General features: G+C 37.6%; 1 protein-coding gene and 1 pseudogene across 4 annotated transcripts; both read left to right on the top strand.

Moving 5' to 3' along the window:
• Positions 1–12,475: 12,475 nt before the first annotated feature.
• Positions 12,476–89,753, top strand: SLAIN2 (SLAIN motif family member 2). 4 transcript variants are annotated; one of them, XM_030919558.1, is made up of 10 exons: positions 12,556–13,273; positions 38,894–39,042; positions 43,397–43,492; positions 46,444–46,608; positions 48,325–48,483; positions 51,235–51,594; positions 52,296–52,433; positions 63,468–63,545; positions 84,473–84,791; positions 85,759–89,753. In XM_030919558.1, the coding sequence occupies exons 1-10, from the start codon at positions 12,885–12,887 to the stop codon at positions 85,823–85,825; spliced, it is 1,920 nt and encodes a 639-aa protein (XP_030775418.1). In that variant the 5' UTR covers positions 12,556–12,884; the 3' UTR covers positions 85,826–89,753. The 4 variants fall into 4 exon arrangements, with proteins under 4 accessions (XP_010364760.2, XP_030775418.1, XP_010364752.2 ...); XM_010366450.2 differs by lacking the exon at positions 43,397–43,492; XM_030919566.1 differs by lacking the exon at positions 63,468–63,545.
• LOC115893938 lies at positions 78,291–78,556 on the top strand (annotated as a pseudogene).
• Positions 89,754–121,896: the final 32,143 nt, after the last annotated feature.

Here is a 121,896-nt window from a genome sequence, read left to right as displayed (position 1 = left end):
TGCCCACCTTGGCCTCCCAAAGTGCTGGGATTACAGATGTGAGTGCCTGGCCAAGAGAAATTTTAATATGCAGACACACTGTTCTCCCAGGAAGCTGAAGGGCAAAAGCATAGGTATGTCTTAGGAAAGAACTCAAAGCAGGAATTACTGCAAGGTAGAGAACTCAAGGATTTTGCCCTACTTGCAAGCTATCAAGTTAGCCTGCCTCAGTTTCATGGCAGAAGACACAAGATTCCTTCATTAGAGACAAAGGACAATGTATCACTCATAGCAATAGTAGCCAGAGTATCAGCATTTGCTCTGGTTTGCACAAGGAGACATGAAGAAAGCCAGGTGGGGCTTATACACCCAATGGGCTGTGTTACCAGTGAGAAACGCTGAGTTTAGGGAACCCAAATCTTTATAATGGTCAGTAAGTACCTGACCTTTGCTCAGAAGGGACACATTACCTTTATCTTTATATTGGATAGTAAACAAATTTGCTCTTTGCTCCACAGGGATAAATTATCTCTGTTCCAAGACTGTTTGCTATGTAAACATCCCTGAAATGATATTGCAGAACAAGAGTAGCCAGTGCCACATCACAAGATGTGCAGAAATGCAAGCGATCCATGGAGAAATGTCTCCCTGTTAACAAGCAGGTGTGGAGGAAGAGCTAAGCAGGAAAAAACTATAGATATCCACCATAGATACATCTCTGGAGCTGTGGTACCTTCTACAGTGGCTAAGGCAATGAGTCTAGCACTTGTTACAAATGAATTCAGGGAATATTTATTAATTTGTATTTTAGAAAACATTTACCATTAGATTGTTTTTCTTAGGAAAAACATTGATATCTCTAAAAGGAAATTTTGAAAACAATATTAATGTGTCACAACAATATATATGAAGGAAAACAATTTAAATTGCTGTCAATGATGAATTTGAAATAATTTTTTCATGGACTCTTATTTTTTATTTTCTGCTTCTGTTTCTTAAAGAAATATTGTAGCAAAGGGGAAAGTAGGCTATTGTTTGATGTTTTTCCTGCTTGAGGGAATCTGAAGTATTCTGATTCCATATGATTAAAAAAATTGGAACACTTACACTTTTAAAAAATTCTAAGGCAGAACTAAGGGGATTGAATACCCTGGGAACTCTCAAAAACCATTTCAGATATTTTTATTATATTTATACATGCTTTTGAAATTCTGGTTAGCCACAATTCTGTGGATGATGAAGTCATAGTCTTAGGAGATGAATCACTAGCCAAGGCTTACTGCTACCGGTATAAACTTACTCTATAATTTCTCTCTGATTGTTGTAGAATGGTAGCTTGTAAGTAAACCAGTGATTTATTTGTTTATTGTATTCAAATGATGAATTTGAAATAATTTCATTGATGGCCTCTCATTTTTAATTTTCTGTTTCTGTTCATTAAAGAGATACTGTAGAAAAGGGACAAGTAGGCTATTGTTTGATGTTTTTCCTGCTTAAGGGCAAGCAACTTGTCTTAAGTTGTTGAAGCCATAATACATTGGCCTTGAATTAGTTTAACTGACTTTATAGAAAATTTAGCATAGCAATGAAGCACTTAAATATTTAGTAAATTAAGAAAATGGTCCTCAAATCAATTACAATACCAGGATTTTAGATCTCAGTGAAGGATGAATATTTAGAAGCTTCCTTCCCTCTAAATCAGTGTTAATGCTTTTTTTGTCTGTCTCTGAAATTTAAGAAAGATAATCCCTGTTTTTTCCTTGTTTCTCCCATTTCTAACCCAAGAGAAAATGAAACTATTTCAGTCATATTTAGCAGTAAAGTTAATTTACTAGCAAATCTAAGTGGAAAAAATTACACACAGTTTTTCATGTGAGAAAATATGTTCTTAAGTTAGAGGAATATTTCAATAACAAATATCCCTTAGAATCTACATGCAAGACACTAGCTTATCTAATGAGAAAAGTCAGAGAAGTAAAACAACAACAAAACAACTTCACCTTCTTTAATATGCTCATTCAGAATATTAAATGCCATTAACCGACCATCATTATTATAAAATTTACTATTTAGATAAGTGAGTTTTAGTACAGTGCTATTTAAAATATGGAACTGTTACTGGTGTGTAAGTACAGAAATTGAGACTAAGCATTTGGAAACCTAGAGCAGTTTGACATAGCACTCTTCTGTTGAATCTAATAATAAATTTTTTTTTCAATTTTTCAATTCTCCTATGGAGAATGATTATTTGGAAATACAAATAAGAAGACTAGTTCTTACCACAGATAGTTTTAGAAACCTGTTTTAGTATAAAGCCATCATTTAGTACTAAAGTCATCTATTATTACTATTACTCTGAAGTGGTTACTGAGCATTACAGCAGTAGGTAGGATTATACGTTGTTTACTAAATATGCTAGATTTATTGACTCATGTATTTATTTATTGAGAATCCAAAATATTTGAAGTACTTGATGAAGTTGATGTCCTAACCATTGCCTCTCCGCCCATATTCTCTCTTGGAAATATTACAGGATTCTGCTCACTTCTGACTCTAGCCTCAGCATGCTGTACCATGGTGGGCTAATATTAGTTAGTCTAATAATACATGAGTCTAATATCATGTCATCCAAGAATCTGGAATTGGGAAACTGAGAGACTGAGTGATTAGGTCACAGGAGGCACATGAACTGAAATGTCACCAGTTGTTACAACACCAAACCCAACGCCACATGTAGGCTGATGTTAGAGAACATAGAACATGAGTAAGCAGAGGTTCTGAGATAGAATAAGGGGGAATGGGGCAAATGGCAAACATGCCAGAAACAGAGAGAGCAATCCCATCAAAATGTAAGTCAGGTCCTGTCACTCCTTGGCTCAAATCCTGCCTTGTCTTCTCATGTCACAGAGTAAAAGTCAGTCTTCACAACTGACTACAAGCTGTAAGGAATCTCTCCTCCTCTCTCTGACTTCATCTTCTACCATGCTCTTTCACATTCATTGCAGTATAGTCATCCAACCTTGTTCTTCCTTGATGCCAGGCACATTATTGCCTCAGGGCCTTTGTACTTGCTCTTCTGCTTGGTATGCTCATATGCAGTTTCCTGCCTGGTTGGCTCCCTTACCCTTCTTCAGAGTTTTGTTCAAACATGATCTTCCAGGTGAGGCCTGCCCTGAGCACCCTACTTAAAATTGCAATCCCGGCTGGGCGCAGTGGCTCGCACCTGTAATTCCAGCACGTTGGCAGGCCAAGGAGGGTGGATCACTTGAGGTCAGGAGTTCAAGACCAGCCTGGCCAAAATGGTAAAACCCCGTCTCGACGAAAATAACAAAAATTACCCGAGCGTGGTGGTGAGCACCTGTAATCTCAGCTGCTTGGGAGGCTGAGGCAGGAGAATCACTTGAATCAGGGAGGCAGAGATTGCAGTGAGCCGAGATTGCGCCACAGCACTCCAGCCTGGGTGACACAGAGAGACTCTCTCTCAAAAAAATAAAATAAAATTGTAATCTCGACCAGGAGCAATGGCCCACACCTGTAATCCCACCACTGTGGGAGGCCAAGGCGGGTGGATCATCTGAGTCCAGGAGTTGTAGACCAGACTGTGCAATACAGCAAGACTCCATCTCTACCAAAAATAGAAAAATTAGCTGGGCACGGTGGTGTGTGCCTGTGGTTCAGCTACTCTGGAAGCTGAGGTGGGAGGACTGCTTGAGCCCAGGAGGCAGAGATTGCAGTGGGCTGAGATTGCACCACTGCACTTCAGCCTGGGTGACAGAGCAAGACCTTGTTTCAAAATAAATAAATAATAAAATTGAAATTCTGCCCCCACCACACTCCCTATCCTCCTTTCCTGATGTATTTGTTTCTCCATAGCACTATTTCTATGCTTTTCACTCTATTCCCTCGTTCTCCATTTGTTTAACCTTTTTATTGATTTTGGGCTTATTTTTCCATTGTATCTTTTTACAAACATAAGCATTTATGTATACATTTTCATATCCTTTCCTGCTTCTTCTGCTAAAGGTGTATACCATAAGCACCATTTTGAACCAGTTTTCCTGGAGCTACATGGAGATCGTCATTCCTTTTCTTTTTATTGATGCACAGTCCTCCATCATGTGGATGTATCATAGTTTTTTAAACTAGTCCCATATTGATAATATTTGGGTTGTTCTCAGTCTTTTGCTATTGGAAGTAATACTATAATAAATAGCTATGTGCATAGGTCATTATATACTTTAGCCAGTTTACTTTTAGAATAGATTCTTAGAAGCAAGATAAGTGGATAGCTCCCTTTTTAAATTGAGATGATACAAGAGGATTTCTGTTCATTATATCCAATAAGTCATGATTAAGATTGCTACCTATCCCTGTAGGTCCACCTCAAGTGACCCTTCTTCTGGGAAAACTCTTATTCCAGGCAGAAGGAATCTACTGCTAGTTCCCTAATATGCCCTCAGGTAAAAATAAAAAACAATCCTTATATTTTATATTCTTTCTTGTTCACATCACTCACATGGTACTTTTTACATGCTGCTTTGTATATACACTAATTTATGTACCTCTGATCTCCTTAAATGGACAATAAGCTGCTACCGATTAAGGAGCACATTCTTTTTGATGTTTATCATCTCTGGTCCCTAACAATGTGCCTTGCACTGGTAATGGATGACTGAATGAATAAGTACAACAGGTATTTGTAATCCTGCACATGACAGTGCCCCATATAAAAGTCTCCATGTGATTTATGTTTCACATAACATACCAGAAAAAAAATCTCAAGTGGACTAAAGAGTTGAATGTAAAAAAGGTAAAAAAAAAAATAAGAAACTATAAGAAAAAAAAAAAGAGGTGATATTTATTACCTGCTTAGAGGTCAGTTAAAGGATTGTTTGAGCCTTATGCCTTTACTTTTTTTCTTTTTTCCTGAAGTAGTCACTGCTTGAGAAACTTACACCTTTAAATAAGACTGACACAATAAAATGAGCCTGGAGCCTTCCAGCACATCATTTTGGATCCTCTTAAATAGCTCCTGCCCATATTCTCTCATGGTAATAATCCTAGCCGGTGGCACTTCAAGGGATGATTAAATGTTCTTGCCCAAATCTAAGGCTCGAGTCAAGCCCATTGTTACAGCCATGTGGAAGATCTGGCAACTGCATTATTGTGCTAAGGAAGAACAGCAGCTTCTGTGTGGAGGTTGTGGCCTTTCGACTGAGTGTAGGAGGAGTTATTTGTTCTTTGTTCATATGCCCTGCCTGGACTCTAACAGGCTACATCTACTCTTAAAGGGGACCTTGTGCAACATTATGATGTAGCTCTGAATGCATGAGAGGTGAAGAGATAGAAAGGCATGTCTTTTATCTTTGCTTTTGGAGAGGTTGGAGAAATTCATTGCCTCCCACGAAGACTGCAATCCCACCTCTGAAAGCAGTACACACTCTCTGTCTGCCCTATAGTATATGAATACCCTCTCCCTACCAGGATGATTACAGTTAACACCGTGATCTGCCCTGCTGTCACTGCACAGCAGAATTTTGGTGATTTGCTCATGAGCTGTCTACAAATTATTCCATATCATGATTTGAGTCCAATATTCAAATAGTAAGCAGAGCTGCTAACTGCAAGCTGCATCTGACTCAATGTGAACTAAAATACAAGGCCACACCTCCTGATCAACTGACCTGGGCTGCAAAAATAGGCAGTAGAAAAAGCTCAAAGAACTTGGGAGGATTCTCCTGGTAGGGAAGAGGAAACCAGTCTTCCAATAATGCAGTCCTCCAGTAACACAGCCATGCCAACAGACAATGTAGGTAGGTGCCCTATGTGAGGTAAACCATACCCACTGATAACAGGGAGCCACCTGTGCCATACCCAACTATTCATCTCTACTCTGCCCTGCCCAACACCTTATCCTCATTTTTCTAGAATAGAGTGAAGATGTGAGATGAAGGCTATCTGGTTTCCAGGAGCTCTGGGAAGATAGAATCCTGTTTACACAACAATGGACTCTTCTGCATTAGGGAGCTTTGCAGTTTGGGCTCTAGTCCAGCAGATCTGGTTACCAATTTGTCTCAATGCTGGAAACTCACAACCCTGCCAAGTCACAGAATCTCTAACCCTTAAATGCAACTGTTTCTTCCACATGCCCTTTGCAAAGGGCATGGAGACAAAGGTTGCAGCTGCCTGCAACTACTCTGTTTTGGCATTCACAAGGAATCACCCTGTTATCTAGCATTGAACCCAGTACACCTGGCTCTCATCTGTTTCCCAGGCTCCATACTTTGGCTTTTCATGTCTGCTTCTAGTCTTCCTTATATCAGGACCCATTCGAGTTTTTCTTCTGTTGTATAGCCCAGGACTCTTGCCGCTAAATTCTGACTCTCAGATCTTCTTGCTTTGTTTATTTTGGTGTTATTACTGTCCTGGGTAAAAGACTACTTCTGCCCCCATAAAACTCCTACAGGCTAGGCTGGTTCACTAACTTTTGCAATGAGAAGCTCAGATGCTGAAGCTTTATTTCAGCAAACTGCTGACTGATGGGTCTTCAGCCATTCCTACCTATCTCTCCAGTACCTGGACTACTGCCCAAGTATACAGGCAGATTTTGAGCAAGAGATCTAGGAACTACTTCCTTCTCTCTCTTTTTTTTTTTCTTTCCCAAGATGGAGTTTTGCTCTTATGCCCAGGCTGGAGTGAAGTGACACAATCTTGGCTCACTGCAACCTCCACCCCCCCGGGTTCAAGCAATTCTCCTGCCTCAGCCTCCCAAGTACCTGGGATTACAGGCACCCGCCACCACGTCCAGCTATTGTATTTTTAGTAGAGATGGGGTTTTGCCATGTTGGCCAGGCTGGTCTTGAACTCCTGACCTCAGATGATCCACCTGCCTTGGCCTCCCAAACTGCTAGAATTACAGGTGTGAGCCACGGTGCCCGGCCGAACTACCTCCCTCTCTAAAGAACTGATTGCTTCAATGCTGGGTTCCAGAGTTGCTGAGACATCGTATCTGGCAAACTTGCTGTTAGAGGAAGATTGTGTTGTTGGTATCGCAAAGGCTATGACCCTTAATTTCTCAACATTATCCCTCAATCCCCACCCCAGATGGTAGCTGACTAGGTATCAATACCCTTTTAAGTAAAAGAGTGGAGAAATCATGCTCATGGGCCAAAGTGCAATTCTGAACTCAGAACAGCTGAGTCTAATTCAGCTCCACTACTTCCTGGCTATGGTATTGGAAATTATTTAACCTCTCTATATCTCAGTTTCTTCATTTGCAAAATGGAGATGATGATGATAATAGCAGCTACCTCCAAAGACTAATGTGAGTTTTAAATGAATTATCACTTGTCATAAAAGTGGTTAATAACTATCAGCTGCTATTATTATTGGGCCAGTTTGGAGACCTGGATATTTATAGAATTAAATTTCCAGGGCACATATAACTGTCTACATAAGAAGGATGATGAATAGAAAGTAACTTTGTAGACATACTTGGGCAAACTGAACAGTTGATGATGTCAATTGGGGTAATACTCCAGGAGTTTCCCAAAGACTCAGAAATGGAATTCTCTACAACTTCCTAGAAGGCTAATTATGTAAGTATCTCAGTGGCAGCTTAATTTACTTTTGCTTGATACAAGTCTCTATGTATAATCTACTCTCTCCACCACATCTCTAAGTCAATACTAAGAATAATGCATTTTAAATCCTAGGGCAGATTATTGAGACTTATCTTATTGACTTGGATATTTGGATTATTCCAAATTTTCTTCCATCTTTGAATAGTAGTTTCTTTAGAACATCAAACACATTCAGAAGTGGTTCATATTCCACTCTTCCAACTTCACTGTCCTACTGATACACTACTTAAAGAAAAAAAAGAAATAATATATGTTATTTAAGAGCTTATCTTCCCATCTGCTGCCAGAAAAAGGGTGGAAGACAAGGTATTGTTTCATTTTGGATAAAACGGCAGCTTCTTGACAGTTCAAGAACCTGTTCACCGTCTGCTCTGATCACAGACTTACCCACCTCTACATCCCCAACAGTGTGATAGGGGACCACCCTCTAGACAGAGAATCTCCCTAAAAAAGCCCCCCTTCATTTTGCCACCAAGCGTTCAATTCAAAATTTCTTATATACCTAACCTTTAAGGTTCCTGGAACTCCTTTGTAAAATTGCATTGTACCAAGACAGTGAAGAAGAGGCCTCTTGATTGACCAAAGGGAGGCACATCTGGAGGAGGGATGCTGGTGAGGAACAGATGAAAGAGGGTAAGTAGAAAATAACTGACCATGTGTACCTATGAAGATTAAATGGATGGACTGTCTAGTGAAATGATCTGTTATGTTAAAAAATGGATGGATTGGATAGCAAAGGTTTTGTCAAAGAATCTGAGCATTTTCTAAGGAAATGCAAATATTTCTGTGTCTAGCAATTTCTACTACTTTTTAGCATGTGCTTATATAGATATAGACACACACACACACACACACACACCCCTTGATTTAGGATTTTAGGATGGCTAAATATCTTTAAGCCAATGAGTAAGAGTTTTTCATTCTCAATACTTTTAGTGGTTTGTAATATTTTCCACTTTGTCAGGAGTTTCACTAGGAGCTAACCTGCATGTAGGAGCAAGTTATGAAAACAGGTCACACCTGCTCAGAAAAGAAACAAATCCTTCTTCCAGCAACAATCCAAGCTTATAAAACACAACACCTAAAAAGCTAGTTGGGTTAACTGGGATGCCTACTAGCTCTGCTCCTTGTAGCTATATAAAAGTCACCTACTAGCTCTGCTCCTTGTAGCTATATAAAAGTCACTTTTAGAGTGACTTTAAAAAAACATGCTTGGCCGAGCGCGGTGGCTCACGCCTGTAATCGCAGCACTTTGGGAGGCCAAGGCGAGTGGATCACGAGGTCAGGAGATCGAGACCATCCTGGCTAACACAGATGAAACCCTGTCTCTACTAAAAATATAAAAAATTAGCCGGGCGTATTGGCTGGCGCCTGTAGTCCCAGCTACTCGGGAGGCTGAGGCAGAAGAATGGCGTGAGCCCAGGAGGTGGAGCTTGCAGTGAGCCGAGAGGGCGCCACTGCACTCCCGCCTGGGTGACAGAGCAAGACTCCGTCTCAAAAAAAAAAAAAAAAAAAAAAAAATTAAAAATAAAAAACATTCTCTAACACTTCTGAGTCACCAGAGAAGACAGGGTATCATAGCTAACCTGAAAGAGGAAGATCCTGGCAAGGTTAAGGATAGAAAGGAAATATTCTTGTCCTTACGCTTCTCAGTGAGAACTTAAAACTCTCTTCTCAGCAATTCTTAAAGGCTGTTGGCTCTCAGGAGGTGGAGAGTGACCTAGTTTTAAGGATGACATATATAGTATGACATTGCTCTTTTGAAAGGAGAAAATGTAATTTTAAAAGTCAACCATTCAAAACAATTACAAACTTCCACTTTAATGATTTGAGATATAACCGTATTTATCTAAAATTCTCTTTTAGGAGGCTTCACTTAGCCTAAATCCATTCTCTCTCTCATTTAAAAAACATGTATTGAGCACTTACCATGTACTAGGCACTGTTGTAGGCAGTGTTTTAGGCACTGGAGATATAACAGTGAACTCTGTTCTCATGAAGTTCACATTCTACTGGGGAGAGACAGGCAGTGAAGAAAAAAAGAAAGAAAAGGAAGGAAGGAAGGAAAAGAACCAGAGAGAAAGAAAGGGAAAGAAAGATGTGTCTGAGAAAAAATGAAACAGGATTAAGAGGATGGGGAATGATATGGACTCTATTTTATGGAGAATCATCATAATGAGGATAGTGATTTTAGGTGCTATTTGGGCAGAGACCTGAATGAAGTGACGGAGTCAGTCACGTGACAACGTGAAGTCAGGCTAGATCCTAGACAGATAGAAAAGTAAGTGCAAAGTTCCTAAAGTAGAAACATGCTTGGCTTGTTTGAAGAAAATCAGGAAGGCCAGTGTGGCAGAGTGATGGGGGAAGGGTGTTAATGAGATACTTGCAGAAGTGCTGAGTATCCAGAGCCTTATAGGCCAAGGAAAAGACTATGAAGTACATTGGGAAGCCAGTTGCTTCTGAGGATTCTGAGCAGGAGAGTAACCTGATGAGACTTAACACAAAGGATCATCTGGTTGCCATGTACACAAGAGACTGTAAAGAAGCAAAGTGGAATGGCTCATTAAAAGAGTACCACTGTAATCTAGACAAGAGAAGATGGCAACTTGAATTAGAGTCATAGCAGTGGAGGTGCTGGGAGGTAATTAGACATATTTTGAATGTAGAGCCAGCATGACCTGCTTAAAGATTGGATTTGGTGGGTGAAAGAAAATGAGTAGGGATTATCCTAAGGTTTTTGGTCTGAGCATTTAGAAGAAACGAGCTGTCATTTATTGGAATGGTGATAACTACAGGACAAGCAGATTTAAGGGTGTATGTTGTGCAGTGTGTGTGTGTATGTATGAACTGAACGTTGTCTTATACTTAAGAGGCCTATTAAACATCCAAATACCTAGATTGGTGCCTGCCACATAGTGGATACTCAATATTTATTGAATGAAAAAGGTAAGATCTTGAGTAAGGCAATAGAATTTAAAAATCCAAGTATATCTATCCACTATGAACTTCTCTATATATCTAAGTATATTTACTCTTATGTTTTGCAACTATGAGAACTCATCAGAATCCTTTACTTTTTGATCGTGGAAGAGATACTGGAGATTCTCCAACTCGCGCATTTTAAAGTAAATTAAGGACCAGAGATTAGAGAGCAGCGATCAAGGTCAAGCGCATTTATGCTACCGCTAGAACCCGACATCAGGCTTTCTGATTCTTAATTCATTGTTCCACACTACAACAAGCTTTTCTTGCCCCACAAACATTAGTGCTAACTTCATAATGTCCGGTGAACTATTCTTTTCAAGAAGTATATTTGAACGGTTCTCCTTACAGAAACTGACTAGTTGGAATCTATTTTACAAAGCACTGAATTTAAGTGAAAACTGCTATACGTGAAGTAGTCATGATTTTTAACCCTCTGGCAATAAGTTCAGACTGGTCAGAAAAAGCAATGATATTTAAATGAGCATTACATAGATAATATATATTACTTGACAATTATGTTAGCAAACAATCACATCCTTTGACTAGGTCTGTATAGCTAGAAAAATACTCGACTTATAGTTAGCCAGTTTTTTAACTGTTTTTAACACGTTTTTTGCTACGAATAAATAGCTACCTGGTTTTAAGTAGAACTTACAGTCTACTTAACTTACAACACATCAAGTATTGAGTGTCCACTGTGTCAGTGTACTAGACATGGTAAGCAAAAATGAACGTCTCCTTAAAGCAAGTAAACAGACAAAAACAAACGAAAAATAATTCTTAGAAAAAAATTCAGTTTTTTAAAAAGTGCAAACACCTATTGAGAACTATTGATCAGGTAGTGCTAGAATACGCAGAATAATTAGATCTTTGTGGAATTGTCAGGAAGAGGTTTCCTGAATGAGTATGGGATTTAAGAAAGAGAATCAGATATGGCGGAGAATATGGTACTAGAAAAGCTAAAGGATAGAAGCAAGCCAGTCATGGCATGAGTCCACACTCAGGTGTAACAGGACTGGATCATTGTTATTAAACTAAGGGTGGAGGCAGCAACTGAAGAAAAGCTGCAAACACAAGCCAAAGCAGTTCACAATTGACATCTGAAGACCAATGAATGTGATCAAAACAAAGCATTTAAGTTTTGTTTGGGTTTGCTGCCACATTCTAAAGGTGGACTTCACATTCATACAATTTTCTGCATTCTTCACTATCTGTCAGCGTATTTAAGTACTTTTAATACACAACTTTTAAAAATGTCAAGACACACTATGAGGAACTTTTTCCGAAGAAAATGATCCAAAGAGCAGAGTGTGAGTCAATAAACGGAGAAAGGGAATAGAGAAGCGGTTTACTATCCCCCGCTTCCGCCCCTGTGTGCCGCAAACTTTAAGCCGGGAAAACTATGTTTTAACGGATGAGCTAATGCCTTTAAAACTGCTTAGCACAGTGTCTGGCCAGTAGGAAGCAATTATGATTATTATTTTGACCTCTCTTAACGGTCTGAAACTGGGGAAGAAACAGGACACAGGCAGTCTCAGAGGATCCCGCCAGCCGAGACAATATCCAATTAAAAGTCGGCATCGATTAAATACTTGCTGAACAAAGTAAACTGTCTCTCCACCGCCGGGCTGAGCGCCCACTCGAGATCTGGCCCGGAACAAGGGCGAGACTGGCTCGCGGGTCCCACACTCCGTGTAAGGGGTGGACAACACCCCACACGCCCAGGCCAACAGGCAGGGCTAATCGAGGACCGCGTTAGCCACCTCAGCCCGGCCCTCGGCGAGCCGTCTTCTCGCCTCCGGCCTGCAGGAACCCTACCTGACCAGCCCGGCCCCGTCCCACATCCGCCGACACGCCCCTTCCGGCCTAATCCCCGCCCCTCGAGCACCGGCCCCGCCCCATAGGCCCCGTCAGTGGCCCCGCCCCGCCGCGAACCGGCGCCCGGTCCTCTCAGCGCCCGCAGGCGGCCGCGTCCACCCCCGACGCTCTGAGGTCACCGACGGGGCCGGCCCGCGGGGGGCGGAGGGACGGAGGGAAAATGGCGGCAGAGGCCGGATATTGGCGCCGCCTCCCCCAATCCCGGAGCCGGCGCAGATGAGGCAGCTCGGCTGGGGCCAGCGGCGCTTTGGAACCCGAGGTGGGGGGACCCTGGCGGTGGGGCCTGGTCCTGCTATATGCCGGCGCCTCGGCTAGAGTGAGTGGCGGCGACGCCTCTTTCCTCCGGCTCTTTCCCTGTCGCTGCGAGAGCGAGCGGGCGGCGGAGGCGGCGGGGCCGGGATGGAGGACGTTAATTCCAACGTGAACGCGGACCAGGAGGTGCGAAAGCTGCAGGAGCTGGTGAAGAAGCTGGAGAAGCAGAACGAACAGCTGAGGAGTCGCTCTGGGGCCGTGCAGGGCGCCGGCTCCCTCGGGCCCGGCAGCCCGATTAGGGCCGGCGCGTCCATTCCCTCCTCCGGCGCGGCGTCTCCTCGGGGCTTCCCCTTGGGCCTCAACGCCAAGTCGGGCGGCGGGGCCGGGTCGGGCGCGAGGCGGACGAGTAGCGAAGAGCTGCGGGACGCCACCTCCTTGCTGGCGGCGGGCGAGGGCGGCTTGTTGGACGAGGTGGAGCCGCTGCGGCCCGACGAGCTGGAGCGCCTGTCAGGCTGGGAGGAGGAAGAGGAGAGCTGGTGAGCGCGGGGCGCCGGGTGGGAGCTGGGCGGGGACGGACCCGGGGGCGGAGAGCGTCCTCTGAGGGTCCTTCTGGTAGGGCGCCTCGCTTTGTGTAGTCGGGTCCGCTCTCCCGTGGGGACTCGTGGTTTTCTTGCTTTGGCAGAGGGAACCTCAGCTGGAGTTGGGGGTTCGAGGCGTGCGCAAGTAACAGGGTTGTAGCTCGGTCTCCTTTGGATTGTGGACCTTCTGGGTGCTGGACCCTATTGGGGTCTGTGGATTGGGGCGGCTTGAGAAGGGCTGTTCGCCTGGGAAGGAGTCGGAGGTGGGAAACTGCTTTGTAGGCCGGGTCCTGCTTTGTGTAAGATACTGGCTTTCGGATGGTGGCCCTGGGCATTTTGGATGTAGGAGTGGGGTCTGCTTGATGAGGTATCACCAGGTGTGGGGGGTCGGGGGCAGACCAAAGTCGTCTACGTCTATGCAACGGTTGGTGTTTGGGACCCATGTCTGGCAGGGACGGGGAGACCGTGTGAATCAGCACTCCCCTTTGGGTAGTGGGGTAAAGCTTGCTTTGTGTGAAGAGGGCAGAGGATGGTGCTGCTTGTTTTCTTTTTTTTTCTTTTTTTTTTTTTTGTTACTCTTTGTGTGAAAAGTCAAGGGTGGAACAAGAGCCCTGGCTTTTATTTTCTAAAAAGAGAATTGAGTCTGACGTTTTGCAGAGCTCTAAATTGACAGTTATCCATCTTTCATTTCCACGTTCCTCCTAGGGGCAGAGAAAAAGAGTCCTATTTAAAAATCTAAACCAAAGCTGTATTGTCATAAGCCACTGCTTGATGAAATTGTGACCCCCCCCACCTTTATATTACTTTCATAAATAGGACATGGGAGGCTTTTCCCCTCGTTTTATTATAAAGATGTGTGTGGGAAATTATTTGTCTTAATTAATTTTTCTTAAAGTTTTAACTTTTAGCTAAAATATCTCTGCTCTATTGAAATTAAAACTTCTAACTTAGTGAAATCGAAATCATGCATAGACTCTGTTATTGTAGGGTTGGAACTTTTCATTGTTCTGAGGTAGTTAAGAGCTTTCCTGGATTCAGGCCCTGGTTTTGCCACTTACTAGCAGTATGACCTTGAGCAAGTTACTCTGAGGCTCACTTTCTTCTTCTATTTGATGAGGAAAATAATAGCACTTACCTCTATAGAGTTATGAAAATTTAGTAAGATAATTATGTATGCATTTAGCGCTGGATCTGGCACATAGTAAACTGTCTTAAAACAAGCTGCTATTTGTTACTCTTAAGCCTAGTTACTTAAATCAAGAAACATGATGTTCTTGTAAATCAAGAATCTTACATGATGTTGTAGGAGATTCTGGAGATTCTTAAGTGTTGATCCCTGTTCATAAGGCAGTTACAGTCTTGTTGAGAACTAAGTTTTGGGCAGTTAAATAAATTAGAAAGTGTACAGTGAATTACCCAAAGAGTGATAGAACAAAAAGTGCTGACAGTACTCAGTAACTGGGAGAAAAATAGTGGTCCAAAGTAGTTGGGCCAGACTTTGAGGAGGAGGTGGCTTTGCAGTCTGGAAGTGAGTAAAGAGCGGGAAGGGCATTTTGTGCTCTTGACAGCTAAAAGAGCAGAGTCAGAGGTATTCGTAACTCCCAGTTAGAAAGATTTGAGTAACAGGATTACTCTTGAGTATATGATGGCAAACCTTTATTACCAAGTGATATCAAATATTAGAGCTGACTATGGTAGTGACAGTTTTTGATATAAATGTGAAATTACTTTCTCCCAAAGGAATCTTGGGTATGCATGCACTTTAAAAGAATCCAGAATCTTGTAAATATTGTCACATGGCTCTTGCAAGTGATGATAATAATGATGCTCATAATAATGAGGATTAGCTGCACCCATCAGCCCATTTTAGATTATGTATTATTAGAACACATTGAGTCCACTCGGAGAAGCCGATTAAGTCTTTGACTGCTTTGGTTCCTGAGCATGAGTTTTGTTAAGGTAAAGTCAGTCTTCCTTAAATACTGTGCCAGGAGTTTCTTTTGACCAGATGATTCCTGCTTACTGCTTTGATCCTGGCTTCATATCTTGATCTTACAGGTGTCCTGTACTTTTTCTGAGATTTGTGTGAACTGTAAGTTGGATATAAATAATATTTAAAATGCGTTGGGGTATGTGATTAGGGTAAAAGTTGTAGGGGGTGGATGTCAGTGGCAGGAAGATTCAAAGGCAGTATTTTTTCCTTTTTTAGCAAGCTAAAAATCTACCTTCTGTAACTTCTAGCTATTCACCTTCCTTTTCATCTAGAGGAATGTTTCCTCCCGAGTGTATGTGCCACAAAGTGCTAGTTCTGAAGATGTCAGTAAGTGCTATGTAGAAAAAAAGTGGGTGGGTTCCGGGATGGAATAAGTGTGGGAAAAACTGATTCTACAAAAATAAACAGTTTTCTTTAATGCTGGGCTCTTGGAAGTGCTAATGTGTTTTGAACATTGTAAATCTCTAGGGAGTATGGTTTGGTCCTAAACTTAATTGAGCTCCCAAGGAACTAGTATCTTATGGAACGCACATAGAAAATAGTGCTCTACAGCAGTCACTTTCACACTTTTTTTTTTTTTTGGACCCAGCTTCATGATAAGAAATACATTTTAACTGATAATCAGGAATTCACATGTATATGAATAATGTATATGAATAACTGAAGCAAAAGTTTGACAAAATGTTGATTACTTTTACTACAAGTGATGTGTTCAGGTATTTTCCTTTCTATTCTATTTCATTAGAATAAGAATGCTGGTAACTACCCAGCTAAGCTGATTTTGTGACCCATTAATGAGTTGCAATTCTCACTTTGAAAAACACTGTTCTAGAATAACTCAGAAAAGCTTAGGGATGAGAACTAACATCATTGTGCATCACAGTGTGTCATTCTGTGCCAGGCAGCTTATAAATATTTTTTGCCTCTAATTTTATACATTTATGAGATAGGTAGCATTTTCTAGGTAAGAAAACTAATCTCTCTCCAAGCATCAAATAACACACTAAATAATGGCACCAGGGTCTGAATCCAGGTCTTTATACATCATAGCCTATGCTGTTCCCACAGTATTTTGCTTTTTCCAAATATAATCTCCTTTTCACATGAATGACCTCTTCACATATTTGAAGACTACTGTGGTGTCACTGCTGACTCTCCCACACACTGTGAGCATTCCCTTGTCTTTTTCAGAGTATATAATCCCAGTTTGTTTTATCATTCCTTAGATAATGTAATTTTCTGATCCTTCAATCATGGTTTTTCTTTTTCTTAATTAACTCTAAATTGTTCATTGTCATTATACATGGTTCCCAGAGTTGTACCCAGCATTTTAGATGATATTTGATAAGATGGAGAGTGTGGTGGGTATGAACCAAATGCTGTTTTTTTTTTTTTTTTTTTGACTAAATACTTCATTGCAGTTTTAACTTCTATTACTTATGCTTAATATGAGCCCGAAATATCAACTTCTCTCCCATATATTTTATACATAAGATGATAAACTGAGTCTTCCTAACTCTATTTTTTATGTAATGGATTTTTTTTTAGCTTAAATATAAGGCTTTCATTTTACATTTTTTTAGTTATGCTTAGATTAAATATAAGGCTTTTAAATTTCCTTTTGTTAGTTTTTATTTAGACATTTAATATTATCCTTTCTGATTTATTTGGTCATCTTTATATTTGGTAGGCATATCTACCGTGTCTTCTTTCAAATTATTGATAAGAATAAATTCCTCTGGGCCAGGTATGGTGGCTCACGCCTGTAATCCCAACACGTTGGGAGGCCAAAGTGGGCGGATCACGAGGTCAGGAGATCGAGACCATCCTGGCTAACACGGTGAAACCCCGTCTCTACTAAAAATACCAAAAAAAATTAGCCAGGTGTGGTGGCACATGCCCGTAGTCCCAGCTACTTGGGAGGCTGAGGCAGGAGAATGGTGTGAACCCGGGAGGCGGAGCTTGCAGTGAGCCAAGATCTCGCCACTGCACTCCAGCCTGGGCGACAGAGCGAGACTCCGTCTTAAAAAAAAAAAGGGATAAATTACTCTGAAGTGTGCACATCAGACTCACTCTAGATTAACACCAGTCTATTAAACAACACACGTGGTTGTTCAATAATTACTAGTTCTATCTTTTATTGTCAGGCTCATATGACATTTTGTGTGGACATTATGAAAGATTTTTGTCAAATGCCTTGCTATAATTAAGCTATTCTCTGCCTATAAGATTCTCAACTACAGTGAAGAGTACTACATTACTATTACCAGCCTATTAAAATAGCCATTGCAGTTGATTTGTTTGGACTTGTTTATGATGAATGTTCTAGCTAGCATTTCATGTATTCACTTTTCTTCATAGACTTTTTTAAATCCAGTTTTGAATTTTGCAAAGAATCAATATGGTCTGGACTTTCTAGACACTGCTTATTTTTTTCTTTAGAAGTTGCCATATTTCCTTTCATCCAGACTTTTGATCCTGCCCATGTTCACCATTATATTAGTGATAAAATTTCTATTCCTTTCCATCATTTGGAGTGGTAGGCCTAAGCCCATTTTAAGCTACATTCTGGCTCACTAGATCAATTTATCTTAGGTTTATGAAGACACTTCAAATTCATACTGACTTCTCATCAATAACTTTTGTTGATAAATGTCCCATTTCAGAGCTAGGTAGGTATGTGGTTTTTATACTTCTTTGTCACTCATGGCTTTTCACTGCTGAGAGTTGATTATTGTATGACCTCTTTGTTTATGTATGCCTTTTTAGAGGGCCATTGGTAAAATTTGCCTGTAATTTAATTTGGTAAGCCTAAATTAATAAAGCAATTTGTGTAATTATCACCACTTATCTGAATAGTTTGGCAGTCATTCACTGATTAACATACTAACATCTTGGAAAGTTTTATGTTTTCTTGACTCTTCTGTACCAAGGAGATGTTATTTTAAAGTAATGTGGTTTGCGTATGTGTGTGGGTTAGATGAATCAGAAGTTAAACCTCTAATAAGCTTTCTATTTCCCTTTTTTTTTTCTTTTTTTTTTTTTTTTAAGAGACAGGGTCTTCCCATGTTGCCCAGGCTGGCCTCAAACTCCAGGCTGGTCTCAAACCTCAGCCTCCCAAAGTGCTAGGATTATAGGCATGAGCCACTGTGCCTTGCCCTCTATTCCATTGTTAGCAGTGGTTTTCCAGTCATTCTAAAATGGCTTTAAATTTTTTTCTTTAATGGAACAAATACTTAGAGTACCTGTGTGCAGCACAATGTTGGGAACACTGAGAAACATGATAATGCAAGTTCTTAAAAAATAGAACTTGGCCAAGCAGGGCCCCATGCTTGATAAAAGTATATTACAGTCACTGTGATGTGCTCGTGTTGTATATGCCAAGCATTTTGCAAGACAGCAGTCTGCAGCTTTTTTGGCACCAGGGACTGGTTTCGTGGAAGACAATTTTTCTGTGGACCAGGGATGGGGGTATAATCTACAGCTCACTGCAGCTTCAATCCCTTCCCACCCCCCACCCCCAACCATTCCCCGGCTCAAGTGATTGTCCTACCTCAGCCTCTTGAGTAACTAGGACCACAGGTGCGTGACACCACGCCTGGCTAATTTATTTTTTATGTTTTGTAGAGACAGGGTCTCACTATGTTGCCCAGGCTGGTCTTGAACTCCTGGGCTCAAGTGATCCACCTGCTTCATCCTCCCAAAGTGTTGGGATTACAGGCGTGAGCCATCGTGTCCAGCTCCTTTACACATGTTAAATCATTTAATGTGTACAATTTGGAGTTGTAATTATTATTATTGTTTTTATTGTAAAATGTACATAACAAAATTTACCATGTTAATAATTTTTAAGTTTACAATTCAGTGGCATTAAGTACATTCACAATGTTGTGCAGTCATCACCACCATCCATCTCTGGACCTTTCATCTTCCTCAGTTGAAACTGTGTACCGATTAAATAGTAATTACCTCTTCCCATGGACTCCAGCCCCTGGCAACTACCATTCTACTTTCTGTGTCTATGAATTTGACCACTCTAGGTACCTTGTATAAGTAGAATCATTCAATATTTGTCTTTTTGTGTCTGGCTTATTTCATTTAGCATTGTCTTCACAGTACATCCATGTGGTAGAATGTGTCATGTTATTCCTATTTTACAATAAAAGAAGCTACACCCCCCACAGTCACATAGCTAATAAAGTGAAATTGAGATTGACACCAAACCTAAAAGTCAAGTCTGATGAAGAACTATTGATCTTGATTTATTTAGCCTGTAGATATTTAGCTTGGGTAAGAGAACCTTTTGAGTATTTCAAGGACTCTAATAAGGATTATTATGTAACTCTTCATCACTAGACTAATAGGTGTAAATTAGAGGCAGGCAAATTTTGATTTCGTAGAAGGAAGAATTTTTTAATAGAGCTGTTTTTGGATGATAAGGACTACCCTAAACAAATTTTTGGAAATAACCTTCAAAAGACTGCTGAATGCTCTTGTTGTGGGTGATGTTACAAAGAAGTAAAAAAGTGGAATTGGGTGAATTCTAAGTGTTCTTTTAATTCTGTTGCACTCTATGTGGGAGCATAATATACCTTCAAGACAGACTGGGCATGGTGGCTCACACTTGTGATCCTAACACTTTGAGAGGCTAAGGCAGGAGGATCACTTGAGGTCAGGTGTTTGAAACTAGCCTGGTCAACATGGTGAAACCCCGTCTCTACTAAAAATACAAAAATATTAGCTGGGCTTGGTGGTGGGCACCTGTAATCCCAGCTACTTGGGAGGCTGAAGCAGAATTGCTTGAACCTGGGAGGTGGAGGTTGCAGTGAGCTGAGATCGCGCCATTGCACTCCAGCCTGGGCGACAGAACAAGACTGTGTCTCAAAAAAAAAAAAAAAAAAAAAAAAAGATACCTTCAAGACAGAGTGCTAAGCTTAAGTGTGAGGAGATATTTAGCAAAGGAAGCATCATGGATGTTGTTTTCCCTTTAAGTCTGTGGCACATTTCTCTGAATATCTTCAGTAATGGCCAGTTGTTTTCCTCTTGAGGGTAGGTTTGAATTTTGAAAACCATTAGAGTCATTATCTTGCCTGGTGAAAAAAATGAGTTAACAGGATATTTAAAAGTCCTCAGCAGTCCAGCACTAATTTACCTTTTTCCTAGATTTACTTGCTTTTGCCAGAACCTTCAAGACCTTTTATGCCCTTTGGCTTTTGATGTTCATCCGGTTTTTCATCCTCCTCCCCTTACCAAATTTTACTTATTATTCAGGTACAATGCAGATTTTCTTTCCTTTGTGAAATTCTCCTGAATTTTTAACTTGGTTTACTTCTTCTTCATTGTTAACCTATCACTGTTTATATATCCTTTTTTAGAGTATATTTAATACAATCACCTTGTACTTTGGTCTGTGTAGTCTAGATTGTGAGCAGTTTAAGCAGGAGGACAGTATCATATTCATCTTTGTTTTTCTAAACAGGGCCACAGTATAGTAAGAGTTCAGTGATATTAATTTAAATGGTATCAATCTATCAGTGATGTTAGGTTAAAATGAGGCAAAGCTATAAAACAATGAGACCAAATTTCTTACATGACCCTTATGCCAGTTACAGATGAGATATTTCTCACAGATTCTGAATAATGGCAGTATCGAATCTGTACTTTCCCATGACAAATTAAAGAAGAAAATACTCTCTAGATGTAGTGTCTGATTTTTACAATAAATTTAAAAGTTAGCCAAAGTACTGGCATGGCTCTGTTTAGTAGGATTACAGAAGCACTTTGTTTTAAACTTCTTCTTTGTACCTTTTGTGATTTCCAAGTTTTCTGGTAAGACATGAATTGCTTTTATAATTTTTTTTTTTTTTTTTTTTTTTTTTTTTTTTTGAGATGGAGTCTTGCTCTGTCGCCCAGGCTGGAGTGCAGGGGCACAGTCTCGGCTCACTGCAACCTCCCCTCCCGGGTCATGCCATTCTCCTGCCTCAGCCTCCCGAGTAGCTGGAACTACAGGCGCCCGCTACCACACCCGGCTAATTTTTTGTATTTTTAGTAGAGACGGGATTTCACCGTGTTAGCCAGGATGATCTCCATCTCCTGACCTCTTGATCCATCCGCCTAGGCCTCCCAAAGTGTTGGGATTACAGGTGTGAGCCACCACACCTGGCCCTGCTTTTGTAATTTAAAAAATCCTGTTGATAAAATTTAAGTTGGTTTTATTACTCTGTGATCATGTGGGGATCATAATATAACATGATACATTAAAAGCCTTTTTACTTGTAGTTTTCCTTGTTAGTGGTAGTAAGATTATATATCACAGATGGATAAATTTTGGCTTCAATAAATATGGTTTCATTTATTGAGTAACTGCCATAGGTGGAGTACTATGCCATAATGATAGAATATTTTTGATAGAATTGGAACCCAAGACATACATATGATCTTACGATCCATTATTCTTGTTTGTTTTAAATTTAACAGTTTAATTGGGCAAAAAAAATTTATTGAACTGGGTAGCACCCAGGACCGAAAGTGGTTTAGAATGCTTCTTATAATGTTCTTAACTTTACATTTAAAAAATTAAATTCCACAAGTGTAACTATTAAAACATTTATCAGATCTACCTAAATAAATCATGTAGTTTGTTTTCATGAAAAACACAACTTTGGTTTTTAGGAATATCAGATAAGGAACACCAAAGTTGTATAGCTCACATCCTGTGAGCCTTCTGGATCACTGATGCTGCTACCACTCCTCAGTCACATCTTTGGGGCCACCCTGTATTCAAATTCCTATGCCAAATGGCCCAGGGAACCTGGTGCTGATACCCTGGTAGCCCAAAAAGGCTACTTGCCTTCTACTTCCACTTATGCAGCCCCCTGCCTCCTTACTCTTCTGCTAGGAACATATCTATAACTATAAAAATTCATGTAATTTTGACATGATTTTCTAAAAAAGGCAATTTCGGCAGTAAATAGCAGAGTTACATAGTGTCTTAATGTAAATAGTTTGCATTACCTGAATACACTATTCCTTATAGTAATTATCTGTACTTGCCAGAGCACATTGCATGTGACTCCTGTTGGGCTGATTTTCAGTAGCAAAAATGAATTTGTAAAAGAATGTAGGTTTTAAGGCCCTGGTAATAGTAAGTTCTTATTTCACCTCTTTCATTTACTCGAAATTATGTCTTCTGAGATCTTTCATTTTGGGATTGAAGTTATGGAGGAAATGAACAACTTTAAGACAAGCTAGCTTATTTAAGAGGAAGACTTTAGGTCCTTAGGAGTGGCTCAAAGATTGCAAAACAGTTCACTTTGATCTGGGAAAGGTCTCACATTCTGGAATAAAATAGAAATTAGAGACTTTAGAGAAAAAATATTGATTATATCTCCTTGAAATGTGAAGAATAATAGATGCAAGATAATGTAGTACCATAGTATCACATGAAATTTTTAAAAATATTTGGAAAGATAAGACAAAGAAAGTTGTATTTAGTTAAAAATCAGGTTTATAATTCATGAGGATGAAGCAAATCATCTCCCACTTCTGCAGTGTACTAGACTGAAACTCCTCCCCCACACATCCCTCCACTACTCCATTCAGGAGCTTCTGCTCCTCTGTGAGACAGTAAGAAAGTACCCAATTGTGTGTGGCTCTTGAGGCTTATTTTGTTTGGAAAGTGTAAATGAGAAGCAGGAGTGGGCCAAGCTAAGTCTGTAAGTGACCCTTGACTCCAGTAAGCCTGAGGAGTGGGATTTAATAGGTGCTCTCAAGTTAGGTTTTTAGTATGCGTTTAATACCTAATTGGTACTATATAGTGATAATCAGACTAAATTGTGTGTTTTTGCTAATACCTATTTAGTAGATACAGAAAGAATACTTTAGTAATTTTAGGCTGTGAATGCTTGTATCTTTTGAGTGGGCCTGCTCATTTCTCCTCTGAGTGGGGGGATAGTGAATCTTGTGTTGACCTGTCACAGTGAAATTCTTATTTGCCATTGGTTATACTTAGGACTGATCTGGAGTGGATTAAAAAGCAAAACCCAAAAAACTGATGAATCCTAGAAACCTGAATCTAGAGGTTTGGAACTTGATGAGCAGGTACCGTAAGTCTTGATGGTAGTGCACCCTGTGAGTGAAAGAGGCTAACAACCTTTATGTGAGGTATAATAATCTAGTTTTATCTTAATTCATCTTCAAATTTCTGTCTAATACCATGTCTGGCCAGTGGTAACTGCTGTATAAATATTTGTTTAAATTACTGAGTGGAGCATAAGCTTTCAGGGTGTTTCGAGTTTGGCTAGGAGACAGAATGAACATAGAATTCTGTTCTCTCTGAAACCAATAATATTTTCTAGAAGAAAGATTTATATGGGCTTAAAAGTGAGAGCTGGGACTTGGATTTGGGCACAGATGGAAAGGTATTTTTTGCTGTCTGTGAGAATCAAGATGTTTACGGAAAAGAGCGAGTGATACATTTGAGTAGGGTAGAGAAAAGGCCTGTGAAGATACTTAACTAAAGGGACGTTTGTTAGGAAACAAGTGAGAAAGTTGAATCAGTGGGTTGGAGATCATACTGTGAATGGCCTGTGAAAGCTAGGAGGAGAGTTTTTGAATATAGAATGCTCTTAACGAAATGGCATTTTGGAGAGGTTAGTGTGTAGTATGTAGGCGAGAACACAAGTCATAGCTACCTTTATTGGCTAGAAAACAGCCTCTGAGGTTTGCGTCCACCTCTTGTGCCCTGAAGTATTCAAACCAAAGTATTGAATTCAAACCAAAGTATTGAATTCAAACCAGAGTATTGAGTCCACAGCGATACTCTTTCCATTTCATACCAACTACTTATGTGTTGCATGAAAACCATCACATCACATCAAGCTAAATGATTAAAGATTAGGCCATTTACCTAAGAAGGAAATAATAGATATCATTTTGGTTTCAAGATCGTTTAGTTCCAGTTAAAAAAAATTCACATTGTTTAAAAATGTCATTTTGATCTTATTAACATTATTATAAGAATAATCCCAAAGCAGAATTTTGCAACATTTGGGTCAGATAACTCTTTGTTGTAGATGCTATCCTGTGTGTGGTAGGATGTCCAGCAGCATCCCTGGCCAACCAAAAATCTCTCCAGACATTGCCAGGTGTCCCTTTGGGGCAGAATTACCACAGATTAAGAACCATTGCCTTAAAGAATACTTATGGTATGGTGTCAGAGTGACCAGAAATAACTAGTACTGTATTGCAGTAATAAGTTTCGTGTTCTAGTTACTTTGCTCCATTTACATTTTCTAAGTCAGAAATAGTGCTTGATATGGTTTGGCTCTGTGTCTCCACCCAAATCTCATCCTGAATTGTACTCCCATAATCCCCACGTGTTGTGGGAGGGACCTGGTGGGAGGTAATTGACTCATGGGGCAGTTTCCCCTGTACTGTTTTCATGGTAGTGAGTGACTCTCACAAGATCTGATAGTTTTATCCGAGGTTTCCACTTTTGTGTTTTCCTCATTCTCCCTTTGCCTACTGCAATCCACGTAAGACGTGACTTGCTCCTGCTTGCCTTCCGCCGTGATTGTGAGGCTTCCCCAGCCGTGTGGAACTGTAAGTCCAATTAAACCTCTTTTGTAAATTGCCCAGTCTCAGGCATGTCTTTATCAGCAGCGTGAAAACTGACTAATACAGTGCGGTTCTGATAATTAAGAATAAGTCAAATGATTGGGCACTACTTGAGAGTCAACGGAGCACTAACCAGATGAGATGTCAGAACAGTATATTTAAATTAGAACTGCCTTGGGGAAACTGGAATGAATGGTCTCCCAAGAAGTAATCATCAGACATTTATTGAATACCTGCCATAGGTGGAGCATTATCTGTAATGGTAAGAAATAGTCGTAAGAACTTTGATGGTTGGAAAGCCTCATGAAAGCTTCAAAAAAGACTTCGTGGTCAGTCTTGAAAGGCAAAGTAAGGCTAGGTTAGATAAAGAAAACTTTTTTTCCTCCTTATAGTGAAAATAACTATGAACAAAGAATCCATAGGTTAAACTCTCCACAATGCATGAAACAAACATTTATTTGGTCAGTGTGATTGCACACAGAAGGTTTTTTTTTTTTTTACTGGAGTAAAGATCAAAGGACATAGTTTTGAATCTGATAACACAGAATTTTGAAAAATTAGCCATGGAGTATATCTGATGGGAAAGTTTTTAAGCTGTGAAACAGTGGTATGTAGATCTGTGTTTTAGAGCATAGGTGGTGGAGTGTAGATAGATTGGAAATATGAAAGTCTGCTAGGTATGGAGAAAACCGTTAAGATTATTGTAACAGTCCGTACTTGATGAGATGGGGCCGAGACTAGATCAAGGTCAGTGGAAATGAAAAGGAAGGGATAGTTTTAACAAGGATTTGTGAATCAATAGGATATGTTAATTGAATATGTAGAGAGAAAACAGTCGATATTGGCTCAAAAAATTTCATTTATTGACTGGAAAGGATGATGCTATTTTGAGGGTTTTTTTTTGGGGGGGGGGGGATGTCCATAAGAAGCAGTTTAGAGCTCTGTGACTGACACCAAGGAGAAAGACTAGACGTATTAGAAAATTATGTATGTCCAAAAACCAGTAGTTGGTTATGGCAAAACAGCAACAAAAACTTTCAAATTAAAAAAATGTTATCTGATAAACATAGAATAAAATATAGTAGGAACAGGTATTTAGTTGTATCTTAAGAGTTGATAGAATAACAAAAAGATCCTGGGCTATATAAAGTGAAGGAATAGAAGAGCTCATTTTTACACTATATGTGCATTTTCAGACCCTCAAATCATCACATCTAGCTTTGGTAATTAAACAGTTGTAAGTGATACAGAAAAAACTGATGGGAAAGGGAAAAAGTTAAGGGATTAGAGCGGTTAAATTTAGCCTCTTACAGAAATGGGATAATTTGATTACTGTCACTTGGGAGAGAGATCCTTGTTAATTGTTATGGGTATTTTTCCCCCCCTCAGGCTGAGTCTCGCTGTGTTGCCCAGGCTGGAATGCAGTGGAGCAGTCTCGGCTCACTGCAACCTTTGCAGTCTGGGTTCAAGCGATTCTCCTGCCTCAGTCTCCCGAGTAGCTGGGATTACAGACACCCACCACTATGCCCAGCTAATTTTTGTATTTTTAGTAGAGATGGGGTTTCACCATGTTGTCCACGCTGGTCTCATCCTGACCTCAGATGATCCGCCTACCTTGGCCTCCCAAAGTGCTGGGATTACAGGCATGAACCACTGCGCCCGGCCTGTTACGGGTATTTTGAAAGGAACAAATAATGAAATGATTTATGATTTAATTATGAATTAAAATAGGAAAAATTTGATTCAACTGATCTACAACTGGTAACCAAATGGTTAGGACCAAGAAAAAATGTAAAATTTTCTTTTTTTTTTTTTTTTTTTTGAGAAAGAGTCTTGCTCTTGTCACCCAGGCTGGAGTGCAGTGGCGCCATCTCAGCTCACTGCAGCCTCCACCTCCCGAGTTCAAGCGATTCTCCTGCAGGGATTACAGGTGACCACCACCACACCCAGCTGATTTTTGTGTTTTTAGTAGAGATGGGGTTTCACCATCTTGGCCAGTCTGGTCTCGAATTCCTGACCTTGTGATCCGCCTGCCTCAGCCTCCCAAAGTGCTGCGATTACAGGCGTGAGCCACTGTACCTGGCCAAGAATTTTCATTGTTATAGTATTTCAGGAAAAAATGCCATGCTCTTTTATGAATTCTTCATGCTTATTTCCTTGTGTTCCTGTTTTACTGTGTGTCAGGAGGTTTTCTTTGCGGGTGAGGAGACATAAGGGATGATGTGAAATATTCTTATTCTTGTTCTTGGGAAGCTTAGAATCCCATGTGAAGACAGTTATATAATTATATAAAAATTGGGTATATACACAGAATGACAAACTCTAACAATGGAGGATTAGATTAGGTTTTCTTTTAGGACAATGTCAATTCTAATAATACGATTCCTTCTTCTCCCCAAGTGTATTTTGTGCTTTCTGACCATCTCAGAATACAGTATACCTCAGGAATCCTCACATACCCATTCTTATCTTTATATATAATTCAAAAGAAAAAAGGAAGAGAATGTCTAGCCTGGTATTCTTAAATATTAACTTTAGTTCTATGAGCCGAATACAGTATACCCATCTCTCTCACCTCCTACTGTGGCATGTAACATAAAAATATTGTTAACTTTCTTTAGCACTTGAATGTTGAGGTTAAACACGTATTTAATATACATATATTTTATATATTTATAAATATAAATGTAGATTATATCTAATTACATATGTTTATCTTTTTTCTCTCTTATCTGGTTTATATTTTCAGAAAGTTGGTAAAATATTTTAATTTTATTATAACTCAAAATAATTTTAGAACCTGTAGGAATACTGCAGGTAGAAAATTCTCTGAGATGACAACTTTTTAATCTTTACTGTGTTAATAAGCCTTTGTTATCAGTGTCTTGTGGATTTAAACTTTATGTTCCTGTATCTTTTCCAAGGTAATTTATTTGTAGATACTTTATTAACAGTATGAAAAAGTGTTAATTTTTTAAACCTAAATTATTAAGTTGACAAACTATTAAAAGTCATAGCAGTATGCATTATTATTATCTTGGATTTGAAGAATATATCATTTGCTGAAAGTATGACGTTTTAGCCAGGAACTAACATAGTTTCTATGGGTAAGATCCTGTTTTAGTCACTAAAAAGCAAAGTATTCTAAAAGAAACTGCATGGATTACGTATGTATGTAATGTTTATGTGTATATATTATATATGCACATATCCATACATATACCCATGTATGTTTTTTGTGGACAAAAAACTTCCTGTGTTAGTAATTGCTATCTGTATATGCAGTTGTAGCTGAAAAGATCCGTGCTAGTGTACATAAGGACTATATTGCCGCTATTGCCACAGTTTGTGAGTCTGGAATAGTTTGAGACTCCTTGTCTTCCTGATACCTTCTCTTAAAAAGAAGCAACTCAGTTTCTTATTGATGCAATCTAGGTTGGTCTCACTGTAACTAGTGTTCCCAGCATTCCCACGTGCATAGTTATGGCTCAGCACTACAAGTTTTTTCTTTAAAGACTTAATTCTCAACCTCAAGTTTAGTAACACTCCAAGAAATATCAAAATTGTTTTATTCTCTTAAAATTAAAAAAAAAAAAAACGCCATACTGGAATGGGAATAAAGCGAGTCATGAAATGAAAATGGAATCGTAATAGCTATTTCTAAAAGTTTGAAATTCGCTTCTTTAAGGTTTTCTTCAGTTTACTCTGCTTGCTTTGCACTGTTTTCTGGTTTCTTCATGTTGTTTTGTGTTCTGTCATACATACTCATATATTCTACCCTGCAACTGATGTCACTTCAGTGCTTGAAAATAGCTCTGTTCTAAAACTTTATTAATGAAGTTTGCCTTGCTAATAATTATTAGTATTATTGGTAATATTTTTAATATTCCTCTAAAACCCAGAAGAACATATTATATATATTTATATAAATATAGTATTATATGTCTTTTAGTTAGCTGATGGGCCAAATATAATAATAAAATAGCAGTATGAACAATCTAGAAGTTCAAAAAGATATTATATATTTGAACTGAATGTGTTTTTCTTCAATTTAATTGTGATTTTTGGTTGTAGTAGTAGGTGGGATTGATTGAAACCTTACATTTTATAATTGGTAAGGCTTAGGAGAAAGCAGGGAACGTTGTGGCTGTTAGAATGATTATATTGAAGTCTTTTTTTTTTTTCTTTTTTTTTCCCTGTTTCAAGGGACAGGGTTTCTCTCTGTTGCCCAGGTTGGAGTGCAGTGGCACAGTCATAGCTCACTGCAGCCTTGAACTGGGCTCAAGCAGTCCTCCCACCTCAGCCTCCCAAGTAGCTGGGACTACAGGCACCTGCCACCATGTGCGGCTGATTTTTTTTTTTTTTTTTTTTTTTTTCAAGCTATTCTCCTGCGTCAGCCTCCTGAGTAGCTGGGACTACAGGCATGCACCACCATGCCCGGCTAATTTTGCATTTTTAGTAGAGATGGGGTTTCTAAACTAAACCATGTTGGTCAGGCTGGTCTCGTACTCCCGACCTCAGGTGTTCCGCCTGACTTGGCCTCCCGAAGTGCTGGGATTACAGGCGTGAGCCACCGCACCCGGCCCCACTGATGTTTTTAAAAAACTTTCGTAGAGACAGTGTCTCACTGTGTTGCCCAAGTTGGTCTTCAACTCCTGGCCTGAAGTGATCCTCCCACCTCAGCCTTCCACAGTATTGGGATTACAGGTGTGAGCTACCATGCCTGGCCCTATTAAAGTCTTTAACTTAGGAATCTTTTATATTCTTTTCTAGCAATGCTATTAGGCAATAAAGTATAATATTTAAGAGTACTGCTTCTGGAGCAATTTTGGTTTTGCCACTTAATAGCTGTGCCACCTTGGACAACTTACTTACCTCACTTGTCTCAGTGATCTCATCTGTATAATGGAGATTGTAATAACACCTATCTTACAATTTTATAATGAAGATTGAAAGAGTTACTGTATTTAAAATACTGAAGCAATGCCTGACATGTAATGAGCATTTAATACAATGTAAATTATAATAATTACTGTTGCATTGACTAAGAAATCTTCTTAAAGCATTATAAGCAATGTATCCTAATAGTTTAGAATTATTAAATTATATTTGCTTGTGAGTAAAACCAAAGATACTTGTATTTTTTTTTTTGAGATGGAGTTTCGCTCTTGTCATCCAGGCTGGAGTGCAGTGGTGCGATCTCACCTCACTGCAACCTCCTCCTCCTTGGTTCAAGTGATTCTCCTGCCTCAGCCTTCCAAGTAGCTGGAATTATAGGCTCCCGCAGCCACGCCTGGCTAATTTTTGTATTTTTAGCAGAGATGGGTTTTCACCGTATTGGCCAGGCTGGTCTTGAACTCCTGACCTCGGGTGATCCGCCTGCCTGAGCCTCCCAAAGTGCTGGGATTACAGGTGTGAGCTACCACACCCAGCCCACAGGTAATAAGATAAGCTTTTATTAATTAAAGATTAATTATAGAATTATTAAAATGGAAACAAAGTTACAATAGTGGCCACTTTAATTTACTTTGGTATCCTGCCTTTATCTCCTTTCATATTGCTTTTTTATTTAGTGTTAATTCAGATCCAAATATTTGAGCATGTATAAGTGTCTGTGTTGGGGATTGTGCATTGAATGTTGTGAAGACAGTGTCCTTGTGCATTGAATGTACCTTACTCAGTGAATAGGTAGAGGGGGATGGTTTAGAGGTAGTAAAAGTCTGTTATTTTCCTCAGCCTGTAAAAAATTTGCATCTAAAGAAACTTATTTCAATAATGCTTTTAATATAACTTTTATTTTTATCTTAAATTTAAGTCATTTTTGTCCTTGGCTTCAGTAGCCTACTTTCAGCTGGCTACAATATGAAAAGTGATTACTATGGTTACCACAGATTCAGCAAAGTAACTCCTGTCTTCTTTCCTCTTGCCATTATTTACTTAATATACATCTACTATGTGAAGAAGTATATTAACAATGTGAAGAAAAGTCTGGAGAGACATACTCCAAATTGTAAATAATTTTGGGGTGTAATTCTGGTAGAGAAAAGGAGTTTATTATTTCTTATATTTGTACATTTCCATGTTACTGAAAGTTATTACACTTAAAAAATAGTTATATTCTTAGTTGTCTTTAATCACCATATTATACAGTTATGTGTGACATATGGGCCAAAATATGACTTCTTATTGTAAGCTTTGTATTACGGTATTCTTAATTACATTTCTAATAACTCAGTATTTAACAGTATATGTAAATTGTATTTAATAGTGGTTAGGCCGGGTGCGGTGGTTCATGCCTGCAATCCCAGCCCTTTGAGAGGCCGAGGTGGGTGGATCACGAGGACAGGAGTTCGAGACCAGCCTGACCAACATGGTGAAACCCCATCTCTACTAAAAATACAAAAATTAGCTGGATGTGGTAGTGCGTGACTATAATCCCAGCTACTCAGGAGGCTGAGACAGGAGAATCGCTTGAACTTGGGAGGCAGAGTTTGCAGTGAGCAGACATCGCGCCATTGCACTCCAGCCTGGGTGACAAAGAGAGACTGTCTCAAAAAAAAAAAAAAAAAATTGTGGTTAGTTCCCTTGTAATGATTGTTCTAAGGGAAAAAGTGGCATCTTGAAAGGCCAATTTATTCCTATCACATTTTAACAGCTTTATCAAGGTATAATTTATGTACCATAAAATGCACCTGTTTAAAGCATATTGTGGGCTGGGCATGGTGGCTCATGCTTGTAATCCCAGCACTTTGGGGCTAAAGCAGGTGGATCACTTGAGGTCAGGAGTTCAAGACCAGCCTGCCAACTTGGGAAAACCTGGTCTCTACCAAAAACACAAACATTAGCCAGCATGGTGTCGCACACGCCTGTAATTCCAGCTACTCGGGAGCCTGAGGCATGAGAATCACTTGAACCTGGGAGACAGAGGTTGCTGTGAGCTGAGATTGTACCACTGCACTCTAGCTTGGGTGACAAAGTGAGACTCTGTCTCCAAAAAAAAAAATATGTATATATATATATAAAATAAGAAATAAAGTGTACTGTGGTTTTCAGTGTTCAATAGTTTTTAATATATTCACAGAATTGTACAACCATCACCATAATTTAGTTTTAGAGTATTTTCAGCATACCCAAAAGAAACCCCGTGCTCATTGGTAATCATTTCCCATTCCTTCTCTCCACCCCCTCATCCATCCCCAGGCAACCACTGATCAACTTGTCTCAAATTTGCCTATTCTAGACATTTCATATAAATGGTATCGTACAATCTGTGATGTTTTGTGACTGGCTTCTTTTACTTAGCATAATGTTTGAAGTTCATGTGTAGCATTTTTATTGCCTCCAACACATGTTTAAATGTCTCTTTTCAAATTATAAATACCAACTCAAAAAATTCAAACGGGACAAAAACAAATAAAATATAGTCTCTTATTGTAATGAGTGTAAGGGATAGAATTTCCTTTTTGACGGGGGAATCTAAATGTCTACAAAGATACTTTCTTAAAACATTTTGCATCTATGTTGTACATAGTGGAGACACTTAATACAATCTTATTAGAGATGTTCCAGGAAGGTTTTCCTAAAGAATTGACATTTAAGCTGATACCCAGTAGAAAATAGAGAAGAGCTAGGTGAAGTTGAGCAGGGGAGGGTGAGGTAAGCAAAAAGTGGAATGAAACTTGTTGCAAGGGGAACAACATGCACAAATGACCTAGAAGCAAAAGTGTTGAGCTTTCCAGGAATAGAAATTAATTCCATATGGCTGCTATTTAAATTTGTGTGGTGGAGGAAGGTGAGAAATGAAGCTAAAGAAGAACTATGACAGTTAAATCATTGGTTAGGTCTCAAGAGCTGTGGGCATCATTTTTAGAAAAAAGCTCCATCTTAAGGGCAGAGGGAAACTGGCACAGAATTTTTAGCAAAAGAATACTAATAAAGTCAGATTTGTATTTTAGAAAACACTGACTGCAGTGTACAAGATGAATTTGAAGAGCAGGCAAGTCCAGAGATTTGCAAAATTAAAAAAAGAATTTTTTCCCAAAGTTGTTTTATCCATTCTTTGGCCTTTGCATTTTTATATAAATTTTACGATCAGCTTGTCAGTTTCTGTTAAAAATGCCTGCTGAGGTTTTCTAGGGATATGTTGATTCTACAGGTCAGTTTGGTGGCGTTAACATCTTGTCAGTCTTGTGTTCAGATCTATAAACATGGTATATCTCTTCATATGTCTTCTTTTAATTTCTCTCAGCAGTGTTTTGTAGTTTGCAGTGGACATCTTGCATTTCATTTGTTAAATTTATTCCTGAGTATTCTATTCCTTTTGATGCTGTTGGGAATGAAATTGCTGTATCTATTTCATATTCAGGTTGTTTATTGATAGTGTTTAGAAATACAATTTTTTGCTTATTGATCTTGTGTCTTATGACCTTGCAGAACACATTTGTTATATAATTTCTTTTAAGAGTTTTAGAAAGGATTTTCTATGTGCAGGATCATGTGGTCTGCGATTAAACATGTTTTACTTCTTTCTTTTCAATCAGGATAGCTTTAGTTTTTTTTTTCTTGCCTTACTGTACTGTATATCATTTAATAAAAGTATGAGAGTGTACATCCTTGCCTTATTCCCAGTCTTAGGAGAAACTATTTGGTCTTTTACCATTAAGTATGTTTTTCTTAAAGAGTTTGTGTAGGATTGACATTGGCATTATTTCCTTAATATTTGATAGAATTAATAAATGAAAAAATGTGGACTTGAACTTTTCTTTCTGGGAAGGTTTTTAAATTTTTTTCTTTCTTTCTTTCTTTTTTTTTTTGTTGAGACAGAGTCTTGTTCTGTCACCCAGGCTGGAGTGCAGTGACTGGATTTCTGCTCACTGCAACCTCTGCCTCCTAGGTTCAAGTGATTCTCCTGCCTCAGCCTCCTGAGTAACTGGGGCTACAGGCACGTGCCACCATGCCTGGCTACGTTTTTTTTGTATTTTTAGTAGTGACGGGGTTTCACTGTGTTAGCCAGGATGGTCTCAATCTACTGACCTTGTGATCCACCCGACTCAGCCTACCAAAGTGCTAGGATTATGGGTGTGAGCCACTGCGCCAGGCTGGTTTTTAAATTTCTAATTCAGTCTCGTTTATAAGTCTATTCAGGTTCTCTTTCTTGAGTTTTTAGAGTTTTTTTGATAATTTATGTTTCCTAGGGATTAATCTGTTTTATCTATTTTATTGGCATTAGGTTGTTCATAATATTCGCTTGTATTCCTTTTAATGTCTGTAGTGTTTGTGGCAATGTCCTCTCTTTTGTTTTTGATAAGTTATGTTTTTTCCTAGATCAGTCTCACTTAAAAATTTATCCTTTTTTTGTCTTTAAAAAAAGAATAGGCCAGGTTCGGAGGCTGAGGCAGATGAATCACTTGACGTCAGAAGTTTGAGACCAGCCTGGCCAACATGGTGAAACTCCATCTCTACTAAAAATACAAAAAACTAACTGGGCGTGGTGGCAGGTGCCTGTAATCCCAGCTACTCGGGAGGCTGAGACAGGAGAATAGCTTGAACCTGGGAGGCGGAGATTGCTGTGAGCTGAGATTGCAACAGAGCAAGACTCCATCTCAAACAAACAAAAACAGTAAAGCAGTTTTTCCCCCTATAATTTTCCGTTTTCTATTTCACTGATTTCTACTTTAATCTTTATAATTTCCTTCCTTCTGGCTACTTTGGGTTCATTTATTTTTATTTTTTGAGATGGAACCTCGCTCAACATTGCCCAGGCTGGAGGGCAGTGGCGGGATCTTGATTCACTGCAGCCTCCACCTCCTGGGTTCAAACAGTTCTCCCTGCCTCAGTCTCCCGAGTAGCTGGGATTACAGATGCCCCGCCCCCACCGCTAATTTTTGTATTTTTTAGTAGAGATGGGGTTTTGCCACGTTGACCAGGCTGATCTTGAACTCCTCACCTCAGGTGATCCACCAGCCTCGGGCTCCCAAAGTACCGGGATTACAGGCGTGAGCCACCGTGTCCAGCCTACTTTGGGTTTAATTTTTCAAGCTTAGATTGTTGATTTTAGACCTCTTTTCTTTCCTAAGTGAAATTACAGATTTTTCTCTAAGCACTTTTTGAGCGTCATCACATAAATATTGGTATGTTGTGTTTTTGTTTTTATTCAGTTCACAGTAGTTTCTGATTTCCCTTGTGATACATTATTTGACTTTATTTATAAGTATGTTTTTAATTTCCAAATATTTGGAATTTGCTAAATTGCTTTCTGTTGCTGATTTCTAATTTAATTCCATTGTGGTCAGAAATCATACTTTAAATAATTTCAGTTTTTAAAAATTCAGTAAGACTTGTTTTGTGTCCTAGCCCATGGTCTATCCCAGAGAATGTTCCATGTGCAATTAAAAAGAATGTGTTTTCTGTTGTTGGATGGAGCATCCCATAATCCATAAATGGTTAAGTAAAGTTGGTTGATAATGTTGCTGAAGTCTTCTGTATTTTTTCTGATTCTCCATGTAGTTCTTTTTTCAGTTATTAAGAGTCAGCTATTGAAACCACAAAACAAAATTTCTGAATTGTTTATTTTTCTTTTCAGTTCTATTACTGTCGTTAGGTATGTTTAAATTTATAATGTTATATCTTTCTGATGCATTGAAATGTCCCTTTTTGTTTCTAGTAATTTTTTGTATCTTAAAGTCTATTGTCTAATAATAGCCACTCCAGTTCTTATAGTTACTTTTTCATGGTCTTATTTTTTCCCATTCTTTTGCTTTCAACCTATTTATGAATTTGAATCTAAGATGTTTCTTTTGTAGACACCGTATCGTTGTGTCTTGTTTTTTAATCCAGTCTGACTATCTGCATGTGACTAGGATGTCCCAGTGCCTTGTTTGCCAGGTTGGAGGCTCAGCTCCCCATTGAGCCTCCATGACTTAATTTTAGTAGTAATAGGATAATGAAGTAATGTTTGTTTTTTTAAGCAAGTAAAAACTTGTTGAATCTCAACCTGTTTTAGGTTGCATTAACTGTAAATAAACTTACTGTGTTCATCAGAATTATGTCCCTCTTGATTAAATCATATTGTATGATTTAAGAAATTCTTAAGTGTCAAAATGAAAAAAAATGTTTTTAGTGGGCAAAATAGTTATTTCAAACAAGTCCATGTGTTTGTAAGAAATGAGCAAAGAATATGATATATATTGTTATTACCAATAGATTTATTTATAATGAGAGTTTACTTAGGATTTCCTTTTAAATTGAGAGACTTAAACAACTCGGTCCTGCTAAAGGTGAATTCAGTTATGTGATACAGCTCAGCTCATGTGTCCTCTGGCAGGTTTAGAAGTATGTACTTTGAAACCTCAAGCAAAGGTTACCTGACCAAGGAATTTTGTGCCAATATCATATGGGCCAACACCCTTTGTTTTTAGACTTCAGATAAGAGGATAGAGTGATATAGAAAGTTGGTGTATCCAGGGCTTACTGAATCATTTTCTCCCTTTTCATCACTATGAGTAAGTATGGACAAGTTGCTTTAATCTGCTAATGGAAGGAAGGAGCATTTTGTTTTCCCAATTAAGGGAGCAAGTACAGGAATGGGAGAAAAAATAGTTTATAAAGGTGGGCTCAGCAAGTCTTGGTGGCAGATTATTGATAAGGGTAGAAAATAAAAAAGATGGAGCAATCCTAAATTACTCACAAGTTTTTAGTCTTTATAACTGAAAGAATTATAATGCTATTAACAACAGGAAAGAAATGAGGGATTTGCGGGGTGGGGGGGGCAGTTGTGATATTTTAGTTGGTTTTGAATTATTGTTGTATTAATTTAGTTTGTAGCAGTTTCTGTGTTTTTAAAGATGCCAAAGCACGTTGCAACTTATTAAAAACAGCTTTATCAAGATATAATTTATATACCATAACATTTATTAATAGCTTATAATCAGCATATCATAAAAAGTCATTATGTTAGTGAATTTAGCATATTTACAATGATCAAACCATTACCATAATTATCACTACTGTATAATTTTAGAACATCTATATCACCCTAAAAAGAAACCTCATTCCCATTCCTACCTCCAGCCCTAGGCAACCACGAATCTCTTTTTCTGCTCCATATGCTTTTCTAGACATTTCATATAAATGGATTCTTAAGTGTCAGAATGCATTCACTGAACATAATGTTTTTGAGGCTTTTTTTTTTTTTTTTTTTTGACAGTGTTGCTCTGTTGCCCAGGCCGGACTGCAGTGGTATGATTGTGACCTCGACTCACTGCAACCTCCACCTCCCGGGTTCAAGTGATTCTTGTGCCTTAGCCTCCTGAGTATCTGGGATTATGGGCGCCCACCACCACACCCGGCAATTTTTTTGTATTTTTAGTAGAGATGGGGTTTGTATTTTTAGTAGAGATGTTGGCCAGGCTGGTCTTGAACTCCTGACCTCAGGTGATCCACCCACCTTGACCTCCCAAAGTGCTGGGATTACAGGCATGAGCCACTGCACCCAGCCCTGCTTTGCACTTTTTAAAAAGGAATTTTATAGCCAGCAGTAGGGGGACTATGTACTTAGTACATGTGAGCCATGTGGGTAAATTATGTAAAACCAGTAGGAAAAATATATATATTGAAAGAGTAGTGATAATGTCATAAAATTGTTTTATTATTGTTTATTATTCATCTATAGAGGTTTACCTTGCTAAACATTTGCTGACATAGGATATCAGTATGTAATATTTACCACAGTTTTTAAAGTGGAGTTGCTGAGGTAGAGATTTTTGTTAAGGAATCTTTGCAGTGTTTAAATTGGAAAGAGAATGAACCCCATTGATTTCATTTTGAATTGATAGTTATTCCATAAATTGAGATTTTATTTCACTATTTTTGTCAAATGAATTTGGATTGTCGACTAAAGAAATGGTCATCTACCCCCATTAGTTAGCCTTGATGATCTTGATCAAAACTAAATAATGCATGTGAGTGACAGACCTAAGTTATAGATGGGGAAAAGAGACAAGTGATGGAAAAGGTAGTGTTGCCACTAAAAGTAGTTTGTCTATTGTAGTTCTGTAGATATGCATTTATTTAAATATTTACAGTGAAACAGCGCTTCATATTATTACACTAACTTGATTAATGTAAATGTGAAATTATTCCTTATTGAAATCTTTCACTAGATATACAGTATCAAAGCCTAATTTTGCTTCATAAATTCCGCTTAACGTGTCTTAATTTGAAAATCACCCTGGTTAGAAATCAATAACTATTTGCATTTTTCCTAAGGAGTCAGACTTGAAATAAATTAATAATAACTGACATAATCTGGATTAATCTGAGAAACATGATGTAGAAAATTTATGTACACGCCTCCGTATTTTCTGCTCAACTTTTCCCTTCTGTATACCTTCCCCATTAGCTTATAAAATACTGTCTCTTGGTTCTTTTCTGAAACTGAAGCAATTTAGTAATTGATTCACATTTAGTTAGAGTTTAAAGTATTGCTTTTCTCCAACACATTGTCATTTGAAAAGAGGACTACAAATTGGATATTGCTTAACTAAAAGGAATGAATCACTAATGGTAGATGTTTGTGTATGTGGTGGGAAGGGAAATAGGTGGAGAGCAAGGAATTTAGCTCCTCCTCCTGCTTCCTAGCTAGATTTAATAATATGGATATGTTAAGGAATTAGTCAAGTACTGTTGAAAATAGAATAAACTGCTGGAAAGACAGGTGTTTTCTCATAGTCTTAATAAAATACCTACTTTAGGAATACCTCATTTGGGTTCACTTAGTATTTGAAATTTGGATTTATATTGATTGTTTTACTATAATTTCCTGTGCAGTAAGTAAATGTGGGTGATTTAAAATATACTCCATGATTTTTACTCCCTTCTCCCCTATTTAAATTGATCCAAAGGGATCCCTATTTTATATAACCTCATGCTTAATAAGGAATTTTCTGTTTTTTGTTGTCTTCTTCTAGGCTGTATTCATCACCAAAGAAAAAACTTACACCAATGCAGAAATCGGTTAGTCCATTAGTTTGGTGCAGGCAAGTTTTGGATTACCCAAGTCCTGATGTTGAGTGTGCTAAAAAATCTCTTATCCACAAACTTGATCAAACTATGTCAGGTATGTCTATAATTTTACTTGTAAATTCATCTCTTTGCTTTCTTTAGTCAAAAACCATACATGTTGAGCAGTGTGTTTTTAGGAAGCAATTCTTTGCTTGGAGCATTTTTCAAATTTCATTGTTCATACGGTCATGAGAGTTTTTCCCATATTCATATAACCCTGGCCTATCATTTACCTAATAGCTTTTTAAAAAATCTTGTTTTTATGTAGCCTCATCCTAAAGAATAATATCCATGAAATAATGAATTTCATATGATAAGCTTTTTTTTTATACAAGTTATGTAACTATTAAAATATAAAATGTCTGGTGTTGTATAAAATCATCTCACATTCCACTCTTTGGGGAAACTGGTGTGGTAGAAAGATACAAGTGGAGAACTACAGAGACCTTGTTCTCACTCTAGCCCTTAATTGCTCTGTCACTGCATTATTTGATTCTGTGAGCTCGGTTGTCTCATAAGAATGATGAGCCTTGAAAGGTAATTTTAAGGGTTAAGTGTTATGTGAAAGAGCCTAGCATGTTTTCTGGCTAACAGTAAGTGCTGAGTAAATGTATTCATTTCCCTTGTTATGTAAAACTAGTTGGCATTTTAGGTTTAAACTGCTTTTATGCTCTTTTGTTTAATAGCATTTTCACAAAGCTGACAAAATGTGTTTGTGGCTATTTATGACATTTAATGTTGCATGCCAGTGTGGGCAGAAATGTAGGAAAAATATTGTTTATTTCTTCTTGTATTTCTCTCAGTCTGTTTTATGACTCTTACTGTTTTATGAAATAGATAGTAAAAGATGGATGCATGATTAGTTTTGTTTTTGTTTTTCTGCTTTATATTTACTTGGCAGCCATGTACTTAAAATTACTTATTTTGGTTTTATTATAGAAAACAATATGTGCCTTGTGGTTAGACTTTAAGCTGAAAATGGTCACAAGAAGCAGAGGGGACAGTTAAAGTGGCATACATAAAATGAAGTTTATTTGGCTATAAGGGGTAGTGATTATTACATGCAAATAACTTATGGGATGTTATTACAGAGGTTCTGAATCTGGGTCAGTTTTGACACTAAAGTATTACTTTTCCTCTATGAAAATAAGCTGTTTTGTTTTTGTTTTTGTTTTTTGTTTGTTTTTTGTTTTTTTGATACGGAGTTTCGCTCTGTTGCCCAGGCTGGAGTGCAGTGGTGTGATCTTGCTTCATCACAGCCTCAGCCTCCTGAGTAGCTGGGACTAAGGTGCCCACCACCACTCCTGGCTAATTTTTGTATTTTTTGTAGAGATGGGATTTTGCTGTGTTAGCCAGGCTGGTCTCCAACTCCCGACCTCAGGTGATCTGCCTGCCTCGGCCTCCCAGTCTGCTGGGATTACAGGTGTGAGCCACCGTGCCTGGCGAAAGAAGCACTTTTGATAAAACAATAGCCTTTATGTGATTTTTTTTAAATGTTTAGTATGACTGTCAGCTTGTTTGTTTGAATTGTACCCTGGAGCTTGATTTAAGTTATATTCATAAGAGATTATTCGAAATAATGTAGACAAGCTAGTAGACCATTTTAAATAACTTAACATTTTCTGACCAAATTCTGGCATTAATGTACTACTTAATGCCACAGAACTTTAAGTATGGAAATTTTCTGACTATGTATTGAGAATATTCCTACAGAAGGAGCATGATTGAAAGAAAAAAGAATATTCCTAGAGGGCTAGGTGCAGTGGCTCACACCCATAATGCCAGCACTTTGGGAGGATCACTTGAGCCCGGGAGTTCAGAACTAGCCTAGGCAACATAGTGAGGACCCCGCCTCTACAAAAAATAAAGAAAAAAAGATAGCCAGGCGTGGTTGTGCGCCTGTGGTCCCAGCTACTTGGGAGACTGGGGCAGGAGGATCCCTTGAGCCCAGGAAGTTCTTGCAGTGAGCTGTGTTTGCACCACCGCACTATGGCTTGGGTGACAGAGCAAGACCCTGTTGCCAAAAAAAAAAAAAAAATTTTTATGTATTCTAGAAACTGTTTTCAGTACCCCACCTTAGAAATAATATAATTTACAATTTAATTAGGAATTTTCATCATTCAACAGTATGTATTGAGAATCTGCTATAATAGGCATTGTTCTCAACACTGAAATTATGGCAGTGAATATAATAGACCAAAAAATGACTGACTTCTTGGAGCTTATATTCTTATAAGAGGAGTCAGACAGTAAACAAATAAATAAAACTCTGGCAAACTTTTTCTGCAAAAAGCCGGATAATAAACAATTTTAGTCTTTTTTGCCTGTAAGATCTCTGTTGCAGTTACTCAGCTTTGCTCTTGTAGCATGCAAGCAGCCATAGAATATACATCAATGAGTGAGCATGGCTGTGTTCCAGTAAAACTACTTACAGAAACAGGTGGTGGACTAGATTTGGCCTGAAGGCTATTTTACCAACCCCTGGTTTAAAACGTCCTAAGGAGTACGAATTATTAGCAATTGGTGACTAGCACTTTGGACTTGAGGGATAAAAGCAAAGCTGCTGCACCTCAGAAATAGCAATTTTGAGTGAGTGGCTTTTTGCTTTATTGTAAGGAGGATATTAGGAGTGTGTAAGAGAGGCAGTTACTCTTGAACCATAACTAGATGTAATTAAGTACTGCGTCTGTTTAACATGGTTTAAATTTTATAGCTGTATTCATAGAACAATAGCTACAGCTATAAATACAATGTCTATTTGAAATATATATGTTTAAAATTTTTTAAGGAAAAAAATTTGGCTTTTACAAGTTTGAACTTTGTAATTGTAAGTCCCCCATTTCCCAAGGAGATTTTTTGTTTTTTTTAAATGCACTGTTTTGGTAAGGCAGAACTTCCTAGGAACTTAAGTACTATATTGCAACAGAACAGTTTCTACTCCTTCACACTCAGGTTCTCTGCAGTGCACTATCACTCTTTCCTAAAATTTTCTTCACTTGTTTCTTTTGATAGTGTATTGTCTTTTTAACCCTCATTTACCCTCCCTGCTCTTTTCTTTTCAGTCTTCATTGAAGGTTCTTCCTTTTCCGCCCATATTTTAAAAATTGTCATAAAACTATATAATACAAAATTATCCATTTTCACCCTTTAAAATGTACAGTTCTGTGGCATTAAGTACATTCACATTACTGTGCAACTGTCACTATCATATCCAGATGAACAGAACTTTTAATCATCCTATACTAAACTTTTTCATCATCCCATATTGAAATTCTGTACCCAGGTTAACAAATAACTTCCCAATCCCTTTGCTTCCTCTCTGCCTGTCTTTTAAGTTTAGGTTGCCCCGGGTCTCTCTTTTGCCTCATGTATATCCCTGTATTGGTGTTTGCATCTGTTTATATCGTGTCTAGTATCACCTCTATTGAATCACATTCATTCGTGCATATATTCAAATAATTTTTAATGCAAACCTGTTAAGTATCAGGCTTTGGGAAAAGGGTGGAGGTGGGGTGCTTTATAAAGAAAAATGAACATTGTACTGGCACTTAATGGAGTTTTATCATCTAGTAGGGGAAACATACCACAAATAATCTTTTCAGTGATATATATATATAATAAAGGAATAAAGGTATAGTGCTTTGAGAAATAGGAATTTTCCCTTAGGAAATGATGTTTGACCTGAAACCTTAAGATTCAGAACAATTTAAGTGTGCTAAGAAAGAGATGGGGCCGGGCGCGGTGGCTTACACATGTAATCCCAACACTTTGGGAAGCCAGGGTGGGTGGATCACCTGAGGTTGGGAGTTCAAGATCAGCCTGACCAACATGGAGAAACCCTGTCTCTACTAAAAATACAAAATTAACCAGGTGTGGTGGTGCATGCCTGTAATTCCAGCTACTCGGGAGGCTGAGGCAGGAGAATCGCTTGAATCCAGGAGGTGGAGGTTGTGGTGAGCCAAGATTGCGCCATTGCACTCCAGCCTGGGCAACAAGAGTAAAACTCCATCTCAAAAAAAAAAGAGATGGAGTAGAGCATTCCAGATAAAAAGAAAGTCATGTGCAAAGGTTCCATGTGGGATGAAGCATGACATATATGAGGAAGTCGCTGGAGAAGAGTAAGGAAGGGAGAGATGTGAGATAAGGCCAGAAAGATACATAGGAGCCAGACTCTGTAAAGCCTTATAAGCCATGTTAAAGATTGTGGACATTATTCTTTTTCTTTTTTTGGAGACAGAGTCTTGTTCTGTTGCCCAGGCTGGAGTGTAGTGGTGCAATCTTGGCTCACTGCAACCTCTGCCTCCTGGGTTCAAGTGATTCTCCTGCCTCAGCCTCCTGAGTAGCTGAGATTACAGGTGCCTGCCACCACACCCAGCTAATTTTTTTATTTTGTTATTTTTTATTTTTAGTAGCGACGAGGTTTCATGATGTTGGCCAGGCTGGTTTCGAACTCCTGAGCTCAAGTGATCCACCTGCCTTGGCCTCCCAATGTGCTAGGATTACAGGTATGAGCCACTGCACCGGGTACCCAGCCAATTGTGGACTTTGAGAGCACTAGAAAAATATTGAAGCGTTTTCTACAAGGGTGTAGTGTATGTGGACAGGAAGGACGCCATCAATTTTATTTTGGAAAGGTTATTCTAGTATGGAAAGTAGGTTGGAGAGGGGCAAGAGTGAATGTAGGATACTTTTGAGGAGGATTGATAATGATAGACCGTGTGTGCTGAATAGAAAGCATAGTAGTAAAGGTGAAAGGATATGGTAATAAAAAGGGAATGAACCAAATATGAGGAAATGGTGGACAAGAATATCAGTAGTGATTTCTAAGTTGCCAGCTTCTGCGACAAGATGAATATTGGGATCATTCTGGAAGAGAGACCTTTGGAAGAGAATTAGATGTTAGTGCAAAGATCATGAATTGATCTGATATGTTAACTTAGATACATTTGCCATACCCAAGGGGAGAGACATTAAATGGGTGATGTATATAGGTCTGAAACTCAGAGGAAAACTTAAGATTAGAAATATAAATAATGAGGAGTGTTTAGTGTAGAGATAATAATTGATGTTGTATGATTGAGATTCCTTAGGAGAAAGAATATGGCATAGAGTGAGAAGATAAAAAGGCTCAGAACTTTGAATGCTAGTGATTAATAACTAAGTAAAAGAGAATAAACTCCAGAGGAGATGGAGGAGGAGGAAAAAGATAGAATTTAGCAACTGTATTTCTGTACAGGTTGATAGTTCCAAGATCATGCCACATACCTCATACTAAATATATATAAAATATTGTTTTGTCTTGCGTCTTGTCTCATGGTGAATATGTACAAAACTACATGGTCCAAATTACTGCACTGTCTTAACAGAAAACATATGTTCCTCCTCCCCAAAACCACTCTTCTACCAGTAGGCAAACCAGACATTTCATTCCACTGATTTCTTTTCTTTAGCAATCCTTTCCAGTTTTTAGTATCTATCCTTTTGTTCTTTTTTTCCTTTTTTCTAGTCACCATGTACCACCTAGTTCAGTCTAACTTATTTAACATCAAGATTTCCGTCATTTTTTTTCCTTAACACTGATCGGATCATACCGCGCTTGATAAAATCACTGATAGTTTTGTCACTGCTACTAAATAGGTTTAGAAGCCTACTACATAGGTTTCAGACTTCTGAGGGTCTGGGTAAAGCACATACTTTCCATACTTTCAGCATCAAATCAAGTTACTGCTCATCGTCTCAAGACTGCTTCAGTGCATTTCCTTCCAAAAAGCCTTACCCAGTTTCTCTCAGTTGTAATGAATTATCCTAACTCTTCCTTTCCATTGCCCTTTGGACCTTTATGATAGTACTCATTTCATTTTGCCTTGCAATTTTTGTTGTCTCTGCCTGTGCTACTTGGCTGCAAGCCTCTTAAGAGAGAGCACCATATCATATTTATTGTATATATTCTACAAAGTGCTCTTACCAGTGCTCATAAATATTGAATAAGCTGTGGATGTTAAAATATGAAGGAAGGGGCTGGGCACGGTGACTCACGCCTGTAATCCTAGCACTTTGGGAGGCCAAGGCAGGCGGATCACCTGAGCTTAGAATTTCGAGACCAGCCTGGATGGCAAAACCTTGTCTCTACTAAAAATACAAAAAATTATCCAGGCATGGTGGCACATGCCTGTAATCCCAGCTCTTTGGGAGACTGAGGCCCAAGAATCGCTTAAGCCTAAGAGGCAGAAGTTATAGTGAGCTGAAATCACGCCACTGTGCTCCAGTCTGAGTGACAGCGAAATTTGTCTCAAAAAAAAAAAAAAAAGATTGAAGGAAGAAATAGTATTTTAAGTGTTAATTTTTTAAATATGTGCATTTGATATCTTAGTCCTACTGTTCTACTATTTATTTAATTGTATATGCATAGCACAGTTTTTTTTTTCTTTTTTTGACAGAACTAGTCAGGTTGGCTTTTTTTTTTTTTTAAGGATTTCCCATGTCTTGACCTTAAACTGGCTTCATAATAGTCGGTATTGCTTTAAAAAAGAAAATCCAAACTTTGCAAAGGCTATTTAAACAACTTATGTCTTAGCTTTTTAAAAAAGTCATAGGTTGAGTGCAGTGTCTCACCTCTGTAATCCTAGCACTTCGGGAGGCCAAGATGGGAGGATCACTTGAGGCCAGGAGTTTGAGACCAGTCTGGGCAACATGGTAAGATCACATCTCTCCAAAAAATATATATATATTTCTTCAAGACAAGTCTCACTCTGTCGCCCAGGCTGTAGTGCAGTGGCACGATCTCTGCTCACTGCAACCTCTGCCTGCTCACTGCAACCTCTGCCTCCCGAGTTCAAGTGGATTTTCCTGCCTCAGCCTCCCAAGTAGCATGCACCACCATGCCTGGCTAATTTTTGTATTTATTTTATTTTTTTTTAAGTAGAGACAGGGTTTCACATTTTGGCCAGGCTGGTCTCAAACTCCTGACCTCGAGTAATCCACCCACCTCAGCCTCCCAAAGTGCTGGGATTACAGGCGTGAGCCACCATGCCTGGCCCAAAGAATATTTTTTAAAATAAAAAGTAATACATTTGTTACAGAAAAATGAGAAAACATAAGTATGTTTTTATATTCCATTTATTTTTAAAGGTCACTCAGGATTGATACAGCAAGTATCAAAGAATAAACTTTCCAACATGGTTGAAGTGAATTAAGTGGCCAATAATCTGTTTAGGAGTTACTTTTCCTGCATTATTTTTGTTGTTTGGTGTGGCTACGGTTTTATTTGCATACACAATTTAAGATAATAGAAACAATTTGTTGGGATTATTGTATTTTTCTCCCACTACCATAAGAATATTTCTTCATTTAAATTGAGATAGATAATGATTTAATTTTCTAATAGGAAAACTTTAGAAATGAAATGTTAACTTTTTCTCAGTTATTAAATTTGATTTTCCCCTTCTCATTAATGTAGCTCTCAAGAGGCAGAATTTATATAATAATCCTTTCAACTCTATGAGTTATACAAGTCCTTACAGTCCAAATGCCAGTAGCCCATACAGCAGTGGCTTCAATTCTCCATCCTCAACACCAGTGCGACCTCCTATAGTCAAACAGCTTATACTTCCTGGAAATTCAGGTAAGGAGAAAATGATATGGAGCTATTAAGGACTGTTTTTTAGCTTACTGCACTGTATCAGAAAATAACATTCATCTGTAGTTCAAGTTCATTTTACTTATGAAACTTTTAACTGGTTAAAGAAAATATCATTGAGGAGCAACTTAGCACCAGGTACTATATCAGGCACACATAAGCCAGTGTGTAAAATACATAAAATTTTTTTTAGCATGTACCTAAAAGTTTTTGAGTCTGGCTTAATTAAATGGGTTACAAACATGATTCTTTTAATCAATAGATCCTTATTGAACAGCCTACTTGGGTTGTAAAAACTCCAGAGTTAAAACCTCTTTATAGGAATTTTAATAAATTTTGATACTGCAGCTAAATAATAGTATGAGGTTAGGGGTGAATGTACCAAAAGAGTGAGAGGGGCAGTGAATGATGTGAGAAGGCCAGATTTCTATAAACCAGGGAAAGAATGTTCTGCTCTGGTTCTTTGTGTGAGACTGTTAGTGTGTAGCCTACGCTTCACGAATTCACCCATTCATTTACTCTTATTGTCCCTAAAGCTGTTTTCATGGCTGATTATTATAACTTCCTTAAAAATTAAGGTTAACCACCTCAAATTTTGACCTCTGCACTCCCTAGTCCAATGATCCTGCTCTTTGCTTAGTATATAGGTTGTTACTTGCTACTTACTTCACCTACGATGATACCATGTTAAAAAATTTAAGCTGCAATATTTGTTTAAAATAGGTAATTTCGTTCAGGCATTATTTGAGCCTGACCTTGTAGTACTTTTAATATCATGTGCACTCTGCTCTTCTTTCATTGATAGTATAAAGATTAATTATTTTGTACTCTTCTTGCTCTCCTTACATGCTTTTCATGTTGGAGCTGAATGTTATGGTGAAGAATAATGGAAAACAAGTGTTTCAGATAAATCTGTAAGTAGAAATATTAGTGGCAGTGTTGGGCTTTTATTATTTAGTAAAAGTTGGTGATCTGATGAAAATATTTCATTAGAAACAAGTTAGACTTTTTTTGGATGTGTGTATTCTTTATCCCTCTGGTCTGTTTTCTGTCTTGGTTTAGAATGATAAAGTACTTTTTAAAAATCTAGTCTTTTTTTTTTTTCATCACATCTTTCGTGCTTCACTACTAAACTTCAGAGAAATCCTTAGATCCCCATTACTAATTTGGCAAAGAAGTTTTATAAACATGGCATAATGTAGGAGAAACAAGCCTCATGGTCTTTGTTCCTAAAATCTCTAAGGAATCTAATTTTATTCAAATTATAGTTTTCTCATTTAGAAAAATGAGGGAAAAGATGATGGTGTTTGTTAATAACTGTGAATTCGAGTGAAGAAAACACTACATCATAAACTTAACTATTTATAGAGCAGTTTCATTGGCTATCTTGTGCAAGTTGAAATCCTTAACATATAGTTATTGAACACCAATGACTTGCCAGGCACTGTGTTGAAAGCTGAATTGTTACATAAGAGAATAGATAAGTTATACTTAGATGAAAATATGTTTATGCCATAGCATATAAAGGAGTCTCAGTAGCCCTCATTTTTCTTAATGAAGTCAATTTCTAATTTCAGGGAATTTTTTAAGCAGAAAAGGCAGAACAAGAATGAATTAAAAGATATAATATCAAGTTAGTTACAGTAGGCATTTATTCAATAGTTGCTTTACCAAAGTTTGAATTTTTTTCTTTTTTTTAAGGTAACTTGAAAAGCTCAGACAGAAATCCTCCACTCAGTCCTCAGTCCTCTATAGATAGTGAGTTAAGTGCTTCAGAATTAGATGAAGATTCAATTGGATCCAATTATAAGCTAAATGATGTAACCGATGTACAGATTCTAGCCCGGATGCAGGAAGAAAGTAAGTATTCTAATTTTTAAGAGTTGAGGTTTTTTACTATTGCATAATTTTGTTGTGTATTGAATATGTCTTAAAGTGTTGTGAGGATAGTAATGTAGTGAAAGTAGAAATGTTGCAGTAGACATTTCAGAGGCTTAGTCAACATATGTACATGTTTATTCATCAACGTGTTTTCAGAGTCCATTTTTTCATAGAGCAGTTATACTGTGTGAGGGACAAAGAATAGTATTTATGCTGCTCTGCTTCTATGACTGGTTTTCATACCCTGCATGTTACTCTACACTGGCACTTACTCTTGTAATTGTTATCTATTACCCTTTGTGTTTTTAGTGTAAACCAGCATTTCTCAATTTTTTTCTTTTTAGTTGCTCCCCTAAGGAGCCTTGTTAAAAACTCTTTTTTCCTTTTCACCCACACTCCCCATGAAATCTTAATACCACAAGATATACCAAGTATTATGAGGGCAGTATACAATTATGACATCTAGGAATTTTTTCACACCCCAAGAACCAGTTTTTGCCTTCTTGGGAGTAAATATCTCCTCACTTGAGAATACATGGTGTAAACTATAAAAAAGACCTTTAGGAGAACATGGAATTGTGACATTAAATTAAATGAAGCATGCGATGGTGCTTTGCAGAGTGAACCATGAAAACTTTTTAGGTCACAGATACCTTTGCAAATCCTATAAAAATTATAACTCCTTTTATCACCAAAATGTACATATGCACAAAATTTTTAATACTTTTTAAAGGGTTCATGGCTGCTTGCCCTGGTACTCATCTGAAGGTAGTTATTCTTGCCAATGCATTTCATTAGAAGATGCCATCTGCATAACTATGAAGTAAGAAACCTCTCTGAAGTAATTTCTTTAACCTTTACAGTGAAAAGAATCCTTGAAATACATATTTTGACAAGTCTTGACAGTTGGCTGAGCGTAATGGAGCCTTGCTACGGTTTAGTTCAAAAACGTTCTGTTGTCCATATATATAATAGGTTCTCTTTAAATATGTGGTAAGCTTTATCAAGATGTAGCATTTATTAAGAAACTAAAGTGTTTCTTATTCTGCTGATTCACTTCCCATTTCCATACAGCTACCCCTAGGAAGATAGAAGGACTTAGTGCTTGCTTTATTTAGCCCTACAACCTAATAGCAGAGTACTCTTTTCTTCTGTAATTTTAATTAACTCCTCACTGAGACGGTGGTATTTTCAGCTGGTTAGGGGCTGGTTATTGTTGTGAATGTGAAAAAATAAAGAATGCTGCCTAATAGAGTAAGTTCTCTCATTTATTTGAACCCTGGCATTTTAGATCCTAGTATTTTGTTAGAAGCTCAACCAGCTCTTTGCTTTGGTTTTGTATTGTGTTTTGGTAACAATAGAAATTTTAGTCTCTAATAATTTTTTCTAAACCATCCACATGCATGAATATTTATTTTCCTGGTGAATAAAAATAGTAATAAAAATATATGTGATACTTCTTGAAAACTACAGCTTTTTTTTTTTTTCTTAGAGATGATTATCCTTTTTACAGCATTGTCTTTTGTAATGATCAGAAATGTAGAACTACAGATTTGGGCAGTTGCCTGGTCAAGGTCCGTCATTTTTAGATGACAAATGCAAGATCCTATAGTGCTTGTGATTTCCTTAGGATCCCCTTGTTAGGAGAGCCTACATCGGGAAGTGGGTTTTTCTTTGCTAACAGTGCTGTTTTCATTGGTCTGTTGTCTTTTGTTAGGTGACTTTAGTGCCATGTTGGCTATAACTAGACACTAAGTAACTTGTTGGTTACTATTTTGGTTCCCAAACTGACTGAAGGGCTGAGTGGACTCTAGGAATTTGTAGTTTTGAAGATACCCTAGGGTGATTCTCATCCACTAGTTTGATGAACCATGTTGATAGCACTTTCTGTGTGTGAATACATGACTTAAGGATTTGAATACCACTTTATAACAGATCTTTTTGACTGGAGTTCTAATAGTTAGCAGGATGTGCTCAGAATATTACCTAAATTTTATACGTTTGCATTGGAGTTTGTTTCTTCATTGACTATGTTACGTATCAACTTTTTTTCTGTTGTTCTAGAAGCATCTGTACTATTTGAAGGGCTCCCAAGGTTGCTTGGGTGTTTTCGAAGGTATCAAGCTATATAAGAGAATTCTTTGAAAATTCTTACTTGTAGACTTAGAATTTAAGCTTGAAAACAAACTTAAAACAATAAAAATGGAAGTCTCTTGGGCAGTGAAGCAATCAAGATTTTGTTTGTGCCCAAGTACTGGATTCCTATAAGTGGGCTAGAAGTTTCTTTGGTACTTTATCATCTTCATGAGTAAGATTATTTTAGTAATTAAGTATCCAAGTAGTTTTATTTACTCACATACTCTTTTTCCACTGATTGGATGGTAATTGTTTCCCCCTCGATAATAGTCTCAAATTTGGATTACTATCTTTAGGGGTAGAAATATTTTTAAATTTATGATTCTACCATGTGAGACAGATTTCAGCTTTAAGAAGAAATCTGGAAATTGGGCATTGGTTTATGGGATTTCATTCAATTTAAAAATAACCTTCAGATGTGATTTATTTCTCCTTATATGGGCATATAAGCCTATATAAGTCTAAAAGCAGAAAGGGAATTTTCTTTTACACTTAACACCCTCTTTGAATTTCTTAGTGATAACCTTTTACTTTAAATTTTAAAAATATTTAAATGTTTAAAAATATAATTTAAATAACATTCATTGTTGCCAGGTCTCCGGCAAGAATATGCAGCCACCACGTCTCGGCGCAGTTCTGGTTCATCTTGCAATTCTACAAGACGGGGTACTTTTAGTGATCAGGAACTTGATGCACAAAGTTTAGATGATGAAGATGACAATATGCATCATGCAGTATACCCTGCTGTTAACAGGTTTTCACCATCACCACGCAATTCACCTCGACCATCACCCAAGCAGTCACCCAGAAATTCACCTCGTTCACGATCTCCTGCTCGGGGAATAGAATATAGTAGAGTGTCCCCACAGCCTATGATTAGCCGCTTACAGCAACCTCGCCTTTCACTTCAAGGCCATCCCACAGATTTACAGACAAGCAATGTTAAAAATGAAGGTAAAACAGCAGATTTTACTGATAATTAGACAGTTTCTGCTAGCCTGTGCAACATGGCAAGACTCCATCTCTAGGAAAAACTTTTCAAAAGTAGCTGGGCATGGTGGTGCACATCTGTAGTCCTAGTGAATTAGGAGGCTGAGGCTGGAGGATTGGTTGAGCCCAGGAGTTCAAAGCTACAGTGAGTGATGATCACACCATTACACTCCAGTCTGGGCAACAGAGTGATACCCTGTTTTCAAAAAAAAAAAAAGTTTCTAGATTAAAAAAAAAAGTCTCCTTTATATTTCACTATGAAAGTAATACAATTTTTGCCAAGTTTTTGTATTCCAGATAAGTGAATCAAGAGTTTAGTCAGGTTTACTATTTTATTAATAGTGATTCATTACAAAAATAAAAGAGAAAGTGAATTTCATTCTACTTGGTTGTTTTTGCTTCATTGTTTTATGAAGTTTACCTGTATTTAGATTTTGATTTAAATATATAATTTGTGGTTATCTTTAAGGGTTCTCATATTCTACCCACTTACGGATCCTAGATTGAGTTGTTTGTTTTTTTAATAAGACAAGTCCTTCCTGTTTTCTTATATAAAATAAACAGAATGTTTGATAAACAATTTGATTTCTGAATGCTAGTTAATATTTTAATTTTCTCCATCTGAAAGAATATGATTTTTTTTTTAAATTAAAATTCTGTTGCAGAAAAACTAAGACGCAGTCTTCCAAACCTGTCTCGAACATCTAATACACAAGTTGACTCAGTGAAAAGCAGCAGAAGTGACTCAAATTTTCAAGTGCCAAATGGAGGAATACCTCGCATGCAACCTCAGGCTTCAGCCAGTAAGTATCCTTCTTATGCTTTCTTGTATCAATTAAAGAGAAATGAAAATTTTAGATACTTGTTTTGTGCTGAAAAACTGTTTTAAGCCATAGCTGTAGTAAAATTTAGTGTTTATTGGTTGCTGGATGATAATCAAAGTTATATTACAGTTTTAAATTTTCTGTGTAGGATACTTGATTCTGCCAGTACATCTGTCTATACAAAACTCTGGTCTCTCCAGAATTTTTAAAATAAGCAAAGTGTAACTATTAAAGTAGGTGTAGCTTTTGCTTATAGATATTAGAATTAGAAATAATAACCAGTATAGCGTCCAAAAATGTATGTCCCTTAGTATGTAAATTTTCTTTAATAACCTCCCCTTTAAAAATACCTAGAAGTTTATTTGGTTATTACATAATTTTAGAGTCATACTCAAAATATTATCAATTCATTGTTCAAACCTGCAGTATATTAAATCTATTATCAAAGTTGGATTGTTGAAGTTCTTTTCTTACCAAAACAAAAGTATACCAGGAGAACTCTTGGATGATCAGAAAATAAAATTTTCTGCATCTGTTGAGGTAAAATTTCTGGTTTTGATTTAATTTTCTGTGTCTGTTAAGGCTATTTTAATGAAGAAATACAATGTTGAATCAATATGTATGCCAAATTAATTCATAATCCTAATCCTACTTATAACATAGATTAAAATTTGAGATAAATTGCCAGAAATCATCACTTTTTAAGAATTGATCAGGACTTATCTATTTAAATTATCTTTCAGAAAACAAATTCTTAGAGTTAAAACTAAACTCTTAGAGAAGGTGAATTTTAGAACTATAGTAGAAACAACACATGTAGATTATAATTTTTAATAAGTTTTGGTCATTGGATGGATACTAACCCATGAATGTGACAGTATTTTTATTCAGCTATTATTTGTAATAAATACTTGAGTTTTTATTTTGTGGCAAGTAGTATGTTAAATGAATACAGGCATTTCTACTATAGCACAAAATATACATTCCTTGAAAACCTCACATTCTGCAGTATTACACAATACAAATGATGGGATGATGATGAGTGGAGGGAATAGTCCTGGAATAGACCACTGAAAACCCAAGCAACTTTCTTAGAAAACATTAATAAAAACAGTAACTATACTAGCACAGTTAAATTCATGTTAAATCTTTATTAAATACTCCAGGAGATATAGAACTTCATTTTTAAAGAAAGATTTGAAGGTAATGTGATGGAAAGGAAAGGTTAAGACTGTTGAATTAAGGAAACGTGTGCAACATAGACAAAGATCAGAGAGAATCATACAGTAAGAACATATAGGACAAAATAGCCAAACTGAGCCAAGAAGTAGTGATGTGGGAGTAAATGGGCATTGTGTACGTTAATGTACAAGTTGATTTTAAAGGAATGGAACACTTTCAGTAAATTACTTTTTAACTAGGATAGATTTGAGCATGTAGTCAAAACAGTTTTAAATAAATGATTACAGTTATTTTTATGATTTTATAAATGCTCAGTATTATCCCATGTGTTTCACAGCTCACATCAGTCCCGTGAGCTGTGAGACACAAAGGATGCATATTCACTTCGGTCCTTGTAGGGACACAAGGGATGCTTATTCACTCAGGTCCTTATAGGTACACAATAGATGCATATTCTCCTAGATCCTTGTGGCATATTACTATCAGTGGTTGAAGTGAAAGCTGTGTTATGTTCTTTCATTTTCTCAAGGCTATGAAGAAGTGATACAAACAAGAGTCGACTGTTTGCTTATAACTTGTTAATTAAACAATTAAAAATGTGAAGGTATTTAACCCTTTTTTCATTTTCATCTTTTTTTTTCTTTTTTCTTTTTTTTTTATTGAGACAGTCTCACTCTGTCACCAGGCTGGAGTGCAGTGGCACAGTCATGGCCCACTGCAGCCTCACCTTCCTGGGCTCAAGTGATCCTACCTCAGCCTCCTGAGTAGCTGGGACCACAGGCGTGCACCACCATGCCCAGCTAATTTAATTTCTTTGCACTTTTCCTTCGCCCTGTTGTGTTTAGCTGACTTCATATACTTCATGTTAAGCTGTTGTTACTTGGTGGCTCAAAAATCAACAGTCTAGCAGGAGTTTGAGACCAGCCTGAGCTGGTCTCTAAAAAATCATTTTTTTAAATTAGCTAGGCATGGTGGTCACATGCCTATAGTCCCAGCTACTTAAGAGGCCGAGGTGGTAGGATTGTGTGAGCCCGGGAGTTTGAAGCTGTTGTGAGCCATGATCATGTTCCTGCACTCTAGTCTATTGAAAAAAAAAAACAACAAAACAAGCTAGGAAAAAAAACTATATTTGAATTAAAATGACTTCTGTGATATATTGACAAATTTTCCTTGTGTACCGGGTGCATATATTACTTATATAACAGAAATTTTTATTATACTGTATTTAGATGCATAATCTTATTTAATCGTTAGAACAATTCTGTGAAGGAGGTATGATTATTACCATGTTTTACAGATTAGAAATTGAAGCTTTGAATGGCCAAATAAACTGTCTCTGATTATATAGCTTACAAGTGGCAAGTTAGAATTTAAACCCATGTTGATTCACCTTGAGCATTGGATCTCACTAGGTGAGAGTCTAGATTCACCTAGTGAGATTTGTCACATCTGTGGTTTAGACCATGATATAAAAATTATCCAGAAATATAATTTCCATTTTTCCTGAGATTTAAAATTCTAACATTTAAAGTACTGTAGAAAATTGTTACCCAGAGATTTGTAAACCACATTTATTCAGCTAGATATATGCTAAAACCTGTTTTTGTAGCAAATTACATTTTAAGCTTAGTACTCCAAGTCTTATATGATATTGTGAACTGTGTAATTGACAGCTGCGATTATAATACTCACTGTGGTACTAATAAATAGCATAGAAAACAGGAATTCACAAAACACTTGAAAGGAAGGATAGAATTTGAGCTTTATCTTCAAAATGGTGAGTGATACAGATTAACTTAATTTGACACTTGAGAATATCCTGTTTCTGGCTTCTTTTTTCCCCTGACACATTTGGCTGATGCAAAAAAACACCCACAATGTTAATGTAACAGGAAAGAAAAATAGTAAATTATGAAGGTTAAATAATAAAACTTACGTACATTATAAGCCATGCTTTTATAGCATATGAACAGATGATCCAAAACAATGTTTGTACTTGGCTTTCAAAGATGCTGTCATGTTTAGTTTGAATTGTTACATTGTGAATTTCTCAAAACTTTACATGATACATGTCCAAATGGTAACCCGGATACTTGCTTTTTTTTTTTTTTTTTTTTTTGAAATGGAGTCACTCAGTCGCCCAGGCTGGAGTGCAGTGGCACTGTCTCGGCTCACTGCAAGCTCCGCCTCCCAGGTTCCCGCCATTCTCCTGCCTCAGCCTCCCAAGTAGCTGGGACTACAGGCGCCTGCCACCACGCCCGGCTAATTTTTTGCATTTTTAGTAGAGACGGGGTTTCACCGTGTTAGCCAGGATGATCTCGATCTCCTGACCTCGTGATCCGTCCGCCTGGGCCTCCCAAAGTGCTGGGATTACAGGCGTGAGCCAACGCGCCTGGCCCGGATACTTTCTAAAACTAGCTATATCTATATCCTCTTTACCTCATTCCCTCATACGTGCTCTATATTTGAACTATTCTAGCATGTCAAAGCTTTATGGAAATGAAAAATAATTTTTTACAAAAACAGAAGAAAAAAGAAAAGGTTGGGAACCTAGGATAAAAATGTGTTTAGAAGTAATGCATTGTCTGTGTCTTAAACTTAACAGTGATTGCTTGCCTTCTCTAATGGTAGAATTACCATTGTGTAATTATAATCACCTGCTGATACCCTATAGTTTTTTTTTCTGTAGGTGAATTACTTTTCCTTTTTTCCTCAGAAGTTGATAATTAAGAAATATATATAGGGAAAACACAATGGGATTCCAATCATTGATTTACTTTTAAGTGGAAAATATGTATGCAGTTTGGTAATGGTGTATTTCAATACTTGAATACATAGGCAGAAGAGAAAGTAAGGTACCATGTTTTTTTTTTTTTAATTGTATTTACTTGTTTATTTCTATATTTGTGGCTGTAGTAAAGCTTATAATTAAAATGCCATATTTATTTTGGTATAGAATTATACTGTTCTCAAAAATGTATTTGGAAAGTAGTAAATTCAAACTATTAGCAAGTTTAAAACTTAGTATAGTTTGCTTTAAAATATTTAAGACTTTGTTGTAGTTTAACATGAAGCAAAAAAAGTGTTATTGATTTATCTTGAAATTTCCTATATATTTGATACATGAAATATATACGTAAGCATTCTTTTAATTAGTATATATAGTTTTCATAATAGTCTTTATTTTGATATATAATTTGTACAATTATAATAAGCTTTATATACTTTGTACATGAATTGGTATTTTGTATTTTTTGTGTAAACTTCAGTTGTTAGTGTAACAGATGTTGCATTTTGTTTTAAGTATTTATTTTTTCAGCTCTTAAGTGGTAAAGCTTTGGTTCTTACTTGCTGGTCTGCATGAACCTAACTTTGCAAGGTTGCTGTTACTTCCACCTAAGGGATCACTTCTTTTGCCTTGTTACTATGCCAATCACTACTTTTATATGCTTATTTGCTGTGGCTGCATTATTGTGGATGCTGGCATTCAAATACGAGATTTATGAGAGTTCTAATGTATTTTCATTTTTATAACTATTACCAATTTTTGACTTTTATATCTGGAAAATACAACTTAAAAAGTCTAAGAAAACCAGAGCATTGCAGAGTTCATGGATACATGTCAATTTCTTAGTTTCGTCAATTAAAGGAAGGAATGTTTGTGAGAGACAGTTTTTCAAAAGGCTAATGCCTTGCTTTCTAAGACTGTTAGAGCACAGGTTTAGCAGAAAGTTTATTTACCAGAAAGTCATAGGAATAATTGGTTGAGAAATGAGGGAAGGGAGAAAAACCCAACACAATCTACTGATTTGAAAAATAATAATCAAATTTTATTTTTTTGTATATGTTTAAATGTATTATTTCATTTAAACCTCACAAATCATTTATTTTTATAGAAAGGGAGCAGAGATCCATATAAATTATATGAATTGTACAAGGCCATATAACTAGGGAGATGGTAAAAGCAAAGCCAGATTTCTCCCTTTTCCCAGCTCCTCTCTGAGTCTCCTATTTTCCTCTTCCTCATTGTTTGGATGAGATCATGCTGACCTAATTACAAATGAGTACATCTTGGAAAACATTCTTGAGTGACTATCAGACCATGATTTGAGATTAACTAAGTATTTTGTGAATTATCATAGAAGAGTAAAATAATTCAGTGTAATATTATCCATTTGCTTACATTTAACCAGACAGAAGAATATTTTTGCATGGAATACAGAGTTATACCCCAGAGAAAATGCATATAGGATCGACATTCTACTTTGGACCTCTTACTGAAGAAAGAAGGACCAGTGTCCAGAGCAGTTGTCAGCTTATGCATAGCCATCCTGTTATGAGACCCATGAGGAAGGAATTCCCATCCAGATTTCACTTACTACCAAAACACTAGTAGATTACACTTGAATTATACATAATTTTGAAACACAAATTGAAACAAATAAGTCATGATTAATATGTGTAATGTGCTAATCTAAGAATGAATGAAACATTTATAGAACATCTATTTAAGTAGTGCAGTGATGTTGGCTCAGTTATCTAATCACAAGGACACTTTATAAAAGTAGTTTTTCAGGCCTTTCCCCTGGAAATTTTGATTGAATGCACTTGGGATAGGGACCCAGATTCTATATTTTAGAAGCATCTCAGCTGATTCTGGGGGCATGTTCAACTTTGAGAACCAGTGGGTTAGACCCTGACCGTGGTGGACCTTGAATGCTTAGTATAGAGTTCTAGATTTTATCCAGTGGTCAGTCACTTATGTGTTCCTTAATTATTCAGTCGATATTATTGGGTATACGTTATATTTCCAGTGCTGGGAATATAAATGTTAATAAAACAGCCCATGCCTTCCAATAGCAGGGAGTGTTAGGCAGGAACCTCTGTGGGAACAGAGGAGAGACATTAAATTCAGCAGTGTGATGGGATTTTCAGGAAAGATATTAAAAGATATTTCAGCCAGCCCAGGAGGAGCTTATATGAGTTGCCCAACAAAGAAAGGAGGTACAGGTTTTCCCAACAGTGGGATCAGTAATGAAAAGTCATGCGAATGGCAGCCTGAACATAGTGGTTTTGTATAACTAAAGTGTAGGGTATATGATGGGTAAGGGAGTGGGTACAGCATCCCATGAGGGATGATAGCTGTAGAGAGAAGACAGGCTGTAGCAGTATTAAAATATCATAGGATTTGAATTTCATCCTGTTAAGTGGGAGGAGCTATAGTAGGTTTTTAATCAAGGTGGTTTCTTAGAAAGTTCACTCTAATAAAATCAATGTGGAGAATAGATTCAGTGAGGTGAGACTAGAAACCACTTAGGCTATTACTGCATAATCTAGGCAAGAAATTAAGATCTGAAGACACAGCAGTAAGGGAGTGAGGGTAATGAGAGCTGGATGAATTTTTTTTTTTTTTTTTTTTTTTGAGACTCTGTCTCTCAGGCTGGAACGCAGTGGTGTGATCTCAGCTACTGCAACCTCCGCCTCCTGGGTTCCAGCAATTCCCCTGCCTCAGCCTCCCTCTCAGTAGGTGGGATTACAGGTGCACACCACCACGCCCGGCTAATTTTTTGTATTTTTAGTAGAGATGCGGTTTCACCATCTTGGCTAGGCTGGTCTCGAACTCCTCATCTTAAGTGGTCCTCCCACCTCGGCCTCCCAAATGACTCTAAATCAAAACTTGTAAGAAATAAAAGATTTAAACAAAAATGAGGATATGGGACAATGGGATATTTTACCTAGTAATAATTAATCTTCACTCACAGAGGCTATGCTTGCTTAGTATTTAGCACCTAGAGAAGCTAATTTTTAACATCCTCCTGTATATGAAAAATCATGTTCAGTTACCATGAAATGAAATGAATTATAGTACTAATGGCCAGGAAAAAATGCAGACAGTGAAAATATTCTTCTCTTGAAATTGTATTTTATAACTGTCAGTAAAAAATAAATAATAAAATCACCATTATAACACAAAAAAGACAATTGGTTAATAATTTGAAGTTACACTGATCTTTTTTTAAGAAGGAAAAATGTTTTTATATGTTGATCTGTCGTAGTGGTGAATAGTATAGCTTTCGTTTTTGAAAACTTAATAACTTCTTCAGAATTGATCTTTCAATATTGCATCTATCTCTACTCTTGTTGGAAGAACACTATCTTTAAATTTTAATTTTGAAAGTTTTTTTCATGAAGCAACTGCTACACAGAGAAAATCTTCGACATAAGGATAAGTTCAGCAGAGAATCTTAAAATTCCATTCTCCAGTAAATTCCAGAAATTGCCATACTTTCCATGCCTTTAGTTTTGAGGGATCAAGTCTAATGATTTTTCAATGTCTTGGCAGTTAAAATATTTTAAACACAAGCTCAAAATCCCATACAATGACAGAATTGAGGCAACTCCAAATCCTTTCATTTCCTTTAAAATTCACTGTACCATTGTTTATTTCTAATGTGTTTAAATATAATAATATATTGTACCACAGGGTTGGAGGCACACACTTCGCTGAAGTGAGCTTGAATAATTTCAGATTGCTACCAACTTTCTCTTGAAAGGAACATGTATAGCCAAATCCACCTGTATCAGGGGAGACTATAAGTAGAAGACTGTAATTGGTAGCTTTCCTAATTAACTCTTACATGAAGTATGGTATTTATTAAAGCATAAGTCATAAAATGTGCTTATTTAAAGCTTACATATATGTTATTAAAACTCAACAGTTCTTTATAGCTTAGACCAACTTTTTTTTCAGGGAGGAGTGCTTTTATAACTGATGTTTGTTATTACTGGGGCATGATGATAATAGAAAGCAGACCAACTTGGTTTTATTTTTGTTTCTAAATTGCCTACAGGCAATACAGCCACTTATTGCCTACTCTTGGGGAGGTGAGCAGCACTTTCACCACCCTTCCCTTGATGTACATGAATAGAGTGAAAAGGATTAAATATAGGGAGACCACGAAAACACCGATTGGAATCCAGAAATAGGATGTGATGAAGGCCTGAATTTGGTTATTTAGGAGACATCATTTGTATTTTTAGTAGAGATGCGGTTTCAGGAAGCAATACATTTAAGAAATGACCAGAGATTAATAAATGGAATTTAAAATAAGAAAAATTTGAGCTAGAATGACTTGGACAGTGGTGTTTTAACAGAAAAGAGATTTTTTTAAGGAGCTGGTTTGTGGAGGAAGACATTACAATGGTAGCATGAAACAATAATTATTTTGCACTAGCATCTTTGCCTCTCACAGTAGGTTATTGCTGAAGTGGAATTATGTAAATATTAAAATAACCAAGGAAAGTTTTAAACCATAAATATTTTCAAACAGCTAACACACTGAACTCTATTATTAGAAAGATTCGAAGTTTCACTTAAACTACTACACTTTGTCATTTAAAAATAATTTTGTCTTAGAAAACTGATCAAATTAAGATAATTCAGAATAACATTGGATTTTTGTTATTTGAGTAACGTTATATGACTGTGGTATTTTAGGAAAATCATTCATTTCATTCTTTCTGTATCAAGTGAATTTAGAGTTTACTGCCTGGTTCTGTGTGTAATCTGATTCTTCAGATTCCCAGTTCAGTTTTTGCTTGTCTGTAGATAACAGTTGTTAATTACAATCATACGTGAAACTTGAGGGATAAATAGGGGTAGGGTCCATTGGAGTCACTGTAGCTATTAATTCAAATAGGATCTTTCCAGACGAGTTCATTATAGACATTATTTAATATTGAATCCTTAATAAACTTTTTAAATGGTTAATAGTGTGGACTGTGGTGTGGACTGTAGTGTATGTTCAGTTGGTTACATTTTGCCCTCATTTATGCCACCCAACAACTGGCCTACGTTCTGTTCTTCAAACATACAAGGCATGGTCCTATCTCAGTATCTTTTTCCCTCTGTCTGAAATGCTTTCCCTACATATCTATGTAGCTTACTTCCTATCCTTTTTCAGATTGCTATGCAAATGTCATCTTAGGGAAATCTTTCCTGATCACTCTATTTGTAATTGCAACTTAAATTGCCTACTTCCTGTCCCTCTTTTCTACTTAATTTTCTCCTTAGCAACTATCACTATCTGGCAGGCCATATATTTTACTGCCTCATTGTCTATCTCCCCTTTCCTAGAATATTAGTTTCATGAGAATAGAAACTGTATCCATCTAGTTGCCTACTGAATACATTATACCTAAGACAGTATCTGGAATAAAGTAGATACTAAACTATTTGAATGACTGAAAAACAGGAACAAGTGAGTGGATGAATAAAAATATAAATGGTTGAAAACATGTATGAATATATATGTAGATGAAAAATACTCTGATAGTAACCTGTATTTTTGTGCAACAGAAGTAAGATAACCCATTGGCTAGGCGCAGTGGTTCATGCGTGTAATTCTAGCACTTCGGGATGCCAAGGTGGGCGGATCACTTGAGGTTAAGAGTTCCAGACCAGCCTGGCCAATATGGTGAAACCCTGTCTCTACTAAAAATACAAACATTAATACAAAAATTATGGCAGAACCTTCATCGACCATGCTGAATGGAGTGCAGTGGTGCAATCACAGCTCACTGCAGCCTCAACCTCCTGGGCTCAAGCACTCCTCCCACCTCAGCCTCCCGAATAGCTGGGACCACAGGCACAGCACCATGCCTGGCTTATTTATGTGTGTGTGTGTCTGTGGGTGTGTGTGTAGACAGAGTCTCCCTATGCTGCCCAGGCTGGGCTCAAGCGAATCCTCCTGCCTTGGCCTCCTGAAGGACTGTAAGTGCTGGGATTATAGGCATGAGCCACCTCACCTGGCCGAGAAATCTTACTTCTTTCTGATAATGTATCAAGTATTATCAGCCCAATAGCGTTTACGCAATCTGCCTAGATTTAGAGTGACGAGAGCTCTCTTTTTTTGCACATAAACACTAAAGGTATATGAAATCTGACTTTCAGTAGAGTAACTAAAATATTTTAGAACCACTTAAATACACTGGTAGGTGTGAGACTCATCAGTCTGTTAGAGCCATAGTAACTGTATATTGGGGAAATTGGAACCACTTTATTTTGGATGCCCCTGAGCTGCTGCTTACCTGCTAATTTTGAGTTTCAGTGCAGTTAATAGGAGTTTGGAAGAAAGCTTAGCTTTCCTCATGGAAAACTTTAAAAGGTAGATGGTCTGACTCCTCCAAACCCCTCAACCCACACTAACATTACATACAGTGCTCCCCACCTGCATACATATGTGCACAGCTTAGATATGGTGCTTAGATATCCAAAGTCTGAGGTAAAAAATTAGTTGTACTCTACAAGATGATATTGAACATATTAAAGCTACTAGATTGTGACTCCCCAAGGACCTGCTGGGTTCTGAGTTTTCTTCTTTTTGAGTATGCAGATTATGGTTTCACATTAGAGTAATTCATCTAACAATAACTGCTTTGCCAAAATCTGCTTTTTTTGCGTTAAACAAGTGCTGCACTTTATACTGTGTGCTTGTGTTCATCACTTTTATCTTTGTATTCTTTGTATACCTAGCATGTTTGTGGTGGTTTGTTTTCTCTTTGATATTTTGACCAATTGACATATTGGAGATTTTCTCATCTATAAGAAACTCTTTTAAAGTTTATGTTCTTTCCCCTTTTCTTTCCAACTTAATGCACTAAGCATCACTTTAAAATTCTTTTGCTTCTAGGATTCTAACATATTTGCACCTTATGGCTTCTGTTCTTTGATAAATTTTTAAGTTTGTATTAAAACATTCAAGTTTATAGACGCAATAGCCTTTATCTTGTACTTCCAGGCAAATATTACAGTTCCTTATTTTTCAACAGCTTCGCAAAGGCTGAAAAATTTGCCTCGCACTTCCCTCAAAGCCAAACAGTTGCTTCAAACTTCATCTACAAAAAGAGGTAACTACAGCCTCTTACTCAGTTTAAAATTTCAGCAAATGATCTAGTTAAATCTTAAGCCATTTGACATACTGAGTCAGTGGTGTCTGTAAGGCACATTTTAGTCTTATTTTGAAAAATAATAAAATAATGAGGATTTATTCTGTTATTTGGATAAATCCAGAAGAAACATTTTCTACAGAGGTATGTATCGGGTTGCTTTTCTCAAAGGAGTAAATGGTATATAGAGAATATATTTTTCTTACCAACTTAAAATGAAAGGGCATCGTTTCAATTTTATGCCAACTTAACTTCATAAGTGCTTTAAAATGAACCAAATGTCAGACATTCTGTATGTTGATGTTTTTTCCTTGGCCTTCGAGTTTTAGTTTTACTTATCTGTATAAAATAGGAACACTTCCACATTAGAAGGTAGTTGAAGTTAAATCAGAAGTTGTGGTTAACTGATAGGTCTGGAATGTTTATGGAGTTGTAGCTTTCATAACAATAGTTGAAGAAATATATGAAGGTTGTACATCAAAGCTGTCCAGTATTGGTTCCAAGACACTGAATGGGCAGCCAGACAGAAGAAGAGTTAAGAGAAAACAGTGGGATTGGATAGACTAACAGTAATAAAAACAAACAGGCCTCAGAGGAAATGGTATGAAACAAAGAGGAAAAATGTTTTCCGTATCCAGAACATGTAGGTTTTCTGATAGCTTTAGACCTCAGTAAATAACCAAAATATGTAACAGAGGTAAAGCACTAAAGAAAATTGCGCAGGAAGAAGAAATTAGATTTTTTTGGGAAAAAAAGATTTGGTTATGTTTACAAAAGTGCTATAATATAAGTTTTGGCAAATTTACTGCAAATGTTTTTGCAGTGATTTCTTGGATTGAGTATAATTTAAGGAAATTGTTTTAGATAATAGAATTTGAAGGAAAGTCAAATAGGCAAATAAAAAAGCAGAATGTATGAATGTTTGTGTTTTGATTATCGGAAGTTGACCATAGGCCTCCAGTATGAATGTTTGATGGGAAAGGAAGTGACAAATAGGGGTCATTATAGAAAGGGTTTTTTATGTACTTATTTGGGAACTGTAGGCTTCTTTTTTTTGAGACTTCTCAGTATTTTTTAGTACTTCCATGGCTAGGTGTGGGAGGCATATAAAAACATGAACCTGAAAACACTGTGGTATCTAAACTAGGGCAGGAGATCACTATACCGTAATAAAATAGTAGAAGATTTTAAGTTGATATACATTTTGTTGTTTGCCTCTGTAAGCTGTTTCATAATGTTTTTTGGAATTAAGTAGGTTTACATAACTTAAAATTTTTACCTAAAGATTTCATGTTGCTCCATTGATCAGGTTAAGAAAACCATAACTTCTAGCTGAAATTTTAAAATTTGTCTATAGGGGTTACATTATTTTTATCACTCCAAGCCACCAAACTGCCTACCCTCTGTGATAAGATGACAGGAAAGCCCAAACTTAGAACTGTTATGAACTGGAATTCTTGGCATCTCTAGCTGTCTATATTGACTTAGTAAAGGGAAAGAAGGAGGGGAGTGGGGGGTGTGCTATTCTGTTTTGTTTAATCTCTTACTTAATTAACTTGATCCAGACTTTTATATTTTCTGATTGGTATTTTGACGTGGGCATTACCATTACCTACCTCTTCTCTATAAATTTTTAACCAGTTGAGAAATGGACACAGGTATAAGGTAAGATTTAAAATATTAGCTTAATTATTGATGAAGCTGAAGTGGAGGATATCTTTTGGATCCAAGGTCAAAATGGATTTTCTGATTTCCCCTCATACCGAGACATTAAAGGGAGGGGTCTGCATTGACTGGCAGGAGTCTCTTCTCTTGTAGGGATGTGAGGCACTCAGGAGACAGAGGCCACCTGTTCACAGGTATATTTGGCATATTAAACGTGTCCAATAAAGAAACATGGACCAACAGATGATAAATTGGCACACAAATCAGTTTATCCATCCTGGGGATGAACCTGTACCTAGAAAGCTAATATATCATAGGGCTGACAGGATCATGGGAGGAGGAAGAAGATTACTTAGCCATTGGAAATGTAGCCACTTTGATTTTAATTGCATTTAGTAGTAGCAGGTATTTGAAAATGGAAAGTAAGAACTGTGTTGCTTGACAGAGTCACTCCATAAGAATTTGTTGAATGAATATAGTCATGCTGCTAAAGTCAAAAAAGGGTGGACACGTTCTTTGCGTTTTCTTTTTGCAAGTTTTTTGTGTTTCTTCAGCCTGTCCTACCCTGAAGAAAACAGTCCAGTCTATGTTTTTAAGACTTCATGGAAGTGACTATTTAAACTGCTTTAAGAAATATTTTATTTATTCCCTGTTGTTGGGCACTTAGTAAAGTGGAGGTAAATAGGGCAGAGACCTCACCAAGCCAGGGGGAAGAAAATGAAGACTAATTAGACAAAGTGAATGCAGAGATAACAGGATATTAGTTCCTTCTTAGTTACCTCTTTCCTTCTAAACACCCCATTAAAAAGTGGGCAAAGGAGATAAACAAACACTCTCAAAAGAAGACATTCATGTGGCCAACAAACATATGAAAGAAGGAAATACAGAAGGAAAGAAGCAACAACATTTATGTTTTGCCTGTTTCATAGTTATTTAGAAGGAAAGAGGCAACTAAGAAGGAATTAATGATGGTTATTGTTTAATACTCTTCACTATATTTTGAGATACGTAATTCTGTAAAGAATGTCAGTGGTAGTTTAATGGGAATAGCATTGAATCCATAAATTACTTTAGACGGTATGACCATTTTCATGATATTACGATACTGATTCTTCCTATCCATGAGCATGGAGTGTTTTTCCATTTGTTTCCTCCCTGATTTCCTTAAGCAGTGGTTTGTGGTTTTCCTTGAAGAGGTCCTTCATTTCCCTTGTTAGCTGTATTCCTAGGTATTTTATTCTTTTTGTAGCATTGTGAATGGGAAACCATTCATGATTTGGCTCTCTGCTTGCCTGTTGTTAGTGTATAGGAATGCTAGCGATTTTTGCACATTGATTTTGTATCTTGGGACTTGGCCGAAGTTGCTTATCAGCTTAAGAAGCTATTGAGCTGAAATGATGGAGTTTTCTGGATATAGAATAATGTCGTCTGCAAACAAGAGACACTTTGACTTCCTCTCTTCCTATTTGAATACCCTTTATTTCTTTCTCTTCCCTGATTGCCCTGACCAGACCTTCCAATACTATGTTGAATAGGAGTGGTAGGAGAGAGCATCATGGTCTTGTGCCGCTTTTCAAAGGGAATGCTTCAGACTTTTGCCCATTGAGTATGATATTGGCTGTGGGTTTGTCACATGTGTCCCTTTTTATTTTAAGGTATGTTCCTTCGGTACATAGTGTATTGCGAGTTTTTAACATGAGGGGATGTTGAATTGTATTGAAGACCTTTTCTGCATCTATTCAGATAATCATGTGGTTTTTGTCTTTCGTTCTGTTTATGTGATGAATTACATTTATTGATTTGCATATGTTGAACCAACCTTGCTTCCTGAGGATAAAGCTAACTTGATCTTGGTGGATAAGCTTTTTGATGTGCTGCTGGGTTCAGTTTGCCACTATTATATTGAGGATTTTTGCATCAACGTTCATCAGGGATATTGGCCTGATGTTTTCTCTTTTTTTTGTTGGGTCTCTGCTAGGTTTTGGTATCAGGTTGTCGCTGGCCTCATAAAATGAGTTAGAGAGGAGTCTCTCTTTTTCAGTTGTTTGGAATAGTTTCAGTAGAAATTGTACCAGCCGTTCTTTGTACCTCTGGTAGAATTCAGCTGTGAATCTGTCTGGTATTGGGCTTTCATTGATTGGCAGGCTATATATTACCTCTTCAATTTCAGAACTAATTATTGGTTTATTCAGGGATTCATTTTCTTCCTGGTTCAGTCTTGGGAGGGTGTATGTGTCCAGGAATTTTATCTGTTTCTTCTAGATTTTCTAGTTTATGTACATAGAGGTGTTTACAGTATTATCTGATGGTTGTTTGTATTTCTCTGGTCACTGGTGGTATTCTCCTGATAATTTCTGGTTGTGTCTATTTGATTCTTTTTTTTTTTTTTTTTTTTTTTTTTTTTGAGACAGAGTCTTGCTCTGTCGCCCAGGCTGTAGTACAGTGGCACAATCGTGGCTTACTGCAAGCTCCTCTGCTTTCAGGGTTCAAACAGTTCTCATGCTTTAGCCACCCAAATAGCTGGGATTACAGGTATATGCCACCATGCCTAGCTAATTTGTTTGTATTTTTAGTAGAGACGGGGTTTCACTATGTTGGCCACACTTGTCTTGAACTCCTGTCCTCAAGTGATCACCCACCTTGGACTCACAAAATGTTGGGATTACAGACGTGAGCCACTGTGCCTGGTCCCTTTTCTTCTTTATTATTCTAGGTAGCAGTCTATTTTATTAACTTAAAAAAAAAAAAGGCTTCTGAGTTCTTTTTTGTTGTTGTTTGTGTTGTTTTGTTTTAAGAGTTTTTCTTGTCTCTGTCTCCTTCAGTTCTTCTGCTAGCTTTGGAGTTTGTTTCCTCTTGGTTCTCTAGTTCTTTTAGTTGTCATGTTAGGTTGTTGATACGAGATCTTTCTAGCTTTGTGATGTCAGCATTTAGTGCTGTAAATTTCCCTCTTAACATTGCGTTAGCTGCATCCTGGAGATTCTGATATGTTGTCTCTTTGTTCTCATTAGTTTCAAAGGAAGTCTTGATTTTTGCCTTAATTTCGTTGTTTACCCAAGAGTCATTCAGGAACAGGTTGTTCACTTTCCATGTAGTTGTGTGGTTTTGAGTAGATTTCTTAATCTTGAGTTCTAATTTGATTGTGCTGTGGTCTGAGAGACTGTTATGATTTCAGTTCTTTTGCATTTGCTGAGGACTATTACGTGATCACTTTTAGAGTAAGTGTTGTGTGGTGATCAGAAGAATGTATATTCTGTTGTTTTTTGTGTGGAGAGTTTTGTAGACCTCTATCAGGTCCACTTAATCCAGAGGTGAGTTCAGGTCCTGAATATCTTTGTTAATTTTCTATCTCAATCTTCTAATATTGTCAGAAGGGTGTTAAAATCTCTATTACTGTGTGGGAGTCTAAGTCTCTTTGTCGGTCTCTTAAGAACTTGCTTTATGAATCTGGGTGCTCCTGTATTGGGTTACATATATATTTAGGATAGTTGGCTCTTCTTGTTGAATTAAAAACCCTTTACCATATGTAATACCCTTCTTTATCTTTTTCAGTCTTTGTTGGTTTAAAGTCTGTTTTGTCAGAAAGTAGGATTGCGACCCTGCTTTTTTCTGTTTTCCATTTGCATGGCAAATTTTCCTTCATCCCTTTATTTTCAGCCTATATGTGTCTTTGCATGTGAGATGGGTCTCTTGAAGACAGCATGGGTCTTGACCCTTTATCCAGCTTGCCAGTCTATGTCTTTTAATTGAGGCATTTAGCCCATTTACATTTAAAGTTAATATTGTTATGTGTGAATTTGATCCTGTCATCGTGATGTTAGCTGGTTATTTTGCAGACTTGTTTATGTGGTTGCTTCACAGGGTCACTGGTCTGTGTACTTCACTGTGTTTTTGTAGTGGCTGGTAGTGGTTTTTCCTTTCCATATGTAGTGCTTCCTTCAAGAGCTCTTGCAAGGCAGAACTGGGGGTGATGAATTCCTTCAGCTTTGCTTGTCTGAAAAGGATCTTATTTCTCCTTCCCTTATGCAGCTTGGTTTGGCCAGATACGAAATTCTGGGTTAGAAATTATTTTCTTTAAGAATGTTTTCTGTTGACTCCCAATCTCTTCTGGCTTGTAGGGTTTCTGCTGAGAGGTCCTCTGGTAGTCTGATGGGCTTCCCTTTGTAGGTGACCTGGCCTTTCTCTCTGGCTGCCCTTAATTTTTTTTTTTTTCCTTCATTTTGACCTTGGAGAATTTGATGATTAGGTGTCTTGGGGTTGATCTTCTCGTGGAGTATCTTACTAGGGTTCTCTGGATTTCCTGAATTTGAATATTGGCCTTGTCTTGCTAGGTTGGGAAGTTTTCCTGGATGATATCCTGAAGTATGTATTCCAACTTGGTTCTGTTTTCCCCATCTCTTTCAGGTACCCCAATCATTCATCGGTTTGGTCTTTTTACATAATCCCATATTTCTCTGACTTTTTGTTCATTCCTTTTTATTCTTTTTTCTCTATTCTTTTCTGCCCATCTTATTTCGGAAAATAGTCTTCAAACTCTGAGATTCTTTCCTCCGCTTGGTCTGTTCTGCTGTTGATACTTGTTATTGCATTGTGAAGTTCTCATGTTGTTGTTGTTTTTCAGCTCCATCAGGTCAGATATGTTCCTCTCTAAACTAGCTCTTCTGGTTGTCAGCTCTGGGATTGTTTTATCATGATTCTTAGCTTCTTTGCATTGGGTTAGAACATGTTCCTTTAGCTCAGCAAAGATCAGAACCCTACATCTGTCAATTCAGCTGTCTCAGCCTCAGCCCAGTTCTGTGCCCTTGCCGGAGAGATGTTGTGGTCATTTGGAGGAGAAGACACATTCTGGCTTTTTGAGTTTTCAGTGTTTTTGCGTTGATTCTTTCTCATCTTTGTGGACTTATCTACCTTTGATCTTTGAGGTTGCTGACCTTTGAATGGGGTTTTTGTGGGGTCCTTTTTGTTCATGTTGTTGCTTTGTGTTTTTAACAGTCGGGCCCTTCTTCCGTAGGGCTGCTGTGGTTTTCTGGGGGTCCATTCCAGACCCTAGTCACCTCAGTCCCTCCTGCATCTAGAGGTATCACCAGTGAAGGCTGCAGAACAGCAAAGATGGCAGCCTGCCCCTTCCTCTGGGAGCTCCGTCCCAGGGGGACACTGACCTGATACTGGCCTGACCACTCCTTTATGAGGTATCTGGAGACCCCTGTTGGGAGGTCTCACCTAGTTGGGAGGAATGGGATCAGGGTCCCACTTACAGAAGATGTCTGACTGCCCTTGGCGGAGCAGGTGTGGTGCTCTCGGGGGAGCCCCCTTTGTCCAGACTGTCCGGACTCTCCAGAGCCAGCAGGCTGGAAAAGCTGTTGGCTGAACCACAGAGACAGCGGTTGTCCATCCTCCACAGGCTCCGTCATCAGAATTTCGTTCATATAACCCTGGCTGGAGTTGCTGAAATTCTCACAGGGAGGCCTTGCCCAGTGAGGAGGGATGGATCACGGTCCCACTTGAAGCAGTCTGGCCACGATCTGGCACAGCAGCTGTGCTGCATTTTGCGGAACTCCTGGTCTGAACCACCTGGACTTTCCAGAGCCACCAGGCTAGCACAGCTGACTCCAACCACAGCGATGGTAGTCACCCTTCCTCCTAGAAATTCGGTCTGTGTCAGGCAGTCTCCAGCCTGCTACCGCTGGCTAGCTGGAATTCCAAGCCAGTGGGTCTTGTGAGGTGCTGTGGGAATGGAGCCCACAGAACACTGCTGCCTGGTTCCTTGGATTCAGCCCCCTTCCTAGGGTAATGCATGGAGGGATCTCCTGCCTTGCATGAATTCCTGAAACTGGAGTATGCAAAACTACTGGGTCTCCATGAGTGCCTGAGTGACCATTCTGCCGAGACTCCACACAGCTTTGTGCTTTGGATCCTAGGCCATGGTGGCGTGGGCTTGTGAGGGAATCTCTTGATCTGTGGGTTGCAAGAATCCGTGGGAGAAGCGTGGTTTCCCAAGTCAGGGCAGGGTTGCACAATCACTCACCAGCTTTCTTGGCTGGTGGTGGGGGCTCTCCTGGCTCCATGCTGCATCCAAGTGGGCCATTGCCTCATCCCGCTGCTTTTCCTCACTCTCCATTGGTCAAGCTATTCGCCTAGTCAGTCCCAGTGCAAGAACCTGGATACCTCAGTTGAAGGTGCAGAATACACTCACTCTTTCCTCTTTTCATTCCTCTCTGTGAGAGCTGCAGACCACTGCTACTTCCAATTGACCTTGGCCCACCCTCCGACTTTTGCATTTCTAATTATTCGATTTTAAAATGCCTTATGATATTAGACTACCTGAAGATGGAGAATGAATTTTGTGATTACCTAGAAATCAAAATTAAAAATTTGTCTTTTCTGTCAGCTGACAAGTGTTTATTGAATCTGCATCATAAACAAGATACACTCATTATATCTTTTCCTCTTTTCTTCTCTGTTCTAGCCCCTTTGCTTTCTCCTCTTACAGTTGTGTTCAAAAACTAGCTTCTGACATACACAGACTTCTTAGAAACAATTAAAATGATAGTTGTTGTTTCCCCTCCTATGATTTTGATATGTAAAATTTGAAGAATGAGAGAAGAAAGAGTATGGAGGCTGTTGTTGAGGTTCCCTCCAAACACACATTCCTGTTAGACCATTTCATGCTATTTTTGGAATGATAACTGAACATTATAGGTTTTATTTTACATTTAGACTTAATGTTTTTATGGTTTTCTAAGGCCTTTGTCTTTCTCTGTAGTTGATTACAGCCGTCAATTTCCTTTGCTGAGAAAGTCCTAGGTCAAAATTTTCTCCTCTCTGAAATTTGTACCTTAATTTTTCCAGTTAAGTGCTGACTGCCTTTTAGAATATGAAAGTTACAGCTCTTGCCGGGCGCGGTGGCTCAAGCCTGTAATCCCAGCACTTTGGGAGGCCGATACAGGCGGATCACGAGGTCAGGAGATCGAGACCATCCTGGCTAACACGGTGAAACCCCATCTCTACTAAAAAATACAAAAAACTAGCCGGGCGAGGTGGCGGGCGCCTGTAGTCCCAGCTACTCCGGAGGCTGAGGCAGGAGAATGGCATAAACCCGGGAGGCGGAGCTTGCAGTGAGCTGAGATCCAGCCACTGCACTCTAGCCCGGGCGACAGAGCGAGACTCCGAGACTCCGTCTCAAAAAAAAAAAAAAGAAAGTTACAGCTCTTTAAAGTTCACCTGTATCCAATCAACCTCATTATATTTTTATTGTTCCCTGACCCACTTGTTTATAGATAAGTCAAAATGCTGCTACCATGAAACATTTTTTCCAGTAGTATCACTACAGCTTAGTATACCTCTTCAGATCCTCTCTAATTTCCCCTCCACTTATACATTAACTTTGTTAACATATTTCTCTCCATACCTTGATGTTCTAGGACTTGACTTATTCTTTCATAGACTGTATTGCGTTTATCTAATAATTTAGGGATTAATAAATTTACAGTGATTGCTGATTTATAAATCTGTTTTTAAACTTTATTATTTTTAAATAAAACATGAAATCAGAAAACCAATACACAGTTTAATTAATTCTTATAAGGCAAACACCCTTGTAACTACCATCCATATCAGGAGACTAAAACTTGGCACCTCAGACATCCTCCACCTGTCTGCTTCCAAACACAACCCTCTCTTGACCCCTCCCCAGAAAGTATCTACTCTTCTGAACTTTTATAGCAGTCACTTCCTTTTTTGTATAGTTTTATCATCCAAGTTTTGAAACTAGTTTTGCCTTTTTGATACATCTTTTTAAGTTTCTCTTACTTTATAGTTTTCTTCCATTTCTTTTCTCTGTCTCATTGTTTCTTTGAAGAAACCACCAGATCATTTGTTCTGCAGAGGTTCTTACAGGCTGGATTTTGCTGATTACTTTTTCATGGCTTTGTTTAGCAAGTTCCCTTGTATTTTCTATAAAGTGATAGTTGGATCTAGGCAGTTAACTAAATTATTTTGCTATTTTTGCAAAACTGTTTTTTTTTTTGCATAGGTAGTGGTGCTTCTTTATCCAAAGGTGCATAAAGTGGGGTTTCCTCTTTTCATGATGTTAGCAGTCATTGATGTGTAATGCCTAGATTCATAATTCATTAGGTATTACAGAATTGGGAATTTTAATTCCAGTGTGCCTTTTTTTATTTGTCACAGTACTGTATAAAGAGAATTTTTTCCTTATTTGGTCACCCAGTGGTAGTTTCTTTAGGAAATTCAGACCAAATATTTGTTCTTTCCCTTTATTTACTAGTTTATAAAATTTAAAAATGGCAATGTGGCACCTTCCAAAGGTGACCAGTTTTTAAAAATGGTTTTCATTATGAAATTACAGATTTAAACCTATTTTTAAATATGTTTCAGTTCATTCTAGATGTTTTTCCAGCTTTACTGGAAGCCTTTATAAGTTGGCTTCCAAGTCTTTTTGAAACAACTCTAGTAGTCTTTGATACCGTCTTGCTAGCTGGTATGGCAAGATTGGCTGGTCTTGTACGTTTCTTGCCAGAGACCTGGAGTCAGGCATTTCTCCAAAAAGTCCTGCTTGCTTTTGGTATTTCAAGACCAAAATCTGTGTGTTTAGCTATACTTAATTGCTACTGGGTTGGTCATTGTTTCCCGGTCTTTGTAGTTACTAGAGCTAGGAAACATATGTGTAGGTTTGTGTTTGTATATTTTTTTAAGATTAAATGCAGAGCTTCTGGGCAATTATTTAACCTCCTCTAGCATTCTCCCATCCTGAGAAACTTATTTCTCAGCAACACATAAAAGTAGAATATCATAATAATTTGTTTTGTCCCATATTTCACATAAAGTGTTCTTAGGATAACATTAGCATGACATACAATATGATTACTGAAAACAATTTTTACAACTTTTGGTTATGCTTTTTTTTTTTTTTTTAGTTAAGCTGTATCCACATTGTCAGATACATACTGTTTTCTCCTTCACATACCTCACTTAGTTTAGGCTCTCCTTTTAAATACATATTTGATGCTTAACGCCAGTTTATATGTCATTGTCTCATCAGTCATTTTTCTTGTCTGAAACATTCTTTAATAGATTCCTTAAGGAGTTATGAGAACAGTATTCATTTTTTCAGTTTTTACATGTTGATGATAGCTTATCTCTTGTTTTCATACTTGAAAGTCATTGTCTAGATATGAAATCTTTGGCTCACATTTTCTTTAACTTGAATGTATTACTCCACTTTCTGCAGGAATAAAGAATTGTTTCTGTTATAATCTTTTTATCTGGATGTACAATGGATATTTTCTTTTTCTTTACAATAATTTACTAGAATATGTCTTAGTATTGATCATTCTGAGCTGTTTTTCCCAGATTCGGGGTGTGTTCTTTCATTATAGAGTAGCAAACTTTTTTTTTCAGAAAAGTTTCATTGAATTGTAGTTTTTTATATTCTGTTCTCTTGGTTTGGTTTTCTTTTTTGTGGGGACCCCTGTTGTACACATGTTCGAGGTTCGTTTCTTGTTTCTATATTTGTTGCCTTCTCTTGAATTATTTTTTTCTTTCTTCACTTCTATAAAAGTTTGTTTTCATTGTCTGTTTCTCTTACAACATTATCTATTGTGTATATTGACTCTTATGTTTCTCCTTAGACTTCATCTTAAAATGATTCATTTTATAGCTGATTCCTTCCTGAGTTCCATCAGCTCATTTCTGAGTGTTTCTCTCTCTGATTTATGCTATTCTTTCGTATCTTGTAGCAATATTAAAATATTTTTAAAATTTGAAATATTAGATAATTTCATCTTTGTGTGTGTGATTTCTTACCATGATTTCTGGTAAGGTTTCACTTCTTGTAGAAGTGTTACTTTACTCCTTATTTATTCTTTTTTTCTTGTAATAACTTTATGTGTGATTTGACTTCAGTCCTTTTCTATTGCTCATTTTTCCATGAAATTGATTTTTCTAAGCACTTAGCTTGATTTAAGACTTACTAATTTTATGGTTCTATAGCTCTGTCTTATATTTGGAAGTGTTCAAAAACATGGCTGCTTCTTTTCTGAGATTTCTTTCCTTTATTCCCTCCCTCCACTTTCAAAATTTATCCTTTCTTAAAGTGTACTATTTGGTGTTTTTTAGTATATTCACAGAGAGAGAAACCATTACCACTATCTTATTTTAGAAGATATTTATCACCCCCATAAGAAACACCATACTTATTAATAGAACTCCTCATTCCTCACTTCTTCTAGCCCCTGGCACCTGCTCATCTACCTTCTCTGTCTCTAGATTTGCCTGTGTTGGACATTTAATATAAATGGAATTAAACCATATATGATCTTTTGTGACTGGCTTCTTTTACTTAGCATAATGTTTTCTAAGTGCATCATTTTGTAGCATGTATCAGTATAGTCATTTGCTGCATAACAGCGTTTCAGGGCCAGGCACAGTAGCTCATGCCTGTAATGCCAGCACTTTGGGAGGCTGACGTGGGAGGATCATTTGAGCCCAGGAGTTTGAAACCAGCCTGGGCAACATAGTGAGACTGCATCAGAAAAAATAAAATAGCCAGGGATGGTGGCATGCACCTGTGGTCCCAGCCACTTAGGAGGCTGAGGATTGGAGGATTGCTTGAGCTTGAGAGGTTGAGTCTGCAGTGAGGTGTGATTGCACCACTTCCAACCTGGGCAACAGAGCAAGAGCCTATCTCAAAAAATCTAAAACCAAAAAACCGACATTTCAGTCAACAATGGATCACATGTACAATGGTGGCAATTTCTGTCACCTAGTACCATCATAGACCTTCCAGTGGGACAAGATGTGGAGGTGGAAGATAGTGATATTGATGATCCTAACCCTGTATAGGCTTAGGCTCATGTGTGTGTTTCTGTCAGTTTTTAGCCAAAAAAAAAAAAAATTCAAGTAAAATAAATAAAGATTTAAAATTAAAAAACACCTGTGGAATAAGGATATAAAGAAAGAAAATATTTTTGGACAGCTGTACAACATGTTTGTGTTACAAGCTATGTGTTATTACAAAAGAGCCAAGAAATTTTTAAGTTAAAGCTTATAAAGTAGTTACAGTAAGCTAAGATTAATTTATTATTGAAGAAAAATAATTTAGTGTAGCCTAAGTGTGCAGTGTTTATAAAGTTTGCAGTAGGGTACACCCTACTCACTTACCACTCACTCAACTTCAGTTCTATAATCTTCATTCATGGCAAGTGCCCTATACAGATCTACCATATTTTGTCTTTTATAACATTTTTACTGTACTTCTTCTATGTTTAGATATGTTTGGATATGCAAATGCCCTTCTGTTACAGTTGCCTACAGTGTTCAGTACAGTAACATGCTGTATTGGTTTGTAGCCTAGGAGCCTTATACTATTTTTAAAAATTTTTTGTGGGTACATAGTAGGTGTGTATATTTATGGAGCTCATGAGATATTTTGATACAGGCAAGCAATGTGAAGTAATAACATCACAGAGAATCAGGTCCCCATCCCCTCAAGCATTCATCCTTTGTGTTACAGACAATCCAATTACACGCTAAGGTATTTTAGAATATATAATTAAGGTATTGTTGACTATAGTCACCTGCTTGTGCTGTCAAATAGTAGATCTTTCTCTATTTTTTTTTTGTACCCATTAACCATCTCCACCTCCCCCGGCCCTGCCATCAGCTGTTCCTTATAGCCTAGGTATATAGTAGCCTAAATAACTTAGGTTTGTGAAAGTACACTCTGATGTTCCTACATGGACAAACTTGCCTAACGAGTCATTTCTCAGATCATATCCCCATTGTTAAGTGGCACATAACTGTACTTTGTTCCTTTTTATTGCCAAATATTCCATTGTGTGGATGCACCACATTTCGTTTAGCCATTCATCACTTGGTGGATACTTGTTTCCACTCTTTGTGGAAACAAATTCCTATTGTGAATAATCCTGTGGTCAGGCCCAGTGGCTCACGCCTATAATCCCAGCACTTTGGGAGGCCGAGGTGGGCAGATCACCTGAGGTCAGGAGTTTGAGACTAGCCTGGCCAACATGGTGAATTGAAACCTCGTCTCTACTAAAAGTACAAAAATTAGCTGGGTGTGGTGGTGGGCGCCTGTGATCTCAGCTACCTGGAAAGCTGAGGTAGGAGAATTGCTTGAACCCAGGAGGCAGAGGTTGCAGTGAGCTGAGATCATGCCATTGCACTCCAACCTGGACGACAGAGCAAGACTCCATCTCAAAATAATAATAATAATGCTGTGAACATTCATGCACAGGTGTTTACATGGACAGACATGTTTTCAGTTCTCTTGATTATATACTTAGTGGAATTACTGGGTCATATGGTAGCTTTATGTTTAACATATTAAGAATCTGCTAAACTGTTTTCCAGAATGACTACAACATTTTAGAATGTCACCAGCACTGTGTGAGGGTTCCAATTTCTCCATCTCCTCAGTAACACTTACTGTCTTTTATTTTAGCGATCCTGGTGAAGTGTTATAAAGTGGAATCTCATTGTAGTTTTTAGTTTGCATGACTAACGTTGAGCATCTTTTCATGTGCTTATTGGCCATTTGTATGTCTTCTTTGGAGAAATGTCTATTCAAATTCTTTGTCTCTGTTTTTTTTTTTTTTTTTAATTGAGTAGTAGCATTCCTTTATATATTCTGGATTCAAGTCCCATATCAGATCCATGATTTGTAAATATTTTCTCCTACTCAGTGGATTTATTCTTCACTTTCTTTATGGTATCCTTTGAAGCACAGAAGTTTTTAATTTTGATGAAGTATGATTTATCAATTTTTGATCTTATGGATCACACTTGTGGTGTCATAAGAAATCAGTGCCTAACCCTAGTCATTACTCCTGTCCCTTCTGCTCTACCCCGCCTGCTCTTCCCAGACGTGAATCCCCTACATGAATCTGCTGCGTTTTCCCCTTTGGTACTTAGAGCTTTCTGTGGCCCTTCCCTTCCCCAAGTCTGGCTCTGCTTGTGGTATCCTGCCCTCCTCCCCATCTGGCCTGCAGCACCAGCACCAAGACTATGCTCTTCTATTCCTTTTTCAGTCCCTGTGGGCAAGGATGTGGACCTGGAACTCAAGAATGACCCGCATATTTGTGGATCCTTCCATTCTGTGGATCAGTATCTCAACATCAAATTAACTAACATCAGCGTTACAGACCCTGAGAAATATCCTCACATCTTCATTAGGGGCTTAGTGGTCCAATATGTGCAGTTGCCAGCAGACAAGGTAGACAGAGTTGCTGCAGAATGCAGCAAGGAAGGAAGCCCTATAGCAGAAACAGTGATGGCTCCTCCTCTTCCTCTTCCCTCTTCCATTGCTGACCCATAACCCCAGGTCCCAGCCTAGGACCCCTGACCATGAATACTTGAAGCAACTTTGTTTTGTTGGTGTGTTTTTTTTTTGTCGTTGTTGTTTTAACTAGTGAGTGAGTGTGTGTATGTGTGTGTTTAAGGGATGACTGGATGAGAGGGATAATAGGGAACAGCTCTCCTTGTTGAGAAGGGGAGGATAAGTAGGCTGGGAAACTTCAAAGCCTTCCTAGTCCTCAGCATCTGCCTTTCTCAGTACTTCCCTAGAGATGGGGTGAGAGTTTCCTAAGAACTTTGTAGGGTTAGCTCTTATATTTAGGTCTGTGATCCATTTTGAGTTAATTTTTTAATAGTGTGAAGTGTAGGGGTCCAACTTCATTCTTTTGTATGTGGATATCCAGTAGTCCTCACAGCATTTTGAACTCTTTCCTGCTTTTATCTGGACTTCATTTTCCTTTATCTGGAATGTCCCTGTTCTGCTCTATTTGGATTATCTTCTGAGTTTTTTTTTAGCTTGAAGTTTTACCTGGAAGAGGGATTTGACTGGTTAATTTTAAGAATTCATAGCCACTCATGTTCCTCCTAGACCTTACAGTAGACCTCTTGTACTCACTCGCTACTGGAGTGTGCAAATCCCTCCCAGTTCACCTTCTGTTCAGCATTTTTTTTATATGAGTACTTGTTGGTTATTTTGGAATTTTCAGGACATTGAGATATTCCTCTACTTCCTTCTGCGCAGATGCTGATAATTCATGTGGTCTTGTAGTTGTCAGTGGCTTCTTCCTACCCACTTGTATTTTGGGGATCATGGAGATACTCCATCACCTGATTTTACTATAGCTGTTGTAAATGGGTTTTGGTTTGACCTTCCTAGTTAGTTGCTCTGTATGTTTTTATGGAGAGAGTTGAGAAAATTCGTAAATTACACCAATGCTGATACCATCTTTCAAGAATCCTCATAATTATGTTTCTTAATCTTGACATTGACATTTTTTCCCTTTTCCTCACTAGATACTCTAAGGTTAGTTATATGTTAGATAATTTATTAAACTAAAATACAATAAGTTATATAGGTATAGATGTACAGCTGTTTATATATACTATGTACTAAAACTAATGTGTCTCTCAATAAATCTTGATATCATATATTTTGATACATAATCAATTCCCTAATTTTGGAAATGTGGCTATTTTGTTAAAAACTTCCCCTGTCAGGATGAAGATATCTAATGAATGTTAATAGTTCCTGTATTGTATGTTTGTATATACACACACACATTCTCTCTCTCTCTCTCTCTCTCTCTCTCTCTCTCAGCTTTTGTACCCAAAGGGTAGTTACAGTTTTCAGTTGAATAAAAATATTTCTTTTTAAAAAGTTTATTTATAAAAGTCATTATTGAGGTTGGGGCAGTTATCTTGAAGAGGATCAGTTCCAAAGTTACTTTCTATTTAATAGAGTAAATTCGAAGATTAAGCTGTAAATGTTTGCTGGTAGCTTATGCATTCATATATATCTTTTTGTATTTATGGAAGAAAAGGTATTGAAGCCCTGTTCTCGGGGCATTTTCTGCCTCTTATGTTTAATACATTTTTCTAATAACTAACAAAATTTTTGTATGCTTACAAAAATAGTAGTGAGTCATGTACATTAATGGAAGAAGAAATCAAAGGCTTCTATGTCGGTTTTTTTTATGGTTACTTGTCAGCAATTGCCATTTTAATATGCTTTGGAGTCATACCTTATAAAACCTGCCTAGGATGGTAACCCCACAAATAAACTTTCTGAGTCTGGTTGAAAATTAGTGTTGATAATGACACTTTGGCCAGGTACGGTGGGTCACTTATAATCGCAGCACTTTGGAAAACTGAGATGGGCAGATCACTTTAGAGGCCAGGAGGTTAAGAACAGCCTGACCATCATGGCAAAACCCCATCTCTACCAAAAAATACAAAAATTATCCAGACCCGGTGACATGCACCTGTAGTCCCAGCTACGTGGGAGGCTGAGGCACAAGAGTCGTTTGAACCTGTGAGGCAGAGGTTGCAGTGAACCAAGATTGTGCCACTGCACTCCATCTTGGGCAATAGAGCGAGTCTCTGTCTCAAAAAATAAATTTAAAAAATGTTGATAATGACACTTTAGTTTCTACCCCCAGAGATGTTTCTCTTTTGGTTCCTGGTAAAGAATGCTGATCTGGGAATCAGCAGACCTGGGTTCAGTTCATTTATAACACGACATCCTGACTTTCCTATTTATTTGCTCAGTTGGCTTCTGTGGTTGTGGTAATTTCCCTTGTCCATGAAGTGAGAGGGTTAGAGTACATGGTCAGTAATAATTTTTTTTACAACGATTCTTTAACTCTGTAGTGAGATAATCATATTTAATTCATCTTTTTCTTTAGCAGCCAGAACTTATTTTTAAATACTTATTGTATCAATAAATTGTGATTATTATTGATAGTGTAGAGACCATTGAATAATTGAAATGATATAACAATATAGTAAGGCATAGGTGACAAGGAGATATTTTTGTCCTTCATTTGTTAATAATGGAATTCATATGTGTTTTAATAAATGATGTTTCCCATTGGTCATGATGACCAGTATTTGGCAGTGTGTTTATTTTTATTACTATGTACTTACTGGACATTTATAGGTTTTATAAATTATGCAGCTAATGGAAGTTGTAGTTTGAAGGAAAACTGCTCTGTGAAGACAACTTGGATTATCTAACTTTTGTATTGCTAGGTACATGTTGGATATATTTTTGTAAAGCATTTTGTATTCAGTGATTATCAAGCTAAAAAGATACGTATAATTTATTCAGTTTTTTTCATTTTAGGGTTAAGTGCATGCCTGAATTATAGAAACCTTAATTAGAAAGCAAACTTAGCACAATTATTAAATACTTATTGAAAGAAAAAAATATTTTAAGATATGAATTCTCTATTACACTTCGTCCTAATTCGAAGATAACTTAGACACCAAGGTTAGGATTCTTAGTCATGTCATTTTTATAGAGTTCTCATTTTTGCTCAGAGCAGATAGCTCTCCTTCACATTATGCCTGACTCGAGTGTAATTCTTGGTATTCAAAAAGAGTAAAGAGAAATTGTAACTTGTCAATATCAATTTGGGTAATACGTTTTGGGTAATAACACGTTTGAGTTAATTTATAAGGAAAGCCTAGGAGACTGTTCTGTGTGGCATTGTTGAATATCTTTCTAGGAAACTCATCTGTAGCAGGCTAAAGGAGCCCTATTCTTTAGATAAGAAAGCCACAGATAAGAATGCCTTACAATTTAATATTTTACATTTTACTAACAGTTTACACATTTATTACTCGTTTGCTCTTCACAGCAAACTTACATTGGCTGAGATTTATTAGATTCATACGTAAGTGGTTTTCTTTTCGAGCAATGCAATTGGTATGGTATTTTCAATCTTGATTTCTAATGTTCGTTGCTGGTGTATAGAAACATAATCAGAGTTTGTATTTTTATCCAGTCCCGTGACCTTACTGAATTCACTTATTATTTCTAGAAGTGTGTGTGTGTGTGTAGATTCATTGGGATTTTCTGTGTAGACATCATGGGGACAGTTTCTAACCTCTGTGCCTTTTATTTTCCTTCCTTCCTTCCTTCCTTCCTTCCTTCCTTCCTTCCTTCCTTCCTTCCTTCCTTCCTTCCTTCCTTCCTTCCTTCCTCCCTCCCTCCCTCCCTCCCTCCCTTCCCTCCCTTCCTTCCCTCCCTCCCTCCTTCCTCTTTCTTTCTTTTCTTCTCCTGCTCCTCTTCCTCCTCCTCCTTCCTCCTCCTCCTTCCTCCTCCTTTCTCCTTCCTCCTCCCTTCTCCTTCCTCCTCCCTTCTCCTTCCTCCTCCCTTCTCCTTCCTCCTCCCTTCTCCTTCCTTCTCCCTCCATCCGTCATCTTTTTTTTTTTTTCTTGCTTATTGCACTGGCTAGAATTTCTAGTGGTAAGAGCATATGTTCTTGTCTTGTTCCTGGTCTTAGGGGAGGCGCATTCAATCTTTCTTCATTAAGTGTAATGTTAACTGTAGGGTTTTTGTAGACGTTCTTTATGAGGTTGAGGAAATTTTCCCTATTTCCATTTTTCAGAGAACTTTTTTCATTTCTGTTGAATTTTGTCAGATGCTTTTTTTGAGTCCACTGTTAGGATTCTGTGATTTTTCTTCTTTATCCTGTTACTGTGGATTACACTGATTGTTTTTCAAATATTGAACCAAACTTTGCATCTTGGAATAAATCCTACTTAGTCATGGCATACAAATCTATTTATATATTGCTGGATTCTATTTTCTAATATTTTCTTAAGGATTTTTACATCTGTATTTGTAAGCAATATTGATCTGAAGTTTTCTTTTTTGGTACTGTCCTTTTCTAGTTTTGGTATCTCGGTAATACTGGCTTCATAAAAATCAATTGGGACATGTTCTCTCCTATTTTGTGATGGAGATTATGTTGAATTTGTGTTCATTCTTAAACATTTGGTAGAATTTCCCAAGGTTGCTTCCAACCTCCAACAAACATTTGATCTGCTTCTTGTTACCATAAATTAGATTTGACTTTCCTCAAATTTCTTTGTAACACAACATTCTACAGTGTGTGTGTGTGTGTGTGTATACACATGGACTGTTTTGTGTCTGGCACTCATTTCATTCAGCAAAATTTTTGAATTCATCTTTGTTGTATGCATCAGTAGTTTACTCCTTTTTATTGCTGAGTGGGTTGTGTGGTTATGCTACAAATTGTTTATCCATTCACCTGTTGATGGACATTTGAGCTTTGTTCAGTCTTTGGCTGTTACAAAGTTGTAGTCAAGTCTTTGTGTGGACATAAGCTTTTTTTCTGTTTTCCCTTTTTTTTTTCCCTTTGTAGATAGAGTCTCACTCTGTCACCCAGGCTGGAATGCAGTAGCGCAGTCCCCGCTCACTGCAACCTCCTCCTCCTGGGTTCAAGCAGTTCTCCTGCCTCAGCCTCCTGAGTAGCTGAGACTACAAGCATGCACCGCCACGCCCGACTAATTTTTGTGTTTATAGTGGAGACGGGTTTTCATCATGTTGGCCAGGCAGTTCTCGAACTCCTGACCTCAGGTGATCCGCCCACCTCTAGCTCCCAGAGTGCTGGCATTACAGGTGTGAGCCACCGTGCCTGATCTTCTTTTTTTTTTTTGAAACAGAGTCTTGCTCTGTCACCCAGGCCGGAGTGCAGTGGCTTCATCTTGGCTCACTGCAGCCTCTGCCCTTCAGGTTCAGGCAGTTCTCCTGCCTCAGCTTTGAGTAGCTGGGACTATGGGTGCATGTCACCATGCCTGGCTGGCTTTTTGTTTTTTCATCACTTTGTGCTTTGTGAAGCACAGCAATGGTAGCACTTTTTAAAAATGATTTTTAGTTTCTAAATTTTTAGTTACAGTGTCAATAATGTGGGATTTGGACATAGAGCCTCCAGGTACTTGATACATGTTTACATGAATGTTTCTTTTTGGGGGAAATATGTTTCAAATTCTAGACAACAATTGGATAGTCAGTCTGTTTTTCACCTCTAGAATGGTCATTCACATGTGGCCCAGATTAGTTGCTACAGTGAGACAGAATCCTGCAGTGCCTTTTCTCTTCTGGTGTTATGCGTTCCAAGCTGGCCTATTTAAAATACTGTTGTCAAAGACAGTTGTAATCCTCTAAGTACTTGGTTATTTAGAATTCAGTTACCTTTTTTTCTTTTAGTAGCCCAGGAATAGCTTTTATTTTTTGCATTGCTATGAAGTTTCCTGAATACACACGTACTAGTGACCAATCATCAGTTGTAAGTTAAAGCAATGGTTTCATATATATATATAGATTTCCACTCAAAAATTGGCTTTTCTTTGCTATTCCACAGTACCTTCTCCAGGCAAATTCCGTTCCCCTGCAGCACCATCTCCTTTGGCTCTTCGGCAACCAGTGAAAGCATTTAGTAACCATGGCTCTGGTTCTCCTGGTAGCCAAGAAATAACACAGCTCACACAAACCACCTCCTCACCTGGGCCTCCTGTGGTTCAGAACACAGTCTCAGCAAATCCTCCCAGCAATATCAACAGCGCTACTCTAACCAGACCTGCAGGGACAACTGCAATGAGAAGTGGCTTGCCCAGACCCAGTGCCCCTTCTGCTGGGGGCATACCAGTGCCTCGCAGCAAACTTGCACAGCCTGTTCGCAGGTAAGTGGCAAATGTTCTGTTTCAGCGTTCTTGAGTACCTGAAAGTGGATAGACTGGAATTAATTAGTTTCATCTCTATGTTTGATAGTAAACAGAAAGTCATGGTGGATTCCCACCAGAGTTTTAATACAATTTGAATGAAACATTACTACATTGTTTTTAAGAAATCCTCATTTGGGAATCCCACTTTTACCATTTTGGTTCAGATTAAATGTGTCCAGTTGCCTAACATGATTAAGCATCTCAGAGGACCCCTAGAAAAAAATTGGTTAGAACCACTCAATTTGATTGTGATATTCATTCATTTTGAATAGAATTATATTCAGTGAAGATGATAAAGGTATATTGGAATATAGAGTGATATTTAAGATAAAACTTAGAGCTACTGAGTATAATCTATAAGCATGGTTTTCAAACCCTTATTCTACAATTCAGAATTATCTGTGAGATTTATATAAATGTAGGGTCTAAGTTTTACCCTCAGAGAGTCTAACCTATTTAATGAAATTAAGTAATTTGCCTAAGGCCACATAGCTAATAAAACTATGAGTTCCAAGTATGTCTGACTTCGGAGCTCTTTTAATCACTGCCCCATACTGCCTTTCTAGTGATGCTGACACTGAGCTTCTAATATCACCTTCATCATTCTGCCTCTCAAAATAATAAGTAAATGATAAGGTTGGTTGTCTGTGTGCTTGAGAAAAGGTGAGACCATCTTTTCCCTTCTTTGATCTAGTAGCTATGTTAACAAAACGTGAAGTCATCTGTTGTCCAGTAAAACTTGGAAGTTGTGAAAATGCAGAGTGTTGGGAGGTTGTACTAGTACGTGTTTAGAGCTTTTGCCTTGGTACAGCCTTCATGGGATCATGATGCCACCTGAGGAGTAATTAATATATGTGTGAGATAGTATGGTAATACTTCATAAAGACATTTATCAAATTTTAATTACAAAATTGCTTTATTTCAGATCCTTGCCAGCTCCTAAAACCTATGGTAGCATGAAAGATGACAGTTGGAAAGATGGCTGTTATTGACCAGCAAAGACGAGAATGCAGAAGTCCACGGCTTCATGGATACCCTTCACCAGGCTAAAAAACAACTTTTATATGCAGACTGTTCAGATAAGACTCTTGGGATTTATAAAATCCCAGCCCTCTCTGTCTTAATTAGCACAAACTGACAGAGATCATCAAACAGCACTTTAATGACATTTAACATCAGATGTGTTTGGTAATCATACAATCACTCTCCATAGAATCACTTTTAGTTTTGTTTAATAGAAACTAGGTTGATTTTTTTAAAATATTTGACAGAGGCCAATATCTGGGCAAATACTTAATGGATGCCAAAGAGAAATGCCCATTTGTAAATGAGAAAAATGCCCATTTGTGCACAAGAAAATAGTGAATTCAAGCTATCCAAAACTTCAAATTCAACCTAATTTACTGTATAAATAGTATCAATAAATATTTGTGTTAATGAGAACTAATATTCTGACTAATTATCTAAAGTGTTTCACTAGTACACCAGGAAACTACAGATTGAGATTGGGGGGTGGGAGGAAAGAAACCTGGGCTAGAGATTTAAAACATTCCTAAATTTGGGAGAATTTCAGAAATTATTTTTGCAGATTCATTAGAAAAATTATCATTTAATCTTAAGTTTTGGATGTAGCTCACGTATCACCACCACCAGATAGCGTTACAGCATGCATCCATCATGTTGCATTGACACATCGAACTTCTGTTTGTTTGTTTTGATTGCCAAAAGGGCTTAATATCAGGTGTACAATCTTTCTAAACTTTATAGTTCCTGGCTCAGGAAAGATGGCCTTTGCTATTGAAGCCAGCTTCTTCGCATGCTGTTATCTTTACAGAACTAAGAGATCTTGTTTCTATTAGCAGGTTTTCATGATAGGAAAGAACAAGTAGTCTGTGTCTTTATTCTTGATACAACACCACCTCAGTGCTTACAACCTGGAAGAAAACCATACAATAAGAGAGAGGGGGAAAAAATCTATGCACTTAACCTACAAAATCTCTGGTGATGACAGTTGTATTGTTGCTATTACATGGCATAACGATCTATTACGTGGTAGGAAAATATAGCCTGCTAAATCCTACTTATGTTGTATCCACTTTAAACTGAGTAACTGTATAAAACATCTCTTGAAAATCTTTCCCTTTTGACTTAGATTCTGCCTTACATTAATTTTTGCGTTTTTGGTAACAAACCTACTACATATGACTCTAACCTGATAAATACTTGCTCTCTAATGGCTCTTAATAAATCCTTGAAATCGCCTATTTCAATTTTATCAGACTATTACCAGAGTAAAACTTCCTTCTGTAGCAGGCCTCTCATTTTTTATTATGAGGTCTGTTTTTAAATCCTTAATTTGAACAGCTCTAAGATACTGTCACTTAGGTCATCTAAAAGCTTTTAGAGATTTGAACATAAGTTCATTTCCTGTTCATCAAAGACATTCCGTAAGTTGGCAAAAGAAATTGGAAGAGAGAAAATGGAAGGCTTGATATTCATGATGGCATTAAGGTTGATAGGTTGAAAGAATGATAAAAACTTAAAACCAGGACCTCCATTCTGTCATGACTGACACCATGGTAGTCTGTCAACTTGACCAGTGGAAAGTCATTCATTTAGCACAAGCAGCTGGAGATTGAAACTGCCAGTACTATGTATTTGGTGTATAATGCAAAGAAGAAACTTTATCCTTGAATTGAGGGTGATGGGGTGGGTCAGGAAAGGATGGCGCCAGAATTCTACATGATAATGAACTAAAAAATGTTGCTTTTCAGAGGAAGATAAAGCATCTTCTTTTGGGAGGGGGGTATCTCATGTCTAAGTAAGTAAAAAAAAAAGAACTAGCTACTGTCTCTTTTAAAAACCACGTACAAAAGCAAAACAAGTCTCAGTTTTCAGTGCAACATTTCAAAAAATATATATGCTGCAATCTAATAATTGAGAGGAATTTTACCTATTATGAAACACATTACATTTTTTAAGTTAGATAATCAGTTTCAAAAGGAGTATTCAGGTTATTTAACTTTGTTTTTAAATGGCTGCATCAGAAAAAAATGTCTATTTTTTTTTATTAAAATATTTCATCACTTGTTAAAACGTATTTTGGATCTGAGTTTGGTAAAGTATTATTTTACATGCTTTTGTACTACCACAGACTGTTGACTTTTAGTTTCCTAAAGAGAAAAATTGCCTTTTTACTAGAAAGCCTTTGCATATCGCAATTTTTCTGTTTGGGAAAATCTAAGGATTTACTGTGGTTAGTCTTACAGAAGAAATGTGGATTTGATAAACTAGTGCCTATGATTTTAACTTATGTTTGATATATAGTAGTAAGGGTTTTATGAATGTTGATTATTTTGTGCCAACAGCCCAGAATTGTCACTTATATGTAAGCAGAAAACAATGAGCTCTGCTTCCAAAGTTATTTAATTTTCTCAGTGTTTGAATGTTATTTTTTGTAAGTGTGTTAATAAAAGTGTAAAGAATTAGAAAAAAATATAAATATTCTTAACTCAAGCATTTGCTGGATCATTTTTCTACAAAACTTGTTTGTATAATATAAAACACTCTCTGAAGAGTTGACTTTTTTCAGTTTCGTATCCTGGAAATCACATTTTGTAAAACTGGGGACCATTCATAATTGTCAGATAGTTTTTAAAATTATCTCAATACATCACTTTTATAAGAAAAAAAGTTTTTTTGAAAGAAAATTAGATACATATGTGGCCCCAGATGTTTGTATAACTCTAGAATGATCTAGACTATGTATGTTTAAATTAACTTTTTGTTGAATGTACAGGTGTCCATTTTTGACGTTACGCATGGTCCTTTTTAGATCACATGACGTTTGATTTGCAAACATTTCTATAGCCGAACTTGTATATGTGGTTGCCTCCTTAATAAACAGCCTGACCATAATGTTTATTATTAAATTTATATTCTTTTTTAAGTGTTTAATTAATCTCTGGATATGGTAAGATTCCTTTTTTTCTCTCATTTGCCTACACTTGGTTTTAATAAATTGTTCAGTTGAGTTTTTCTTTAAACACGGAAACCCAAATCGTATTGCCCTTTCAGGCTTAGTCTTCATGGGGTTGGATTATGTCTTATATTTTCTCTGTCAGAGTTATTTCATTTGTGGATTTTACTTGGAGGAAATTTATAGTTTACTCTAAAGTGATTTGTTCTTGGAACTTTTTCACCTGCTGTGAATTGATATCTAGTTAGAAAAAGCTAGCATTTGCCTACATCATAACTATATATGATATCTAGTTAGAAAAAACAAGCAAAAAGCTATTACGAGTTTCCAAGAGGAACAGAGGAACAATTAATGTATTTTCATGCCAAATGCAAATATTTAGGTGATCACGTATATTTTTTCTTGTATGAATGGAAAAATCAAGAATTGTACACTGTTTAATGAATTCTCCATATTCCTTTAGGAGATATTTGCTTTGCAATTACATGTTACAATTAGAATAATTACCATTAAAATAATATTACATGTTACAATTAGATTAATATTGATGAGAGGGGGAAAAAAGACACCCTTCTGTTTTTTTCTCTCAAGCCAGTCTAAAAACTTGAAGAGCCATTTAAAATTAAATGTCACTATACTTGTATTATAAATCAATACATGAGAAGTTTAAATCTGTTACATACTCAGTGCAACAGAAGAACCCATATGGAGGTTCAACCACTAATGTATTTTGAATGATCCTAAATATAAGTCTTGGGTGGCTAAATGGCCCTCTGCTTACCAGTCTGAAAATGAAACCAATTATACTCATCGGCCTTATTTGCTGTAATACAAATTGGTTAACACTATGTTAACTGAATGCCAGTTTCAAACAAATTATCTATATTAAGTCATCTTAATGTTTTCTCTTTAAAAGTAAGAAAAAAATCTTTTTCTTCTGATTTCAAAAGTAATAGAAACTCATTGCTGTAGAATATAAACTAAAAATATTAAAAAGTATAAAGGTGAGAAATGATAGTTGCCTGCAATCCCATCATCCGGAAATATTGAAGTACTGTCCTTCACATGGTTGTAACATGTTAAGTGGAAGGGTAGGTCTTTTTTTATTTTTTTTACGAGAAAATGTTTCTTTTAAATAAATGTTTCTTATATAAAAATGTTGACATGTGTTTGCTTTTGCACAGAAGTATACATTAACTGCTATTGAAAGCTTGGCATATATCTTAATTCCTGATTTTAGATATTTCTTGATAATAGTATCATATGTATTGTTTGTGTTGTTTATAACATAATTGGTTTTTTACAATTTATACTTTTATTTATTTATTTATTTTTTAAACAGAGTCTTGCTCTGTTGCTCAGGCTAGTGGAGTGCAGTGACATGATCTTGGCTCGCTGCAACCTCTGCCTCCCGGGTTCAAGCAATTCACCTGTCTTAGCCTCCCAGGTTGCTGGGACTACAGGCGCATACCACCATGCCCAGCTAATTTTTGTATATTTAGTAGAAACCGGGTTTCACCATGTTTGTCAGGCTGGTCTCAAACTCCTGACTTCAATTGATCCACCCACTGTTGTACCTGCTGTTGTATTTTTACCTGCTGTGGTACTACCACAGACTATTGACTTTTAGTTTCCTAAACAGAAAAACTTTTTTTTTTTTCTTTTTTTAAGAGATCAGGTCTTACTATTTTGCCCAGGATGGTCTCAAACTCCTGGGCTCACGCAATTCTCCCACCTCAGCCTCCCAAAGTGCTGGGATTGTAGACATGAGCCACCATGCCCAGCCTCTACATACTGAAATTTGAGAAATATATAGTAAATTATAAAGAAGAAAAAGTACTTAATAGGTAGTCAGCCACTTAAATTTGAAGATAATGTATTTGTTACTTTTTCCTTCTAAAATTGTAATCATTTATGCTTGACAGTTAACTTTTCTTAAGTCTGAATTCATAACTACCATGATTTAGATGGATTCTGCTGCTACAAAAAGCCATTTAGTTCTGGAAAGAGTATATAAATATTCTAAACCTTTTCCAAACTGTATTATTGTAATCCTTCATATCGTATCCTTTATTGATACTTGAATGCTCCCCACCACCGCCCCTGCCTCCCATCCACCATGAATTGACAGTATTGATTGAGTACAATGACAGTTTTAAAATACCTTTAAAGAAATAACAGGCACAACCAAATGAAGAGTTAAACTAGTCTCTAGTAGAGTTCTTAAACTTGGTCACCTGAAGGGCTATTAAAACAGATTTCTGCACTGTACTCCCGAGAGTTTCCAAGTCCAAAAATTCTAGGGATAGGGTTCCCAGGGCAGGTCAGGTGCACATTACTGGACTAATTGACTGTGTGGCTAGAGGATTGGGGTTAAGGTAGAACACTAGCTATGGTTTTCTACTGTGAAAATCATATGGATGGAATGGGAAAAGACCATTATCCCTGAGGGTGGTACTGTCCCCAGAAAGTAGGCAAGGTCTTAAGCAAGCAATATAGTAGGTGCACATCACAAATGTCTCAGTGCGTATTACATAAAATGATTATACCATGTCAGTGGTCACTGACCTGGAGGAAACATTTGTAGTAAGAAGAGAAGTTTCTGGTAGTATTTAAGCTTCTGGCTCAATTGTTCATGAGGTTCTGTATTATTCCTGTCCGTGGATTCCACTAGGCATCTTGGTATGCTCTTTAAAGATTCCCCTTAGTACATTGACCAGTTTAAGGTAGGGTTCTGTCATTTGCAAACAGAAGGAAGGGGTAATTTTTCAAACGTTTTTAAAATTGATACATAAAGTATGTACAGAAGAGTTCGTGCAACTCAAATGGTCAGCTCAAGGAATTAAATTTTACTACATGTGTGATCACCATGTAGACAAGAAATAGAATGTTCACAGCACCCCAAAAACTCTCCTAGTGTCATCTGACAATCACTACTTCCCCCTCTACAAAGATAACAGTTACTGACTGGGTGGGGTCACTCACACCTGTAATTCCAGCACTTTGGGAGGCTGAGGTGGGAGGATCACATGATCCCAGGAGTTCAAGACCATCCTGGGCAACATAGTGAGACCCCTATATCTCAGAAAAAAGGTAACAGCTATTCTGACTTTTAACGTTGTACAGCATCAATGCATTATACATCTCAAGTCAACATGGTCTGCCTATAGGTCAATACTCCAGTAAAATTATAATGGAACTGAAATATTTCTATCACCTAGTGACATAGCCCAATGCATTACTCACATGTTTGTGCTGATGCTGGTATAAACAAGCCTGCTGCGCTGCTAGTCATAGAAGTATAGCACATAATACTTGATAATAAACAACTTTGATACTGGTTTACATATTTACCATACTTTATTGTTATTTTAGAATGTACTCCTTATTTTTAAGTGAACAGCCTCAGGCAGATCCTTCATGAGATACTCTAGAAAACATTGTTATGATAGGAGATGACTGCTCCATGCATTTTGTTACCCCTGAAGACCTTCCAGTGGGACAAATGTGGAGGTGGAAGACAGTAATATTGATGATTTTGACCCTGTGCAGGCCTAAGCTAATGTGTGTGTTCATGTCTTAGTTTTCAACAAAAATTTTTTTTAAGGAAAAATGTTTATAGAATGAGATATAAAGAGAATAATGTTGAACAACCATACAATATATTTTAAGCTAAGTATTATGAAAGAGTCAAAAAGTGAAAACTATAAGTGATAAGGTAAAAACCTTGCAATAGCCTAAGGTTAATTATTAAAGAAAAATATTATAAATCTAGTGTAGCCTAAGTACAGTGTTTTATAAGTATAGTAATGTTCTAGGCCTTCACATTCACTCACCGACCCACCTCAAGCAACTTGCAGTTCTGCAAGCTCAGTTCATGTTAAGTGCCCTTGACAGGTATCTCATCTTTTATCTTTTATACGGTATTTTCACTGTACTTTTTTTATGTTTAGATATGCAAATACTTACCATTGTGCTACAGTCGCCTACAATATTTAGTGCAGTTAAATGTTGTACAGGTTTGTAGCCTAGGGCTGTATCACATTGCCTGGGTGTGTAGTGGGCAGTCATCTAGGTTTGTGTAAGTACACTCTGATGTTCCCACAAGGGTGAACTCAGACCTACCAATGCATTTCTCAGAATGTATCTGTATCAAGCGACACATGACTGTAATTTAGTTTTGCCTACTTTTGAACTTTATATAAGTAGAACCATACAATTTGTATTTTTTCTTCTTTGAAGGCTAATTTTTTCTTTGAAAGCTAAAAATGATTTTCTCTTAGCCACTAAACATAATGTGAGATTCACCAATGTCGCTGATGTCATTGTAATTTGTTCATTCTCATTGCTGCTGTTATATGCCATTGTATAAATATATCACAGTTTGTCCATTCTCATGTCAAGGACAGTTGTGGTGTTTCCAGTTTGGAGCTCTTAAAGTAATGCAGTTTTGGATTTCAGTATAGTCAAAATGACATAAGTCCACTGAAGCCTCTCCCACTGACTAAAAATTCTGTACAAAATGTAAAAGACAACTGAGAGCACTGGGAGTGGGGTTGGGGTGGGGGGGAGCAGTAGGATAGAAGACAGAGTCAAACCTGCAGAAAAGAGCCATACAGGGGTGAACTTCTCATTTCTCCCCTCTTCTTTCTTGACCCTGAGCCAAGGGAGGGCACCCGGAAGAGCTGTCACAGAGGCACCTCTGGCAGATTAAACTTTGAGGAAAAACCCAAAAGATCAGCAAAAGGAGTTCCTGGAAGCTAGAGAACGTCAGGGGAAATCCCCAGGTTTTTATGTTTTCTCTCATGGCTTGTCGTGGGTAAGCCCTCAGGTAAGCTGTTCTAGCAAGTGGTGCCAACAGTTAAAATGGATGGAAGCACTGTCTCTCGGCAAAGGAAATGGGAAAAGAGCCTTTGCAATCTTGAAGACTGTGGAGGTCATCTGCATTTTTCTCTATTTACTCTCTGTTCTGAGGGTGGCCTGAGGTGTGGGAACTGCATAGTAATAGTGATGGAACTAAAATTCCAAGCAAAACCCTTGTTTCTGGTCAGAGGACAGGGTAATGAATGGGCTGTCTTAGGGCATGATGGGGAAAACCAGAGAGAACAAAGCAGAAGGAATCCCTTTTTTCTATGTGTTAATTAGTACAAGCTCTAAGCTTACATACTTAGGACAGACCCAAAGCAGCACAGCAGAGGCTTTAGGAACTAAAGTACAATTTAAACCACTGGCCAAGACAGATTACTGAGCAGTACATGTTAAGATTGATCCAACATAATATCACCCTTTGAAAACAACTGGGAACCACAGCCACAGAAGATGGCAGAAAACTTTCAGTATGAACCTATATGGGTTTATTGTCAAACAAAAATCAACCTTCTCCAGAATATTTTGACAAGACCTAGAGTCTAAATTATAATATTCAGAATGTGCAGCATTTAATCTAAAATTACCTGGCATACAAAGAACCAGGAAAATGTGATACATTCTCAAGAAAAAAGACATGTCAACACCAATATGATCCAGATGTTGGACTTAACCAGTTTTAAGGCAGCTATTAGCGTGGAATAAGCACTCTTAGGAAAGATAGAAGTCCTCAGGAGAGTAGAAAAAATAAGAACCAAATAGGAATTTTAGAACTGAAAAAATATGTAAAAGTATTTAAATGTGATGGATTCAACAGCTGACTGAAGATGGCAGAAGAGTCAAGAAGTGGAAGACAGCAATACCATTTATTCAATCTGGAGAACAGAGAGACAAAAAATTCAAAAAATGAGCAGAGCCTCAGGAACCTGAGGGCAACATTGAAGGTCTAACAGTTGCGTTATTGGAATCCAATGGTAAATTGGCTCTCAAAAGGTTCTTACTTGTATTGTTTTCCAGTGTCCAAGTGCATCCATTTGGGTATTCTCTGTTGTGAAGTCTCTTTCAAATCATTTGTCTGATTTTACATGGAGGTGTCTCTCTTACTAATTTGTAGGAGTTCTGTAGGTATTGTGGAGATAGATAGATAGATAGATAGATAGATAGATAGATAGATAGATAGATAGATAGATAGATAGTTTTTAGTAAAGTTGTTTGTAACTCTTTAATGAATGCAGGATCTGAAGTGACGACCCCTTCATTCCATGTGTTAGTATTTGGATCTCTCTCTGTCACCTTCCTTCCCTCACTCTTTCCCCTCCATACCTCTTATCAGTTCCACCAGGGGTTTCTTAAGTTTAGTCTTGTAGTTATTAATTTGTTGTGTCCCAGGACCCAGTCCTTGGTCCACCTCTCTGTCTACTCTGTCTACGCTCTTGCAGTGTTTCATGGCTTAGAAACCATTTGTTGTATGTCTGGAGACCCCAGACTCACATACCAAACTGCCTTCTCAGTGTCTTCATTTGGATATTAAACAGACAGCTCAGAGTGTACCTGTGCAAAGCTGCAATTCTGATCTTGCAAACCTGCTTCATTCATCTCAGCTAATAGCAATTTTGGAGTCATTCTTTGTATCTCTTATCCCTCACTCGCTCTCTTGCTCTCTCTCCATATACACCTAACCAATCTGTAAATAAATCTCATTGATTCTACCTTCAAAATATATACAGACTCTAACCACTTCCTTGCCTCAACCCTCACTCCCACACAGCCACAAGTGATCCTTTTAAAATGTAATTCAGTCATGTCAAACCTCATCTCAAATCCTCCAGGGGCTCACCAAGTATTTATTGTAAAAGCCAAAATGTCTATTGCTCCCCCTACTTGTTTCTCTGGTATTATCTCCCTCACTCCACTCCATTTCAGCTTCCCTGGCTCCTGGCTCCTGGCCTCAGGCACATTCCCACCAGAGACCCAAGAAAACACTTGCCTATTTCCTCTGCTGAGACACTATTTGCCCCAGCTGCCATTATGTCGAGTCCCTTACCTGCTTCAAGTCTGCTCATGTGTCACCTCCTCAGTGAAAATGGTGACAGCCCCTCCCTCAGCTTCTAATCTTTTTTTTTTTAACCAAACTCTCTTTTCCATAGCACTTATCACCTAGCATCCCATATAATTAACTCATTATCATGCCAACTTTCTCTTCTCCCTCCACGCGGCACACACACGCGCATGCATGTATACTATATATGGTTCTTGGAGGCAGAGATCATTTTTGTTTATCAATTCTTGGCAAATACTTAGACCAGTGCCTGGCACATGGTAGGCACACAAATATTTATTGAATGAAAGCATTGCTGTTGGGAGTCTCTAGAGAGCAACTTGAAACACTTAACAAAATATAAAACATACCTTTGGCCTGGCTACGGTGGCTCACACCTATAATCCCAAGTTTGAGAGGTCAATGCTGGAGGATTGCTTGAGGCCAGAAGTTTGAGACCAACTTAGGCAACATAGTAGACCCCATCTCTACAAAAAAAAAAAAAAAAAAAAAAAAAAAAAATGTACTTTGGACCCAGTGATTCTACTTCTAATAATCTATCTTATGAATATACCTGCATATGTGCTTGTATAGATAAGAATACAAGAATATGTATTATAGTATTATTTGTGGACAAACAAGGCTGGACTTAAATGTCCCTCAATAGGAAACTGGTTAAATTATGAAACATTCACTGAAATATTAGGCACCCATTACCAAGATCAAGATATAATAGCTCTATGTGATGATGTGGAAAGACACCCATGATACATCATGAAAAGTAAAAACAAGGTGCCAAAGATGCCATTTTGAATAAAAAGGTTTGTGTGTCATGTTTGCCCTGTTAGCAATGACTGCCTCTGAAGGGATACAAAAGAAACAGATAACTGGTTCCCTGTGAAGAGGGGAGTGGGAGACACAGCTAACAGTGATAAGGAGATAAGGAACCAGCATTTTACCTGAGTATTTTAATTCTTTTTTTTTCTTTTCTTTTTTTAGAGACAGGGTCTGTTGCCCAGGCTGGAGTGGAGTGTGATCTTAGCTCACTACAGCCTTGAACTCCTGGGCTCAAGAGATCCTCCCACATCAGCCTCCTGAGTAGTGGGGAGTAGGGGCGCACACCACCCCACCTAGCCCTGTTTGAATTCTTTATCATATCCATATGTATACGCACTGCTTTTTCAAACAGTAAAAGAGAAATATAACCACTGTCTTCCTTGCTCTCCTCAAAAAACCTGTTTTACTTAATGAAATGAGTTCAATCTGGTCTGTGAATGCACTCTTCACTGTTTCAGCCTTCTCCATTATGGCATCATAAGTTTTATATTTGCACCACAAGGAACATTTTCATGAATTTTACTCTAATATTATGCATTTGGCTTTATCAAGGGTTTGTGAAGAACAAAAGCTGCTTCTGCCTCTGGTGTAAAATTATCAAGAGCATTGTTCATTATGTGACTCAATATCCCCTATATAAAGGCCTATGTGAGAATTTTTTTCTAGAATGCAGTATCTGGAAAAATCATTGTCTCTTTTGAGGAACTGGGGCTCTCTTTCAATACAAGACCTATGTGATTTGTTATGTTTGCATTTTTGTCCCTGTTGCCAGAAAGTTTAGATCCATATATGACGCTCAATTGCAGCAACTGAATTTTTTTTAAGCCAGTTTTGTCCCCAAAAGGATTTAAGGTGGTTTATAGAAATATGAGATGAAGGTGCGGTTTTTTGAGTCTCATTCTGTCACCCAGGCTGGTGTGCAGTGGCACGATCACAACTCCCTGTAACCTTGGACTTCTGGACTCAAACAATTCTCCCACTTCAATCTTCCCAGTTGCAGGATTACAGGCATGAGCCACTGCACCTGGCAAAGGTGTCTTGTTTGTTTGTATATTTATTTATATAATTTCAACTTTTATTTTAGATTCGGGGGGTACATGTGTAGATTTGTTATGTGAGTGTCCTGCATAATGCTGGAATTTGGGGTTCTATTTAACCCATCACCCAAATAGCGAACATAGTATCCAGTAGGTGGTTTTTCCACCTCTCCCCTTTTGGAATCCCCAATGTCTACTTTTCCCATCTTTTTATCCATATATACCCATTGTTTAGCTCCCACTTATATATGAGAACATGCAGTATTTTCTGTTTCTGTGTTGAAGATGATGGCCTCCAGCTGCATCCATGTGACTGCAAAGGACATGATTTTTTCTTTTTTATGACTGTGTAGTATTCTGTGGTGTATGTGTATCACATTTTCTTTATCCAGTCATTTGTTGATGGACACTTAAGTTGATTTCATTTATATATATAATTTTTATATATTAATAATATAAATAATATAAATGTATTAAATATATAAATGCTATTGTGAATAGTGCTGTGATGAACATACAAGTGCATGTATCTTTTTGATAGAACGATTTCTTTTGAGTAGACACCCAGTAGTGGGATTGCCAGATTGAATGGTAGTTCCATTTTTAATTCTTTGACAAATCTCCATACTGTTTTCCAAAGAAGTTGAACTAACTTGTATTCCCACCAACAGTGTATAAGCATTCTCTTTTTCGGCAACTTCACCAGCATCTGTTATTTTTTGACTTTTTAATAATAGCCGTTCTGACTGGTGTAAGATGGTATCACATTGTGGTTTTGATTTGCATTTCCCTAATGATTAGTAATGTTGAGTATTTTTTCATGCTCATTGGCCACTTGTATGTATTCTTTTGAGAAGTGTCTGTTCATGTCTTTTGCCCACTTTTTAATGGGGATTTTTTTGTTATTGTTGATTTGTTTAAGTTCCTTATAGAGTCTGGATACTTGTTCTTTGTCAGATGCATAGTTTGCAAATATTTTCTCCCATTCTGTAGATTATCTGCTTACTCTTTTGATAGTTTTTGTTGCTGTGCAGAAGCTCTTTAAGTCACATTTGTCAATTTTTGTTTTTGTTGCATTTGCTTTTGAGGTCTCAGTCAGAAATTCCTTGCCTAAGCCAATGTCCAGAAGAGTTTTTCCTAGGTTTTCTAGGATTTTTATAGTTTGAGGTCTTACACGTAAGTCTTTAATCCATCTTGAGTTAATTTTTGTATATGGTTAGAAGTAGGGGTACAGTTTCATTCTTCTGCATGTGGGTAGCCAGGTTTCCCTTTCCCCACTCCTTATTTTTGTCAATTTTGTCAAATATCAATTGGTTGTATGCGTGCAACTTTATGTCTGGGTTCTTTGTTCTGTTACATTGATCTGTGTGTCTATTTTTGTATCAGTACCATACTGTTGTAGTTACTATAGCCTTGTAATATAGGAGAGCTCTTGTGTGGCATCATTGCTTACTCTTTGTTTTTAGAGACCTGATTGTGTTTTCATTTTATTATATAAATATTCTCTTAGAATTAAAGCGAACAGAAGTGAAAAATTTATATTTACATTTTTAATATACATAATCACATTTTTCCACCTATTTTCATTCTCAGCAAGCTAGCAAGGCTTCTGTAGGTTTAACTTATTTTGCACAGCCCTATGCTATGGACTGAGAACAAAACCACTCCTAATAATGTAATTTTATAATCAAGTTAAAATATTAGCTTCATAGGAAATAAAGGAGATTATGACTACTAAGTAAATGTAAGCAAAACCTGTTAGTCTTTTACAGAAAGTGTTTCTATAAGAGTTTCTTTATCTTCATTACTTGTAAATAACATGAAAAACAGTTTTAATTACAAAACTCAAGTTTCTGTGGTAGACACTCTTTTTTTCCCCCATACTTTTAGAAAGTTGAAGGGGAAAAAAGCTACATTTGAGAACTGGAAATCTGGCCAACAGCTGCTTAAGATATGTACATTTCAAACATCTTTTAGGCAAAAGGTAGTATCTACTTTTTTTTTTTTTTTTTTTTTTGTAAGATGCCAACAAACCAGACATAAATATCTAGAGCTATTTTAATGCTAACTTTTTCTTTTAAATCCAACATGTTTCCACCATAATCTGAAGCACAACAACCAATTTTCATTGAGGCTTAGGTTTTCTTCTCCAAAACCTCAAAAGGAGATCTGTGAATCTCCAGAAGATGGATGTTACTAATATTTGAGAAAGAGAAGAACATGATTTTGAAATGTCTAAATCTCAGAATCAGGAAAGAATGATAAAAGAAATATGTATTCATCTGACAATTATCATTTAGCATCTTCTATGTGTCAGTACTTGTGTTATGTGCAGTTTTCATAAAATAAGGAACACTTATATTATTAAATTCACATCCTAATTTACCTTTCCCAAACATTCTCACGTTTCACTAAGAAATTGATAGTGATTAAGCCTACCACGTTATCAAGAAGCAACACTAGATACACTCTCCTTGACCTGGAAGAAATAAACCAGTCTTCAGACATGTTTTATACAAAGGGATCACTTCTTAGGGTAACAGCACCAAAACCGAAATTGGCATTCATATCCATGAGCCTTTACAATAGAGCTTCTCTGGAAATTGACTGAGATGTCATCCTTGTTCATAGACATGTGATGTAATAATTTTTGACTAATTTATCCTATTGTCAATTTCATAGACTTCCTAATTAACAGGGTAAATTAATCAAAAATCAATAGTATGAGTGGAAAAGCTTGATAAAGTTAATAATATAGCATTTTTAAAAAATTATTTTAAATGTTTAGAACATTCCAAGTGGACTCAGTATTAAGTCATACAAACAGATTTTTGAATTCCTTATAAAGGAGCAATGATTATGTTGCAGGGCTGATGAACCCACCTGGTAACAGAGTAAGCAAGAACAAGTCACCAGGATTGGTAGGGAAAGAAATAATGCCTGTTTTTAATAGCTATTTTTACTTGTTGAAGCATTTTGCTCTTGTAGACTTCAGTTATTTTGGTTTCATTGTCCAAAAGAGAGCAGAACAAGGGTCTTCAAAGGATGTGGTCAGCTGAGATGATAATGCTAACAACATTTGTGAAGTGCTTACCATGTGTTTGCTGGGCATGTACGTGCATCACTTCAAAACTGTGAGGTAGATACTAATATTTTTCTCAATTTTAATACAGGGAAATTTTGGCTTCTGTAGGGCAAACAACTTGCCCTAGCAACACATAGCTAGCAAGTAGCAAACTCAGGATCTGACCCACAGCCAAGTTACAAAGCCTTCATTCACGCTTTCCACTACACCCACCTGCACAGTTGAAAGTTCCAAGCAGAGAACTGGTAAAATATGATAATGGTAGTTTTATTTTATTGTGGTCAGAGAAGATTCTTGATATAATTTCGATTTTCTTGAAAATTTTAAGATGTGTTTTGTGGCCTAACACGTTTTCTATCCTTGAGATTGACCCATGTGCTGAGAAGAAGAATGTGCATTCTGCCACCACTGGAAGAAATGTTCTATAAATATCTATTAGATACATTTGATCTATAGTGCAGATTAAATCTGATATTCCTTTGTCTGGATGATTTTGGTCCAATACCAAAAGTGGAGTGGTGAATTCTCCAACTATTATTACATCAGAGTCTCTCTCTCTCTCTCTCTCTCTCTCTCTCTCTCTCTCTCTCTCTCTCTCTCTCTCTCTCACTCTAATAATATTTGCTTTCTGTATCTCGGTGCTCTAGTGTTGGGTATATATATATACACATATATTTACAATTGTTATATCCTCTTGCTGAATCGAGTCCTTTATCATTATATAATGACCTTCTTTGTCTCACTTTATAGTTTTTGTCTTGAAATCTATTTTGTCTAAGTATAGCTACTCCTGCTCTTTTCTGGGTTCCATTGGCATGGGATACCTTTTCTGATCCCTTTATTTTCTGTCTGTGTGTCTTTATAGGCAAAGTGTATCTTGTAGCAACAGATTGTTAGGGTCTTTTTGTTTTGTTTTATTTTGTTTGTTTGTTCATTTGTTTTTAAATCCATTCAGTCAGTCTGCATCTTTTGGTTGGGGAGTTTAGTTCATTTACATTCAATGTTATTACTGAGAAGTAAGGACTTATCCCTGCCATTTTGTTATTTGTTTTCTGGTCTTCTCTTTCTTCTTTCCTTCCTATTTGTCTTCCTTTTCATGAAGATGATTTTCTTGGTGGTATGTTTTAATTTCTTGCTTTTTTGTGTGTGTGTCTTTACTGTACACTTTTAAATTTGAGGTTACCATGAGGCTTGCAAATAATATAACCCATTATTTTAACCTGATGGCAACTTAACACTGATTGCAAAAACAAACAAAAAAAACAAGCAAAGAGAAAATGAATATAAACTCTACACTTTAATTTCATCCTCCTGCTTTTAACTTTTTGTTTTTTCTATTTGTATTTTTTTTTTTTTTTTTTTAGACAGAGTCTCGCTCTGTCACCCAGGCTGGAGTGCAGTGGCATGATTTCAGCTCACTGCAACCTCTACCTCCCAGGTTCAAATGATTCTTCTGCCTCAGCCTCCCGAGTAGCTGGGATTACAGGTGCATGCCACCACACTTAGCTAATTTTCGTATTTTTGGTAGAGACAGGGTTTCACAATGTTGCTCAGGCTGGTCTCAGACTCCTGACCTCAAGTGATTTGCCCACCTTGGCCTCCCAAAATGCTGGGATTATAAGCATGAGCCACCGCGCCCGGCCAGCTTTTTTCTATTTATATCATAGTCTATGTCTTGAAAAGTTATTGTAGTTATTATTTTTGATAGGTTCATCTTTTAGGCTTTCTACTCAAGATTGGAGTAGTTTACACACCACAATTACAGTGTTATAATATTCTGTATACCTACTATTACCAGTGAGTTTCGTACCTTCAGATGATTTATTATTGTTCACTCGCGTCCTTTTCTTTCTGATTAAAGAACTCTCATTGGCATTTCTTGTAGGATAGGTTTGATTTTGATGAAATCCCTTAGCTTTTGTTTACCTGCGAAAGTCTTTTTTTCTTCCTCATGTTCGAAGGACTGCTGGATATACTCTTCTAGAATAAAAGGTTTTTTTTCCTTCAGTACTTTAAATATGTCATGCCACTCTCTCCTGCCCTGTAAGGTTTCTGCTGAGAAGACTGACGCCGGACATAATAGAGCTCCTTTGTGTGTTATTTCTTTTATCTTGCTGCTTTTAGAATCTTTTCTTTATCCTTGTGGGAGTTTGGTTATTGAATATCTTGAGAGAGTCTTATTTTGGTTAAATCTGGTTGGTGTGATACTGTGATCACTCACCTGATTTATTTTTGGTTCTTTTTTTTTTTTTTTTTTTTTTTGAGACGGAGTCTCGCTCTGTCGCCCGGGCTGGAGTGCAGTGGCCGGATCTCAGCTCACTGCAAGCTCCGCCTTCCGGGTTTACGCCATTCTCCTGCCTCAGCCTCCGCAGTAGCTGGGACTACAGGCGCCCGCCACCTCGCCTGGCTAGATTCTTGTATTTTTTTAGTAGAGACGGGGTTTCACCGTGCTAGCCAGGATGGTCTCGATCTCCTGACCTCGTGATCCGCCCGTCTCGGCCTCCCAAAGTGCTGGGATTACAGGCTTGAGCCACCGCGCCCGGCCCAGATTTTTGGTTCTTATAAAGGTGCTATTTTTTGTGCACCATTGTTCAATTTGGTGTTCCTTGGGGGAGTGGGTGGGAGATGATCACTGGAGTGTTCTATTTCGCTTTGGCCATCTTTGAAATTCATTAACATTTAATGGTAGTTATTATAAGTTTCTAGAACTTAAAAGTCTGTCATCATTGAGATATCAGTTACCAATACAAATTTACTGACTTGAGCATAAAAATGTATGCCAGCAAGATCCATGAAATATAATAAACTGAAACAGAAAAGTGGTAAGTACAGCGATGAAAAAAATATTTATAATGCAGAAAATCACTGGAAAAACCCAAGAGCTATCAGACCAGCCTACTCTACAAAAATCTATGGTATGGTTTGGCTGTGTCCCACACAAATCTCATCTCTAATTGTAATCCCCATAATCCCCAGGTGTCAAGGGAGGGACCTAGTAGGAGGTGATTGGATCATGCCAGCAGTTTCCCCCATGCTGTTCTCATGATAGTGAGTGAGTTCTCACGAGATCTGATGGTTTTATAAGTGGTTGACAGTTCCTCCTTCCCACGCACTTCTCCCTCTCCTGCTGACTTTTGAAGAAGTTGTCTGCTTCCCCTTTGCCTTTTGCCATGATTGTAAGTTTCCCGAGGCCTCCCCAGCCATGCAGAACTGTGAGTCAATTCAACCTCTGTTTATAAATTATCCAGTCTCAGGTAGTATCTTTATAGCAGTGTGAAAGTGGACTAATACAATCTAATACTGTAATTCTCATTTTTGAGTGAAGGTTTGAGAGAAATATAAGACAAAAGACATAGAAAACGAGATCCTGAAGACATAATGTATGTGCAAAAATTCTAAATGGAAGTCTTTCAACAATGTTGTGGAAATGATACTATAACTGCATGGCAGAGTGAATAAGAAAACATCTGGGGTCAGACCTGAATTGAACGCTTGTTCCACCACTTACTGACTGTGTGATCCTTAGCAGCTAACTTCATTAAATTTTAGAATCCCTCCTTCACCCCTGAAAAAAAGAGCTTGATGGTAAAATCTACATAATGAACTTGCTGTATGGATTAAAAGAGCTTTACATGGTGCCTTCAATAAACATTACTTATTTTTATTAATACTAAAGATAGTATTTAGGAATAATTAATTGGTCGGTATATAATATATTGGGTTGAAAGTAACAGAAAACTTGATTTTCAGGGGACATAAACAAGTGTGGAAGAAGTCCATATTAGGTTATTGGTGATGCTGATTTAGTGCTCAACAAGAATTTTGAGGATACAGGCTCTTCCTAACTTTCTGCCCCACCATTCTTAGAGTTTCCTTGTAGTTCATTATTGCTGCTGCAGATCCAGCCAGCACATCTTTACTCAAGGCAGGAATATGGGGCAGTGCCAAGGGTATGTGTTCCCTTGTGTCTGGAAAGCAAAAGCTTCCCAAGAGGCCCAGCAGATTTCTGCTTGTATCTTATTGATCAGAACTGTCACAAAGCAACTTCTGGGTTAAAGGAAGCTGGAGAAATATTTAGCTGAGTTCATTATCTTCCCAAATAAATGAATTCTGTTAGCGGTAGAAGAGGGGGAATGGATGTTAGATTAACAGTCAACAGGGTCTGCCCAAATAATGAATTTAGTAAATCACAGAAACTTAGCTAACTTTCAAAAACTTCTAAATTTTTGAGTCATTTTTAATAAACATCTTTTTCTGACACTTTCATAAAAAGAAGATGCTGATTATGAAGTAAATGTTGTTAATATAAGCTCATAAATAAAATAAAGGCTATACTCTGCTTTCAGTAGATTTATTTCTTCCCTGGCTACCAGTTGTCAATCATGCTGCCAGAAATCCAGTGTTGAAGCTATCCTTACAAATGTGCTCTTTTCTTTCTGCCAACGCAAATCAACCCAAATTATTAGAATTTCATATTAAGTAATAATAGCCGGTAAATTCATAACTGTGTTTATTTCTACATGGATACCTAGTTTCTTTTTGCCTGTCTTTGTGATAGTTATTTCACAGGACTATTTTCGCATACTTCCTGATTTTTCACTACATTCATTGGTTTGAATAGTCAGAAATCTGATGCCCAGTTAACTCAGAAGTGAGAGTGAGAAGTGGGAGGGGATAAGTGTTACCAACTATACTGCTCATCGAAACTAACAGACAGCCATTTAGAATATTAATATCTACGGAGATTGAATACCTTATCTTTTAGACTCCTTAATCCTGATTAATGCACTCCAGCTCCACAGGTTTTTTACATAAACACCTCCCAGGTCTGAGACTCCATCTCTCTCTTCAAGGGCATTTCGCTATTGAATTTATTTGCCATTTTTGTTAGTAATTGACTGTCTACCCTTTCTGTTGGTGATTTTGAAACCGAGATGTTTATTTCCAAAAATTTTTTTTTTAAATCGAAGATTTGTTCTGTGTTAGCACTACGTTGGAAAGTCGAAGTGCTATTATTTATCTAAACACTAGGGGGAGATCTTGATTTCTCTTGGAGTGTTTTATTTATTATTTTATTTTTAGCTTTTTTTAATTTTAATTTTTAATTTTTTAATTTTTGTGGGCATGTAGTAGGTGTATATATTTCTGGGTTATATTAAATACTTTGATACAGGAATGCAATGTGTAATAATCATAATAAATGGGATATCCCCTCAAGCATTTATCCTTTGTGTTACAATCCAATTATACTTTTAATTATTTTAAAATGTAAAATTAAATTATTATTGATTATAGTCACCCTGTTGTGCTATCAAATTCTAGGTCTTATTCACTTTTTTTTTTTTTAACTTTTGAGACAGTCTCGCTCTGTTGCCCAGGCCATAGTGCAGTAGAGCAATCTCAGCTCACTGCAACCTCCACCTCCCAGGTTCAAGTGATTCTCCTGCCTCAGCCCCCTGGTAGCTGGGACTACAGGTGCACACCACCATGCCCAGCTAATTTTTGTGTTTTTAGTAAAGACAGGGTTTCACTATGTTGGCCAGGCTGGTCTCAAACTCCTGACCTCAAGTGATCTGCCCGCTTCAGCCTCCCAAAGTGCTGGGATTACAGGCATGAGCCACTGCACCTGGCCCTTATTCACTATTTCTAACTACTTTTTGTACCCACTAACCACCCCTACATCCCCGTCTCCCACCCCCACTACCCTTCCCAGCACCAGCTTTTTCAGCCCTTCCAGGTGAGCTCTTTGAAGTTGATTTTTTAACTCTAAGGTCTTGAAAAGTTCAACCAGCCAGTATGCTGATTTCATGTCTTCCTAAGGAATCCTTGGGTGCCACTTCGTTTTCTGAGCACAGCATTTTGCTCATGCCTCTCCTTCGGCACTTGTTCTGCACCATCGTTACCTGCTCATCTTTTGCATTAGACTATGAGCACTAAAAGAATTCATGTATTCTCATCTTTTTGTTTCCTATGCCCAGCATAGAGCATGACCTGTAATAGATGATCATAAATGTTGATAGAATGATTCACCGTTCCAACGTCTTCTACAGAAGTCTTTTGCATTAGTCTATTGCTTAAAGCATGTTCACACTAGCATAGTTTAACCAAATATTCTTAAGAGCAATAACAAACAAGTAAAAAACCATGTAAAGGCCTGCTCCACCCACACTGAGTTATCAGTTTCTTTTATGAAGTCAGAAATACCATAATCATGAGCTTAAACTTAAAATTAATTTTAATTGGGATATAATTCATATACCATAAAATTTATCTTTTGAAAGTATCCAACTCAGATTTGTAGTGTATTCACAAGGTTGTGCAACCATCATACTATCTGATTCCAGAACATTTTCATCACCCCCAAAAGAAACCCATACTCAGTAGTTACTCCCCAGTTTCCCCTCCCCCATCTCTAGCAATCACTAATCTACTTTCTGTCTCTATGAATTTGCCAATTCTAGACATTTCATATAAGTTGAACCATACAATATGTGACCTTCTGTGTCTGGCTTCTTTCACCTAACAATCTATTCCATGTTCATCCATGTTGTAGCCTTTATCAGTGCTTCATTCATTTTTATGGCTGAATAATATTCCATGGTATGGATATACCACATTTTGTTTATCCATTCATCAAGTGGATTGATTCCATTTGTTTGTTCATTTGTTTTAAACTTTTAAGTTCAGGGGTACATGTGAAGGTTTGTTGTATTTGTAAACTTGTGTCATGGGGGTTTGTTGTACAGATTATTTCATCACTTATGTACTAGGCCTAGTACCCAGTAGATAGTTTTACTGATCCACTTCCTCCTCTCATTCTTCACCCTCAAGTAGGCCCCAGTGTCTGTTGTTCCCCTCTTTGTGTCCATGTGTTCTCATCATTTAGCTCCCACTTATACGTGAGAACATATGGTATTTGGTTTTCTGTTCCTGCATTCTTTTGCAAAGGATAATGGCCTCTAGCTCCATCCATGTTCCCACAAAAGACATGGTTTAATTCATTTTTATGGCTTCACAGTATTCCATGGTATATAGGTACCACCTTTTCTTTATCCAGTCTGTCATTGATGGACATTTAAGTTGATTCCATGTCTTTGCTATTGTCAATAGTGCTACAGCAAACATTCATGTGGTTGTGTCTTTATTGTACAATGATTTCTATTCCTTTGGGTATATACCCAGTAATGGGATTGCTGGGTGGAATGGTGGTTCTGTTTTCAGCTCTTGGAGGAATTGCCAACACTGCTTTCCACAGTGGTTGAACTAATTTACACTTGGAGTATTTTAAATCCTTCCCTCAGCTTGCTCTGAATTAAATTTGTTCTATTTTCAGTATAAGTGAATCAGTGTGAGATTTGCATATTTATCAAAATGAAAGGATATATGACAAGAAAATGTAATGTGGTGTCTTGGGCAAGATCCTGGAACAGAAAAGGAACATTAGGTAAAAATTAAGGAAATCTGAATCAACTGTGAAATTTAGTTAATAAAAGTATGTCAACATTGGTTCATTAGTTGTGACAAACATAGAATACTAATTCATGTAAGATGTTAACATTAGGGGAAAATGAATATAGGGTATATGGGAACTCACTGAACTATGGGAACTATCTTTGCAATTATTCTGTAAGTCTAAATTATTCCAAAATGAAAAGTTTATTTAAAAATTTTTTTTCAAAAAATGAGGCCAGAACCTAATTCCCATTTTATTTCTTTTTGAAACCATAAAAATACTTTGAAAAGAATATATTTGAAGAATAAGTTGACTATTAGGAGTTTGCTAAATGAGCTATAAGTATCTGAAGATATAATTAAATAGGATTAGATAAACTAAAAATACTTAAATATAAAAACACGTGTTATTGAACTTCTCCACCTCCTACCAAAGAATCCCTGTCAGCAGAGGAGGTGAAGGGGGAAGAGGCTCTGGGGACTGAGTCCAGGGAAGCCTGCTTCAAGTGCCAAGTGTTTGGTAAGTTTCTTGGGTCCTCATGGTAACTCACGTGTATAGGCTACCTTGAGGCTTGTCTTAGCCTGGCGTTCCATCTGGAGAAAACATAAAACTGATTCTAAAAAGCATTGAAGAGTGAGAAAAGTCTGTTAATGTTTCTTAAGGAGGCATCACAGAGGTTTATTGACCACAATACCTAACAAGAGTTCCCACAAATCCACTCAGACCTCTCTCACACTCTCACGTTCCCACTCCTCACAGGAACTCTCTCATTTCTCTCTTCTCTCTCAAATCCAAAACTCGCTGTCCCCAGACTCATTGCTCTCTTCCCCTCTCCTGTCCTTTTCCTTACTCCCGCCTCTAGAATCCATTTGTTCCTCCCTCCAGGTGGCTCCACTCTTCTTTAGAGCCATGGTCCTTTCTTTGTGGTGGGAGGGATTAGGGGTCTGTGGTTAGGGTGTCCATCCACCAAGACTCTGGTTCTCTTCCGCCTGAGCATGAGGTAGGATTTAACATGCCTGGCCATTCTCTTGCCTCAGCCAATGGAACATGGGCAGAAATGACATGTCATTTCTGGGCAGAAGTCTTCAGGGGCTGGTATGTGACTCCTGACCTTCCCTTCCCTCCACAAACACTGTTACTCCAGGTGGTGGAGCCTCCCTCAGCGTGCTTGCTTGAGTGAAAAAACGTGAAGCCCTCTATCCAACCACAGGGACATACAGAAGGAGAAAGGAAAATATCTTTGTGGTTTTAAGCCCCTGAGTTTTGGGGGTTGTTACTGCATATAACATAACATAGTTCATCCTATCATGGAGCCACCATACCTCCAAGCAAAATATAGTCTAACTTCCCTCATTCTACACGTGAAGAAACTGAAGCACGGGGAGGTTGAGTCACTTGCCCAGTATCACCTAGCTACAAAATCATGAAGCCACAACTGAAATCCAGGAAGTCCGGGTCCAGAGCCTATGCATTGACACCATCCCCTAAAGACTCCCAAAGAAACCCAAGAAAGCATAGGACCGTCCTCCCTGCCTTTCTTCCCCATTCTAGGGCCAACTGCTACTCCATCTGCCTGGGTGGTTTCCTAGGCCTGCTAGGTAGATGTTGTCCTGAAACTTACCTGTGTTAGAACCTTTCCCTGGATCTGTGTTTTTTCTTTCTTGGTTTACTCCCTTGTTTTGCTGAAGCTTCCTAAGTGGCTCATAGGAAAGGATACATGAGAGGTAAACTTTTGAAGCTTTCCTTGAAAGTTTAAGATTGTATTTCTAAATTATATATAAATATATATTTATTATAAATATAATGTATAAATATATACAAATTTGTTATAATGTATTATATATAATATAACATAGTAATATATTATATTAATATATTTATTTATTATATATAATATAATTAATATACAATTATAATTAATATATTAAATATATAATATATAACTATTAAAATATTAAATGTACAATTATGTATGAGAGTATTAGTCAGGTAGTAAATATTTTCCTTTATATTTATAATAAATACATTATAATATAAATATTATATTACCTGACTAATACACTTCATAATTGATAGTTCAAAGGATATATTTATATATAATATAAATATATAAATAAAATATATATTCATATGTAATATATATACAATATTTTATTTATATAATATAAATATATAAAATATATAATAGTTACTATAAATTTATAAGTGTATATTTATAATATAAATTATATATAATATAACATTTATAATATAAATATATAATATAACATAGATTTATAATATAACAACTTTATTATAACTACAATATAAATTTATAAATATGATATAAAATTATATATAAATATTATATTTTAAATTTCCTTGAAACTTTAAAAATGTTAACCATTGTGATGGTTAATTTTATGTGGCAACCTGGCTGGGCCACAGAGCCCAGATATGGGTCAAAAATTGTTCTGAATATTTCTGCAAGGGTGTTGGGATGAGATTAACATTTACATAGGAGAATTCTGAGTAAAGCAGGTTGCCCTTCATAGTGTGGGTGGGCCTCATCCAATCATTTCAAAGCCTGGATAGAACAAGACTGACCTGTCCTGAGCAAAAGGGAATTCTGCCGGTGGATGCCTTTCACACCTGAACTGCAGCATTAGCTCTTCCCTGGGTCTCCAGACTACAGGCCCACCCTGCAGATTTTGGACATGCTGACCTCTATAATTGTGTGAAACAGTTCCTTAAATCTCGTAAATATTTATATATGCATCCTGTTGGTTCTGTTTCTGGGGAGGACCTGACTCATATATAATTCATGTAAGTGACTGTTCCAAGGATATAGTATTCTCTCCCGAAAATAGTAGCTCCTCAGAATGTTGAGGGTATCCCTCCATGGTCTTCAAATATTTAAGGTTGGTACTGAAAGTCTTATTGTCATTCTATTACTGTTGCTTTGAATGCGGCTTTTTGCCCACTCTTTCTGGTGAAATGAAAGGGATTTTTTTGTGTGTGTCTCAAGTGTTTTGATATTTCATCATTGCACACACACACACACATTTGTTGTTGTTGTTGTTAAGGTCTTTTTTAAAATGTGCTGTTCTGGAAATAACATTCTGGATATGAGCCCTGGCAAAGATTTCATGACAAAGACTCTAAAAGTAATTGCAACAAAAACAAAAATTGACAAGTGAGACCTAGTTAAACTAAAGAGTTTCTGCCCAGCAAAAGAAACTATCAGCAGAGTAAAGAGACAACATACAGAATGGGAGAAAATATTTTCAAACTGTGCATCTGAAAATGGTCTAATATCCAGAATCTATAAGGAGCTTAAACAAACTATTAAACAAAAGTAATCCCATTTAATAAAGGGCAAAGGACATGAAGAGACACTTCTCAAAAGACGACATACACACAGCCGGCAAACACATGAAAAAAATGCTTAACGTCACTAATCATTAGGGAAATGCAGATCAAAACCACAATGAGATACCACCTCACATCAGTCAGAATGGCTATTATAAAAAGTCAAAAATTAACAGATGCTGGTAAGGTTGTGGAGAAAAGGGAACATTGCTGGTGGGAATGGAAACTAGTTCAGTCACTGTGGAAAGCATTTTAGAGATTTCTCAAAGAATGTAAAACAGAACTTCAACCCAGCAATCCCATTATGAGGTATGTACCCAAAGGAATATAAAGCATTCTACCAGAAAGATACATGCAGATCTATGTTAATCATGGGACTATTCACAATAGAAAAGACATGGAATCAATCTAAGTGTCCATGAACGGATGACTAGATAAAGAAAATGTGGTATATATACACAGTGGAATATTACACAGCCATAAAGGAGAATGAAATCATGTCCTTTGCAGCAACATAAATGCAGCTGGAGGCCATTATCCTAAGCAAATTAACACAGAAACAGAACACCAAATGCTACATGTTCTCTTGTATAAGTGAGAGCTAAACAGTGAGTACATATGGACACAAAGAAGGGAAAACAGATACTAGTTCTACTTGAGAGTGGAGGGTGGGAAGAGGGTAGTCTGTACACCAAACTTCCTGACCTGTAATTTAACCATGTAACAACCCTGCACATGTACCCTCTGTAAAATAAAAGGTGGGAAAACAACAACAACAACAACGATAATAATGATAGGGAAATAACCCAATTAAAAAATGGGACATAGACCTTAACAGATACCTCACAAAAGAAGATACGCAGGTGTCAAATAAGTATATGAATGTACATTCCACATCATATGTCATCAGGGAAGTGCAAATTAAAACAATGAGATACCACTACACACAAGAAAATGGCCAAGATGCAGAATACTGACAACATCAAATGCTGACAAGGGTGTGGAGCAACAGGAACTTTCATTCATTGCTGTTGGGAATGAAAAATGCTACAGCCATTTTGGAGGACAGTTTGGTAGCTTCTTACAAAGCTAAACGTACTCTTACCATATGATCCAGCAATTGGGCTTCTTGATATTTACTGAAATGGGTTGAAGACGTATCTACACACGAAAACCTGCACGTGGATGCTTATAGCAGCTTTATTCATAATTGCCAAAACCTGGAAGCAACCAAGATGTCCTTCTGTAGGTGAATGAGTGAATGAACAAATATACCCAGACAATGAAATATTATTCAGTGCTAAAAAGAAATGGACTCTCAAGCGTGAAAAGATAAACAGAAAAATTAAAGGCATATTACGAAAGAATTAATCTGAAACAGCTACATACTGTGTGAGTTCAACTATATGATATTCTGGGGAAAAAAATATGGAGACAGCAAAAAACTCAGTTGCTCCCAGGGGTTAAGGGGTTGGGAAGGATGAATAGGCAGAAGAGGATTATTAGGACAGTAAAAATACTCTGTATGATACTATGATGGTGTACACATGTCATTATACATTTGTCCAAACTATTATACATTTGCCCCCACTCTAGTGGGGGATGTTGATAATGGGGGAGGCTATTTCTGTGTGGGGCAGAGGATGTATGGGAAATCTCTGTACCTTCCACTCAGTTTTGCTGTGAACCTAAAACTATTCTAAAAACTAAAAACTATTACAAATAAATAGAAATATGCTGCTCCAGGCCCTCAACAGGCCTTTTCAGCCTGGAAACTCGTGAGCTCCTATTCTTCTATTCTGGAAATGTTCTCCTTTCCTCATGCATGTACTTCATTCAACCATAATACGCTTTGTTAAGGCAGGAGCCATGTGAATCTTGCTCATGTTTATTTTATGGTGCCTAGTGAAGTACTTGGAGTCCAATAGTTATTTGAATGAGTGAATTAATGAATGAATGAAGGCAAGAAAGAACATGAGAGCTTTGGGAAGAAGATATTCAGCTGAGCTTTGGGGATGCCAAGCTTAAGGTGTACATTGTATGTAAGAGCCTAGACCCAAGAAATATATCAAGGCTGCAAATGTAGGCTAGGGAGGTAACTGCATATATTTGGTACTTGAAGCCCTAGTGGTGATATGGTCTCTTTGGAAAGGTATATGGAGTGAAAAGAAAAGAAAGTGGGTAGTAAAGGGCAGTAAAGTTCATGGTTTCTTTGAATGAAGAAAAAATGTTGTTTTCCAAAATTTCCAAACAAAGGCAAAACTCATGGAGAATGTTCCATTATCCTGTGGCTTTCTCTATCTCTCAGCAGAATTTTTTGTATTCTATAAGAAGCATGATACTAGAGTACACTAATTATTAAGGTTCATCACCAAAACTCACCCCTTCTATATCCACAGAGAAAGAGGCATATGTGTGTAGATAACAGAAATGACAGGAAAAGTTATTGAGAGATGAGAAAAGTGGCCAGAAGAGAAATATAGGTGAAGTGTTCTGGCCTACCCAAACCCTCAGTCTCTAGCTCAGATCCTCTGCTCCCGAAAACACCACAAAATACTCCCCCAGTACTCCACCCCTGCCACTAGCAAATATAACATGCAGGCCCATGCTTTGCTCTCCTAACCATACCCACATGCCCTTTTCCACCGAGTCTTATTCCTCCTCTCTAAGAAGGCTTATTCTCTGTGTAAGAAAGCTTAAGTCCTCTGCTTGTTCAGCCTAGCTTGAACTGAAACCAATATCCCCAATACCAGCTAAAGTTAGCTAACATGATCTAATTCCTGGATATTTGGGGTTTTTTCTAACTGCCTCTATCACCAGCAAAATCACCTGCTGGGAATTGACTCTCAGCCCAGGTTCTATTTCTGTCCCCCATCCACTCCCTTTATCTACCTCTGCAAGTTCTGAACCATCTCAGAATGAAACTCCCAGAGAAACCCTGCCCTGCATGGTATCTTCCTGCCAGTACATGCTTGCAGATGCGCTCATAATTGAATTTGTTCATTTTAATGGTGGAAGTTTGGGCACCTGGGAGCCAATTTTAGAAAATGCATTGGCTATTGGACAAAATGATGAAGTCCAGATCTAGCATGTGGGTCTGAGATTCTCCACTACTGGGCTAGCTAACTAGATTGCTAAAAGGAAGTAGAAAGAGAGTTTGTGTGTTGTGACGTTCTATACAAACAAGAATTCAGTTCACATTAGTGGAAAGTATTAAGAATCAATCTTTTATCCACAATGAAAAACACTGAATAAAATATATTTAAAACACTGAATAAAATATATTTAAAGTCACGTTAAAAGCAAGGCAGGTCTGGGCATGGTGGCTCATGCCTGTAATGCCAGCACTTTGGGAGGCCATGGCAGGAGGATCACTTGAGCCCAGGAGTCGAGCCTGGGAAACATAGCAAGATTCTTGCCTCCACAAAACATCCACAAATTAGCTGACCATGGTGGTGGGCACCTGGAGTCTCAGCTACTTGGGATACTGAGGTGGGAGGATCATTTGAGCCTTGGAGGTCAAAGCTGTAGTGAGCTGCACTCCAGCCTGGGCAACAGAGCGAGACCCTGTCTCAAAAAAATAAAAAAATAAAAGAGAGAGAGAAAAGAAAAAGAAAAGGCATGGAAGGATTACCACATGTCATGCCACATTTTGGTGGGAAAAGTCTGAACCTAGAAGCCAAGAGATGAAAGTATCTGAGCAACAAAACCCCTAAGGGGCCTTACTGACACTGAAAACTTAGTCTTGAGTTCCCTAGCCTCATGTGGCAAAAAGGACAGAGTCAAGGCCCAGGGTCACTCAAGAAGAGGAAACTTGGGGATAACATTCTCTACATCAAGAAACCCCAAAACACTGCATAATAAAATAAATTATAAACAGAACTAAACTCCTCCTACTTCCCAGTAGTAATGGAACAGGGAAAAACAAAAGAGAAAAGAGAGAGAGAGAGAGAGAGAGAGAGAGAAAGAAAGAACGAACGAACGAACGAACGAACGAAAGAAAGAAAGAAAGAAAGAGAAAGAAAGAGAAGAAAAGAAAGGCAGAGAGAAAGAAAGAGAAGAGAAGAAAAGAAAGGCAGAGAGAAAGAAAGAAAAAGAAGGAAGGAAGGAATGAGGGAAGGAAGAAAGGAAGGAGGGAAGGAAGGAAGGAAGGAGGGAAGGAAGGAAGGAAGGAAGAAAGGAAGGAAGGAAAGAAGGAGGGAAGGAAGGAAGAAAGGAAGGAAGGAAGGAAGGAGGGAAGGAAGGAAGAAAGGAAGGAAGGAATGAATGAATGAAGGAAGGAAGGGGGGAAGGAAGGAAAGAAAGAAGGAAAGAGGGAAAGAAGGAAAGAAAAGAAAGAATCAAATCCCTAAGAGGTTATGGTCATAGATTGGTCCTCATCAGTGTTTGTACTCTAGACAAACATAGCCTGGATGAACAGAGAATCTCAAGTTGAGACCATTCACAGCCAGTGTGCCCTTGCACTTGGCAGAAACAAATGCAAAACCTCTATGAAATAGGAATAATTTATCCTAGGCACCAGGTAATCCACCAAATTTTTCTTAAGGGCAATGACCAGCAAGCAAAAATACTAGACACACAAGAAAGCAAGGCAACATGAATGAAAACTGGTAGAACAAGAGACTACCTAAATTTCAGCTATTCGAATTAGCAGGCACAAACTATATAAATGATAAGTTTGAAAATATCTGTAAGAAACCATTAAACACAGAAAATCCCTGTAAGAAATCATTAAATATAGCAGATTTAAGAAAAAGCAACATAGAAATTCTAGAAATAAGCCAAGCATGGTGGTTCATGTCTGTAATCACAGTACTTTGGGAGGCTGAGGCAGGAGGATTGTTTCAGGTCAGAAGTTCAAGACCAGCGTGGGCAACATAGCAAGACTCATCTTCACAAAAAAAAAAAAAAAAAAAAAAAAAAAGCTGGCATGGTGGTATGTGCCTATAGTCCCAGCTACTTGGGAGCCTGAGATGAGAAGATTGCTTGAGACCAGAGAGTTCAATGCTGCAGTGAGCTATGATCGCACTGCTATACTCCAGCCTGAATGACAGAGAAAGACCCTGTCTCTTAAAACACACACACACACAGACACATACACACACCAACAATCAAAATAAAAACTCAAAAGACATGTTTGGTAGTAGAAAATTAGTGAGCTAGAAGATAGAGCAAAAGAAATCACTCAGAGTGTGTAACAGAGGAGAACACAGAAAACACAGCACAGGGAGCAATGGCTCATGCCTGTAATCCCAACACTTTGGGAGGCTGAGGTGGGCAGATCACCTGAGGTAAAGAAACTGAGACCAACCTGGTCAACCCTGGTGAAACCCCGTCTCTACTAAAAATACAAAAATTAGCAGGGCGTGGTGGTGCACATCTATAATCCCAGCTACCCAGGAGGCTGAGGCACAGGAATCGCTTGAACCTGGGAGGCCGCCATTGCATTCCAGCCTGGGCGATGGAGTGAGACTCTGTCTCAAAGAAAAAAAGAAAAAAGAAAAAAAAAAGTACAGCAGAGAAGTACAAGATAAAGTCTTAACTATTTGTAATTGGAATTCCAGAAGGAGATGAGAGAGAGAATGGGGCAGAGAGAATATCTGAAGCGATAATGGCAGAACATTTCTCAGAAAAAAATTAGATACCTAATCCACAGATTCCAAAGGCTCAGAATATATTTTTATTTATGCTGCTTGGGATTTTCACAGCTGAATACATCATAGAGGAAACTCAGAGAAACAAAAACAAAGACAGTCTTAAAAGCAACCAGAGGGCAAGTAAAAGATAGAATGTCTTCAAAGTGGAAGCATTTAGACAGACAACTGAGTTCTCAACAGAAATAATGGAAGGCAGACCAGGCACAGTGACTTATGTCTGTAATCCCAGCTACTCAGGAGGCTGAGGTGGGAGAATTGCTTGAACCCAGGAGGTGGAGGTTGCAGTGAGCCAAGATCATGCCACTGCACTCCAGCCTGGGCAACAGAGCAAGACCCTGTCTCAAAAAAAGAAAAAATAATAATGGAAGGCAGATGACGATGCCATAATGTGTTAAATAAGCTGAAAGAAAATAACTGCTGTATCAGTCAGCATTCAACCAGAGAAGCAGAACCAGCAGGAGATATATATTAAGAGACTTGTTGCAGGAGTTAGCTTACACAATTGTGAGAAGGACAGGCTGGAACTCTCAGGCACAGGTTGAAGAGACAATCCACAGGCAGAATTTCCACTTTATTCTGGGAAGCCTCGACTCTGCTCTTAATGTCTTTTAACTTATTAATCGTGCCCATGCAGATTATCTAGAATAATCTTCCCTACTTAAAGTCAACTGATTATGGACTTTAATCATATCTACAAAACCCCTTCACAGCAACCCCTAATGTTTGATTGAATAACTGGAGTCTGTAGACTAGCCAGTTTGACATAGCAAAAGATCATGACAACTGCTAACCTAGAATTCCATACTCAATGGAAATATCTTCCATGAATGAGAGCTGGCCAGGCACAGTGGCTCACACTTATAATCCCAGCACTTTGGGAGGCTGAAGCAGGAGGATCGCTTGGGCCAGGAGTTCGAGACCAGAATTGGCAACATAGTGAGCTCATCTCTACAAAAAAAATTGTTAAAAAATTGGCTGGGCATGGTGGCGTATGCCTGTAGTCCCAGATACTGGGGAGGCAGAGGCAGGAGGATCACTTAAGCCTAGGATTTAGGGGCTGCAGTGAGCTATGATCATGCCACTGCATGTCAGCCTGGGTGAAAGAGTGAGATCTTGCCTCTAAAAAAATAAAAAATGAATGGAAGCCAAGAAAAGACATTAAAACAAAAATAGAGCTCATCACCAGCATTTTATCATGAAAAGAAATTCTAAAGGATATACTTCAGATAGAAGGGAAAAGGTCTCAGATAGAAGGTCTGAGTTTCACTAAAGAATCTGAGAAGCAAAATAAATAAACAAAATAACAAAAGAAAAGAGATACAGTATATAACTTTAAACTATTGCTAGAGGGCCAAGATGAATTTTAAACTATTGCTAGAGGGCCAATACGAATTCAAAGGAAGTCAAGAAAACAAAAATAACAGGTTGGGCAAAAAATAAGATGATAGGTTTAAATCCAGGTATATCAATAATCATATATTTACAGATAGACAAAATACTCCAATTAAAAGACAAAGAAGAATTGAGTGGTTAAAAAATCAATTATTTGCAAGAGACACATCTAAAATATAAAAATATTAAAAAATTAAAGGTAAAAGGATGAAAAAATATTAATCAAAATAATTCTTTAGTAACTATATTATTATCAGAAAAAAATTAGAGTCACTTCAAAATGACATTAAGTCAAGTCCTCGTGAAGAGATGAAGACCCTCAAAATAAATAAAACAAACACAGGCACATTACAAAGAGAAACAGACAAAAAGTCTACCATGGTGTGAGGTTTTGGTCACAGATTCAAAGTTTGTCAGAAGTTTCAAAGAGGTCAATGAACGCTCATGTTTGTGTGATTTAGAAAATGATGAAGACATCTTTGTAATAATCCCAAAGTCGGAGAATAATGTGTATATTTCCTGAGATAATTAAATTATTATGAAGAAAATAAATCACAACAAAAATAAAGGGAAACCTTAGAATTACTAACACAACTTCTGATACAGATAATTTCCATTACATTATTAGAACTGAAAACAGTCACAAAAAATAACAAATCACCAAGAATGCATGGAGACCGTGAAGTAATGCCTCTCAAAAGTGTTTTGCCTGGATGTGTTTTGGAGAATGATAGGAACTAAATGTAGGCCAGGCACGGTGGCTCACACCTGTAATCCCAATACTTTGGGAGGCCGAGACGGGCAGATCATGAGGTCAAGAGTTCAAGACCAACCTGGCCAACATGGTGAAACCCCGTCTATACTGAAAATACAAAAATTAGCTGAATGTGGTGGTGGGCGCCTATAATCCCAGCTACTTGGGAGGCTGAGGCAGAAGAATTGCTTGAAACCTGAAAGCGGAGGTTGCAGTGAGCTGAGATCACACCACTGCACTCCAGTCTGGGCAATAAGAATGAAACTCCATCTCAAAAAAGATAAAAAACAAAAACAAAAACATGAAGTGGAGTATCAAACAGTGGCTAATAGAAATTAACACTCTACCTAAATGTCTACACTGGAAGAGGCAAAGTCAGGTCAGGGAAAGCATGCTAGACTTGAAGTTAGAAGCCCTTTAACCTGGGTTCAAGTTATTCCCCTGTCCTCAGCCAGGAGTCATCAGTTATAATTAGCTGTGTGGCCTTGAAAAAGTCCCGTCCTTTCTGACTACCCACTTTAGCAAACTTTAAAAGGGTTGCCTGTTGGGGTCCGTGTGTTTCCTAAACAAAGGAATGAACACACAAGACAACACAGGACAAGACATACATGGCGGCCGCGCCGAACGGCACACTCTGCTTTATTTTATACAGCCGTTTGTGGAATGTTACCAAGTCATGGGGCATGTGTTGCTTCTCTGACCTTTCCTTGACTCCCAAGGTCAGTAAACATTGACCAGTTCCCAGAGCCCACTGTTTACAGCTGGCTCCTTTGTCCTTTCTGTTTGCAGAGAAGGACCGTCCTGCTTTGTCTGCAAGAGCAGGGCTTATCGGGAACGTCTCATTTGCGAGCACGCAGTCCTCTACATCTCCCCCTTCTTTATTTACAGGTTTGAATTTCTTTCAAAACCATCATCACATGTTGGGCTCACTGGGATTCGGTGTTTGCCCTTTGGCACCGTTTCCAGCAGACTGTGAAAATGACAAAGGCAAAAACAACAATCAATACATTACTAGAAACAGAAGTCAGTAAAGTTTTTATAGGACTCATAGGGTTTAAAGATTTCAAGCTTTGTGCAATACCAGTCGTTAAATCTGCGCCAGTCAGCAATCGTAACTGATTATGAAACGTTTTAGAAATATTGTGTGTTAGTTTTTGTATTTTTAGGGAAAGATTATTATGGCCAATTAAAAGCCTTTTTATCTTTGTCCAATTATGTACAGTGTTTTTAAAAGGAACGGGGTACTACAAAATTGAGTAGTATTTCAGTCACATTTTAACAAGGCTCGAGTATTTAACACTGTTAGCTGATACCCTATCCAAGAAACCACTTGTTTTAAGTTATCTACTCATTTAGTCAAATGAGCATCGATGTCTCGTTGTTGTTGTCACAACAAGTGAGATTGTTTATGCCATTGTTGCATGAACTTTACATTTTGGATACTCTGATGTAACGCCAGTCCAGCAACAGCGGCGGTGGAAGCGATGGCCACAAGTCCCACTACTGCTGTTATGACGATCCCAACCGCTCTTCAGCTGCAGTGGACAAGATCTTGCATTACTTTGTAAATTTGAGTAACCCCAGTAGATTTACTCCAGGTGCGTGTCAAGTTCACAGGTAGCCAGGTTTTTTTTTCTAGCTCTTAAAATATATATATTGGAGTAAGTCTCATTCCAATTATTATGCCACCAAGTAGTATTTATACGGCTTAAAAATGTGCAATTGCCCGTACAGTTAACTACTCCTGTATTATTATCCCATTTAAAGATTCTCGCTAACAACAAGTAAGGTTTTTTAACACAAGCAATGACATATCTAGATCTGTTTTGATGTAAAGATATATGGAAAGGATTAGAAAGATTACTGGTATTTAAAGACATGTTTCCCGCACAAGTAGACATTGGTTTGCCAGTAGCTAGTAACTTTCATATATGACTTTGTATTTGTGAGGTGTTGGCCAAATGTGGCATAGGGGGCGACAAGCCACCATCATGCCAAATAATAGTTTCGTTACCATTAGCATAAATGCTGTGATTATTTCTATGTCATCATAGGCTAATGTGGCTAAACTTAGTCTGAAAATCTCCATGAACACTTCAGTCAGTGACAAGGTATCTGTAATTCCTACCTTTTACTAAGAATAATCTAAGAATAATCGTGGTCTACTTCTTTTACATCTAGTCCACTCTAATTGGGAAACACCTCCGGACATGTTAGGAATAGGACATAAGGATAATGTAGTAGGCAAGGTTTTGTTAAGCAGAGCAGTATGATTATTTAAAACTCTGAATAACAACAATTATACTAAAGGCAGCAATGTGACTATGATTATAGCGTACAGCCCAAGCCTCATGAGAAGTATGTAAACAATGTGGACTGTTCCCAAGACATATAGGTAACCCTTTCACCCCAAATTGATATGAACTGTTTGTTATACCCGTGTCTAACTCAGGATCCTGATTTTAAAAAGGTGATGGCATCCAAGCAGTATCATTAGTAAATACTAAAACTTCTTTGTCTCCCCAGGCCACACCTTGATATAAGGGTGGAAAGGGAATATAAGCCCAATATGTGAATTCTCCAGCTGTTATCTGGCAATTTCCTACAGCTAGCA

This window comes from Rhinopithecus roxellana, chromosome 2, assembly GCF_007565055.1.
Source record: "Rhinopithecus roxellana isolate Shanxi Qingling chromosome 2, ASM756505v1, whole genome shotgun sequence".
Taxonomy (NCBI): domain Eukaryota; kingdom Metazoa; phylum Chordata; class Mammalia; order Primates; family Cercopithecidae; genus Rhinopithecus; species Rhinopithecus roxellana.
The sequence above is the reverse complement of the archived record's forward strand: the minus strand, read 5'-3'. Positions and strand labels throughout refer to the sequence as shown.

Excerpts from the sequence above, each read along its gene's own strand:
- SLAIN2 (XM_030919558.1), top strand. The coding sequence starts at position 12,885 with ATGGAGGACGTTAATTCCAACGTGAACGCGGACCAGGAGGTGCGAAAG. Across the intron at positions 48,484-51,234 it reads AGCCCGGATGCAGGAAGAAA|GTCTCCGGCAAGAATATGCA; the intron begins GTAAGTATTCTA and ends CATTGTTGCCAG. Across the intron at positions 51,595-52,295 it reads AAGCAATGTTAAAAATGAAG|AAAAACTAAGACGCAGTCTT; the intron begins GTAAAACAGCAG and ends ATTCTGTTGCAG.